Raw genomic sequence first — 132,689 nt, forward strand, 5'->3', positions numbered from 1 at the left:
ACAGGATGGTTAGTATTCTGAGTTTACTCAGATGTCCTTGTGATAGCTTTCCCTCATTGAACAAATTGTCTATGTTATCTTTGCTGCAAATTTGAAACTATCAGCTGTAAATATATTCACTTACAAGCTGGAAGAATGCAATGACCTCTTATCTTGATTAATACTTTGGGAAACTAACAACATAAAAGTGTGATCAATTTATAATACATAACTACTATGTTAAAAATCAGTATTTCGTTAAATATTGAGTGTCAAGCAATTCAGCTGTAAATAAAATATGGGGATACATTTCAACAAGAATTGTAATCATGAAAGATGAAACATTAAAAAAATGTTAATTTTTTTTTTTTTTTTTGGGGGGGGGGTTAAACAATTCAAACAAAACAATCAACAACCTTCTAAAACTATTTTCTATGTTTTTTGGCAATGAATGGGAACCTCTTAAATTACAACAAATGTAAAGAAATAAAAAAATAATGACCAGAACTTACGAGAATACAGTATAAAGATTCAGATTTTGATTATGATAGGAAGTATTTATTTCCAAACATTCACAGATATTCACAAGTACTAACTAGTATGGCTTCATACAGTTATTAGCTGGCAAGTGAGGCCAGGATGAGTGGGCTTCCTTGTCAAATGTGCACTGAAGTACTGGCAATACATAATTATGAAGTACATACAATATGAAAATGTAACTATGTGACAAAAAATGATATAGTATGTTGCCTATCAAAATCATCTGATTCAGTCTTTTTATTTTGCTGGTTATTCCAATAAAAAGATGTTTACAATAATTATTTTTAGTGTGTCTGAGTTGTGTTATTTTCACAAATCTACATATATGACTAGAATGTTGATTTAAGTAAAACAATGTTTATTACAATCCTGCCCAGAAGGTTAGTCTTTCAATACAAAAGTGTTTAAAATGATAAATGTTCACTTCTCTGCGATTTTCATCATGCTGGTCATAGGGATCATACATCCATGGCTTGTATCAGGGGTCCATCTTTTAATATGCCTAAAATGGCTGTTAACATTCGGTGATCTGAAGGAAAATACTCCTCAGGCAAGATGTCGCTCATAGTACTGAGTGTGTCTTGGAACATGTAAAGTCCTATGACTATTATGGTAACCATGAGAACACCACAACTGGTTACTTGATAAAAGGCTGGCATCCTACAGAATGGCCAAAGTCTAGCAATTATGCGCCATACCTTCCATTTTGAACGATGTGGGTTCCCTGAACTTGTGTATAAACCTGGGTAAAACAGACAACAGTTAATTCCCATTGACTCCATTAGTCGTTGATTTTTCTGATTCAGGATGAATAGAATCTGCAAACTAGCATACAAAAATTGCACCAAACAGAGGAAAAATACTATTGACATAGCAACAAAATAAAAGTATACATCAGCATTGCACTCAGAGCAGTCTGGAAGGAGGCAAGCCTCTTTGTTGCCTCCTGCAACACAAACTCCACATCGACAAGATCCATGTGGTCCGCAGTCGTGATAGCACGCTTTTCCACTTGCACCATAGTACGAGTTGTACGCTGCATCCCACACTGTGGTGAATCGGTTCCAACTGATATGACTGCTGAATGACCTTTTGTATATCACTCCATCACCCACTATCTTGGCAGACCGGACTTGCAACGACTTACTCGACACAAGAATCCTATCTGGTCGACTTTCAAGTCCTGGAGTTGGCTGTTGAAGAGAAGAGATCAGAGGTTAGAAGTAAGTTACTTCAGACACATATTTATTTGTCATGTTGTTGATGATTTAAAGTTGAAAAAAAGATTAAACTAACATGATTGTACATGTTATGATTATGGGGAACAGGATATTTCATTTGATTCCTGTTGACATTACATTGACTAAACCATCTTTTACAACAGCACAATAGTGCTAGTGGTACTTACGCACAACTGATTGGATACAAGAAAGTTCATGCGACTAAGGTCATCAAATACACAAACAAACAAACAAACAAACAAACAAATAAGAAATAAATCAACAAACAAAAATAGTAAGCTGTACCATCTTAAGTTCTGTCAAGATTGGTTAAAGCATTTTGACTATTTCTATATATTTACATCTATTTTGTGTATCAATGTTCAGATCTCAATATTCATCACGCATTGACCCCATTGTGCTGATGAGTTCTTGTGAATGTATCCACCAAAAGTTGAGAATGTGAGATTTATATTCTTTAAAGGGGAAGGGATATGTTGTGAATTCACTATGTTCAATAAAAACTTACACTTGAACAAGATAAAATGTGTTGGTTTCATTCGCTTATGGACACTTATGGATAAAGTTTAGATTTTCTACTCTTCAGTTTACTTAAGAAAACATACCCAGCAACAACAATATCAGGTATGCGGTACACATAACTAATCACATGTGATTGGAACTTTTGTAATACCATCATGGTAAGTCTACACTTGAACATTCCATCCACCAGCTTTAATGAATCATTAGGACTTGATGGAAAGTCTTACAAATGATAACAGTTGACAAATTACTCACATCAGCATAAGTCCAAGCACAAATAATAAAACAGAACTCAAATAAAATGAAAAGCAACAATAGTATCTGCCATTTAAGAATTCCATAAGATGGAAATCTGGCAGTTGACCTTTTTTCTAATCTTTAAAGTGCACCATTACTTTAGAATTCACATGGTCAATTTCATTTTGTATATAAACCTCTAACACTTTTTTTGTCCCCAAAGTACAAACTACATGTTATTGTGTTGGTTTGTAACAGTTAGCATGTCATGTTTTATATTATTGTACATGTATTGTGCAATTGACACTTCAATGTATATGCCAGCCTAAAATCTGTTAAACTTGCTTAAAGTTCCATATCTAAGTACTTGTTATGGTGATGGATCCTGGCCTGGTAAGAAATACCAGGGGGAACTCATGTACATGTACATTGTACATGTAGCTCTTATTTACAAAGTATTAGTCTAACATTGTTATCTGTAGTAAATGTTCACAGCGACCAAGAGTGACTGTCTGCCTGAAGACAGTGAGTTTGGATTAGAATTAGGTAATGATAGGAATAAGTTTAGATTTAAAACCCCATTTATATGATGTTATGTACATGCACCATGAATGACCACATTTCTAAACTTGCATATATTCTGTCCAGGGGACAATGGCCATGATGACACAACTCTGACAGATGTACATCTTCTGTGAACTGTGTCCTGTATATGAGCTTTGATTGGCAATGTAAAGTCAACACCCACACAGTTTAAATGTGATGGAAATCCTGCTGTTTCTATTAACCTTTATTTGATGACACTGTTTTGTTTAATTGATCCATGGACACCATTTGTCACACTTGCTGTGTGACTTTGTAGCATGATTTGAATATCAATCACACAGCCGGTTCTCATTCTGATAAACACATGTAAAAGTTCATTTGCAACTATCACTTAACCACCTACTAAAATAAGGCTTTGATCATTATGCTTTCTTTCATATAGTACTCTTCGTAACATAATAATTTCATTCAGATTGAAGTCATAGTGGTTATTATAGAGCAATTCTTGTCAAAATGTTGATGGAAAGTGACCATTCTTTCCTATCTTTCTTTCTATAAGAAGCTACATGTATGTTACTAACTTACAAGATATGTTACTTTCATTAGTGGGATTTTTCATAAAACAAAGTGATTGGTGGAAACTTCCAGTAAACATATCTGAATAGAAGAACTTTCTAGGAAATCAGTCATGTTTGTAGGACTTCAAGTAAAAATTGAGTGCCACTGGCACTTAGAATGACCTTTACATAGATGAATAGAAAGTGACAGAAGTAAGACATGGCAGACTTTGCAGCTGAGACAGTGAAGCTGACAATGTAAAGGTTGATGGACACATGTGGCTTTAGGAGTAAATTAACCAGCAGATATAGTTACAGTGTAGGATATAGTAGAAATTAAACTTCAATCTGATCACATGTGGTGATCTGAGGCAAACCTATTCACTATTCATCATCATTCACCTAGGAAATTCTGAATATCTTGAAGACTTGCCATTCGGACTACATTTGACTTGAAACCTTCTTAATGACACAAAAGTGACTGTAATCAAAGTGGACAAGTCTGAGACTGAAAACAAGGCACACACTCTCCGTGTTTGAATAAAGTAAGCTTTTGATGTTATTGAAAGTCTTAGGGCAAAGGAAACACGAGATAAGATTAGAAAAAACCTCCAGTCTGAGAGAGTCAATTTATGTAGCTACCTCTTTTGCAACTTAGTTGTTGGCATACTTGAAGTTATAATTGCATGTACACAGTATTATATATATACTTAGACCACTAATTGGATGACCACAAAGCAATTTAAAAATCAGCATTATGGTAAAGCACACCCCCACCCCCCATCCTGTAGTCTATCCTTTTGATGATGGCAATAAAAGTTGATGACAATTATTTGAGGAAGGGCTATAGCTTTCTCTGACATTTTCACCCCAAGTCAAGTATCATGTCTAGTATCAGCAGAATGATCAAATCTGATCATATAATTCATGGATAAATTATTGAACTCAGTCTTTCTATATTACTTTTCCTAAGCTATTTGTTAAAATGCAGTATTTTAATAAGAAATATGGCATATTTTAGAACCTTTTCTGATTCTTTTTTATTTTCTATTATTTAATAACGTTTTTATGCAGCTTATTAAAAAGGTACAATTCTTTTCATGGATGGAAATTTTTACATTTTGTATTTGGAAACTTTCTTTACAAAAAAGCATAATCTGAGCAGAAAATATCAGCACATCAATGTTTTCAGGTTGAGCAAACTATTCATTTTACTAAAACTTGTGGCAAATATACGTAGAAAAAGTACTATGTATTTAACTACAAATTTGTTGTAACTCACTATCTATGTACAACAACATTACATTTCTGTCTAACCTCATCAACTTCACCATTAACTCTACTATTTTACTATAATCTCCTTCTAAGGTTAATGGCCTTTGTAAATTACCAGAATTCTAATGATCATGAGTGTATTAAAGCTATACTGCAACGAAACCAGATTTAAACTGAATGCCTCCCGTAAGGGAATCATTAATTATGCAAATTGGTCATTCAAACTAAAAAACTATGGTAACAGGCTTTTTTTGGACAAGTGTGCGTTCTTAGGTTATTGTATATGCCAAATTATATGGAATTTGAAGAGTGCATGATACTGCTTCATTGCTGAATATCGTTCATTATTCAAAGGTGCGTATAATTATAGTTGATATATGTATCATATTATATGAAATTTAAAGCTTGCATTTTTAAGCTATAGCCTAGTTACCTAAAATCAGTAATTATGCAAGTTTTAATTAAATAGTAATCTACATCAACACACTTTATAGGACATATTCAATTTTTTATGGTTAACGTATGTACTGAATTATATTGAAATTGAAGTATGTATACTAAAGATATAGCCTTATTACCAAAAATAGTTAATTATGTAAATTATTCATTAACACTGTAAGGGACATCAACAAACTTTACAGGACATATGCGTGTTCTAATGGTTAACATATCTACTAAATTATATTGAAATTGAAGAATGCAGTCTTAAGATATTGCTTAATTAACTGATTTCATTGATATGCAAATTTACCTAATTAACATGAACAGATCTCGCTCAAAAACTACTCATCAGGTCTAGCCATTACCCCAAACATTATATGTACCAAATTTCAGAAAATGATGACACACACACACACACACACACAAACACACACACAGACAGACATACATACATACATACATACATACATACATACATACATACAGACATCCCCCTTTTAATACCCCCCCCCCCCCCCCCACCCTTACGGGAGGTAAAAATGGTATAACCATGAAAATATTGTCAACATGGAACCTTTGTACTGTGTTCAAATTGATGTACATATATGTACACTAATGTTAAAACTGATATACTATGTACAAATTTATGTATTATAGTGTGTATATTCAAACTGATGTACTGGGTTCAAACTGGCATACTGGGTTCACTGATGTACATGTACATGTACATGTATGGTGTTCAAACTAACATACTATATGTTCAAACTGATATACTGTGTTCAAAGTGATGTACTCAGTACAATGATATTGTGTACAAACTTATGTACATGTATGGTGTTCAAACTAACATAGCATACTATACATGTATGTTCATACTGATGTACTCAGTACAAACTGATGTACAGTGTTCAAACAGATGTCACTATATGAAACTGATGTAATGTAACCATAGTTTTCCTACTCCAGTAACTTCATTACAAATATGAAATGTATTGACTCTGTATACCGCAAGTACCTATATATTGATTGGAATGTCATATACATATTATCACATAAGATGATTTAGACAAATATAAACTATTATAGCTTCTAATATCCATGATCAGAAAATTAATGATTACACAGTCAAATATCTTCTGGAATACATTACTATTCATCATCTGGTTTTCTATATCACATTATGAATACTTTTCTAATAAGAAATAAGTTACATGTGACAATAAAATCTTAGAATTATCCCAGTGTTTTTGCTAAGGTTTGGGAACCCCGGTAACAGAAAGGGGGAAAGAGGTAAAACTGGTAGTGCTTCCCATGCAATGTATCATAGTTTAGGTGGGGAACCCCGGTAAAATGATGTGGGAACCCCGGTAGATTTTACCTACTTACCGCCCTTAAATAAAACACTGTATCCTAGTTAATTTCAGAGTGAAGTATGATGCAAGGCTATACATCTTAAGTTAATACATTGTTACTGTTACTTTGTTTATTTCAACAGGCCATTTTTACCTCCTGTATTAAAAGGGGGATGTCTGTCTGTGTGTCTGTCATATGTCTGTCTCTCTGTCTGTCTGTCTGTCTCTCTGTCTCTCTGTCTGTCTCTGTGTGTGTGTGTGTGTGTGTGTGATCATTTACTTAAAAACGGCTGGCTCTATTATAATGAAATTTGGTACACACAATGGTTGGGGTAATTACTAGACACTGATTAGTTTTTGAGCGAGATCTGTTCATGTTAATTAGAGAGATTTGCATATCAATGAAATCAACTAATTAAGCAATATTTCCAGAGTGCATACTTCAATTTCAATATAATTTACTACATATATAAAACATAACAAAGTCCATACGCCCTCTAAAGTTTGTTGATGTACCTTACAGTGTTAATGACTAATTTGCATAATTAATTATTTTCAGTAATTAGGATGTATCTTAAGAATATATACTTGAATTTCAATATCATTTAGTACATAATGTTAACCATAACAAAGTCCTAGAAAATTTGTTGATATAGCTTACAGTTTTAATGAAAAATTTGCATAATTAACGATTTTAGGTAACTAGGCTGTATCTTAAAAATTCAAGCTTCAAATTTCATATAATATTATAATATGATACATATATCAACCATAATAATATGCACCTGTCCTATGAACTTTATTGATACAACTTTTACCTTTAATGAGTAATTTGCATAATTAGTGATTCCCTTGGGAGGCATTCAGTTTAAATCTGGTTATCTATTTGAATTTCTATTATTTACCACAGTGACTGTTAACACTCTTTACCTGTTATATTGAAATGACTGCGGGTTCATTTTTCTTTCCTACAAGATCATTTTGTCACTGTTTCAATTCTCCATATTTGATTCTCTTTTTGTACAATTTTATTATCAGAATTTAACTTTATTTCTGTTTTCATTATTATCTTTGCTATAAGAGGTTCATACTACATGTACATGTATAGCCCACTAATTTCAATTCAGATTCCTAATGGTATCCTATGCCAGAGAGACAACATTAAATAATTAAAGTTATTTCAAACTTATCCCAATAAAACCAGTGACTTTTAAAACTACGTACACAGTATATATTTAAGCTTGAAAGCTGCTTGAAAGCTGCCTCAATTAAAAAACTTTCATCACAAACTTAAAAAGAATTAAGTTATCATTCTTATAAAAAAAAAGTAAACTGTCATTCCATAATTTATATGAATATATACACTCAACAAGCCTAGCCTGAAAACAAGTGATTATCGAGTATAAAAAAATGGGTGCTTATAATAAGTATAGATTGCCGACTTACACAATTGTAAGAACCAGGAATACTACTGTCATAATTATCTAATAACTACATGTGTATAGTTATCCTCCATCATTCACAAATGGACTTTTCCAGCGTGATAATTCCTAAATAGAATCGATACGATCCCAGATTAAAACAAAGCAATCACTTTGACAGCCTCACTTTACTACACAATATACTACTTAGCACTAAGGAAACAAATCAATATTCATTAAGGCTTATGAAAGCTCTGTTTTAGTCTTTCCTGATCAAGGCTACCTTGTGAGAATTATCTCCATTTAAAACTCTGAAAGCTATGTGTCACATAGGTTCTAGTCTTGTTTTCATTGATACATCACCCTCTGCTCCATTTACACAAATCACAGCAGTTGACTGTGAGAAAGTTTTCAATTCAAGAAATATCAACCAAGAACATGCAATTGCCATGGTGATGGTTTATACTAATTATATAACTTGAAGTTTACTAACACAGCAGAGTACAGCGTTGTACATACAAATGTATGTCTATGCTGTCAGTGTGATATCAGACATCACTAATACTTGATGAATTAAACAGTCAAGGAGGAGTTATGCAAACACACAAACACACAAATTCAAGCTGTTCTCTCTGATATGGCATTGCACCTAATGTTATATATGGTGCACAGGTTTGATCCAGGGATATGTAAGGAATACAAGGTGACAATTCAGTGAACAATTGTTTAAATAGTTTACATAATACATATTGATATTATTGAACTGTACAGTATTGCTGTGTAAACTACAGTCCCCTACAACCTGATATCCATGCTGTCGTAGCTATTCTACATGTACATTACCTAGAAATGTTCATATGTTGAGGGATAAATACACAGAGATGTTGCATTCTTGGGATGGAAAAGGAATGTACGATTTCAAAGCAACCAATAAGTCAGTCAATCAATGAATCATATTAATTTATAGAGACCGCCACTCCAAAACATTGTAAAGATGTTAGTAGTGAAAGGGTTTTTACTTTGCTGAATGTCTTCCAGTTCATATTTACAATAATATGTTGCCCCTTAAACTCATCCATGCAGCTACAGTCTATACATGTCTATCTAAACATTATAATGTATTGTTGTTTTAATAGCCTAGGGTATTACTGTCAACAATAAACCATCAGATATTCAACACTCCACTTGCAGCTCAGGCTAATTTTTCTATTATACTTTGAAATCATAAAAAATAAGGAGATGGACTAACAGCTTTCAATAGTACACATTCAAGTCCCCTGCAATATAGATGTCATGTCAATTACCACTCATGAACTTTTGTATGATATCAATCTCACTTTGAAGACCTTGGAGATGAAACACTTAGCTGTTTGGATAAGCATTATCATCTACATGTGTTGTTCTGTACACCAACACGTGGGGGGCTACAACAATCATCACCTACATGTATATTGCCAACTACAAGTACCAATAATATACAGGACTGTCAATAACCACTCATGAACTCATTTTTAATACCAAATTCATTATGGAGACCTTGGATATGATACACTGGTAGAATAAACATTATCAGCTTCTTGACTGTGTTATATACATGTACACGACTAGTGCAAGGATTACAGCAATCAGCACCAACAACTGTATATTGCCAACTATACACATGTCAATAACCACTCATGAACTCAATGTTAAATATCAAATTCATTTTGGAGAACCTGGAGATCACACACTTGGTAGAATAAACATTACTAGCTACATTATGTGTGGAGTAGCCTGACTTGTTGGGACGAGAACAATCATCACCTAATATTGCCAATGCCCAACAATATCATTTGTTAAGATCACCTATAGGCCATGCCAACACATCATTATTGTAGGGTTTCACCTCCCCAAGGACATGTCTACACTGACAACATTGTGTATAGTTTGACAGTTGTCTGACTAGACATATACAACACGTCTTGTTTGACAAGTCATACATTATCACACCAAATCTTTATGTCAGGTTCTTATTCTTGTGTGACTAATTTCAAGAAACAATGTGTTGTTTGTCATAAAATGACCTTCTAAATGATAGATCAGAAAGGCAGATGAAAGAAACAAACAATCTTAAGAATCTTGTTTTTGGGTCTGATTACTGCCATATTTTTGTAATCACTTTACAGATGCAACTCTTTTGAAGATATTTCTTGATTGGTTGAGAAATAATTTTTCTGTCGGGCAAAATTTAATTTGGCAACATAAAACAAAAGTTGCATGTTGCGCTTGCTGTGGTTGCCCCTGAAAGAGATTAGAATGCCATTACCTGATGCATCTATGTATGTATGTATGTATGTATGTATGTATGTATGTATGTATGTAATGTATATACAGTATATTGGAAAATTAATGTATAAATGTATGTGTACAAGAAAAGGACTTCACTGGTCAACAAAATTTTCACTGTACACATTATAACAAAGTTTTGCAGTCCATTTACAGTTTTTGTCTCCATGACATGCAAAACAGATTTAGAGCAAATTAAAAGAAAGGTCTAGTCTCAGAGTCTGACTTTTTTTTCTGCCATCAGTGCACTTGTATTGATTATATTCTTATCAACTTAATTGTGATTTTGGGAGACAAAATAACACCTTGGTAACTTGAACTCTGAAATTTTGTAAAGAAGCCCCACTGTACTTGACATTGTATTCAACCAGTTTGGGGATTTCCTGCAAAGGTTTACGGAAAACTTCTTGTGATGAATCTCTTTGTCTTGAGACTCTTTATAATTGTGTGGTATTAAAATGCACTGTCATCACCATTCCTGCAAAGGCTTATGGGAAAAGTAAGTTACCAGGGTGCTTTTCTATCCCTAAATTCAAATTTAAGTTGATGGTAGCAGTAATCAATATATGTGCAATGAAAGCAAAAATACACTATTATATTATTATAGTATTATATTTCAGTACATTAAATCAACCCGATATGCAGTACACATGGAATGCTTTAGCCATGGATGTATTAGGGGAGAAAGATTATGAATGCCTTTTTGATGTACATTGCATTATACTAACGACAGTTGCCAATGGTATAGTATTTCCGGTCTTCGTTAACAAGATTAATGTTCGTTAGCTGCAATAATTCAAAAACAAGTAAGAAATTGTAGCATTAGTTTTGATTTTGAGGTGGGTTTTTCTTCTTCTGTTTTTGAGATTTCTCATTCTGTGGTATAACTGCAAAACAAACATTACAATTCCTGCTAGGCAATCGCAAATAGACAGCTGTGAGGCAGATCTGCCTTACAAAGTTGGGCCAGTGATACTTCCGTAAGTTGATTTTTCTGGTAAATTAAGCATTACTTGCCAAAATATCGGGCAATCCTAACTCTGACATTAATTACGGAGTCTTCAAAACCCAAGAAATATTCAGAGGTGACCCAATCCTGTCAAAGTCAACAAAAGTAGCAATGCATTACAGCATTTTGAAATGGGTAGTATGCTGACATCTCGCTCACGTTTTGCAGCATGACCTCATTTATTTGAGTTTGCCCAGCAGGAACTATTTGTTTTGCAGTTAAATGATGGCATGACGAAAGCCCAAAAAGAGAAGAAAAAACCCACTCACAATAAAAAAATTGCTACAATTATTGCAGCTACAGACCATGGTGTGATTTATATACAATGACAAAAACACTAATATGGCGGCGCATACTTGGGTAAGACAAAAAAAATATTATGGCGGACCATACTTGAACACGATCTTTCAGTTTATGCAAGCACTTATGTTTACAAAGTAACCAGTGTACTAGTTTGGAATGTTAGCTACACTTAGATGTAAAAAATATTTGTCAAGCACTATTGCAATGGATTCAAAATGTTATTTTTACATGGCTACTGCATGCCACAAACTGTTACAACACACCATGGTTTACATGATAAGCGACAATGCAACGATGCCTGAACATTAGGAAATCAAACGACTCAATGAATGATGTGTGCACAGCCAGGTGGCATTAAAATGCATCATTGTAAAGTACACGTTTTAGGTGTTCTTTGGAACTAAAAAAACAGCATCAAGGACTGTCTAGTGAAGAACAAGAGTAAATTCCAAAAGCTGGAGAGTTTTGATGATGAAAAGACAAAATTTGTCATAACTTATCCAAAACTTGACAGATTTTCTCACTTGTGGTGTCATTTACATCAATTTCTCATGCCAAATTGAAAATGAGTGATTGTGCATGTCTGTTAACCTTTTAACCTCAATTGCACAACCACTGAATGAGTTCTCATGAGCCAATTAAGGAGTGGTGCAAAGCTACATAGGTAACAAACATCTTACTTCACAGGGTAGTAAAGACAAAGAGTTAATTGGTCTTAACAAAGGGTGGCAGTGGGATTAATAACTTGGATTCATAATCCTTCTCCCCTAATACATCTCAATGGTTTTAGTAAAGTCATACATAGATAATTATACAGTGTAGTTGAAGTTCTACTTCAGAAATGTTGACGTAAACTTGTTCTGTAATATCTGTCCTAGCTACCTTTAAGAAAGCGGTTAACACTTTGGTGAGACGCGAGTTCAACTTCTATATGCAATCATGTATTTGATGTAATTGTAAACGCAATGCTCTCTAAAATCTATAGTTGTAACACTTTGGTGAGAAGTGTGGTTGTACTTGAGAAATGTTCACATAAACTTGCTCTGTAACTTGCTAGATGTATGCTAATTGTGTAACACCTGGTAGTAGTTGTAACAGTAGGGTGAGAGAGGTGGCAAGTATAATGTTAAATGTGGTTGTTTTGTATCTCAATGAAAATAATGCATTATAATGAACATCCACACACAAATACAACACACACACAAAATATTGAGTATATTTGCTTGCTTGTGGTAAGGTGGTAAGCAGGAATGAGACAAGTTTCATGCTAAGACACCCCATGTAGTGTCGGTAACTTTATCAAACACCACATGAGTGCCCCCCCCCCCCCATCTCATAAGTTTGTTTACTGTTAGAATGCTATACATTATAACATCTGACTGTTAGTGTTACATTATAACTTCCACAGATATAAACAAACTGGTAAGAGCATGGTGTGATCTTACACAAGAGTCACCTGCTATTGTTTTCAATCAATTATTGTATTGTAACAGTTGTTTTACCTTGTAATTTTGACTTTGCCTGAAGTATTTCCTTGGCTCACTTCATTCCCACAAACACACTGTACATGTAACTTGTATATATGCCAAGCTATTGAATATACAAAAGGTGTATCTAGCATACAATAGACTATATTTCAGCATAGATTTAAATGCCTCAAACAGATCTACAGAGATAAGAAATTACTATACAAGTGCATTCCCATATTAGACTTTGGTTGAAACAGGGTATTAAATACGAGTTTAACACTCTATGATTTCAGAAAGTATGTAATTTAAATGGATGGACTTATCATGTGATAGTAAATGGATCGTGATGCCACAAAAACCTTTACTTCAGAATTGTGGTTGTTGCTACTAATACGGAATTAAGTCAGTTTATGAGTGTAATTGTGAGGATGGAAACCACAAAACAACCTGCTGTACATGTAGTAAGGGTCTAGTACTTGACACAAATCATTGCCATGGTAACATGTACATTCAGTGGCAGTTATATCTAATTCATTAAAGCTAACATTGATGAAAGAGGAAATTACATCGGCCATTGAATACTTTCAAGTGTAAGAAGATGCTATCCTTTTCACTTTGTAAGCCTGTCTATTTAACACATGTCCTCTTCATCATTTACATCGTGTATATATACAAATTTAATCCGAGTTTTTGCTTAAAGTTTGGAACTCTAGTGATAGAGAAGGAACATCTATGATCGTTGGTGGAGAAGCGCAATAAAATACTTGGGGAAACTCTGAAGTTTTAAACCTTCTTTAAAAACCTTTCAGCAGTGTATCATTATTTAGTTTCCCCTACCAAACACAAATTTGAGTTTAACCCTACAAAGCTGTACATCATTGTTTTGGGATGCGAAAAGGCTTCTAAAAACTAACAGCTTATCCTAAAAGCTTTAGTGTTAAAGACTACTCATATTTTTTTGGTAAATATTAAACCAAGAATAAATTGATAAAAGCTTCATTCTTCAAATGAAATCTCAAATACATGTATTTCAAAAAACATGGACATAATTTTGCATCAAAAGTGCTTAGTTCTAAAGTATTTCATCATGTATTTTCTACTATTATTACTACCAAACCAGAAAGACTATGGAGTTTCATTTAAGTGGCAAGCTTATGTTTTTTACATCTCACATGTGTTTTGTTACGAATTATACATAAAAAATAAGGGCACTGATAGTGTGTTACTTTTATTCTAAAAAATGAACAGTTTTGTGCTTGAATCTTCCTTGAAAATGATGTTAACTTGTGTTCACACATCAAGATAAAATGCATCATGTGATATCTTTGTCTGCATGTATTTTGTTTTATATGATTTGTAATTTGCTAAACTCTATAGTCACACTGGTTTGGTAGTATGTATCACTGAAAAGTTTGGGCATGGATACAAAAAAACCCAGTAATTCATTGACTTGAATATCAATACAAATATGCTGTATAGTAATATTTTAAGAGTGGTAGGTAAGTTAATGCTACCGGTGATTCACTGTATTACATATACATGTTTGTTTATGATGGTATGGATGAAATATAGAACAATATTATACTGTACCTTTTATCAGATATCTTCCTTTTTGTGTTACTTGAGGGATAAAACCTTAGGAAAACTGTTTCTAATTTTTCTCCTGACTATTCAATTTCTTTTCAATAGCAAATTACAGTGACATTTACAAAAATATATCAAATTGCCAAACTATGAGGAATATGAAGCTTTGACCTTTTTATATGTATTTCTGATTGAGTTGTCTGGTTTCTCAAAAGTTACTTAGTTGGTTTGGAAACTTAAAATAACACCATTTTAATTGTTTTTGTATCAAAAAATAAAACCTAGATGTAAGATTGACTGCCTTGTTTCGATGAGATGTAGTGACATTGCTGTGGCTTATTACTAGGTTGCTATGGCAACTCTCCATCAATGTAAACATGAGCAATTATCTGTCTGTCTCTGAAAAGGTTTTACAACTCCACAGCAAGCAGTAGAAGTGATGATGAAGCCATGCATGGTTTAATCACTGGAAACAGATACTATATAATATAGCAATAGAAATATATGAAATCAGTGAATGACTTGTATATTATTAATACATTGTACACGTACATACACTTACTTTATGTCACCTGTTATTGGTTTGACAAAATGTATAAAGTGGCCAGTATAATACTATTTTTGTTAAAGAAAACTTTACTTTTTTGAGAAGTTGGGATCTATATGAGGGGCAACATAGTTTGACTTTGTCATTGGAAGGGCTGCATGCTTAAATACATTGTGAACATCTTCTGAGTAAAATAATTAAGCAATAAACCACTCCAGGGATGGTATACCCCTTGGTTTTGACCAGTTGACAACATATACGCATGTATTTCAGTGACAGATTTACATACATGCTCACTGTGTCTGCATTTTAAAGGGCCCAAGAACACCACTGTAGGCTTTAATATGCTGAGCCACTCTAAGGTGATGGTTTTGAGTAAAAATCAGACAATTCTAGGGGCTTTGATGATTCTATTGAAAACATCATTTTTGGTCTGAAACAACGTATAGTTAATGAAAAGAACAAATCTGCCCATTGGCTGCACCTGATGTAGGTTGTGATAATCTTTCTAAAAGATTGAACTTTACAGAAAAGAATGAACTTTACAGGTCACTTGAACACTTTAAATATAAACGACTTGTACACAGGGATGCATATACACAGAGGCTGAGAGTGGAGTCATGCATAATTTATTGTATGTGTAAAATAAATCCTTTTATTTTATTTTACAGCAGTCACAAAGTACAAAATGCACTTCTCTTTTCTCAACATCAATGAGGACAGTAAGATTTGATCATTATCTTCATAACATGATTGCTGAGTGTAGGCAAGCCAGACAGCTATCTTAACACAGTGACTAATGTCTGTCTAGCCACACATGCATGGAACTGTTATCTGACTCCAACACTTTATCAACTATTGAACAAAATATTGATGAAAAAACCTGACGCAGATTCAATGAATGGAATCAGAATTTTATATTCATGTCGATCTTGGCAGGTGTCAAGGTATGTTGCATCTAGTAAGTGATGACAACTTTATAAAGACTCTGGGGGAAAGAATTACCACTTGAAATAAGGCATTTCCTCTATATCCTGTAATTCATGTGGCAATTTTATCAAAAGAGAGCCCTAGAGTGAACAGCTGTTCAAAACCTAGATCAAGTGCACTCAATGTTAGGAAACAGTTGAGTTGCCTACTTAGCTAGATAATGAATTGACCTTAATAAGCAATAGATGAAGCTTAAGTCATATCTCCAATATATACAGTTTTTCCTTGTTGAAGTCAAGACAATGCCATAGGTGACTTAAATTGGCACCCATTATGGATTGAGATGTTCCTTCTGTGGCCTCAGTTGAGTACATTAAGAAACATTGAATGTATGGTTGTCAGTGGTTGATGCAGATGTGGAAGATAATTTCTTGGAATAAAGAATGTGTGATGAACCCTAGTTGATGTACATATTCTTGGATTTAGATGTTGAAAAAGAAAATGTGTAGTAGACAGTTACTGGTGAAGTCTTGGAGGTAGGTTGGAAAAATGTGTAGTGGACAGTAGCAGTTACTGTAGCTATAGTCTTGGAGGTAGGTTGGAAAAATGTGTAGTGGACAGTAGTTGAATGAATATTTACAGCCAGTCCCCATCAAGTCACATGGGATCTTTGTTACATAGATGTCTGTTTACCCACACACGTAACTGAAATTAAACTATTTCAAAGATGAGTAGTGCCTTTTAGTGTTTACTATGATCAGACTACTCAAATGCACAATAATTTAGATTATTCCCTTTACCTTAATCTTTACCACATTTTAGCAGTGATACCTAATTGATACATGATGTGAAGACAAACTGATGAGTAAATAGTGACTACATCTGTAAGGGTTTTCTTCCCATGATATAACGACTACATTTTCACACTTGGCAGAATCAATATTGTTTTATAATTTTGAATTATAACTATTTTAAAGAAATTCTGATTGACATAACATATATAAGATAATATTGATTTCAAAATCAGGTCTGTATGCTCATAATATACATGCATGCAAAACTGTAAACTGTTGCATATCTCTAATGATGATAACTTATGTGTGAGGTGAAGTCCATATATAAGCTATAGTATAAGTGTCATGAGGTTATTCTAAATCACAGTGAATAAAACCAGTCAAAGGTACTCGAGTCTAACTTATAGTATACTGCCAATGAGAACTGAAGTCCAATGTCTGACATACAAATGCAGTGAGAGAAACACACTTCAAACATGAAAACACCCCTACAGGATAATGGAACATCCCATGTACCTCATCCAAGTGATTATGTAACATTACATAACTATACCTCATAGACTTCCATTGCAAAAGACACCTATTTTGACAGAAAATCACTCTTCGGATGTAACTTAAAAACCATTGATCGGATCACTTTCATTTGAACAATTTTTCATCTACACACCGTAGGCAATGTCCCTACCAAAGTTGAAAGCAATTGATCCCAGCAGTTTCTCAATTTAAGTTGTTCACACACACACACACACACACACACACACACACACACACACACACACACATAGACAAAACTTGATGCCTACAGCATGCTGAACCTCTCTTCAGTTGTGCTAAAAAGTGTCTGTGAGGATTTTCTAAACCTGCAATCCTCAGAACATTCGGCTTATGGACAGGAGGGGACCCTCCCCCTCCCAGACCCACCCTTCATTAGTCACTTCATGGCCAAGTCACCTGCACTACAGCTGGTTGGCCCCTTACTTTTTTATTTTGCCTGCTACTTCTAAATATATGGAAAATCCTGCAGTCTTTGAGGTAAAGTGGAAAATAGCTAATGAAGTCTTGGAGGTACCTAATAGATTGGGAAACTGTATAATGGACAAAAGTTAATGAAGTCTTGAAGATAGGTTGAGAAATGTGGAGAGGGTAGTAGCTAATGTATCATATATACTTGTGTTCTTGTGAAGTAATTTTCTAATGCTATACTTTACTGTTAAAAATCATTTACTATCTGCCCCTTTCTCTTGTCTTATAAGTTAAAATATACCTGTCCAACTGTATCATTTGTCATTTTGCAATAATTTTCACTGGCAGGTATGATAAATTGATATTAATACAATACATTGTAAACACAGAGTGTGTTGTTAAAAGTTCCACCATATGAGCAATACAAAATTAAGCCTTTGAGGGATAGATATACTGTTGTCAAGGTGATGGGCTCTGACAAGATTTATCATTTAGGCAATGCAGTGTCTAATCTAATGATTCAGAATGAAATATTTCTTGACGTAGATTCAGTAGTGATGGTCAAAACGATGACTTTGATAGTTGGTAAAAGTAATCAGTTAATTGAAATCCGACGTGATCGAGCAACTTATCATCACTTTTCCAGAAATTGACACTGTAATAGTGCCAACTCATCAATCTCATTTGATAAACTTGTCTTTGCAATACATCATTAATGGCTATGGCCTTACTACATATTGACTGTTACTAGCTGGTATAATTTAAAACATGTCATTGGTGATTTATTTTGAAGGACATCTATACCAAAAAGTAAAGTCTAATGATAAATTATGCTTATTTTAAAATTCATAGAAACCACATTTTTGTGATAATAAATCCTTCTATAATTATTATCTTTAATATCACCTAGTACTATATTATTTATTATAGTTTCATTATGTAACTGAAATCAATAAATTATTGATGTCTTTATTTAATTTTAATCTCTAAATTATTGTTTGTTTAGTACTTGTACTCTTTAAAAACCTTAATACTGTATTGACTTGTGACCAAAGTTGTAAAATGAAGGTTCCAGAGCTTTGACCTTTGACCTGACATTTGACAAGTAATATGTTCTGCACCAAGTAAAACATTGAAGAATAAACAACAACTGTAATTTCCACGATAAGTACAGAAATGAATTTCACCTGTTCAAAACAAGCCCTACCTTTAAAGGGATACAAGATAAGTGAATGTAATTTTATCTGCATATTAAAACTTAAACTAAGTACTCACAATATTCTATGTACTGATGTACAACCATCAGTAACTGAACAAAAACCTGGTATTGGGATTACAACTTACAAAAAATCCAAATATGTTTACTGTGGGTCAGCGTGAAAAACTGGGGGCGGGTAACCGGAACCAACAACTTGTTTTATTTGGCCTAACCAGAAAAATATTTATTTTGGTGTATTTAGTTTGAGTAATTTATATCTGTAAGTTGAAAATAGTGCCTTAAACCTGACAGAACAAACCGACAATGGATTTTAATCTTGTACACGACACATGTCTTAAAACCTAGAGACCTTTAGTTTTAATAAAACATATTAAGATAATACGGTATTAGCCTTTATAAGGTGACTATCAAGACATAATATGACTGACAGTGATAAAAAAAACCTGTAAACATAGCAATGCTCTTTTCCACAGTGTTAAGCATGCATGTAACTGGATATGTCTGGATATATGTATACCGATATATATGTACAAGTACGCGTCTTGTCATTTTTTTACCATCCACTGTATATTAAACATCCTTGGGGTTGGATTACATCATTTACAATATTTTACTCCAATTATATATATCATATACATGTACATATAAAAGATTTACTATGACTAATAACAAGTCCTCATACTTGTATATTAATATTTCATAAATGCTTATAATAATGTTGAAGCATCCTACTTTCTTCCAATTAATAATATTTTAAGTCAATTTGCATGAACATTTATATAAGAAAGGCCTAAGGGATGGATGTGTGGTAACACTTCCTACATAACTGATAAAGGAAGTGGGGTAACATTTTCACAAAGCCTGGATAACACTTTTTAAACCATCTTCTATCTATGGCAATATTATCAACACTTTTTTACACCAACGTATTTCATCTATTATTAAAATCTGCTGCTCATGATATAAGCCAATTATATTTCATAATTCAAACTTATTTTCTATCCTGCTTTCACTGTACGTGTATATCCACCTGTATGTAGCTCCCACCCGATCTCACACACCCACTCTCCATTAAAAAGTGACAGTTTAAGATTATCTCATATCAAATGATGCTGTGGGACAGAGTCTATATGACTATAGGCATTCACTGCATGTAGCCTGGAATTCATGCGGATGGGGGTTTTAAATTTTGGTTTTCCTATCGGGGGAAAGGGCAAGTAAAGGGCATGCAGGAACAAGACATTCACTGTACAGACAAGGTCTAAAATATTGACCATGAAAGGCATTCACTGTAGGAAAGGAAAACCTGGAACTCAAACTGGCAAAAAGGCATTCACTGTAGGAAAGGACACTGTCAGTCTAGAACCCAAATTGAGGGCATTCACAGTATAATTCATGGACATATTGACTACAAGTTCTACAAGGCATTTACATATGGCAGCTAGCTGAGGTACCAGGCACTACATGAACATGTAGTACAATGTAGGTGTTACAAGTCTAAGAAGCATAACTTATGAAGTTGATAATTTGTCACAGGAATGAGTCTAATACAAAACAACTACTGAGGAAATAGACCTGCTGTAAGTCTGAACCAATTGAGACATGTAAGATTAGTGTGGCTACCACATCCCATAAAACTGTCACATGCATCATTACATGCAGTAAGGATAGCCATGCCATACCTCCAACCATATATCTCACACTGTCCAATCAGTCAGGAAGATGGAGGAGACCGTCATACTTGACAACTAAATGTATTCCTGTCATGAGATTCAATACAGTACTGTTACTGTTATACTTACATAAAATACATAATTTAATAGTACAGATAACTAGCATACATTTTGGTAATATCTGACCTACATTGTACATACATGTATACCAGTACATCACTGTATGTTGTAACTTTTAAACAACTTTTCCTTTTTCCTTGTACATGTAGCGAAACAATATCAGGCTTTTACTGATCCTCAGAATTTTAAATTGCCGCTGCCAACATGTCAACAGCATGCATTGCATGGGTATCATATCATAGGACCATTGCCAGAAGTACCTGATTTCATTTTTTTTGTGATTTCATTTTTTTTGTTTGAACTATCACAAGGCAAACTTTCACCTGTTCAATAGTTAATTAGAAAGTTTTAGCCATCTTTGGCAATAAATACAAACATGGCCATATGATATATGTACTCTTTTTTTGTATGATGTATAGTACAAATAAGTAAAACTTGAGTGTCACAACTATCTTTGTTTGTACACTGTAGTACATAATTTTGACAGTGGCATGTACCTATATACATGTATACCTAATTTAGGTTCCTGGTTGTTGATATTTGAAAATTATATATTTACACTCGTTCAGACAGTGTGTTTATTGCTTGGTTTAAAATACAGGACAGAATTGATGAAAAGTGACATTAGAACTACTGTAACACTGCAATTGTGTCATGTATGAAATTAAATTATAAATAATAAATGTACACTTGAACGATACCTTACAACTCTGTAGTTTCTCACTACTCAATAAAACATACCATGTACTGGTACATTAAGTGTACATGTACATGCACTAAAAAGCTACAACACTGTAATTAGAGGACTGAGCTTTGACTTGCTGTGCTCAATTGATTCTTACTTTGATTGGCACCACTTTGCAAAAATACTACCTCTAAGTCGGTATCTCCTGAAATCTCCACATGATATAGACTTGTGGGTAAGTTGAACGTTAAGTCAAGTCAAAGTGTATTTAATATTATACAGTCTACTCAACCATGGAAATAAGTGGTATCAATGTGCCATGAATAAAACATTTTCAATGTCTAATATACAGTAATATGGTGCATGATGAATGTACATAACCCTGAACTTTCTCTGTATGTACAACATATTCTACACAGAGAAGTTTGAGTGACCCTGCTTGACCTTGACATTCAACTTATTGTGTATAGCAATGCAGTCATATCATGATGTACAACACACTGCGTTCTATAGGAACACTTACACAGATACTTCACAATGATTAATTTTCACTGAATTAGCAATATACACTTATTCGTGACTCCTACACACCAGTGTTCCAGGAACACATGCTGGGTGCACATCATGACACTTTACCCATGGCAGTGTTCTAGGAACACACTGTTCAAAGTCATTACATACACACAGGTTGAGATACTTTGCAATGATTCATTTTCACTGTATTTTAGAAATGTAATCATTTTGTGAAACTTCGTAAACCACAGGCCTCTTTACGGCACCATCCAAATCTTTTATATTTCATTGCTCCAGCTGAATTATGTGCTCCAGGCTTGCAAGAATGCATTTCATAATGCATACAACATAGTCTGTATTCTACTTCTTCTAGAAAAACATATGCAGATACTTGGCAAATCATTCATTAATTGTTACTGTATTTCAGCATAATGCAATCATTACATGATACACAATACAGTGCTCTAGAAGGAACACATGTACATGTATGCAAACACCTGGTATAAACTCTGTCACGGTATGCATTTGTTCAACTACATTGCATGTCATGGTACATGACACAATGTTACGCAGACTCATCCTACACAGGTAGCTGGTAGCAATCAAATGATGTGTACATTGGCAAGAGGGCTGTGTCACAGTCAGCAGTTTGGCTTTATAAGGTTTGGGAACTTCAATAACACAGGACAGGAGGAGGAAAGGGGGGGGGGGTGAGAAGTCAGGTTAACTTTGTATACCTTGCATCATAATCGAGTTTTTCAAAGTATTTTCACTTAAGTGAAATAAACTCAGCCTATGTCATGTAACAGAATACAGTATTCAAAGTATACTGCTTGTGAATCACTCATCATGATGAGTCTGAAAGATCGAGATAGGAAATTATGAATCACTGTCTGTGTAGCTTGATCTCAACAGATGGACTATAGAAACACCTTTTAAAATGCACTAGGAATTGAATAGCACCTGCTAGATAAATCAATCCATGTCTGATCTCCATTATCCTACTTACAATGAATCATTTCTCCTGACACCTGGGAGAAGTGTCTCATTTTTTCTTACCTGTAACTTTTTGCACATTTTTGTTTCTAGTATTTCCGTTCAGTGAGATGACACCATCACCTGGTAATGGAGTTCTATATATATCGCATCAAGCTGAGAACATTTACATGAACTTTGTACTTTGTGTTTGAAAAGTTCATACTCTTCGACGTCCTTCTTTTAAAGTCAAACTTGTTAACAGACATAGTCAACAATCCATCACCTAAAGCCAATGTAGGAAAATCAATCTACAGTGACATCACACAAGGTCGACAGTTAGATGTACGTAACTGACAAGTACTTTCACACCTGAATTTACATATATTGAAGCTAACCTTTTCACACCTCTGATTACTCAACACCTCCAGTAAATTTGGATCATTCTGTCAGATCTAGTTAGACTTTGAAGAAAGAAAGACAAGTGCTTTGTTTGAAACATGCCTGTTTCTCAATCAAAAGTGGAAGAAGAGAACTTGTGTATGGATGCATAGCAGAATCTGAAATTAAATTTTCATAGAATTTCAAATAATCCTTATTTGTTATAAGATTTCATTTGGGTGTGATATCTGTCTGTTGTATTTTTTTGTATTTTTTTTTGGGGGGGGGAGGGGAGAGGAGGCACAGTAATTCCTTACGATGGCACAGTAATTCCTTACACGTACACACAAAGAGACTGTGGATTTCGGTAACTACTTTAAAACTTAGACTGGTCTACAGTAACTACTTTTACACACTTTGTCTGTGGTTTACAGCAATTTCCTTTCACACTTAGAATGGTTTACAGTAAATCATTTTACACTTAGATTGGTTTACAATAATTTCTTATACACTTAAACTGTGGTTTACAGTAACTCCTTTTACTCTTAGACTGTGTTTTATAGAAACTCCTTTTACACTTAGACTGGTTACAGCAAACTCATTTTACACTTAAACTGTGGTTTACAGTAACTCTTTTACACTTAGACTCATTACAGTAACTTCTTTTACACTTAGACTATGGTTTACAGCAGTTTCCTTTTATACTTAGACTGGTTTACAGCAACTCCTGTAACACTTAGACTGTGGTTTACAATTATATATAACACTTTTACACTTTGACTGTGGTTTACAGTAAGGCTCATTTATACACTTAGACTGGTTTACTGTATAAACTCCTATTATATTACACACTGACTGTAGTTTACAGTAACTCCTATAACACACTTGATTGCAGTTTACTGTAACTCCTATAACACACTTGATTGTAGTTTACAGTAACTCCTATAACACACTTGACTGTAGTTTACTGTAACTCCTATTACACACTTGACTGTAGTTTACAGTAACTCCTATTACACACTTGACTGTAGTTTATAGTAACTCCTATTACACACTTGACTGTAGTTTACAGTAACTCCTGTTACACACTTGACTGTAGTTACAGCAACTCCTTTTACACAATTAGACTGTGGTTTACAGTAATTCTTTTCACATAGGCCTAATAAAAAAAACTGTGTGGTTCTGATTATGCTCAATTTTAGAATAGGTGGGGTAGGTAGATTTTTTTAAATATTAATATGATTGTGTTTTTCCTGTGTTAGTGTCTAGTTCAGGCTTTCCATTGATTTCCAAATGGTCTCTGTTTTGTTTATTTCTTCCTAGATCCTATCAGATGTACAGCCATTACAAACCGGAAAACAGTTTTATTTTGTCATTTTAAGTTGAAGTCAGTTTCCACATCCACTATTTCTCGTGAGACTTCACAATTTTTGCGATTTTATAATTTTTTTCTCGAATACATAAAAAAATTTTAGGGTCAGCAGTAAAAAGCAATTATTTTTTTAAGGCCTTAGACTGTTTTTTACAGTAACTCCTTTTACACTAACCAATTTTACACACCTGACAGGTTTACAGTAACTCCTGTTACACACTTGGCAGTGGTTTACAGTAACTCCTTTTACACTTAAGATTGGTTTACAGTAACTTTTACACGTAGACCAGTTTACAGCAACTCCTTTATACGTAGACTGTGGTTTACAGTAAACTCCTTTTACACTTAGACTGGTTTACAGTAACTTCTTTTACACTTAGACTGGTTTATAGTAACTCCTTTTACATTTACACTGGTTTACACTAACTCCTTTTACACTTAGACCAGTTTACATTAACTCCTTTTACACTTAGACTCATTTACAGAAATTTCTTTTACACTTAGACTGGTTTACACTAACTCCTTTTACACTTAGACCAGTTTACATTAACTTCTTTTACACTTAGACTCATTTACAGAAACTTCTTTTACACTTAGACTGGTTTACAGTAACTCATTTTACACTTAGAGTGGTTTACAGTAACTCCTTTTACACTTAGACTGGTTTACGGTAACTCCTTTTACAGTTAGACTCAGGTTTACTGTTACAGTAACTCCTTTTACACTTAGAGTGGTTTACAGTAACTCCTTTTACACTTAGAGTGGTTTACAGTAACTCCTTTTACACTTAGAGTGGTTTACAGTAACTCCTTTTACACTTAGAGTGGTTTACAGTAACTCCTTTTACACTTAGACTGGTTTAAAGTAACTCCTTTACACTAACTCTTATTACACTTAGACTGTGTTTTACATTAACGTCTTTTACACTTAGACTGGTTGACATTTATTTAACTCCTTTTACACTTAGACTGTGTTTTACAGTAACTTCTTTTACACTATGACTGTGGTTTACAGCAACTCCTTTTACACTTAGACAGTGGTTTACTACAATTCCTTTTCCACTGAGTGACTGTGGTTTACATATTAACACTCTAATCTATCCAACCTTTTCTATAGGAAACATAACATCTAAAGTCAGTACATAAGCTGTCATTTGACATTACATTTAAATTTGTACACTTCAGTTGACATAATAAAGTTTATATTAAATATAACCTTTCATACTGTTTGAAGAGTAAATTACGTAAAACTCACAATTTCTATAATGGAAGAGAAAGCTACTCAAATGAAGACATAGTCGGCATTTTACTCTCTGGTTTAATATTTAAGGCACGACTGCAAACCTTAATAATGGTTGTGGTAATTAAAAGTGTCACACTGAACTGGACAGTGTAAAGTTGTAGGTATAATTATACTCAACATGATTTTTTTCTATTACATAAAATTATGTACTGTACTAAAGTAGGTCTTCGGAGCCTGAGGCTAATTTGCACTGTTGATAAATTCAGTCAGTTCTGTCAAAGGACATTTTCAACTTTCATAATGAAATTTTGTGTTTTGTGCAAGTAATAATTATCTGCTAGTATGTACTATACATTTGTATTACTCTCAGGGGGAATTTACAGATGAAGAAAAGAGAAAATATATTTAGTTTAAAAAAGTACCGTCATGTATAACACCTTTTTTCTCTGGAGGAATAAGAGAAACACCTTTAAGTTCTTTGCTTGTCAGTTAGAAACCATTTTCATTTGTTACATACAGTCTAATAGTTGGAGAGAAATTAAATTTGGGACTTATCATAAACAATAATTGAGTCTTAACTTAGAAGATATAAAAATAGATGTAATAGACTACCTCTAAATATTAAAATCTTTTCTGGGCCCGATCCACAGAACTCACTCAGGAATGTCAAAATTACCACCTAACTGCAAGTCCATGACATGATATCATACTACAAGTGAGTCTTTTATTATCTTTTGTTTGTATTACAGGAGACTCTTTATATATTGATTCTTTAGGTGATTCTTGTTTATCATTAGTGACTTTATGATTACATGGGACTCTTTTATTGTCAGTGACATTTGTGAGTCTTTTAAGTGTGTTTTCCACAAGCAGTTTTATCGCTTTTGTTGTGTTTCAGCGCCTATGAACAGTTAGGATATATGGCACTTTACAAGACGGTGCTATAGTATTATTACTATTTTCTACACACCCATTCACAGCTTAGAACCTTGATCTTGACCATGTCAAAAGGATCCTGCCTCACAAAGATCAACCAGCAAAGGTTGTACACACCAACGTAGGAGTTAGACCTACATTGATCTTGACTATACATGTATGGTATGTCCTGTTCTGTGTTGCGAGGACGTATTTAGTCAACATCAAACAGCTTCTAAACAACTACTCATGTTGAGTTCAGAATTCTCTCCATTTAAATCCATAGTGGCTTTTTAGCTAAAAATAACATTTTCCAAACTTTTGTTTCGTCTTTATGATTCATTTATTGTTCTTGCTCATCAATTGTATTTAGTAATACATGTATGACACCAACACACATACAGACAGACAGACACTTTGCCATGGCTATAGCACTACTAAACCTCATATCAGTTCAGTTGTGCTAAAAAACTAAATGTAAATTCTTTAGTTTGAGCTCAGACCCTACACCATTCTTATTTAACTGGCCAAAATTGACAATTGTTTCAGTCGGCCCAATCAATTTCAAATCAGTATGTAGTAGTATGCACTTACTATATACAAGGCCAGTATGTTACAATGTATGTACATGTAGTGGCAAAAATGCTCTGTCATTGACTTGTCAGTCTCATAATTGTATGTACCTTGGGCTCACTCAGTTTCAATGCAAGGGTCCAAACATGATGATCTGATGGTTATTGGTAAATAATTGAATTTTTGAATTCTAGAGTCACTGTTTTTTTGACCTTTGCATTTGAATTTGTACGAACTAAAGAAGAATCAGTATGCAAACAAACTAATACACAAGTTTGTGTTGTTATTTTCAAGGATGCAATTGAAATTTAAGATGAAAAATTAAACTTCCTTGCGTGCATGCAGTATGTATGTAAGTACTCTACATGGATGTATGTCTGTATACTTATAAATGTCAAGCCAATGTAAGACTAGAGGGTACAATACGTGAGAACTGTCTATTGTTCTTGTGATATTCTAAAATTCAAGTTCATCATGATGTACCAGCTTATGCGTGCACAGCTGTCAAGTCAATAACCAATTTAGCAATGACAATTGTTTATGGATGAAATTATAGCTTCATTTTAGAAGCCAATGTTCATACAAATTAGAAAAAAATATCAAAATTATTTTATACTTAATATTTTTGAATTTCTTTTAGGGATGTAAACATATTGACAGTGATAATTTATTTTCTTAGAACACACTTCGTATAAATGATATAATAAGTTCTTTTCAGTTCAAAGATAAGTCAGCCAGAATTCAAGAAATGCATTGAGGTTAACACCATTTGCTATGTCCTTCAAAATGTATGAAATCTGACTGTTTCAATTCTCAGTAGCTTGTTGTAGCTGTGTAATACAACACCACTGTCTCACTCGCTTGGAGCACAGAACTAGGATATAACCTTTGTATGCAGACATATGATATTGGTGTCAATAATATAGGTTGTCAAACTGACAGCTTTACTATCTACCACAGGATAAGTATTATAGGCATGCATAATTCTTACTTTTTTAAGGTCAACCTTCACATGTTATTGGGGCACGTGTTGTCAATGTATGACAGGCAACTTTTAAGATGATGACATAACAAGAACATTTCTAAAATGCTATGAATTTATTTATCAAGAATGTTTGCTCTTTCTTCATATTAAAGGGGGACAGTGTCAGTCAGTGACTCTATGGTTCTTTGTTCTGTTTGATATTGATGATAATGTCCTTAAGTGGAAAGGTTCGGTTTCATGCATTCTCACCTATCAGTACAGAGCTGGCGTCAATCAGAACTTAGGTGTAAGTGACTCATAGTGACAAGACCCCTTAGGTCAGTAATATTTTCCATGGCTGAAGAGAAATATTGGGGAATAATATCTAATCACATCAAATACACACCAGTTTGGGTTTTTATAACCTCAGGCACAAACTATCTATGTCACTACTTATGCAGTACTCAAAATGTGAGTAAAAAATTCAAAATCATTACAATTTACATTTCCAAATATTTTATAAATTACGCTTTGAGGAGGTATAATTCATTATTCCACTATATTTTCTTCTTTCAGCCGGAAAATAGTCGTGACCTTAGGATTTTGGTCCCTTAAGTCAGTCTTTTTTCCTGGGATGAAGAAAAATATTGGGGAATAATATTTAATATACCACCTACAAGCCAATCTGAAGTTTTATATCATGGTCATGCATAGATCATTTTATGACACCAACAACCCATGTCACTGGTTTGTCTAGCAACTCGTAATGACAAGACCCCTAGGTCACTTATAAAATTGTATTCAAGAAAAGTATTGGTAAGAATATCAAATATCATAGACTAAAAAGGTGATTACACTACCGTAATCCTCATTTTGAGAACATTCACCTTACAGATATATTATACAAGACTTATATACTCTTTAAGTTCCTTTGAAGACACCGCATCTTGTGTAAGTAGAGAACCATTCATGACCTGTGACTTACGAATTATCCCTGTGATAAAGCCAAGAAGGTGACTTGCATGCGAAAACAGGAAAATATGATTTTGAATTAACTGCATGTTAGCCAATTAACCTATAGGAAATACCAGTGATAATATTTATTAGAGATGTATATAGCTGTGGATGGAATTCTCTTCATACAACCATAATAAATGTACTAAAGTCCTTGACATATGGATAAAGAACCTTGTTCCATCAAAAGTGATACTTCCTACGTTTGTAGACTATACTAATAATGTCATCCTTTCAAAGGATATTTAATGATGTTGTATAGACGTCTTGGCGATATCAAAACAATATCATTATTTTTTTGATCATGCCTGGAATACATGACAGGACATTGAACTGGGTGAAATGAAAAAATAGACCAATGTGTACCAACATGAACTACTCAGGTGGAAGTGTTTGTTAAAAATAGTACCAACTGTATTATTCTTCAATCATTCCTGGGATACATAACAGGATATTGAACTAGGCACAAATGAAAAACATACCAAAATGAACTTTATAGACAAACCAGGTGGAAATGTTCATTAAAAAAGAGTATCAAATTTTATTATTATTTGATCAATATTGACACAGTCATGTACATGTAGGATATCGAACTGAGCAAATTTGAAAAAAAAAATATATGTGCAAAAATGAACTAGCCTTGTGGAACTGAAATTGAAGACATTATTCAAGGCAAAACTTAAAACATTCATATTTTGTCAAAATTATTGTTGATCAGAAGTGGTTGTGTCTCAATTTGTACGAGGTTCTAATGTGTCCTGTATTCTTTCGAACTTGTTGTGATTTTATGATGTGATGCACTTAACAATTCTTTATGTATTTTTTTTTTGCTGAATTATATTTTTAACTCTTGTACTGTGTTATGTAAAGACTGTTCAGACATGTATTGTGTAATTAGATGGTATTCCCCAATATTTTTCTTAGTTCAGCCAAGGAAAATACGAGTAATCTCAACGAGCGACAGTGATATCAAAGAAAAATTGGGAAAAGTAATGGCAATTTTGAATGTTTTGATTCATATTTCAAACACAGCAGAACCAGTAATGATGTAGACACGCATTGCTCGTTACATAGACATGTGTTGTCGTGATGTAGACATGTGATGTCGTGATGTAGACATGCGTTGTCGTGATGTAGAGCGACCAGAGTATGTGTTCCATTTTTTTGTTCAACTTGGCTCATGCATAATATAATGGTCTTTAAACAATAAATCATTATTATTAATATTATTATTATTATTGAACTTAATGAATATGAAAACTATACCAAAATGAACTACTTAGTCGGAGTTAAGTGTTAGTTAAAATAATATTGATTTTATTCTTTCTTGATCACCCTATTTAGTACACTGAAGTAGTGTAAACTAAAACTCGCCAGGTGGGAGTGCTTGTTGAAAAGAGTATTGATTATATTACATGTATTTTGTTTATCACCCTTTACTTGTAGATCTTTGAACTAGGTGAAAATGAAAACCATACCAAAACTCTCACAGGCTGAAATGAAGCGTTTCGTATCAAATAAACAACATACTTTTAGTACTCCTCAGAGGTCGAGCCCTCCGATCAGACATGACAGGACATTGACCTGAATATTACAAAAAGGACATATACTATATATAGAAATTAGTCACGTTGGAAGTGTTTTGATCAAAATAGTGTCAATGTTATCACTCTCTCCATAAACAGTATTGAACATAGTAAAGTTAAGAACCCTACCAAATGAAATATTTGATAAAAATACAGGGATAGCACTAATTTTATTAATTCATTGATCACAACTTACATTTGAGGATATTGAACTGTAAGAGGAGGAAAGCTTTTTTATCATTCAACAAGCGGAACTGTTTGTTGCATGTTACATGTTATTCACATCAATGTACATTCATGAACAACTCCAATTACCCTAAACAGGCTGTGTTTTGTGAACACCCCAGCATGGTTTCTCAACTATTATGAATGTGTTATGAAAAGTTTTATACAAATTCTTTGCTGGTCACTCGGGAGGGTTCGTAGCATTTACGTTAGTAACATTTGAATAGCTACATAACTATAAAAGGTTTTATTATCAGAAATGACAGAAAGTCAATTTTTATAAAACTCCATGAATAGACCACAGATTGAGGTTTTCAAAAAATTGAATGTTTATCTCCAATGGTGCAAATTATCCAGATTTGCAAATACATATCAAACAGAGTATTTGTTTGTGTGTCAACAATTTTTAAATTTCATGTACAGACCTGTGCCAACACTCAGACTTTTTTTCTAAGCAAAATATTATTTCGTGGTAAAATTAATTTAAGTGGCACAAGCTTTAGTTTATAACCTATTTACTGATTCAGAAGTGAAAATACTTACAAAAAATTTGATTAAACTATTCTTATAATGTTAATGTTATTGCATGCCTTCTAAGTTCTATGACATTACAATATGTGTTCTAGCATTGTTAGAACTATTGATTGCATAGTAGGGAGCTCTTGCACATATTTTGGTACATACATATTAAATTACAGTGTTTTTGCTAAGGTTTGGGAACCCCGGTAACAGAAAGGGGGAAAGAGGTAAAACTGGTAGTGCTTCCCATGCAATGTATCATAGTTTAGGTGGGGAACCCCGGTAAAATGATGTGGGAACCCCGGTAGATTTTACCTACTTACCGCCCTTAAATAAAACACTGAATTACATCATTGGATCATTTATAAGTTATATCTTAATACCAAGTTTGAGTTCAGTTATTTACAAGTGGTGGTTAATATGTAAAAAATTACCTCCCAAAAACATAAAAAGTCAGCTTGTGCCCCTTTAGGCCTGTCGGCTGTACAGAACTGTTGCAATAAACAATATTACATGATAACATGTACTTCATGCTTTTATAGCAAGTAGGAAATACACGGCTACTGTATAACTACATAGTCACGTGTGTGTAACTGTAATACAAATTAATGAATATCAATGAGCTGTAAAAACTTGAAGCCATTATACCCCAAGGATCCTATTTTTCATTTGTTGTTTTCCTTTTTTGTGTATCTCATCAAGATTCTTCGCATAGAAACTTAATAATTAATATGCATTTTTTATTACCTACATACATTTTGTATGTCACTTCCATATGTTCATGTTTCTAGTTTTCTGATAAGGTGTGCCTCAGGTTTCCCACTATAAATTCCACTCAAGTTGCTATCCCACAGAAGGCAAATGAAAATGCACTAAATAATATTTTATAAATTGATAAATATTTGCAAGAAACAAATCAGAAGAATCCCTAATAACTTGTGTGTCTCTAAATGATGCATGTTGTATTGATGTTCAATCTGTGCTGTCCTATGTGTCAATTACATTGCAATTACAGTTCACAATAAGGGATAAACCATTTGATTTCAGAGGGGGGAGGGACTGGAGATTTGAACCCAACAATTTTTTTTTTTTGGAAAGCAATTAGACAGTTTTAAGACCAAGTAAGGGTACAGCAAATCTTTTTAAATGTATCTTTTAAATTTGACATTTTGCTCTAATGTGTCATGGCACATCACGCTGCGTAACTTTTTATTTTTGAAATTGAATTTTCTCATAACAGGAGACATACATGATGAATGTAGCTTATTTCAAACGCAAGAGATAACAATGAATGCAGCTGCAATATTCCAAAAGTAGCTAGCAAAATTGGCGACAACTTTTCTTCTTCAAAAATCCTCCAGCCCCCCCCCCCCCCCCCCCCCATGAAATTGTGTACCCCTAATTATAATTATGTCACAAACAAAAATATCACATGTAGTCTTTGGAGATTACATAGATTTAAAATGTGATGTCTTGTGGGAATGTGACGTCTGTTGTTATAATCAGAAGTATGATTATAGTCTATACAGGAATGAGATGCAATGACTCTCAGGACTTGGAACAACTTGTCCATGACAAAGATAAAGAAGAGAAAAGAACCAGAGGCAATATGACATGTTATTGCATTTTTTTCTTCCCTCTTGAGACCCACATGGTTCAACAGTAAAAGCTGGCAGCGATTAAGAAGCAAATCCCCCAACAGATAGAATTACAAGCATATCTACCGGTATAGTGTCTTGCCTGGGTAGTACATGCAGTATTATATTGCAATTTTTTCCGTGGCGGTTATTCTAAAGCAGATATTTTGATGTAATTTTTATTGTCCAAAATATTGCTAATAACTTTTAAGGCTGAACTAAAACCCTATTATACCATATTTAATTACTGATATTCATGAAAAGTAATTTGAAGATAGGATATTACTTTTAAATTAATAGCAAGTGATACATTTAATTGACAGAATGTACCTTGGTTGATAATACTACTGCCTGCTTGAACCAAGCTTTCAGATGTATAGAAATGGTATATTATGTAAGAGTGTGATAGGGCCTTTGCTATGACTGTGAGGTTATTAAATAGTATATTGTCATGACATGTTGATACTATAGATATTCAGACAGACAGACGTAATCTCACATTCTCTTTCTTGTATAAGCTATTATGTGCACATTTAATTGTAATCAGAATAAGGTGGCATTTCTGATGACTTCCAAGATCATCCTGCAGTGTACGTTTTTGTAGACTTCAAGCATTTATTAAAATTACCTTCATTTTACATTGATATAATTATACTATTTTAGTTTTGTGTCAATCTTACCTTTCTTTTGTTGGTATTATCATTATATATATTTTAGATGTTATTCCTCAATATTATTCTTTGTTCAGCCAAGGAAAAAACTAACCACTGTCTTAAGGGGCCCTTGTCAGTATGAGGAGCTAGGTGAGTAGTGACAACCCTTAAGTCATAGGTATTTTCTGGCTGAATAAAGAAAAATATTGGTGAATAACATAATTATACCAACGCCAGTAATATCAAAGAACACTCGGGGAAAGTAATTGAATTTTGAATGTTTTGACTCATATTTCAAACACAGCAGAGCGAGTGGCGTAGGTGTGCGTTGTCGTGATTTAGAACAACCAGAGTATATATTCCATATTTTTTGTTCAACTTGTCTCAAGTTCGTGCACGGTATATAATGGGTGGCAAACAAGAAACATTCTCTATGTTGTCATAGAAGTAGGCCAGACACCAATGAAAGTGATATGAGTATACTATACAATATTTCACAAGATATCTCACCACTAGCATTCAAATGAGAAGTAAACACATGTTATTGTAATTAGTTAACAGCCCAATACATGCAATATGGGTGTACTTTCACATGACAATCAGACGGTAATCTCCTCAAAACAAACATCCCCATCAGATGAGAGACAAACACTCATATTACCAGACGACACAAACAGCCAATATTAGGACTGTAACATTTCTGTTACATGCCAAATGAACATAATGGGAATTTCAAAATGTATTTAACATTCAATTTGTATAAATTATAATAAATTTTCATCCAGATAGTTTGTAACAATATAAATTAGAGTGATCTTGTATAATTACAATTTTTTTGTGAGGTCTAGTGATTTTGTTGTTGTCACCCATAGAGAAATGAGCATTATCTGTTTGGCAAGTACCCAAGATATAATTATGTCTGTGTAACAATGGAAAGAGTATGTGACATGGCTGTATGGAATACTAAGGAATGCAATACAAATGTCTTCATGTCTGGTCCCTGTTGCCATCCATTTATTTTTCTTGTTCCCTAGCTAGATTAACTGAAAGGATTTTAAAACATATCATTTCAAAGCAAATGAGTTGCTTCTAAAGAACACAAAATGTTATTACTGTAAAACAGGCAGTGTTCACGAGAAGACTGGCACATAACTGTGACATATTACATTTAATGATCAACATCGATCATTTGACAACTTGAGATTGTTGTTTTACTCACTAAATAGTAAGAGCACTGAGTCTTTTATTGCTGGACACAGCAGAAGTGTGATTGAAGAGAGAGTTTTGTTTAGGTTTATTCAGCTTTTGAATCTTGTCTCAATAACAAAAACCAAATGTGTACATATAGTGTACAATGTACTGTGTTAAGCAGTAAAAGTGTTATTTATCAGAACAACAATTCAAAGTAAACTTGTAAAATGATCCACTTTGATCATAAATATAGTATCTTACACAGTCTTTTGGTGAACACTGTCGGTTTAATAAGAATGATACCACCACCCCCACCACCCCCACCCCCACCCCCGTACATCCATACATGTACCTCCACCAGATGGCATGCAGTAGAGTGCATACATGTACAATGTACCGAACCTCCACCAATGCTGAGCAGTCACCTCACAAAAACCAAAGAACAGTGCCCTCAGGGGTTGTAACTCAATAGTTTTTGTTAGTAATGCCTGTCAACTTCACCAAAATCTTCATTAAATGCCAGGTTCTGAATTAGATTTTCATCAAAATCTATTCGATTGGTCTTTGTTTCATAGTAACCTTTCCTACAGAGTTTTACTTAGGTCCATTATTTTTTTACATATCATGCTAACAAACTGACAAACAAATGAACAAACAAACAAAGAGAGGTGAAACATAACCTCCTCCTAACCTCACTGGCAGCTGAGGTACTGTAGGTAGATCCTGAGACCAAATAGAGCATTGCAACATGATTCTGGCTGTTGTTCTTACATCCAGGACTACTACTAGTAGTACTACACAAATTGCACTCAAATAATTCTTCAACTACAGATTGAAGTATACAGCAATGGTATCCCCATGGACCTTACATGCACTTTGCACTTAAATACATAATAGATACCCAACACTTCACAGTCCCTATGGCACTGACATTAATCTGTAGAACTGTTGAGATCAAAGTGAAGGTGTATGGATAACACCTTGCTGGGCATTCTCCTTGCATCTCACTAGTCAGAGTCATTGTGAAAACTACGCCACAAATAACATTGATGAAAAAGAAATGGCTTAGCATTGATTTACAGCACCCTTGTAGCTACATGTACATGATAATTGATATTCCTGTTAGTGGTAAATTTAAAAATACTGCCAATGGCATTGTAGCACAACTGTACAGTTTTTAAAAATGTTTATCCATATGCTTGTCCATGCTAGCAATAGGTGTTCATTTGCTGAATGACTATCCAGTTGCCTATGCAACCATGTTGCTATCTTTGCGATATACCCGATCATTTGGCTATTGCTATGGGCGTGGTCATGTTATTAGATATATTTGCATACATTTGTGTATGTTTTTGTTCATTTGTGTATGAATTCCTGATATTATCTTGCAATATACATGATCATTTGGCTGTTGCTATGGGCCTGGTCTTGTTGCTAGGCACATTTGCATACATTTTTTGAATGTTTATTCATTAATTTTGTCTTTCAATTTGTGTTGTTATCTTTGCAATATATGTGATTATTTGGCTGTTGCTATGGGCGTGATCCTGTTGCTAGGCAAATTTACATACATTTTTTGAATGTTTATTCAATTGTCTATTAATCCCTGTTGTTATCTACGCAATATATGTGATCATTTGGCTGTTGCTATGGGCGTGGTCTTCTTGCTAGGCAAATTTACATACATTTTTTGAATGTTTATTCAATTGTCTATTAATCCCTGTTGTTATCTTTGTGAAATACACAACCGTTTGACTGTTGCTATGGGCGTGGTTATGGTTTCTAGGGCCAATTGTGTCAAAATATTTTGAAGAAAATCTGCATTATAACACTTCTAGAAACATCTCACCAAGTTTCAGTCTCACTGACCAAGTTCTTTGTGAGATATAAGTTTTTGACCAAAAATTCACATTTTTACACCTAATTTGCATATCACTCATGATATCATTGTAACCTTAATATTTCTTCATCTATACATCCCTAGATGCATTCCCATTAAATTTTAGCCAAATCTGCTCACTAGTTTTGGAATTAGTGATTTTTGACCAAAAAGACACATTTTTAGCCCTAATTTGCATATCACTGATGGGACCATCATATCATGAACAATTCTTAGTAAAAACACCCTGAAGAATGTTTCATCCAAATTTCAGCCCAATCTGCCCAGTAGTTTTGGAGTTTAAACTTTTTGACCAAAAATCACATTTTTTTACCCATATCACACACCAGTGATAAGATCATTTTGATTTGAACAATTTCCCAACTAGACACCCAAGGTAATGCACCCACAAAATATCATGGTTTTTGACTTTAAGTCGTTTACACACACACACACACACACACACACAAAGACAGACACCGGGCGATCCCTATAGCACTACTGAACCTCAGTTCAGTTGTGCTAACAAAATCTTCACAAACAACATTTTAATCAGCTAAACATTCTCAGACTGTTGTTTGTGTCTATAAGATGTCATTTTCATCCCATGACAACATAAACCTGACAAAAGACTAATTTCTGATATCAATAACTGACACAGTGTTCATGATAATGTAGACAATGGCTTGATATGCATATGGAATTGAATTTTACCACCTAGGCATGCAATAAAAACAACATCCATTTATTTAGATTTCTTGGTCGACACCATGACTTCCAGTTCATACACTAAACGTGCATTACTTTAGGCCTGTGAGAATAAGATGAACTTTATTGTTCGCTATTGGCCCTCTAGTGTGAGGTAAAATTCTATTACCGGTAGTATTTACATGTAATATTTGGTGAGAATTGGGTATGGATTGAATCTGATTCAACAATTTGTAAATTTGATGGATTCTGGTAGCGTTTGATCACTGAGTTATCATACATGCTTCAAAGAGCACAGCTACAAAATTGGAGAACAAAACAATGTTGAAAATTACACCTCCTTGGGCTTTTCAAAAACTTAAATTATGGCCATAGAGAACACCAGCAGAACTCATGCAAATAACCTGAGTGTGTACTCAAGCACGATGTGACTTGAAGTTCTGTCATATCACTTCCTAGAAAATGGCGCTGTGATTTTTTGTACGTAAAGCAATTTTTGAACTAATAAGAATCAATCTTTGGTGACCTTAAGACCTTGATTATTTTGAAACATACTTCAATATTGCAAATATTGGTTTACTTAATATCTTACAAGAAAAATTGCAAAGCCAAGCAAGAATGAAGAGACTCAATAACAACTGAAATAATATCTATAATAGTTGATGTCATTTCATTGCCTACACAACTGAACTCTTATGAAATGATGATTGCATGGTCGTAACATCAAATCTTGTCTATTATTGAGTGTACAACTTGATGGCCAGCAATTTGGAATTGAAATGATTTGAAAATGATTGATGTCCCTGAATTATTTTATGCAATTAGTTATCATTCTCTTGGTTATTTTAATCTTAAATTGAATGAAATTAGTCAAGTGGCCTTGGTTTATACACATCTTTGCCATGGACTCTCACTCGACAACATCTTTTGATGAGCACGTTTTGACAGGACAATTTACTATTTTACCTTGTGCAACTCAATTTATATAAAATGTGGAGAAAGTAGTGACTGATTTCAATTGCAGTATTGATTCAATCTATGTTATGGATAATATACAATGTAAAGATCATATCATTTTTAATGATTTAGTCTGAAAGCAATGTACACACATTTTTTTGTACATGATTTATAGCTCTTATAAATTAGCTGACTAAACACACATAAAAAAACCTACATCATACATGATCATGAAAACAGCTAATTGACTCTTCCTTTCATTTTTCATCTTCATCGTAATATCAGTTTGAATTCAATTACTTATAAATTGTGAAGCTGTGTATCCATTTTAGTATTAAAACTGCACTAGCTGTAACTGAAGTATTATTTTTTTGATTAGACAACCAACACAGTATTCATTGAAATTGTTAAAATACAAATAATTTAGACATTCTATATGTTAATTAAAGGTTGATTTATTTTTTGTCAGGGGTGCTGATTTTAGGGCGTAGATCCAAAAATATATCTGCAAATTGAATGGATTTAATGTACCATATCATGTGTAAAGCTAGACAAATATGTTTACCTATATCGGTATATGATTCAATACTTTTACAGAACCCCATGCACAAGTGCTTGCAATGTTCTCTGCACCCGTACTTTCACTAGCATAGCTGTTCTTATTACATGTGTTTATCTGAAATTGCAAATTTCATAAAAATCAGGCAAATCATACGATTCCGTGAATAGCGAATAGCTGCATCTTCATTTGCATATCATTTGCATGCAGGTAATTATGCAATATTGTTTTCGGTATTGTACTGCAGTACAAGTACCTCTATGTATGCGCACCAGTGCAAGTAATCTTTGGTACATATGTAATAATGTTCACGGTGTATAATATTACAAGAAAGTCATCATATCTAATAAAACAGTTTCCAATTCAAGTCATAATAATACTTTCAAAATACTCTATTTCCAAATTACGTTAGAAATTATACAACTGAAAATATAAAATGACTAAACTGCACATTACATTAGAGTAGATGTGGAAATGGGGACAAAAAACATTTGACAAAACAACTATTAAAGTCAGTTTGACCTCACTCAATGAAGAAAATTAGACAATGTAACACAAATTTACAGTAAAAAACTTACAAGTAATTATGCTAACAATGGCCATAATACAGAGGCAGCTAGGGCATGAAATCCAAAATCAAGACTACACACACTAACAAATATTATACAATGTATTATATCCAAAAGGTTGACATTATGCTGTAAAGAACTAGTAATGAACTGGTGATTGCATGACCGCAAACTAGCCGATGTCAATCATATAAGCTTTGCATAAGAAGAAAGTTACCGCACAGTTGCTTAAGATGCAATTTCTTTATCTGTGTGCAGGCATTTTATAAATTGTCAAACATTTCATGTCAAAAGAGCAACATTATTTTTGTGCGATAGGAATTTTATAACGTAATGCACATACATGTAATAATCTTCAAACAGAACTTCTACTACTGTTTCTTTCAGTGTTGTTCTAGTTTTAAGAATTTGTTGTTTTTTTCATTTCAAAACTGTTTTGTTTTTTGTTTTTTGTTACCAAACACACTTATAATTTTCAGGGCCATTGTTGATCAGAAATTTTGTTTTCATTAATAAATCCTTATTTCTAGGTATCTCCATAGTAATATCTGCAGCCTTTACGAAAAAGTACAAATAAACCCAAAGCAATAGAAATTTCTTATTTATTATTAGTTTTCCTAATATCGATTTTTGTCTTTATTAGAAATTCCTATACAAAGGCTAACAGACAGTTAGTCTTGACAGACAGACAGACAGACAGACAGACATGTACACACTACCAATAACAGATTGCTAAATCTACAGGCAGACAGACGGTACTTATTGCTATAGTACTCATTTTGAAAACAGACTGACACATAAACATACATGTACATGTACATGTACATGTACACACTAACATCACTTTGATTTACATCAATGGGAGCCAATCATTCAATCTTCAGCACAGATACATACACACTAACGCTTTCATTTCTATCAAAGCCAATCACCCAATCTTCAGTGCAAACAAGGGACACATCTTGAAAAAAATTTCAACTCATAATTGCCTAGAAGTTTCCCTGGACAACCTTTTTGATATGCAGTATATGAGTACACATAGAGCCAGGGTGAACACTTAACTAAATTTAACTTGGCAAGGTTTCCTAATAACTTACTGTAAATCAGGTTATCACTGTTCTATTGAAAGCCACAATTATACTTAATTGCTGGCCATGTGTCAACAAACTACTCTGCATTCAGGCACAAGAAAATCTCCAATCTATATCAGTTGAGAGCCAGCAGCCAGGCAATATACGGTAATTTCACACTTCATGCTTAGAATACAGATACTCAATGTCCTTGTTAAGATTGACATGAGAAAGTCTATCTTTGTAACTGTGTCCTTCACCACAAGTGTATACATGCTGTCGTTTTCCTAAATTGTCTGTTTGACGTTAATTGCACTCCATTTGGTTGTTAGATCCTTAGGGGGTTTGTCAAGTTGCATAATACATTTTAATCTGTTCCCAGAAATGTCATTCTAAGTTTAAACGCATTGTGCATAATATATATTTACTTTCCTTTAAATTCCAACATATTTCAATTTTCACTGCATTCCTCTAGATATCTTAAAAGTTTATACAGTTCTCTAGGTGTTTTTTTCATTTTTTGCGAGTAAGTTTCCTGCTACCAAATGTTTTTTCATATTGAGTTTTAATACTAACAACTGTCTTGACAGATATGTGAGTGAATTTTCAGTGGCTCAAAGAGATATACAAGAATATTTGAAACATGATAAGTGCATTCTGATGTAAATCGTTGACTTGTATCTTCTTCACTACATTGATCTGCTATCATTGCAGAATGATACAAAATGAATGCACCTACTTGAAACTTTCAATCTCTAGAAAAATACTTCATTTTGACTGTTTTTCACTAGGATTTTAATGTAACATTGTCTTATTGAAAGTGATAGACTCTTCATCGTACTGAACATCAATGTTTACTACAACAGCTTCTTATCTATAGGGTTGACTCATCTTTGTGCTAAGTTTGACCAGGAAGTCGCTAATTGACTTGATTGACATTTGTGCAAAGTTTGACCAGGAAGTCTCTAATACTTGAATGATCTTTGTGCAAAGTTTGACCAGAAATTCTCCTATAGGCTTACATCGTAACTCATTTTTAATTGTCTTTCTTTTAAAGTCAATTCTAATTATTACATACTTTCTCACTGATATTGAAAGTGCAAGAACTTTAGAGGCATTCTTCCCCACAGTTTGAAATTATTTAAGGACAGATCCAGACTGGATATACGTAAATATTTTTTCAGTCAACGTGTCGTAGACATTTGGAACAGTTTACCAGAAAGGGTTATTGCTAATTCATCAGTTAATCATTTTAAAGCGTGTATTGATAACACCTCAGAACAGTAAGGGGTCTTTAAAAGCCTTAATGGCTTCCTACCCCACGTAAATTCACGATAAATTCACAATTGAATAGATTGCAAGGATGGGGGCTAATTTTCACAACAGTATACAACATATAAAAATAACTTGATTTGCATAGTGATCAGCATGTAATATGCATGTCTTCAACATTGAAACATACTTTAACACATACACAGATGGACATTTGGATCAGTCATTACTCTACATGTGACAGTATAATATTGTCATTAAAAGATTGCTAAAGCTCAAGAACAGTAGAAAACCTCTGAAGCATGGCAGAAACCTGCCAAGTATGGTGGCCTGGACGACAATGATGGTGTTTGCACCATAATTTCTCTATGTGGAGAACACAGCTTTAGTTCTTATACAATAAATACCGGTAGATTATTCCCAAAACATCACATTTTAATGTGTCGTCTTGGACAATGGACATTCTATCTTTTATCATGTTTTTGACCATAAATAACATTATTACACTGTTATACATTTTTAATGGCAGAGTCTGCAGTCTCTTTCATCAAAAGAAAAAATTGCCATGGCCAACATACGGTACACTGTCGATGTCAAATGGAACAAAATGGGAAGGAAATGCTATTAACACCTTATCAAAGACACAGACAAGTGGTGATAAATCAGTCAGTGAAGACAACTTGTTTATTATAGCCAAAACACTGATGACTACAGGGCTAGACTTTGACACAGTAACAAGAACTAATAGGCAAACTAAAGCAATGTATGTCTTACCATATTACTGAATGTGAATCCATTTTCATTAGGATTGGTGGCAACCCATGCATCAGTGTATGTGACTGCATCTTCTTTCCTAGGGTTATTTAGATATAAACTTTTGTGACAGCCACCACTTGATGAAAATTGTCCATTAAGAAGTCTCTGCACAGGCTGTCCAAAGTCCTTGTATGCATTGAAGTCACCCATGATAACAGAATATGGGAATTTTCCATCTACAATGTACACATATAAGATAAGGAAGAGTGAAAATATTAATTAGTCAACAGTGTTTGGTTCTTGGGTCACTTTTATGTTAAACTTGGTATTGAACAAAAGGATAGGTGACTGCATTATTGCACATTCATGTGTTTGTTGGTAAAAAATGTATAATCATGAAAACTTGGCTACAAGAAACTGAAAAGGTTTCGCGACATACACAGTACACACACACACACACACACACACACAGTGCCACACAGGATGGGGAACAGGAAAAGTAGTGCAGTCTTTAAAGTGGCACAAACTGAGTTTATAAGCTTGTTTATTAAAGTGAATTTAAAGTACTTTGCATAAAACCTTGATTAAACTATTCTAATATAGTGTTAATTCTGATGTATGCATGCTATGACATTACAATTGTCTTCTGGCAACAGTTGATTGCAAAGTAGGATTTACTCAACATTATTTCATATGTATAATAAATTATGTGATGGGATTGTTAAATATAAGTTTTATCAGTGTTAATACCAAGTTTGAGTTCAGTCATTTGCAAATGATAATTAAGTATGCTTCATATCAGTAAGTAGAATATTTCAAGTAGCTTTTGAATATGCATACAAATTACACCCAAAAATTACAGTCCAAACATTGTGTACAATGTACGCATTTGTATACTTATAGTTTAAATGTTAAAAAAAAAAAAAACATTTTCACAAGCCAAAGCACATATTTCTGCTGGGGTAATGACGCGTGGAAAAAATAAACAGGTTTTGTATTTACAAACAGAAATAATATGATAATATTTTGATATCATTATAATGTCGCTGTGTATAATCGCACATGCTGAAAATAAAGAAAGATATGTTCATAACATAGTCAAAATAGGAGTTATCATGGTTTGTGGTATAGTCCCCCCCTCTCCCGTGAAAACTCAATTGATATGGACCACGATTAAAACAAATAAATTCCACAATATTTCATTCCTTTAGATTAAATTTCACAAATAAAACTTATAAGTATTTCAATGGATAGTTCCTAATTATGCATATTTTATTTCAATTAATTATGTGATAAATTCCATTTACATTGTGTAGGTATGTTGAATAAGAGCTTTGTACGAAACCTCTTTTACAGAGGCTGACTTCATTTCAATTCTCTTTCAGACACTGAAATTTTTGTTATGAAGATAGTACCGTACCGTAATGTCAAAATGTCAAATTTATAGAAAAACTTTTCTTAGAATGAAAGAGAGTTTGTATAGACAGCGTCAGAAATAAACTTTGAATTTGACATATTATTTTGTACCTATTTCTCTTTAACCCTTTATATTTCAATCAGTTTATGTTTAAAAGTGACATATGGCATGAATGGATGAATAAGATCTCAGTGCTTCCAACATATGGCTTAGTTTAAAATCACTTTTGTTATACAACAAACACTTTTGCATATATCAAGTGCTATCAACTTTTAAGGCCTGCATATTGTACTTAACTTAATAATCAGTCCTGTTCAATTGTACAATCTGATGAAAGTCAATGGACAAGTATGAGATAAGATAATAATAATGTTAGTTTTTTATATATGGCTTTCCCACACCATAGTTTTTATATAGCATTTTCCCACACCATAGTTTTTATATAGCATTTTCCCACACCATAGTTTTTATATAGCATTTTCCCACTTCGTGCTCAAAGCACTAAACAATTATTACCCCTGGTTCATCTTTATCGGCACAACGGCCCTTTATACTTCCTCAATTCCCTGGGGAGCATACAATCCATTGCAGCCTTTATAAATGCAGAGGATCAAAGTATTCACATCGCAGCTTCTATCCTACCAGGTCCCCAATTATACAGCTGGGTGGACTGAGGCATAGTTATGGTTCAAATCTTGCCAAAGGATTTTAGCCACTCAGAAACAAATGGCTGCAATGGAGCTCGAACCTGCAACCTGCAGATTCCAAGCCGGCCACTCAAACCATTTGCCCATCATGACTCTTCAAGATAGAGGGCAATACATCTTTGAGATAAGCACTGCCCTCTAGTGGTGGATAAATTGGTCTTTATCAGTTGAACATACCACCATAAAAACTTCAACTTATTAAAGAGCTCTTCATTGTGTCATATGAGATTTGAGTTTTTATTTTATTTTATTGATTGTCATTATTTATTGATTTTTTCCTGTGATTTTTATCTAATTTATAATGATGCACATAGCAGCAATATCTTGTGATGCACCAGAATTCGGTTTTTCAATTATCCCTTATTACGTGGTAATTCACAACTTGACCCATAACAAAAATTGTCTTTTACTCGACAACATACTTCTTTACACATTAGTCTCTACCTTGTCGAGTAGTATACAGTAGAAGTTTAAAAAAACGTGTAACTAAACGGTAGAAGAGTGCTCGTCAAGTTCAAACTACATACCTTCAATGTATTTGCCAATGTCAGCTACATTATCACACTGTTGTCTCTTATCATATGAGAGATGAACCACAGCAACATGAACTAGTCCAAACTCTGCTACTTTGACTTGTGCGTGTAGAACTTGACGTTTGTTTTTATCTGGAGATGCTGTCAGTGACAATTGTTGGCCTTCATAGTTTATGATAGGATGTCTACTCAGGATACCTAGCCCTGGAAACAAACAAAACAAAAAACAGAAAAAAAGAACTGTTAAAAATGATCTCATGGTCTGACAAACAAATAATTTACTAATTCTGAAATCACCAAAGATTTTATGGTCTGAATTTGGACACTAAAATGATTTTATAATCTAAATTTAGATGCTGCAAATCCATTCAATAGCTAACTCACAAACCAGACTGAGCATGCTCAGAATTGCAAAGGACTATGGGATTATCAGTAGTTATCGTAATATCTAATAAGGGGCAATCAATAGAATATCCCTCCTTCATTATCAGGATTACCGAGACCACATTATTTGCGGTTAGAAAGAATATGACAACATTGTTTACAACAGCACCTGAGTCATATTTATCATATTTCCCATAATGCACCATTCAGGATATTCAAGATGGTAGGTTTGCAAGTTAATGTTTATCTTCATAAACACCTTCTATCATATCCTGTAATTGACAAGTTTTAATACTGACTCACCCACTGAATATCAATGTTCATGAATATTAATGACTGACTAGCTCTCTGTTTAGGCTGGGGAGAAACCTACACATGAATAGAGACTTCAAACACAGATGCCATTTTCACTAACCTTCTATTTCCCAGCCTAGCCCTGGCATAGCTTGAGGCTCACGTTTTACATTTTGTACTTGTAGGTAAGCTTTCCATTTGTGATTGGGTAATAGTTGCTGTAAATCAGACAGCTGGTTCCGATGTAAATCAGATCGTATTTCTTGAAATCCAATCACATCAGGATTGGATTCCCTTATCTATGATAAAAAAGAACAAATGACTGTTTGGATAGAATTCTTTTAAATTTATATAAATTTTCATCAGTTATATGAATGAACTCTACACACAAAACAAATCAAGAATTCAAAATTCAAATTATTCCACTGTATACATCAGACATGCCAGCTACAAGCGAAATACAAATACACAATCTGTTGCAAATTTCACTGTACATATGTACATGTACGAAGCCCCAATCTGATTAAAATCTGATGTCGGCTAATCGTTCATTGCTATTTTACCTTACAATTATTTTTTGAATTGACCTTCGTGGTACATGTTTACGTTTTTATCCTGATCGCCTCCTCTACATCTGAAGTGGCGCCCATGCCCACGCCGTTCTGCTAAGTGAGCCACACAGCCAATCAGGTTGCATCTTACTGAAGACAGTTTATAGTTTACGCAACACAACGCAATGCAAAGCGACCGAAATTTTCACGATAAGGATGTATGTCAGGATAAAAACGTAAACATGTACCACGAAGGTCAATTCAGGCAAAATAACGAAGGGAAAATAGCAATGAACGATTAGCCGACATCTACATCAGATTTTAATCAGATTGACGAAGCCCATGCATAGTAGTATTAACAATACCCAGAAGTACAGTATAACATTTTACCATACTTCCGGCTAACATGTGTTAATTCTATGGGCTTGACATAATGTGCAAACCACGATTTGCAATGCCGGTGATGTGTTGGATAAATACTACAAAACTACACATACATGTACAGTCAATGGCTGTATGAGATTTTGCAGATATCGAGAAGGTTCATTAGAAATATATGTTTATTATAGATAGGTTAGCTAAATACCAAAAGTATAGATTACAAGCATATAATTAAATATTGATAATGTACTAGTCATGCTACAAAGAAGACCAGACTGAAAAACCGTGTTTGGAAAAATTCAGTCTCATGCTTTAAATTCTTTTATTTAAAATGTTGGTTATTATTAGGACAATGATCAAAAAGATTGGGCTGTTAGGATTGTTGGAATTTGGTACACTGATGTGTGACTGTGACTTGCAGTCCTTCGAAGAAATTAAATTTCGACGAGGGTTTTCAAACCATTCAAACATTGCATATTTTACATCACAAAGCAAAATGTCTTTGTAGAGGGTAGTCTATTACTGTAGGTAAAATCTACCCGAGTTCCTCTGGGTTGTTACCATGGTTCCCCATCAAAATTACATGAATGGTATATAGGGTACAGAAATCTACATTGACAAGTGAATTCTGTCACTGGGGTTCTCAAACCTAAACAAAAACACCAAGTTAACTTATAAGTTAAACTTAGACTATAAATTATATATTATATCTTTATTTCAGGTCATCAAACTGTCCCACAAAAAAATAGAAAAAAATTAAAGATATGCAAAAAACATCTATGCAATCAATGTTTCTAAATCTAGTGTCATGTGTTTAAACAAAAAATAAAATCACATAACTTGAGACTAGCAAAAACTTCAAATTTATTTCTAAATACACAGCAAGGTTGACTTATCGTACATTACTGTATAATTCAATACATGTACTTGTAACAATGCATGCTCTGACTTCTTGAAAAGTTAGATAAGTTCTGTGCAGGGAGTAGATTTGCCACAGTCCATTGGAAGGTTCAAAAGGTGCCGGTAACTGAAAACCATTACAGATAGCGTGTCCCTCGTGGGTACTTATACATTGAGTATTGCATTATTGGTGCCTGGAAAGCCAAGAAATGCCTGGTTCTACTTTTACGTAATCTTGTTACATATTGACAGTCTGGGAATTCAATCTTCTGAGAATTCAGATAATAGTCCTTAGGAACATGCACAGTACTCATATAGTGAATCTATGGAAAGCTCAAATTTACACCAAATTGAACTCTAAGGCTCTATAGATCCATTGTTTCCTTATACAAAAGCTGGATCTTCTAACATTTAGGCAATCCTCAGTTGGCTATTGCCAACACTACTGTTTAAATCCTATGTGTAGATTAATTTGTACAAGAGATACAGTGTTTATACAACACATTTAGCAATCTAGGGGCCAATCATTATACACATGACTTGCATCCATTAAATTTCATCCGCTTAGTGGAGAAAACACTACACTTGATGTACTTTCTAGTGCTTATTTCTACGTTCCATAAATCAATCAATGTTTAGTATTCAGGACACCACTCTGAGCTGAAATGACCATTGATATATATATGTGTGTGTGTGTGTGTGTGTGTGTGTGTGTGTGTGTGTGTGTGTGTGTGAGTGTGTGTGTGTGTGTGTGTGTGTGTGTGTGTGTGTGTGTATGTCTGTATTAGCAATCTGCTAGGTTAAAAGTCTGAATATTTAGATAATGACTTTGTTTTATAATATTTTTTAACTACTAATTAAAAATAATCAATTACTGTGAACTTTACATAATTCTTAAACAGTTTTAACAGTTTTATTTTTCAAATAGTGCATTTTTGTTGTCTTGTATGCCTGTTTTTGTTGTTCCAATCAGTTGTACAGTGTATTGAGATTATTTTTAATATAATGAGCTTTATAAGAATTAAACATTATTATGATTATGATTATTCTGGCACTACATGTAAACTAAATTCTAGAACACAAGTTATTTGTGAGCTAAAATAAATAGAATCACTTTTACTGATAAATTCAATGCAACTACATACAACTACATTTACTAATTATTAATATTTACATGTAGTGTTGGAATATTGGTAAATCACAGAACTGTGATATACCTTTTTTTAAGTCAAAAACTGTTTTAGCAGACAAAATAATGTGAAAAATTAACAAAAATAGAGAATCTAGCAATTTTAAAAGTAAATAAAGAGAGTTCAATATCAACCATAAATTTACATAATGAGTTAAATAAATTTACATTCTTGTTCTGTTAGAAGGGAAAAGTCAATATTTTTGTGTGTTATTTATCTGGAATCAAATATTTCAGAGTTCTTTTAGTTATTAAAGTCTTTAAATGTAAGTGAAATTTTGTGCTCCTGTAGCAAATTTGGTGTTCGCAAAACACAAACTATTTTTGCAATTGCCTGCCTAATATTGATAATTCTTATCGAGCAATTGTTATAAATTGATGAACAATGGAATCAGGATTATTATCAGTGATGATTCACCGCTGGTAATCTGTCTACCACAAGAGGGCGCTGGCAAACCTGATACTCAGTAGTCTAGTAATACCTGTATACTTATTTAGCTATGAAGACACAGCAAAGATTTAAAGATAAGAATTTGGGAAATTTTGGAGCTTTGGGAAATTGCACAGTAACTACAGTGAACTGAAATTCTGAAGAATTAAAAGAAGTATTCTATAAAATGCTAAATGTCTTTGGTTTTCAGTTTTCTTTGCTGGATCACTGGGGAACCCGGGCAAAGGGACCACAGTATGGGGAACTCACTGACAGGTAAATTTTACCAATTTAATGCTGTCCTTGTAAGGGACGATCGCACAATGTCACACAAGCTCAATAAGTGAACTTCATTCATTTGGGTGAGGGGGTCTGATGTCAATGCGATTGCTGAACTTCATTTTCGCACTTCTAGCCAAATTTCAACAAAAAATTTTCACTGATAACAGATTTTGTATTATTACTGAGATGTTGATATGTTGATAAAAATTTACTTCTAATGTGAAGTATGGTGCTGGGTTTCTGGTAGTATTGTTTACAATGATGTTTTTACATTACATCGATCATTTTGGTGTGACCGCTACCGTTTTCATCATGGTTTACATTATATATAAATATCGCACTTGTGAGTGTTCGTTAAGGGGGAGGGGGAGGAGGTTTTGAAATAAACGAACAGTGTTCATTTGTTGAGCTTGTGTGGCATTGTGTGATCGTCCCTAAGTTAAGCTTTATACATGTACAGGTGTCATGTTATTATATTCATGAGTCAATATGGGTTCACCTAAAAAATCAAGCAAAGCAGACCTACCATTTGTGCAATTCTGTATTTCCTTACATCCCAATTGAACATAACATTCCATAAATTGTAGGTGGATACAGTTACTGTGATATGGTCTCCTGAAGACTGAAACAGAGGTCTGCTGACACCAACTACTGACAACGACAACACCACCACAATATGAGACCACCACCACCAAACCATTACACTTCAACTGTATAGCTATCTATGTATCTGACATCGTCATCCTTTCTGCATCATTCTTATATCATCATGGGATTTTCTTTGAAATAAAACCTAGATGAAGATGGAAGGAAGACTCATAATCATCAAGAAATTAATAGCATTTGCTCATTTAATTTACATGCTTGTAATAATCATTCAAAGTTGTATCTTAATATCGTATTATTTATTATGTTTTTTTGTTCAACTTAATAAACCCAGAAAGATGTTAAAATAGATAATACATATAAAGTGATTCATTCAACTTAAAGGAAACACCACTCCAGGAAATAAAAGTATCTTCATAAACTTTGGGTTGTGAAGAGTCATGTCATGATTTTAAATCGCTAATACTAATAGTAACATTATACGTCATTTAAGACATGCATATGCAAAAAGTAGAAAATAAATATTGACCACTCCCTAGTAATATCATATTTATGTTCTACTATTGCATATATGCATGTTTGATAACACCCCCATGAAGCAATGTACATCAATGACAAGGACTTCAACTGAACAATGAATGAGGAACAAGTTTCAACTTGGTGAGAACACTGTTATTGCATTCTTAGAAAATAAATATGATTGAGTGACCATGGATAAGGTGAAACATGTAGTCCCTTGTAGATGTATTTCATAGACAAGCAAAATAATGCATATGGCAAAATAATTAGTTATTTTAAGAGGATTCTCCAAAATTAAATTTGTAGAGTCAAGAATCTACACTCACTAAACAAAGTTTATTAGAATGTTAGAAGCATTGTGTATTGAATCACTACATATATAATGACAATAATGGCTACAATAAAAATATATTTTGCAAATTTTGGGATAGTGAATTTCATTTGGAATTTCGTTTAGGTTCTTATAATCTTATACAGAACCAAGGTACTGTCGAGTATTGTATAAGTCTTATCCTGGGGTGTGAGTATACACATCACTTCAGCTGCATGAATGCATGAAATTGGATGGCTTTTCTACATTATATATATATATATCCGTTTATCATCCTCAGGTGGGAAGGTCTGTGTTATAGGTGTTTATTTTGTCTTGCAGGTACACCATGGACTGAAATGAAAACAGATAATGCAGCTGTGTGTACTGAAGGTATGTCTACAGCTGGAGGGTATGGAGGTGATTTATTTACAGACGACCAAGTCTGCCTTGATTTGTCTTCTTCTTTTTTTTTGAAGGAAATGCATGATGTATTCAAACACACACAATTTCTCTTGGGAAATCATGTCACATAGTGCCTCATACTCGTAACTAGGAGTAAACTAGGGACTACAGATTATGAAAGTTGTGCAAATGGTGTGTGATTATAACTGACTATGCATGTTAAAAGTCTAACGTATGTAGTCAGCTATGAATTATCATCATGTCTACTTCAACCCATCATGCAATGGTGTATGACTTAAAGTGGTCATACATGTATGGATGATGATTGGGTATTTAGTTTGGATTTTTTAATTTATTTAAACAATTTTATCATGGCTTCCTACTTGACATAGACTAAGTCTGTGTTTGTGACTCAATAAATTGCAAAAGATTAATAAATGTGTCAAATATTTGTTACTGTAAAACTATGTAGAATATGTATTACTATTAGATGAACATTCAATATTCATAATTCCTAAGTACTTAATAATTTACTTCAGATAAAGTCATTAAATAATGTATTTTATGCACTTATATCCATAAATGCTGATCTCAACTCGTGTCCCGCATCATCCTACATGTATACATTTGTTAGTTTGTTGCCTGAATTAATTTAACCATTATTTACATAGTGTCTATATTTGCATAATCTGATGTCATTTGATTTCATTTGATTTGATTTGATTTATCAGTGGCTCAACAAATTTCCAATAGTTTTCGTGGCAGTGACCATTTTCCCCAATTTTCTTTAAGCTTATTCATATTTTATGTAATTCTGTTTTTTTTTTTACCATTTAAATCTTTTTATCTCAAAATCTTTTATACCGTAATATTTCCATCCACTCCAAAACCCATGTCTGGATATTAAATGTCTTTTATTTCAGAATTAGATACATGTATTTAATATTCCCAACATTTTTCTTCGTTCAGCCAAGAAAAATACAAGTGAACTAAGGGTTTTTTGTTACTGCGAGTTGCTAGACAACTTGTGACAAAACCCTTAGATAAATTGATAACAAGTATTTTCCAGATGAATAAAGAAAAATATTGGAGAATAACATAATTATACCAGCGCCAGTAATATCAAAGAAAAATCCATGAAAGTAATGGCAATTTTTAACATTTTGACTCATATTTCAATCATATTTTGAACACAGCTGAACTACTGATGAAGACACGCCTTGTCATGACATAGACATGCATAGTCATGATGTAGAATGACCTGGGTATAAATTTTATAGTTTTTCAAAGTTTTTGCTCAACTTGGCGTGTGCATGGTATAATTTATTTTGCATTCACCCCACTCACACCTCTTTCTCATACATGACAAAATAAAAGTGCACAAAATTCTCTTTTCATTTTATGTTCAATGGAAAACAAAATTAATACACTGATTTTTATTTGAACAAAAGATAAAAAAAAATCGCATCATTTGAGTAAGAGTTTACTATAACTGTCAGAATTGACTACTGTAATACTCGGTCTGCAAGCATGACTATCACTTTGCAAACACTGACATGTCTACCAGTAATGGAAAATATGGAATATATACTCTGGTCATTCTACATCCTGACAATGTGCGTTTCTGTCACTACAACATACATTTACAGCACTGTTTCTGCTGTATATGCGTCAAAACATTCAAAATTACCATTACTTAGTTTCCCTAATTTTTCTTTGATGATACTGGCACTGGTATAATTTTGGTATTCTCTAGTCCTGCTTGCATACGGAGGAATTCGGGACTAGAGTCAAGTCAGTAATACAGACTCGTGCACCGTCATGGAAGCAGGACAAGGTATTCTCTAATTATTTTCTTCATTCTGCAAGAAAATACTTGTGACCTAAAGTGTTGTCACTATGGATGAGTCGATAGACAAATTTTAAAGACCCCCTAATGGGCCCTTATGTGACTCATATTTTCCTTGATTGAATAAAGAAAAATATTGGGGATTAACATAGTAATTATTAATTGGTACACGATACAGGCTGAAAATCATTCAATATAGAAAGTTACAAAAGTAAAATAAATAAATAAATAAATAAATAAACATAAGTAAGAAAATAAATAAATAAACATGAGTGAGTGAGTAAATAAATAAATAAATAAATAAATAAATAAATAAATAAATAAATAAATAAATAAATAAATAAATAAATAAAATATACAAGTAAAATGCGTCATCAATATCCATTACAAAATATGTGGCATGAAGAAAAAAAGGAGACAGACTATTGCTTTCGTGGTACATGTAGTCTAAAATGCGAATCATGTTCTTCAAACTCTACTCACGATCACAGAACATCTGTCGTCAAATGCACAGAATCGAGAACCGAATCATGTATATGTGCAAGATTCCAAGATCGCTCTCGGAGAGCTGCCAAGAAGTGGACAACTCATGAATCAATCCGCAATAAAAGTCAACGATGACAGTCCTGCTGTTTTGTGACAGCTGAATTCAAAAAGTTATAATAAAGCTACTATTTGAAATTAAAAAATATACCATTATTACAAAATCAAGGAGAAATCACATTATGGCAATATTTACCTGCTGTATAAGTCCCCAATAAATAGTTTAAGCTTTTTAGCAACTTATTCGTTCATCAAAACGCATTATATGTAAACATTGGAAAAAATCATCGTTAAAAATTGTTTTTATAATAACGAATAAATATCATTTAATGAAATTACAATTAATAAAGTGTGTATATTCCATTGTGCATATAAATATAATATTTCAATTTGACGAGAGCACAAACTGCGTATATCTCATTGCATATTGGAGAAAGGTGTCATCGAACAAACCACAACATCAAACTACTACACTATCGTCCCAGAACAGTATGGATTTTTTGAAAGCAGAAATCGCAAGAAAGAAAAAGCAACTGGCGGAAAATAAAGTAACGGTAAGCTCATTGCCTAACTATCGCCCTTACCTGTAGCACATATCAAGTTTCAGTACGTGTTCCTTCCCGAAAATATGACCTCGAAACTACATACACATGTACATTGTATTACGCACTGTCTACATCTATCTAGTGTGTACCCTTCTTGACACGACAGTGACGATAATACTATATTGCACATGATCGATAAAAAATAACAGCTGAAATAAATAATTAGTAATCCAACTGCAAAAACACCTGCAGCCCTGGCCACGTGCGATGAACTGCATAGACATTTTTAGAACACATACTGCATGCTGCTCGCGATCGAACACCGGAAATAGTGAGTTACGTGTATCATGGAAAATTAGACAATGTACATATATTTCTATGGAAAATGGCGGACGGATCGAGTTTCACAATCTTTCTATATTTATGTAGAGGAGTTGTGGAAATTTGACGGAATTTAGATTTCTTTGATTGCAACTGAAATAATCATTAAAAGAAATCTACAGTGCACATATTCTCACTTAATAAGAGGGGTATTGTTGTGGTATCATTGTTGTTGCTGTTGTTTAGAATCTTTTGGAAGTAGGGTACAATGTTTAGGTAGGTTTTAAGTTTGTCAGTATCTATGATATAAATCCTGTTTATATTATCTGAAACACCTTGATGTCAGGAACTCCCTGTTTGAAGGGCCATGATTCAATCCCAGGTTCTTGCATTAGTGTTATCTAATCATTGGATCCCTTAAAGGATGGTGTAAAACGGTGAAGCAAAAATACACACATGCACAGATCATGATGTAAACCATAGACCCTGTGGAGGGTTTACATGTATGTGTAAACGATTGCGATTCACGTCGTCCCATTTTAAACTCGTCCCATTTCAACTCGCCCCAATTTCAACTCGCCTCATTTTCAACTCGCCCCATTTTTAACTCGTCCCATTTTCAACTCGCCCCAACAACACTAGGAAACGTTTATAAATCTAAACGATACATGGACTCGAAGTACAGGGACCGAAACATTTACATGATTTTACCTACGTAGCCAGTCGAAGCGTAGCAAATGTAACATTTCGTAGCAGAAAGTGGTGTGGGTTTTGGCTAAGTGTTTGGTAGATCTAGAACTTATACTAGCACAACAACTTTAAATTTCCTCAGTCATGGAATATCACTTTTCACATTAGGACTTAATGTTTACAACCCAAATAAGAAATAATAATGATAATAACCAGGGAGAATATTAGTGACTGACACGCTTACGACTTCCGCGCGTACGGGTTTTGGAGACGTGTCTCCTCTCCCTAGTTAAGTTAACGCAACTAAGTATTGTAGTATGTGTTTACAGCGCAAGTGGTACTTCATTAGTGGAATACGAGATACCACAGACCCTCCAAACTGAGTACTACTAGCTTCGATTTCATATATGCACAGGTAAATTATATTGCAAAGAATTGGGGCGAGTTGAAATTGGGGCGAGTTGAGTGGGACGAGTTGAAATGGGACGAGTTGAAATTGGGACGAGTTGATCCGTCACCTGTGTAAACTGGCTATATGTACCACTACCAGACAACTGTTTCCCACCTACATGTACATATTAATCCTAGCCTGAACTGGACCTGGCAATTGAACAGAATACAAATGTACATGTGTACTACAACTTGTTTCTTTTTTTATGAGACAAGATTTCTGACTACATGTACATCCCACAGGTACATTTTGTGTAGCACACTCATGCCAGGGATGCATCCAATTTTAAAAGTAGCAGATAAAAGTGGAATACCAGGCGACAATATCTGTATCCATGAGGAGAACTATGAGTCTGACCAATAGTGGATATATACATGTATATATATACACAATGTAGTGGTTGAAACAAAGAATTTGTAAACACAAATTCCTGAAAAAATAGCTGAAATGTTGTGGAGTACATTTAGCCAGTTGTTTTTGCTGGCTACCAGCCCTTATGGTGTATGTTATATCTACATTATGTGATTTGCTGTTGCGCCATAATGTTGTACATGTAGAGAATCACAAGACAAGGGCAAAACTGGGGATGACTGGAGTAATGACTCAAACAGTTGGGATGATTACTTGCACCATGTGGGTGATACTTCCCTGGTTTCCCACAATGCCAGGCCTGGGTGATTTCGAGCATGGAAGTACATATATGGAAGTCGGTGATACCTCCAAGTTCCATGCTCTGAGATACAATGTAGCCTGTGAACTGACTTGGAAGCCCTGACAGTTCCACAGTGATGTGATATGGAGCGTGCAACATATGATTAAAAGAGGTTGTAATTTTTTTTGTAGGGAGATGGTAAGAAATTCTTCAAAAGAGGAGAGCTTATAGCAAAGCAGGAAGAAGAGTACTGGAAAAAGAATTCTACGGTAAACTTTTCAATTTTCTAATATCTTTGATGACAACCATTGTATCATAGAGTATCCTGTTTTTGGTGAAGGTTATGCCATGATGTGTAAGCCAAAATGTACAGTATGCATTCAAACAATAACAAATACCCTGGTCATGATTCAACATCACATGAACATCTGGTAATGTACATGTAATTAGTTCTGTGGTGCTCAAAATATGGGTCAAGATTTTCAAAATTGAACTTTTTTTCCAGATTTATCATAAATTACATCTGTGCTGGTATAATATTCCTACCCAGTATTTTTCTTCATTCAGTGTCAGTGACTCAGAAACAACTTGTTACCAGAGGGATTTGTCTTTGACTTATATAATGTATTTATAGTGACAAGGCTGAACAAAGAACAATATAGGAGATAATCTACATGTATGTCACAATATACATTTGTAGTTTGTACGTGTACAAATGTACCATGCATGCATGATATAGTAGCCTGTCTACATGTATGTCACAGGTCAGTAACTTTGCTTTGCAGTGCATAATCTATCTAATGAATGTGGCGTGACAGATCTGTGCCTAAGACATGTGCATATTACATTTAATGAAAGAATTACATGTGATTGTATTTGTGAGTGTTCTCTTTTCAAGTTCATATGAATTCATGATATACATTGTATAATGCCATACATTGTACTTGCAGTATGGTGAACATAGCATTGCACAGTACCATACATGTACATGTATGTATGTTACATTATTACTGTGGAACATAAACTACTTTATTAAGATAATTTTATTCATGTTATGATGTACAAAATTATATGAACTATATATGATAAACTGTACAGTTTCAAAATGGTTACACATGTAGGTGTGATATCAATCGTACTAGTATGCAATTACAGAGACAGTTTCACCATGCTTTATATAAATGAAAGTCTGAGTCTGCTGAGAGAGGCTCCTGTCACCAGCACGGCATGCTGGAGACAAGCTTGACCTTTCACTCTATGTCAATTACATGTTTCGGTGTCAAATACACTTTCTTATTACCCTTGACATTGATTTACCAAACATATCCAATCCTCAAAACTGTTAATTTATGTGTGATAGTTTTTTGAACAACTGACTTGTGTCACATACATGTACATGTTAAAATTATGGCCACATGTACATAGGCCATGATCCATGTGCAACGGGTAAAGGTAATTAATCTAAAAACTAAAAGTTTGTTGCATCAATAAAATTCATTATGTGATGGATAGTACTGCATATAGCTTTTGGGGTGTTGTGTGTTTTTGTTTGTTGTGAAATACACAAAATCTCAAGTACTAAGTACATGTAGGGTTGGGGTGGGAAACTTGGTCAAGGATCAGTACTAACGCACATGCTGATGTACAATATACAAAAACATGTATCGGCCAACAATATGTAACCTCCAGGATTTAGTGTTCCCTGCGTCATCTCATTCTCAGTTTCACACTTGCTCACGGTTTAAATATCTTTTGAAAGTTCTGTGGATTCAGTGTACTAAGGCAATCATTTTTAAAGGTAAACAGTGTATGTTTTTCATAGCAATACACATCAAATTGATGTCATAAAGATCTCGGATTTGTCACCAGCACGTATGCTGACGACCGGGGCCTGTCACCAGCACATCATACTGATGACTGGTGCCTGTGACAAGCACACCATGCTGGCGACTGGTGATTGCGACAAGCACACCATGCTGGCGACCGGTGCCTGTTACCAGCACACCATGCGGATGACCGGTGCCTGTTACCAGCACACCATGCTGAAGACCGGTGCCTGCCACCAGCACATCATGCTGAAGACTGGTGCCTGCCACCAGCACACCATGCTGATGACAGGCACCGATCACTAGACACTCCGTAAATATAATACATTGAAAATCACTTTTAAACTGAAAGGATACAAAATATGTGCAATTTTTTGTAAAGTGACATTGAAATATTCATATTCTAGGTCATAATTAAAGGTGGACACACATTAATTAATAAAATATATCATTATGTTATATTCTACTCTAGGACAAGAATGACTCCCCAGAAAAAGACAAAGAGAAGGCTGGGTCACAGCAAACTGATTTTGCAGCACAGACATCGGAAAATTCTGAGTTTACACTTTCAAGAGAAGAGGTGAGAATGTCCGTGTGCACTTAACTACTTGACTGGTGATCAGTCATTTTAAATGGTGTGAAGTGGTCCATGTGATATGACTCCCATTTGTCATTCACCCTTCATTGCATTATGTACAGGTACTTGGATAGTTGGATAGATTTACCTGCAGGTGTTAATTGCTGAACACATTCAGTGTAAGACCCCATTTGTTAGGAGAGTGACACCATGTTAGATCAGACCCTTCAATGCATAATATGTCGGCACAATTGTGCATGTATAGTTCCATAACCATTAGTCAGGAAAGTGATACCATGTTACATCAGACACTTACTCCCAACATAGGTTTGTAGAAGTGTAATGCTCATATAATCACATTCAGTGTAAAATGATACACATATAATCACATACAGTGTACAATAATACACATATAATCACATACAGTGTACAATAATACACATATAATCACATACAGTGTACAATAATACACATATAATCACATACAGTGTACAATATTACACATATAATCACATACAGTGTACAATGATACACATATAATCACATACAGTGTACAATGATACACATATAATCACATACAGTGTACAATATTACACATATAATCACATACAGTGTACAATAATACACATATAATCACATACAGTGTACAATGATACACATATAATCACATACAGTGTACAATGATACACATATAATCACATACAGTGTACAATGATACACATATAATCACATACAGTGTACAATATTACACATATAATCACATACAGTGTACAATAATACACATATAATCACATACAGTGTACAATAATACACATATAATCAAATACAGTGTACAATGATACACATATAATCACATACAGTTTACAATAACACACATATAATCACATACAGTGTACAATAATACACATATAATCACATACAGTGTACAATAATACACATAATCACATACAGTGTACAATAATACACATATAATCACATACAGTGTACAATAATTAATACACATATAATCACATACAGTGTACAATGATACACATATAATCACATACAGTGTACAATAACACACATATAATCACATACAGTGTACAATAACACACATATAATCACATACAGTGTACAATAATACACATATAATCACATACAGTGTACAATGATACACATATAATCACATACAGTGTACAATGATACACATATAATCACATACAGTGTACAATGATACACATATAATCACATACAGTGTACAATGATACACATATAATCACATACAGTGTACAATAATACACATATAATCTCATAGTGTACAATAATACACATATAATCACATACAGTGTACAATGATACACATATAATCACATACAGTGTACAATGATACACATATAATCACATACAGTGTACAATGATACACATATAATCACATACAGTGTACAATAATACACATAATCACATACAGTGTACAATAATACACATATAATCACATACAGTGTACAATAATACACATATAATCACATACAGTGTACAATAATACACATATAATCACATACAGTGTACAATGATACACATATAATCACATACAGTGTACAATAATACACATATAATCACATACAGTGTACAATGATAAAGTCAAAATGTAGAATGTGTGCAGTTCCAATCCTCAAATCGCCTTATGTTTTTCACCACTTTTTTATTGCATTTTGTGAAAATGTCATTCAAGAGAAAATGTAGTAATGCCTAATGGAAATATTTTGTAAAATTTAACAAAAAACTAGTGATAATAGTGTGGATCACCATGGTTTCTAAAGATAACCAAATAATGATAACATGACAAACTGCAAAGATTGTCATGGAACATAAAATTGTCATTATGAAATTGTCTTGCAAAGTAGGTCTACTTTGGCTTGTAACGAGTTTTATTCACAGATCCTACATGTACCGTTGTACTTTGTGTCCAAATGCATGAAGATAACTGTACATGTGTTCGTGTGATTAATATTCAGGGTGAAATTTAAAAAGATTGATAGATTTTTGAGATACAAAAATATACATACATATCATCATCATCATCATTAATTAAAGTCGATTTCTTCCCCCTTGCGAGGGGGTCACCGACTGTCCTTCTTTCCATGTGGTAATCACATTCCTCCATTTCTGCCTGTTCCCATAGTCATTGATGTTTAATCCAATCATACACATGTACATTCAAAACAATGTGATTGTGTGTACATGTATGTGATTGCATATTTTAATGATCAATGTACTCTGTTGATGATAGACTAAATGTATTAATCACAAGGCTGTGTTAGTTTTCACTATCTGCTATGAATACAAATATGTAACATGTATTTAGTATATATTGTTTGCTATGATTGAAACTCTGGAACATAATGTAATGCTACAACATGAACGTTTTTTTTTTTTTGAAACTGCTTTGTTAGATATACATGTAATGATTTAATCATAATATCATATACACTGTACAGTACTAAATCACCTGTGGGTAACCATAGATGTGCATAAGGAACGAGTGAAAGAGTACCGATCAATAAAAATTTAATGTAATCCCTCATATCTAATCAATATTCTAGTGTTATCATAGGATATCAAGGCACTACATATATAGTACATGTAGGTTATCACCTGACTGTATATCTAAATGTTATGTGGAATAGAATGAGGTAACCACAAGTTCTTTTAAACAATATACATGTACCATGTGACAGCAGCCTCTGTCAAGGAACACCATGTCATATCATATATTCATAACCACAGCCTCGTACATGGATTTCAAACTTAAATTTAAAAAGAACCCTTTAGAACACGAAAGATAGAATAAGCGTAGTTACAAATGTATATATTAGGGACTGGTGTAAATAATTTATTAATTCCATGGGGTTTCAGCATTCCGAGATGGAAAATGATTTCCTCCTCCTTCAACCTCAACCTGTGGGTAAACATATTTGTGTAACATAATGTGGTGCAATATATTAAATCAAATTATTGTTGTGTCCACACCTAAAAATCAGCACCCAATGAATCATTATTTCAATTTATTACTAGTATTATACTACTTATGGATAAAATAAACCTCTAACTGACATGTACAATGTACAATGTCTAATTACAGCTATTGCCAGTTAATATATTGGTGGTTTTTGGATTGGAAAATAATACTCTGTTGCAGCCAGTGCAGATACATGTACAATGTACATTGTTTTAATCAATTTGCTATATTTTGTTAAATTAGACTCTTAGAGTGCATTCTACCAAATATAGGCATACATGTACCTAAGATCAAGGTAGTCACAGTCACAGCACTACCAAATATAGGCATACCTAAGATTAAGGTATTCACAGCACTACCAAATATAGGCATACCTACATGTAAGATCAAGGTAGTCACAGCACTACTAAATATAGGCATGTACCTAAGATCATGGTAGTCACAGCACTACTAAATATAGGCATACCTAAGATCAAGGTAGTCCCAGCACTACCAAATATAGGCATACCTAAGATCAAGGTAGTCACAGCACTACCAAATATAGGCATACCTAAGATCATGGTAGTCACAGCACTACCAAATATAGGCATACCTAAGATCATGGTAGTCACAGCACTACCAAATATAGGCATACCTAAGATCAAGGTAGTCACAGCACTACCAAATATAGGCATACCTAAGATCAAGGTAGTCACAGCACTACCAAATATAGGCATACCTAAGATCAAGGTAGTCACAGCACTACCAAATATAGGCATACCTAAGATCAAGGTAGTCACAGCACTACCAAATATAGGCATACCTAAGTTCATGGTAGTCACAGCACTACCAAATATAGGCATACCTAAGATCAAGGTAGTCACAGCACTACCAAATATAGGCATACCTAAGATCAAGGTAGTCACAGCACTACCAAATATAAGCATACATAAGATCAAGGTAGTCACAGCACTACCAAATATAGGCATACCTAAGATCAAGGTAGTCACAGCATTACTAAATATAGGGATACCTAAGATCATGGTAGTCGCAGCACTACCAAATATAGGCATACATAAGATCAAGGTAGTCACAGTGTTACTTTTTGTGTTTCCTTACAGGTTGTCAGAAGACTGAGAGAAAGAGGACAACCAGTCAGATTCTTTGGAGAGACAGATTTAGAGGCGTTCCAGAGATTACGAATTTTAGAAATTCAAGAACCAGAAATTAACCAGGTCAGTGTTGAAGCTCTCCGTACATTGTACAATTTTAAATATACATGTCAGGGGATGTGCTTGTTGTTTTGTTTACAGTAAACAACAAATTAGTTTGCAAGGTACATGTATGCTGTGATGGGATGCCCCCACACATCGATCAACCTCTTTCACGTCTGTATGGAACTGGGCCCTTTGTAGTATATGTAACCAGATCTGGGTGGATCCAATCTCATAGGTACATGATAAAGGGCATTAACTAACCGCCATTTCAACCTATAAAGTTAATTTATGTTAATTAGAGCAGATATAGCAGACCAGTGAGGACAAAGCGACACAATGTATCTTACAGTCTAACAACAGATATGTAATAAAGAAATGTTTATTTTATAAGTGCATGTAATAGTTTGATACCCCCCCCCCCCCCCCCCGTACATGTAATGGTATGTTGTTATAAGTGCATGCAATAGTTTGATATACCCCAAAAGCAGCTATGTAACCTTTCTTGTATTTTATAGTCAAGTGAATTACCATGAATGCTTTGTAACCAGTAGGTGCATTACTTACAAAAGGTTGAACAATATATACAACCAGCAATATACAAGCATTTACAAATGGAACTTGTTATAAACAAAAGTACATAAATGAATTGGATTAATAACACTTGGCATAACATTTTGGATTTACATTGACTTACATTACATTTCATGGTTTAATATGAACAATTTTATGGCCTTTGTACATGATACATGTACAAATGTAGCTCACATTCACAAACAAATTTTAAGTTCTCCTGGCATTTCATGTACACATAAAGAGGCCATACAACTGTTTTATATCAAACTAAGAAATCTAATGCTAGTCTCTGTAGTTACAACATTCTGAGTCTGTGCTACATGTGATTATTCCAATTCATTTGTTTACTAATATTTTGCCTGTTTGTAACAAGTTCTGCTTGTAAATATATTTGCCTGTCATAGTTTATATGGAAATCGAAGTCATTGTTACATTCTCATGCAGCAGAAATACAGTCATGTCAAATATTGAATCCGAATTTTGACATTTTGATATTTATAGGGTATGAGAAATGATTTCAAAGCTGCCATGGACAAAGTAGACCAGGATTATCTGAGTGAGATTTTGAGAACTGGTGGTGAAGACGACAGTAAAAAAGATGACGTCAAGGTTGTTGATGATGGCAAATCATTAGACGATATCAAAGACATGGCTGGTAACTTTGGTGAAGGAGACGGTGAAGTTGACAGTGAAGTTATACTTGTATATCTCAAGGTATGTAGTCAAACACAGCTGTATATTTTAAAACCTGGTAGGACAGAAGTTGTGGGAATGTGTTCATGCTATGTACTCAAATAGGCTGTAATGGATTGTAGGAGTTGAGGAAATGTAAATGGCCTTTGTATATGTTATAGGTCTGCTCCATTGGGTAATAATTGTAAAGCGCTTAGAGCAAGGTGTTGGAAAATGGTATATAAAAGCTTGCATTATGATAGTGATTATTATTCTGGACAGAAATGATGTCATCCATTGTTAGTATTGATGATATACTTGATCTTAACTTAAAGCAGATATCTTTTTAGTTCTCTGAAAGGATGATTGGCTTTAAAATTGGCTCCATCCATCTGTCATTGTGGCCATAATACATCATTTCTCTGATATGCAATATCCAACTTCAATCAAACCTGGCACAAAGGTGACAAATCATACAAGACATATACATGTCACTTTGTTCTACAACATATGCAAATTCTGTGATTGATTGATAAAGAAATGATGTTAATGACTGTGTGGGTGGTGATGTCATTTGAATTTTAGTTTCATCTTGGGACCTCATTGACCTAGAAATGAGACAAGATTTGAGGCCAATTAAATGGACTACAATGTAATTCCTCTGAGGCAGGGGAGAACCATATATAACACTAACAGATATTGTGAGAGCTTTGACTTCACTTTGAATGTCTGGATACAGAATTGATAATATTAAACTCTGACTTGTAAACACAGTACTTACAATGTATTCACATCTAGAACAGCAATACTATAAATATGACATTGGAACACCAACTATCGGCTAGCTAAACATAGACAGAAACTAAACTATTATTGCAACATGTACATGTAAGCTATCAAGGGACATTGATGTAATAGCACTGTACACTCACAGTATTAAAGGCAGTGTTTCATGTTAGCAATTAGCAAGTATTCCTCATTGCAAGTAATGACACATTCAAGCTCATTCAGTATTTACACTATCTTGATTACAGGTTATTTCACTTCATAACAAAGACACTGCCATCACCTACTTAGGTAATCTGTACTGTACAACCCATAAACACACAACCCATAAAGTAAAGCTTTTTCTGTATGTACCACAATCGTTAAATCATCAAGTGTAAAAGTATATTTTTTCATTTGCTAATTTACCACATTAGAAAGGCCACTTGCTAGGCTTGTAAATAAACCAATTGAAACAGTATACTTTTACACTTGATAGAAATGCTATAAACAAGTGTAGCACATAGAGAAAGTGCTTTACTTCAGTTGTATTAGTTGTAATAGTTTGCATTTATCTTAGTTTGCCTTTAGCTTGATTTCCATAGTAATACTTTGACCTGCTAAGGCTTGTAACCTCTGTTTGTTATCTCTACCAGTTTCTTTTACAAGAGTGGGGTAAAGTATTAAATAGGAGACCAAGTGATGTTAAGAGAAGTACCAAGGGTAAATTTGAAGCAGCTACACACTCCCAAACTGTCAGTTATCTCAAACCACTCCTAAGGAAACTTAAGAGAAGGGTAAGTCAAATTGATATCAATATATAATTTACTTTTAAAAGAAAATCCAGTCTTTATGTGCTTCTGTCTGTCTGTCTGTTTCATGTTTCTAAATTCTATACTTGCTTCATCACGTTCCACCCCTGACAAGCCAAAGTACATTATCCAATCTCCCCATTGGTTGTTTTGTCAAGTTGCTCCACTGGCATGCAACAACAAACATCACACTGTAGGATTTAACGTCTCTTTACACCTCAAAAATAAATCTTAAACTTTTGCCATTACTTTGGTCAAGAAAACTCTAACCTATTCTTGTTCCTTTCAAATCAAAAAGCACTAGTATGCAATATTTTTAGATAGAGAACAAAATAATCTCATTTTCAGACTCTATGGGGAAAATTATAGATTAGTGGTTTTCTTGAAATGAAGATGGTAATCAACCATATTTCTGTAATGATTTCAAAAGGAATGGGAACAAAGTTTTATATGACAAAGTTTGTACGTAATATTGAACTGCTTTGATTTTCAGAAAAAAATGAAATTGACAACAACCTTGAGACCGATACCAACATGACATGCACCTCCGATAATGCTGTATATGAAAGTTCCAAAGAAATGACAAACTCTCGTACCATATATACTGTATCTTTTAACATGCTTAATTCATGTTCATTTTGAAAGATGACCTGAATAGTCTTACAACCTACTTGTCGTTATTATTCCTTCTACAGAGAGTTTCCCCAGAAATCTTGGAATATTTAGTCCACATTGTGAGTGCACTGTTGGACCGAAATTACGTCAAAGTAAGTACCAAAATAATGTAATAAGTAATTATACATGTATGCCATACTCAGTGTTCGTGGACCCTGGTAATACTTGTTTAAAACTTTGATGGCAACTTTGGTAACTCAGACGAAAAAAAATTGTGTGTTTCTGATAACCCTAGTTTAAGCTGCGATCTCTAAACATTTTTCAAACATTTAAAACAAAAAGATATGAAATTATTTGTCTTCTTGACCCTATGTTTTCTTTCCTCGGTAATGTCTACATATTTCATCAAACTATCACAGACAGGGTATTCTGACTGACATTTCGTATATTTTTGGGTCGAAGCAAAAGATGAGACAAGATAAAATAAAATCCCGACCTACCAACAAATATACCCTATTCTCTGAGGCCATGTTATCTGAAACACAAAATGATTTTTTTTTGTCTCATTTAGTAGAATTTTACTTGAATATGTTCAAAAATCACTGCATTTCTAAAGTTTAATCAATCAAGAATTATAAGTGAACTAGTACATGTAATCAAAGATCAAAACAATATTTTGCACTTAAGAAAAGGACCTCCAGCTGGTGTGAATAGAATGGAATGGAATTATAATCAAGAACTATTCTTACAATAACATGTTCAATTAATGAGTGTAATGTATGACAACTAGATAAACTGCATTGGTTCCCTTTCACTTGAGTTTATTTTAAAATAATTAGCTCCATTAACACTTTGTATTGAATACCAAAATATTCAGACAGATACCCCCACAATGAATATTTCAAATGTTGTTGATGATGATTGCACTACCATAGAGTATTAGCGATGTCAATCTAAGGTCTATAATTTAATCCTAGCTTCTCACATTACTTATCTAGTGGCGCCAAAATGATTACATAGGGTCATTTCTTTGTTTCTTTAAACTCTGCCAGACAACCGTCTTTTTTCAAATTCACACCTAAATTGTAATGCCAATCTGATATTGGTCTTTAAGTTGATTAATGGCACTCAATTATGGTAAACTTTGTAGAAACAATGTGATTGATTGAGTGATTGATTGATTGATTAATTAATTAAAGATTAGGATCGTTTTTTTACAAATTTCATTCCCAAAAATGTAAAATGCCTCATTTACGTACATCGTTTTCACCTGATAAGAAAGTGTACATACATACATACACACATACATACATACATACAAAATGTACATACATACATACATACATACATACATACATACATACATACATACATACATACATACACACATACATACACACACACATACATACATACACACATACACACACACACATACATACATACATACATACATACATACATACATACATACATACATACACACATACATACATACATACACACATACATACATACATACATACATACATACATACATACATACATACACACATACATACATACATACATACACACATACATACATACATACATACATACATACATACATACATACATACATACATACATACACACATACATACGTACGTACGTATAGTACATGTACATGTACGTACGTACATACAATGCAGATTATATAGACAGATATATCATTAATACATGTAATGTGTAAGTTTTAGATGACAAAATAGATTTTAAGTTGACACATTTCGTATTTCACAGAAATTATTCAACTTGGAGAGGACAGTAGACCAGAAGAAGGATAGATGTAGGGATTTATATTTAGCAAAGTTAGATAACAACAGTTACTACTCTGGGCCTTTCAACAATTATGGCTTTCATAATATAGGATAACCCAATCAAGATATGTGAAAAGTAGGGTGTCTGGCTTTTCACCATTTTAGAATTTGGGTTAAGAGAGCGTTGACTTTATAAATGAGATCTGGTAGTATAATCTGCTGAGATAGCAAGTGTGACCTACATGTACTTCCATGACTCACTAGTTGCTGTATCTGTCTGCCAGTGATGGCTTAGTTAACCATATGCATAGTCAGTTTTAGGGTGTGAATATCATTGTACAGTTGTCTGGATTTAACAGATGTAAGCCACTGTAGATACGTGTAATGTTACCGTAGATATCAGTGGATACATCACACTCAACGGTTTGGTACTATCCCATTACAAGTCATTTGATATGGTGAAATAAGTCAATTGCTTTATACTTAAGATAGGAGTGAGATTGTTGAAATTCACATCAATCTTAATGTGACGTGCAGAAATGTGTGGAACTTCTATTACTGAGAGAAACGTTCACAAAGCAACTGAATGCTATAGTAGTGAACACATTGTACAGTAACCAGCACAGACCCTAATAGTCCAGAAGTCAGACTTTGATTTTTAGGCAATTGATACCAAATTGAGGTACCAAATAAAACATAACTTTTCAAAAGACATTTTTTCTGCAGATTTCAAAAATGTTTGGTGGATATCTGTATTTGGTAGCTTTCTAGTACTAACTTTCATCCAGAGTTTGATAACAAAGTAATAAAAAATTGAATAATCTGGTGGTGGTTTGGGATGACAATCCATACTTGAAATGGTTTATTTAATGTAGCATTTGTGAAATATTAAAATAATTGTATAAAACTAAATTATCACTGACCCAGAGATAATATTGTTTGATATCTTTAAATCTCATATTTGCATATTGATTACCGATACGTCTCTTGTATCACTTTGATCCCTAGCATCTGATAGTTCACTCTATATTTTATTGCTTGATTTTAGAAATAGGATAGGGTGAGCAAAGTATTGTACTAGAAACCTTGTACATGTATACATCACTCATTTCATTAATCAATACACCAAGTAAAAAGGCGAAATAGAATTAGATGTTCTAGTACATGTATATGTATCCCCCTGTGCTGACTATAAAAAAAGTTGTAGATGTGTATGTGTATTGTATGTGTCCTATCATAGATCAGGTCCACTCTCAATCTATCATACTTTCTTTAGGCTAATGATTACTACCTACAAATGGCTATCGGCAATGCACCCTGGCCTATTGGTGTCACCATGGTGGGTATCCATGCACGTACAGGAAGAGAAAAGATCTTTTCACAACAAATAGCACATGTACTCAATGATGAAACACAGAGGAAGTATATCCAGGTGAGTGAGATGGTGGAATTCAATCAATTTTTGTCACAATTGAACCAAGTTCAGAATAGCTGTGTGCATGGAATGTTTGTCACATTTGGATGTGTGTGTGTGTGTGTCTGTGTGTCTGTGTGTCTGTGTGCATGTCTGTGTGCCTGTTTGTATACAAGGGTGTCAAACCTGCTATGTATATACCCTGGTATATTGGGTTGGCATTTGTTGGTGGTGTTACACAAGGAATCATGTTGGTTAAGTGTTGAAATAAAAATAAATACTAAAGGTGTGGAAATCAGATAAAAAAAAGTGATTTTGTTCAAAAACACTCAATCTATGACTAGATTTGTCTGACAGTTGGAGAAACTAAAAGCAATGGTTCCATCAGCCAAGAAGCCTACGTGCAAAATAGTGTGATGTGTGTTTCGTCAACTGTCTATGTTCATAATTAATTAATTATTACTTGCTCTCTCATTTCTTTCAGGGACTGAAAAGGTTGATGACTGTATGCCAGAAACACTTCCCAACAGATCCATCAAGAAGCGTGGAATACAACGCCCTCTAGAGTCGGTTATTTACATTCGTTTGTTTTCAGAACTGTAACTGCAAGCATTATGAGGGACTCAACATGCAATCCACCAACATTCATCCGTGTTTGCTGATACTAAAATACACTGACCCATCGTGTGGTACACTCTTGAACATGAAACCACAATTTTCAGAATCACATTTGTACAAGATTTATTTTAAAAGGTGGTTGATGGCACATTGAAAGAACCATACTGTCCTACTGTTCAACTCCACCAATTTTTCTATAGAACTACTGTGAAAACCTTGGGCATAAAAGTGAGCACTAATGCCTGACATGACCGATTACAAAGACATTGTACTTTTATCTTCACTTCATTTAATTGCCAATGACATTGAAAAGAAGGTACTCTTCATTCCATCCTCACTAAAGTACACAAAGTCATGTATGTATAGTGTACATAAACAGCTTTGAACTGTCTCAAATTGTCATACTCTGGAGATGGATTATCAAGACAGTGTAACATTAAAACTAAATCTTCTTTGAGGTGTACACTGTTACAGATACAATTTGAGAAGAGTCTAAGGCAAGAGTTAATAGAGAACAGTGGATCGATCATCACTACATACATAATTTACGTCATGCTAAGGAGTTGGTTAGGTTTGGAATGTTATGCACGTAATAGAAACCTGTATAATGCTCAAATCTACACTCAAGTCTGGTTGCTGAGTATGGTACATGATTGGAGATGTGTAGAGATGTAAACTAGGACTGTATGATATGTACTGGGGCTTCACTGGATGCCACGTTTATGACGTGAGAAGGGGTAGGCCAATGAATGAGGGCAACTTGACATGGCATATCTTAAAACTAGATGTTCACATGTACAAGTATATATGTATATAAATGGTTATTAAACACTTGATACAATGTTAATTAGTACCCACACTTCACACACACACAACACAACACAGCACAACACATATACAGTACACAATAAGTATACCAACTTCACATATATAATCCATACATACAAACACACACACACACACACACACACACACAGTAAGTACCAATACCAACTTTAAGAGTCTGTACACACTGTTTATTACAATGAAGTGATTAAATATTGTAGCTGTTTTTATTTCATCTCTTTATGAAAATGTTAGCAAGTGCATTACAATCAAATATATCTTAACTAGTATGTACACATATATTGTGCATACCGGTACCTATTGTGACACACACAGCTAGTATTTCATACTTGTGGTAAAGCTGCACTAGCTGCAACTGGAATATTTTTTTGGTTTCTTGAAAATGTTTTGTTAGGTACAATAACTGTAATATCGTAAACAGTATTGCATCAGCTGTGGGGTAAACAGTTTTTTAGTTGTATACATGATAAATGAAATCAAATTTTTTTTTGGGTCCGCGCCCAAAAATCAGCATCCACAATGGCCATCACAATTTCAACCTGTTTCTGTACTGCTTAATATCAATAATATTGACCACTGATTAACATGTACAATGTCTAATTATTGATATTTTAACAATTTTCTGTGAATATACTGTGGTTGTTACCCCAGTAACAACTAGTACAGTAACTGTTTTAACATGGTGACACATTCAAAACTAAGCTTTCACTCAAGATTTAAAGTTGTCACTAAACTATCTACAGATAATATTGACTACTAGTTAACAGATACAATGTCTCAAGTGGTCAATTTTTGGTAAATACATCTTTGGTTGTTTGTCATAAATGTGCCAGTTGCAGCTAGTGTAGGTTTAAACTTAAATTTGCCTTGTAAAACCATTTTGTTGTCTATTTACATATACCCTAACACTATACTTTTATCCAAATTATGTCAATTTCATAAAATTATGTAAATAAATAATTTCATGAAGTAACTTTTGATATTTTTCGTAATTCATAAAAGTGGCAGTGATGTTTTGCAATCTTGAATTTGACACATCACAAATTAACACAGGGTGATACATGTATCTATATTATTGAAGAAGTCACAATATAAGTGTAACATGAAGAATGTCAAAATCTCGGATAAGGAAGAACAACTTTACAGATGTAGGTTGAAGGCAGCCATATGTATTCATCAAAGGAAGCCTACCCATAAACCAGAATGCAGGCATAGAGAGCACAGCTGTTTCTCTCAAGCTTATTTCACGTTTCTTCCAAAACATGTGACAATAACCTATTGTAGTACACCCCTGATGATGCTGATGAGATGTCGGCGAAAATTTGCGATTCACTTCTAAGAATGTTTTTGACTTTGTGAGCAGAAATTTAATTACTAAATTTCTATATTATTGTCTGCTGAAGAACTGGTAAACATTGACTAAAATTGTATTGGGTATTTACTTATATTTCACTGACATTTCTAAAAGAGCAACAAGGTAACACTTGACAAAATATTGAGTTCTTGTGCCAAGTAAAAATATGGCTTATTTAGTTATTTCTTGTATCACATATATTGACTACAATCTCAAGCATTACCCAAACAAGTCAATCGAAAATTGTATCAGAACTCATATCAAAATAATAATTTCCATTTCATGGCTAACAACACATCTGGTTTTAATAAAAGTACTGGTATACATTATTTCAGGAGAAAACAGTTGTACATGTACATTTGAACATGTTTCTAGCTACATACGTATTTCAATTGTTTACTTTCAGTCTCTTGGTTAGACTGACATTTGTATCATGCAATTTTGCATGCAGTATATATACAAGTTGGTGAAAGAATGAAGTAAGAATGTTTCCATGACTGTATGACTTATTGACACCATAGCCCCTTGTTACTGCAGGGTCTATGTTGATATTTCTATAACTTACGTTAATCATATATTTCAGATATCTTTATTCAGGGCAGTGTTTAATACCTGGTTTGAATACTTGGCAAAAATGTAGAACGAACAATGGACCAACTGTACAATAGATACACATTTGTGTTCAAGCTAGGGAGTTATGGTAATGTAGAACAGTAGACAGACAGTACAATTAAAGAGTAGTATGCAAGCTAGGGAGTTAGGGTTTGAATAGGCATAGGATTAGACTCCCTAGCATAACCCTTAGTGGACACTTTTCTAGAAGCATCTCAAATAATAACAGCCTGTTCATAAACTATAAAAAAAATAAAGTAATTTACATTTATTACATATGTACTAGCGATTACTTGCACTGGTGCATGCATACTAGTGGTATTTTCACTGCAGTGCAATACTGAAAACATTATTGCATACCTGCATGCAAATGATATGCAATTGAGGATACGATCATCACTATACATGAAATTGCGTGTATGATTATAGAAATTGCCATTTCAGATAAAGATATGTAATAATAACACTAACAGTACCCCATATCAGTTTCAGTGTGGGTACTCAGGGGTCTTTGCACTTGTGCTTGCCTTGTTTTCTGCTGCACTTTCACTCGCCACAGAGAACAATGCAAGTACTCCTGCAAATCGCAAGGACACCACACTTGCACACACATGTCATGGGGTTCTGTCCTATTATAACATTGATCATTTCTTGGTAGCTCTTCTTCGTTTTCTCTTCGCTGTCTCAACTTCACCACTGGAACTAGCATTACTACTATTACCACTATTGGCAATATCATTCTTTCTCTTACGAAGGGTTCTTCTAGGTGTTGGAGTTACTGGGCTGCAAAAACATACAATATGAATGACTGTTACGTTTTCTTCTGTAATCCATACCTCATACATACGGTACTATCTGAATGTTGTGAGTATGGTACCATTGCCACTGTACTTACTACCACTTAAAAACTTTCAACTGCAGTATCCTTGAAATAAATAGTTCTTGTCACATGAAAAGTGGTTGTAAGTACTTACATGTATGAATAACATTTCACCTGTTCAGGTCAACAGGCTGTCAAGTTGGCTGTTTTGTTGGCATTATAGCGAGGTGTGCCATTCAGCATCATTCTATTCATCATACTGTTAAAACCATGTGAAACAAGATTTTACAACTGTGTGGACCAGTACTGTTGATTTTGTATGTCTTAAATATTATACAGGCACATCTCAATATGCCATACTATGGCTACCAAAGCCTACTGACATTTTATACATAAGGACCGGAAGAGGGCACCCCAGATTTGGCAACGTAAGGGCTAAAATTGTGTCATGGCCACTTATTGTACAGCAGTTCACAAAGCCATGAAAAAAAAGTGTGTGTAAAAGAACTCTATATGTTCCTAAAAGAGCAAAATTTACAGTGGTGGTTAGATGTGTTTTGATTATTGCCAAGTGATTATAAAACAGTATTGTGAGAACAACATGGAAAATAAGTGATAACGTCATGTCTGCCTGTCTTTACACTACAATACTCAACTATTCTAGCCCTCACTTCATGGCCCAAACAAGGTTGGGAACAACAGCACTCCTAGTGGCCAAACCATGAAATCTTTTCTCTCTGAGAGCTGAAATGTAGCATATTGTTCAAGTCTTGAAATGTTACACACAAGTTGGGAAAGTTGACAGCAAACCGTCTGTAGAATCACCTGAAACAGTCTTGTAGATAATGAAGTAATGGTGAACTGTTTACCTTTCTAGTGACTGCATTAGTTTATCAGCATTAACATCAAATAGGACATCAGAATGACTGCCTACATCACTTGCAGTCTGAAATATAAACACAACTTCTATGTCACCTTCTTTAGTAAAAACTTCCCCACTATATTTCTACAAATGTTCTCCCATTATAATCATGTTCAAGACTTTTTGTTCATAATACCATTACAGACCTTCACTTCACTACATAATGAAATGGTGTAAATGATCCCTGTACTTGAATTGGGGAATTATACTTTTATAAAACAATGGCAACCAGACAAAAAAAAGTCAAGACAAAACTTGAAAATAGGAGTATTGAAATCTGATGGCTCATAAACATACTGCTGATGGCCTGATATCAGAAAGTTATCATTGCTGCTGTAAAACAAGTGATAAATAATAAAAAATGTTGGTTTTTATATACTGTGCTTTCCCACTCTGTGCTCAAAGCATTTTACAATTATTACCATTGGCACAGATCATGGATCTATTGTGGCACAACAGCCCTTTATACTTCCTTAACTCCCTGGGGAGTACAGTCTATCGCAGCCTTTATAAGCGCATAAGATTAAAGTATTGACATCACAACCTCTATCCTACCAGATCCCAATTATACAGCTGGGTTGACTTAGGCACAGTCGTGATTCAAATCTTGCCCAAGGATTTTAGCCATTCAGAAACAATTGGCAGCGATGGGGCTTGAACCTGTAACCTGCAGATTCCAAGCCAACCATTCATGACTCCACAAGTAATTCTAGACACTTGCGGTTAGTATATACTAGTACATTAGGATAAGGATTAGGATAAGGTCTTCTGTTGGAAGGATTGTCTTTCAATAATCTCTACAAAGTAAGGTACAACAAATCCAAAGTGTACCTCATCAACAAAATACTAGAGTAAGCTGATAAACACCAGTCTATCAACATATCAATTATTGCTATAGTATAATTTTTATGATAATTATGTCAATATTCCTCAATCAGTCACAACCCTCCCTCTATAACTAATTACTGGTAATGGTATGGTCCAAACCATCTAAGAATTGGTAATCACCTAATACACTTACTTCCATTGGTCCAAACCCTAATGATGGTGTTGACTGTGGAGAATGTTCTTGTTCATTTCCAGGTTCATTTCCATTTCCAAATATAGGACTTGATGCTGCAGGTGAAGGTTGTGTAGCATTGTCTGAAAATCAAATCATTATATTACACTGATTTAGAGGCATGACAGTTTCTCTAAAAAAAACATAAGGTAAAACCCACTACTTGATATATAATGGGTTGGCTTATAGATAATAATTGTTACAGAGAGAGTTTTTGTCGTTTTAGGATCTCTTGTCATTCTTTGCGTATTGAATCAGATCGTTGTTTACGGAACGATCGACAAGACAGAATCTGTATTTTTTGTGAAACAAATAACATAGAAGATGAGTTTCACTTTTGTCTTATATGTCCCTTATACACCGATTTGAGGGAGAAATATATTCCAAGATACTTCTATGTCTTTCCGACTCATGAAAAATTTATACAACTCATGCAGACGACAAGTAGGATTATTTTGCGTAATACTGCCAAGTTTATTTTCGTTGCCATGAAAAAACGAGCTCAAGTTACTGTTAACCATTATTTGTAAAATGTAATTGTGAACCAGACATAATAGCGTCCTCCAGTGATATTTCTTTTTTTCTTGTAGTAATGTTGAAACATTAAGGCCGGTGGCCTATTGTTCCTGAATAAATTATTATTATTATTATATATATAATGGCCAGAATGTGGTGGTGGGGGTTGGCATTCAACTATTTATCCTGTCCTTAAATCCTGCCATGGCTACCATCTTTTCCACGGACTTGACTTTACAGAGTGTTTTAATGCATAACTGTGATAGGTGTAAATCAGCCAGAGACAGGTATGTGAGATTTGAGATTCTAGATTGTGATACTTATTAGCTTGCCATCAATTTAAAGTGAAGTGGACTTATTTTTCAAACAAAATGTGCTGACCCTGTACCCCCATCTAGTGTGTAAAATAGTCAAACCAAATTAAGAGAATAAAATAAAGTAACATTTTATGAATATCTTCATAATACATACCAAATATACTAGGTGATCCTGGACTATCATCTAGTAATTCATTTGGATCTTCCTTGATGGTATCTGTCAAAACACAAAGTTTTTACACTCTGTAAATACAGAAGCTAGTGTGAAACACTTACAAACATCCAAATGTGTTGACATTCAGAATCCTACTGTCAAATACCAAACACTTCCATTCATATATACCGGTAGTGTATCTCTTTACAGCAGAAATGTACATTTTTCATAATTTAGGTGTAAATTTTTATAATTTCAACAAAGCTTCTTGAATAGGAAATGAATCTTTTAATCACTTTTGTGTATACTACATCATGTATTGCAAACATCAAACATGATACAGTATTTAGGACAAAATCTTCTCTACAATTGCTCCTGTAACAAAAAAAGTCTCCTAAATGTTGATCCATTTCTATTTGTGGATCTTACCTTCACCTGTCTCCACCATCTTGTTTTCAAAGAAAATGTCCTGACATTCACCTGCCTCCACCATCTTGATTTCAAGACCCTGTTGTTCAATTTCAACATTACTGCATTCATTACCATGACTACTCTCATCTTTCTGTTGACCCCTTTTAGTCTTTTTTACTTTCTTTGTTGCTGTTTTTGCATTTCTTCTCGGCCTTGAACTTTTGTTCATCATCCCAGCACTGGTAGAGAAATCTGAGTCACTGTTAGCATCGCATGTTATTCCTGATGTAGAAGGCACCAAGTCAATAACCTGTTGTGAATCATTCACTGCAGTGTCTGAGAGTCTGATAACATCAATCTTGTCAGAATTTCTTGTAGATGACAACACTGTCTCAATTGTACATGTATCTTCATCTGAGCATGAACCTACAACATTGGCAGTTGTCATGGTAACATCATCCTGATCTGTGTCAATACTACAAGTTTGCTGGTGGGTTGCCATAGATTCACTTGTATCTGTTTCCATAGTAGTGGAAGACATTGCCTGTGAAGTGTCTACTTGTGAAGTTGATGCGGATGTTGTTTCATCTTCTTGAGTCACTGTCTCTGCTTTCTTTTTTATCTTCTGTTTCATTGCGTTTCGAGCGTTGGCGATGAGAGAGTCAAACTGTGATTTGTGAGCTTTTGCTTAAATTGAATGCAGGAAAATGAAAACCTGTTAAATTTGGTGCTAATTGTCATGTACAGATCTTGCTAAGGGTATGCAGATATTCTACATGGCACTGTGGTACACATACTTACATGTATATGTATATGATCTTAGCAGTAGGAACTCGACTACTGTGGTAGAGATAATTGCCTTACATGTACACATTATAAATATTCCACAAATTACTGTGGTAGAGCGACAACCAGATGCTATAATTTTGAGATAAAGTAGAGAGTAACTTACCATATTCTTGTTTCTTCTTTGCTATCTCTTCCTCTGAATCACCCTTCTCAAATACCAGTTTCTGTGAGGCAGAGAGAAAACTACCACTTTATAATCATAGTACCCTTTCATTTAGCTATAGTACATGTAAGTAGCACATCTTGAGGTTGTACACCATATACAAGATATGTTGTTTATAATTTATTTTCCAATAAAAACATGTAGATGTGTCATATCGTATTGTATCACATCTTATCGTATCATATCATATCATATATCTGAAACTGTATATCATATATCACATCAAATTGTATCATATCATATATCACATCAAACTGTTTCATATCTAATCATATCACATCAAATTGTATGATATCACATTACCTTGTATCACATCAACTCATGTACTTATAAGTTATAATTATGTAAACATTGTACATGTACTTACCTTTTGCCTGTTAGTACTAGTGGCTAGTTGAGACTTGGTTTTTTCAGCCTTTTCAAGCTCCTTAACAATGGCTGCAGCTGTTTGCAAAGATAGAAAGAGAACAATTCTGTGAATACATTAACCTGTTAGTCTATGCAGCTATTTGACAGACATGACCATATCTGTCTATCTACCATGGTCATACTATAAGAGAACTCCACGACATCAGAGTGCCAATGTGGCCTATCTTAGGTATTTTCACAAATGCATGCATGTAGTGTTCTCTGAAGCTGTAAGAGCAGCGCCTCAAAATTGCAAGGATGAGTGTTAATACCTGATAACCCAAACTGGTACTCAAGCATCAATGGATTCTGTTATTATTATTACATATATTTAGCTGAACAACTAAATTAAAATATAAGACATGACAGATTGACTATGTTCCTGTACATCATAGACAATCACATGCTAGCTCATTTGCATACAGATGTGTAATAATGTTTTCAGTATGTTACCCTGCGTTGCAAATACAGCTTGTATGTGGTATGTACACACATCGGATGCAAGTAGTCACTGGTATGTACACATATATGTTTATTACAGGAATATGCAAATAATGACTATAAATTTGCTGAAATAGCAAAATACTGCAAAATGATCACATGATGGCAGTAAAAGTACAACAAACCTGATTTGGGATTTTCTGAATCACATTGAGAGTTGTATAGCAAGGTGAACTCCTGAAGTCTTTTTATCAAAACCTGTAACAAACCACACATCAAGATTTACATCAAACCTGTAACAAACCACACATCAAGATTTACATCAATGCTTGAAGTTGACTTTCGGTACATGTATGCATTTTTTGTATGTCTTATGATTTGGACCAAAGTAAAAACCAAGAAGACAAATCTGTTAGCCAATACTCACAATCCTACTTGTTCCCAATACTGACCTGTCTGTTATCCTCTACTGATCTGAATGTCACCCTGTATTAACAATGTCTGTTTCACAGCACTGAGCTGTCTGTTACCCTGTACCAACATATCTGTGACCTTCTACTGACCTGTCTTTGACCTTGTACTGACCTTTCTTTGACCTTCTACTGACCTGTCTGTTACCCTGTACTGACATATCTGTGATCTTCTACTAACCTGTCTGTTACCCTGTACTGACATATCTGTTACCTTCTACTAACCTGTCTGTTACCCTGTACTGACATATCTGTGATCTTCTACTAACCTGTCTGTTACCCTGTACTGACATATCTGTGATCTTCTACTAACCTGTCTGTTACCCTGTACTGTTAAACCATGTTCTTTCATCTTCTTTCTCAGTTCCTTGTCTGACATCAAATTATAGACAAGTTTAGGAAGTGGTTTTCTTCTAGGAGCAGAACTGAAATGTAACCAAAGTACAAAGTTTTGTAAATCGATATACATGTAGTCTGTTTTTGCTTGTCATGTACTTATGAGTGACTGTACATAAACAACACCTCAGTTATGGCTCAGTGTTCCCTCTGTACTGTACAAAAGTGATGACACACTAAGATGTTTTATTTGCAAGATTATTTAGTGGTGGACAGTAACATGTGCTGATTTGAATGATATTGCGTGCAATAAATATGACTTGGATATACATGTAGTACATGTACATGTATAGTGACTATGTTAAATTTGAGCTTTGCATGTACATGTAGTTCAAAATCAACCACAGTGACCTGACTTTATATTCATTGCACAGATAATGTAAGTTCTATCAATCTGTATCTGTATCTACATAAATACATCGAATGACCACATAACTGGTTTATGATCAACGGAAAGAGATAAAGGAAGTTATATTGAAAATCTTACCGAAGCGCATATTTTCTTATAAAAAATATTTTTAATGCCCTCGAAGACATAATCTTCCTGTTAACATTAAGACTACAGTATATTGGAGGTTTTATGGAAGTATTTCCACTTGATTGAAAAATTCTTATAAACTCAAATTAAGGGAAAGAGTTAAACCATACAGCCAGTTTTCCAATAAACAATTATTAACACATCAATTATTGCAACACGTCTTGCTACATAAATGATGTATGAATCCTTAATAAGTTGCATGTATTTCAAGGATCCCATCACATTACTTACAACTCAGCCTTAACGAGGGTCTGCAGTACAAAGTCACCTTCAGTTCACATATTGCAATATTAGATAAAAAACAACATTTTGCACAACTACAAAACGTACAAAGACAGAAATTATGTTTCTTTCCAACCACTTACCTTCTCAATGATTCTTTTTTTGCACTCCTGGCCAGACATTTATCTAAATGTTCATTGATACGTCGTTCAGGGACACTAACCCCACAGACAGGACAGTCAGCTGAAAGATTAACAGTAAAGTTTATGATTTGTTCACTGAATCACGATATAGTCAACCGGCCAGACCTCCTTCAGTAAAACAAAGTTAAACCATCATACTATACATAGATATTCAATCACCAGTACCTCAACATTTAGCCTGTTTACAGAGCTGTTGAGGTACATCATTAGCTGGTCATACCTCCCCAGCCATTGCATCAACAGCTTGTCTTGACTACGTATTCAAACTGTTAATGTAGACACATCCCCCAAAAGTTGTCATCTAGCACCTTGTAGTGTTGAATTTACATAACCATATGTAAATAACATGTAAATTAACATACCAGTAAGTCTACTTCAAGTCTTGCCTCACATCGTGTAATGTGTATATTTTTACATACTGATTCATTTGAATAATGACAGTCAAACTAGTCGTCATGGTAGAAAGGGCTGCACACTGTCATCGATCAGGCTTTGGGCAAAATTTTTAATCCTTTATTATCAGCTTTGACATTGTTGATGCGAGGGCTAGGGAGGTACGACCAGCTAATAATGTACCTCAACAGTGCTGTAAAAAGGCAACTCGACGTTAGCCCTACTCTAGGATCCAGTCATGTGGGGATTTTGCTGTTGTTTTTCCAGACCAGACATTTCACTAATGATTTATTGTTTTTATGAAACTATGGCTGGAAAATTCTTCTCACTCTGAGCTGACATTCTTCTTGGGTTTTTCATTCTTCTTACTGTGAACTTAAGTCAGTAGCATCACCACATGATTTGAACAAACTTGGAGGGTTGAGTTTTATGATGGAAACATTTTTACCATATTCAACATCACTGCAGGAAATATAATTTTAGGTTTAAATATATGACCATTACAGGGAAATGCAAGGCTTGGTAGGGGAAAGGCAAAATCTGAACATGACTGGATTTCAGGCTACATTAGTCCTGGATATTAGTGATTTTAAGAGTGCTAATAAAGTACAAGATCTATCCAGGTTCATCAAATATTTTACCAGGGTTGCCCCTCAAAATTAAGCTACAGCATATAGCATGGAATAAAATCCTGTGAGAGTCATCAGGATTCCATGCCCACTATTACCAAGATTCCCAAATAACAAAACAACACTGACCCTCAATTCCAGTCAAATATCTACTTCAAAACCATGCCCTCTGGTGGCCAAAATACACAATCTTTCTGACAACGGGAATATATTTTGTATAATGTATTACACAAGCAGTTTTACATTTATGCAAACTTGTGTCCATATGTGACTCATGATCAGGGAAGACAAAGCTGGGGGTTCATTTACAGTTTTACAGATACATGAATTGTGAGACATACCCTTAACAATACTAGCCGCTGAGTTTGGAGACAATGGGTTCTCAATTATACTGATGTCTGCATCTTCAGTATGACTTGAAGTGTTGCCGTGACTGTCTGAACTTCTTTGGAGAAAGTTATTGATGGTGAACGGTGGACTTTTATCCAACTTGGGTTGTCTTGGACTCTTCAGTTTCTTGGTATCCCTAGCGAAGACTTCTGTGTCGTCATCAGAGTGCACAACCACTGAAGTTTCCTTAGATGTTGAACTTTGTGTGGGTTTGATTTTACTAGTTTGAATAGCAATACCTGTTGCAGCATTAGTGGTATTTGACGTTCCTGAATTTGAGACTGCTTTCAACACTCTATTCCTGCAAGAATTAAGGGGTTTAAACAAAAAAATTCCATCATTTATAATATATGAATATGTATTTAAATACACAATTTACAACACTAAAAGGCAATATACTAAAATATTCCCCAGTATTTTATGAGGACTTCCCCATCAAAATTATGCTACTAAGTAAATGAGGTATGACAAATAATCTAATAAAGTTATACCAGGATTCTCAACCCCTAGCAAATACACTGATAGTTCCACTGCTTAGTTAGTTGTTATAACTACATGTATGTGTACAAATGTAATTCTCAACACAGGGTCTACATTTGATCATACAAGTACATCGTATGCAATAAGTAGCATTTCAACACTTCAAATAAACTTTCAATATCTGCCGTGTGTAGAATCTACAAGATGTAAATATAAAAAGCAAAGTCACTACCCTCCTACACTTTTAAGATTATACCTGATTGTGAGGAAATTTTGGACTAGATTGTCCAGGATTCTGTTGTTCCTGATTTCTGGTTCTAGTACAGCTGTATTACATGTCGGACATTGGCTTTTGTAATTCATGAATCGCCTGATGCATAGACTGCAATCTGAAGATGAAAATATAAAGAATCTGAGATATACAATATTAGACACTGAAATGATCAAAGCTATAATAATAATAATAATAATGTGAATTTATAATGCACCTTTCGTTCCGAGAGCTCAAGGTGCTCACATTTATTACCCCTGGCATGGATCAATGGCAGCACAATGGCCCTTTATACTTCCTCAACTCCCTGGGGAGCATACAATCCATTGCAGCCTTTATAAGCACGTATTAAATAAAGCATTCACATTGCATCCTCTATCCTACCAATAGAAGTTATAGTAGAGACCATTCAAGTTTTATAAGTCAGTTCTGGGTATGGTTGTTAGTCATGTATACAGGGTACCAATTAAAGTACAAATATAAAAAGCCTGATGTTCGAAGCTAAAAATGTAGTAAAAAATTCCTTTTTGTACCCATTTTAATACTGAAGGTACAGATGGTTCCAACTTTTCAAGATTATTCAATAAATTTTATTGACATAATTAAAGTAGCAGACTTATATACTTACAATTATGTGAACAGGCTGGCAGTATCATGGCAGTGTTTAAATATTCAAAACATATGTTGCATCTCAATAAATTGTCAATTTCCTGTGCAAAAAATGAAAAAAGTCACATAGGTAGGTTAGGTAGGTAGGTAGGTAGGTACATGATTTACAACAGGTAGGACTGTAGGTGGCTCTGTAGGTATGCATGGGAATATCAGGACATGGTGATAGTTCCATGGTATATACATTTTGTACATTGTACATAGGGGATGATGTACAAGTTATACTTTGGGTAAGGTACATTTGTATTTAGAAGTTATGAGTATATCATTCATAGACAGTGGAGGGGTCTATGTGTATACATGTATGTATGTACTACTAGTTACAGTAGTAGTAGGTATACATTTACAGATTTTGTTTTATTTATGTGATATGCATGTAAAATCTGCCAATCATTTCATCATCATTCTCTGCTAAAATCCTGGGGAGGGGGGTACTCCTTCCTATTGGGTATACGTATATGTGCCGCCCTTTGGGGTGGCGTTTTCGTCCTTTGGTCTAATAGTAAAATGGGTACATGTACTGCATTTTAAAGATATAAATAAGGAGTCTAAAACGGGCTCCACTTTACACAATTTTGGATTTTGTTTGGTCTAAAATGGGGTCCTGGAAAGAACCATAATGAATTCTCAACTAGTTCGGAATTTCCCCCAGCTAATTCACTGGTTGACATCATCATATCGGTGACTATGTCTTTTCGTCTACAAATTACAATGGGGTCTTCTAAATATTTTGAATGATCTAAAAGTAAAATGGGGTATTGGTTTTTGGTAAAAATGGGCCTAAAATGGGGTGTGGGGTTGACAGCACTGGCTGCAGACCCCTACCAGACCTGGCCAATGGTAACCCCCCCCCCCCAAAAAAAAAAAAAAAAAAAAAAAACATGTCATGTTATGAACTGTAAACAACTTGGCCCCGACTGATTCCTCCCTGTCCCTAGGCTAGCCCTGGTTGTGTGGGTCCGTGACTAGATTCTGACTGTTGTCAGTCGACCCCCCCCCCCCCCACGTGTGAGTACAAGGTACACTAGAGCACAGTCCCTCTATCATGCATACAAACATATCTAATTCCTCCCATACCCAGTGCCATGCCAAGCCACTGCTGATTGAACTGTCAGTGTCACTCTGAGCTCACAGTCACACACACCACACAAGTTATGTGTGTAAATTCATGTTGTCCTCGTCGCATACTACCATATAATAACTTACCCGTAACTCTGGCATACTTTGTGGCCAGTCGGTGGGATCCGAATTTACCGACATCTTTCAAATTATCGTACTTCTAAATGATCATAACGAAGTATTAAAACACAAATTACATTTCAAGTTGGCGCGAAACAACCATATGCACGGTGAAAGGTTAAGTATGCGCGATGACCCTGCGTGGAAATCAAAAGTTTAAAAATCCAACATGGAGGAATATGTGAGAGAACCTTGGTGAGTCGATATTTTATTTGGTTTTGGTGTCTGATTTTGTCTGATCATGATAATTTTGCAAGTTAAAGCTTCTAAGAACTACATGAAGTTCAACGACTATGTTAACTCAATCGCGAAATATCATGGCTACGTTTTCGTACACGCTTGAACTCAAGTTAACCCCAACAACGTGGTTCGCAAATTTGTAATCGAATCGGAAGTTGCGTAAGGCAATTGTTAACAAAAATGATCATCGTACTTTGGGTTGTTGAAACTTCCTAAATAGTTATGGACTTCTTGACTAGAGACGTGAAAGCATTTGCTGTCTAATATCAATGGATATTTGTTCAAAAAAAGTGCGTACTTTTAATCTTACAACGACTTGTAAACTAATACGCAAGAACGTACAAAAATGTATATCATATCCATGGACTTGGTCCATAGATAGACAGTAGTCTCGTGCCTACATGTATGTATGCTTTAGGCTATACTGAGTGGTTTAGTTAGAGACCACGTTGGCATCCAGACTAAGAGACAGTGGAGGTTTCTCATGTTTCTCTTCACTGCCCCACGTTCGGTGCTACTGTCAGATAAAGTAATTTGGGACTCAGTTCTGACAATGTCCCTGTCCCTACAGTGGTAGAATCGAGTCCTGAACGACCAAGTCTGCAAGTAGGTACATGTACATGTATAGAACAGACTCAACAAGACATACAAATCAATCTTACCATGGAAGTAACCCCTAATTATAATACTCCCATGATGTGAATATATAATACGTGTGTGTGGCATTATTACCATGCATTTTAAAACATGTAATCCTGCCATGGCCACTGTCTTTTAATTTTACTTTATGTGAAATGGGGGTCCACGTTTTGTCATTGTTTGGCCAGGGAGACCTGACCATCTTCTGGACAGTATTTATGCATGTTGCAAGTGAAAAACAAAAGATGACGGCACATTCAAACAGAAGATCTTCACATTTTGTGTACATTCAGCACTCATCACTGAAAATATGATGCGCATGCATACAATGTAGTTAAATCACACCATTGAAGTACTGACAGGATGCTAGAATGCCTTAAAAAAGGCCTGTTGTTTATGCATATATTATTCTTAAATTTCTTATGCTAACAAAGTGATCTTTGACTTGTGACTTGATCCCCAAGTTTATCTTGCATTGCTCAATGTACAGCAAATCGATCGTACCATTATGCCGATGAGTATTTTTATTTCTAAATACGATTGCCAATTATGAATGACCAATTCCATGAACTTTTTTGCAGCAGAGGTGAATCAAAACTAATGAGCACTACATTTGTAAGTAATCCTACGCAAAAACTCAAGTTCGCCGATGAAGTGAGAATTCATGGCCGTAATCTTGGCTTTTGGCGAGTCACCTCACTCTTTCGCCTGCCATTGTCCCAGGTTGCCTGCGAAAAACTATGACAATTAGTAGTTCAGGAACAAAACATTTCGAAACATCCACAAGCATTTTGACTACCGAAAGTGCCCCTGATTGATTCAAGACCCTGGCGATTAAAAACTATCCTGATCATTCTACAGTACTTAAAATATGAGTCAAAATACTCAAACTTGCCATTACTCTTCACAATTTTTCAAAGATTTCACAAATTGTGATGATAATATTGTTCCCCAAATTTGTCCTTTATATTAAGCTGACAGGAAAATACTTATATTTATGCTAAGAGTTTTGGCACTGTGAGTCTTCAGCTCCTTCAGTGATTCATACATAATTTTCCTTTGGCTAAAAAAGATAAAATATTGTGACATATCATCTAATTATATGAGACTACATGTACATACATTTTTGTATATGTACATTAACAGGCATGGCATCCACTGATTGCATGTTTCAAAACATTGTTGGTGTAAAATGTTGCATACAAGGATTTCTCATTCTGTATCAATTTTTGATTTCAGTCCATGGAGAATAGTAGATGACTGTGGTGGTGCCTTCTCTATGGGTGCCATTGGTGGAGCTGTTGTCCATGCATTCCTTGGAGCCAGAAATGCACCTGTCGTAAGTATTTGCTGCTGGTATTCTTTATTTTAGTGACTCACTCAGTGAGTGACTAGTACATGTACACTGCTTGTTATCTTGCCTTATGACGAGACTTTTTTCATAACCCCTTTTAATTTTAAAACCCTTTTCCTGCCAAGCCTCCCCATCTGCTACATTGTACATGTAAATGGTCAAGGCGGTGGCCAGCATAGCCATTTTCTGGCCCTCCAGAGATGAGTTTACATGTTTTTTCAGGCGTAAGTTTGCTGTAGATTACATGATACAGTGTTGTAAAGGATTTCAACCATCACTTTCAATTGGTGGCACTCTATCCTGATAAACAGGAATAGCACATAAATAATTCAATGAGTCAGATGTAATTCATTATACATATGATGAAATGTCACTACTAAAGTACATATACTATCGAGCCTGCTGACAGTGCCAAAATATAATTTCAGCATCATCGAAGGTTTGCAGCAACATTACCATTATACTAGTACAGTTGTATAGTGTAAATTCATGGGTTTTTTTCACTTGAGTCAAATAGATTTTAACTTACATGTAGTTTGTGCCACTTCAATAGATATCTTCAATTTCTCCAACAGGGTCTCAGGCACAGAATGATTGGCAGCTTTTTAACAATCAAGCATAAAGCACCAATAGTAGGGGGTAAGTCTGTGTTATGGTATCTCATAAAAATTTATCAAAGTGATTATGGTTATTAAGTTAAGTTATTAAATACACAGTGTAAGAACATGTACCTGTAAGTGTTATGATAACATTTCAAATTTTAATATCATGGCAAAAAGGATATGCTAGCTGATATCCGAGTTCTCTTCATTGCTATGCAATGCATCGCCTTCTATCGTCAAAAGGCATTCAATATAACATTTGATATCACGGCAAAAAGGATATAATTGAACTTGCATCTGTATAAGTCTTTTTGATGAGGGCAGTAAGTACATTTGTAGGTAAAATCTACTGGGGTTCCCAAGCAAAAGTTTGGTAGATTGTACGGGAAACTATGTACATTGTGTAGCTTCCACCTCTTGCTGTTACAGGGATTCCCCAACCTTAGCAAATACACTCACTGCACATAAACATACATGTACTGCATGTTATATTATTGGAATGAGAATCCTTAGGCCTAAATAAAATAGTTGTTTGGCTCCAGTTACCAGACCCCCACCTAGCTTTTCACTTTTTTTATGTATTCAAGAAAAAATTAATAATATTGCAAAAATTGTGAAGCTCTTTGAGAAATAGTGAAGGTGGAAACTGACATCAACTTAAAAAGACAATATAAAACTGTTCTTCCAATCTGTAATGGCTGTACATCTGATAGGAAGAAATAAACAACACAGAGACCATTTGGAAAACAATGGAAAACCTGAACTAGACACTCACGTGAAAAAAAAATATAATAAAATAAAATAAAATAAAATAAAAAATCTACCTACCCCACCTATTTTAAAATTGAGCGTAATCGGAACCACACAATTTTTTTTATTAGGCATTTAATAGACTGGTTAAACTAGAAAATAACAAAATGAAGTTATTGAAAACAGCGCATGCTTATTGAATTTATGAGGGAGGATGCTGTCAGACATCTATATACAGTATGTTGTATTTGGATAAAGTCAATATCAGCCTTGATTGAATTGTCCTGTTTTATTTCCATGGGGTGCAAAAAAATACATCCTTCCTCTAGAGAACTTGTAACGTCTACATCCTGAGTGACCAATGCACTATGGGAAATGTAGATTCATTATAATGATAAACATGAAACATTCATGTTGTAAAATAATCTGTCACATTGCAGCCAAAAATCATTTAATCTGGGTTACCCTAAACTTCAGATCTGAGCATGCTCAGTGTGCATTGGAATTTGACTATTTCCGGTAAATGCATGTGTATAAACATATTAAATATATATATGGGGTGGAATCTGCCAGTTTTTGTGGCAGTCACAGTTGTTACGTTGATGACAAGAACCCTAAGTATGGGAAATATAGGGAAAGTTGTGATCACAATGAAAATCTGGGGAATTTGATCCCAGGTTCTTGCACTAATGTTAATCAGTGGAGCCATAACGATCCCATGAAGCAGACAGTTTGATCTGGTCAAACTTTTTTCAATATCTCTGCCTGACAACTGTTTTTCACACCAAAATTATCATCGTAATTGATGCTGCACCTCTTAAAAAGTTTTCATACATACCTATACATGTATTCATATGTTTGTTTTTCAGGTAATTTTGCAGTCTGGGGTGGTCTCTTTTCAACTTTTGATTGTTGTTTAGTCAAATTAAGAAATAAAGAAGATCCATGGAATTCAATAACAAGTGGGGCTGCAACAGGAGCTGTATTAGCAGCAAGAAGTAAGTTTCATGTGTGCATGTCATATTTATCAAAACGTTTTACCAAAAACTGGTTGGATCATGTCATATGATTTAATTTCATCTGTGTGGGGTTTTTTTCACTAAGAGCAAAGTTGAAATCAAGAAAGCAGGCATGTATACTTAAAATGTAGAGAGAAATGAGACAAGAAAACAGACAGTACACTAATGTCATCTGCAAGTAACATGTCACAAGTTTTATGTTGTCTATTTCTTTTCTAGCTTTTTACTCAGTTCTAACGAAATTATAACTAGGTGTTATCTTCAGAACTGAGTCATACCTAAGGCCCATATACATTTACATACAGGGTGGAGTAACATGAAAATAATATTTTCAAATAACCAAACCACTATTGTGTCTCTGTGAATGGCATTTAGGAGAACATAGAAAGTTGACTACACTTCTATAAGAAATACACACTGAGTAAAATAGTTGGGACACCCTGTCATCATGATGTGATGTAACAAATTTATTTCAGTGCTCAGAAATGTTATGAGAAAGATGAATGTTCATAATTTGGCCCCTCCACTTTATATGGCAGTTTACAATGTTTGAGTAGTGCAATGTACATTTAACAGTACCTCCACAGTCTTCATAATTTATCATCATCTTTCTCTGTTTTATCTCCAGATGGCGCTCTTGCTATGGTAGGATCAGCAGCAGTGGGTGAGTAGCCTTTCTAAGATATATGTAATGGATTGGCCTATTTCAAATTCCAAAGGACTAAGATGGGCAATTCTTGTGTTACATTTTATATGCCATAAAGTATATACCGATATCCAGGTAATATACCAATAAGTGCACATGTCATGTCATGGTGTCTACAGTACATATATGAATTGTATCTTCTCTATGAAACATATAACAGCTTCCGGGAAACTTTCGGAAATTCTATTCCACTTTGGAAAGGTCTCTTTTTTTGATTGATAAAGGGTTAATAGATATGCTGCTCACTGTAGACATATCAAATCATGACATAAACTTGCATTTGACACTTTCATTTTCAAAATTAACCCATGTAAAAAGTTGCCATTTGGCCAAAAAATTGCCCAATTTTTTGGTATTTGCCAAAATATTGGCCAATATTTTGAGACTTCCCAAAATATTGGCCAATATTTTGAGACTTCCAAAAATATTGGCCAATATTTTGTGAGTTTGCCAATATATTGGCCAATATATTTTCAGCTCTCAAATAAACTGCCCAATATATTTTTCCGAAATGAATGTATTTGGTCAATATATTGGTTTCCTTTAAACAATTTTACCATTTTGTCCCCACAGTTACACAATTTACTACTTGTAACATGTTTTAGTCGAGGTATGTAAAGGTACTTAAAATGTTAAACTGAGACCATGAACTGAGAGTCTCAGTTGCAAAAAAATAGCCATCTGAGACTAGTCTCAGTTTGCCAGTCTCAAATGGCAAAAAAACCTTCCATGGTTAGAGTGTTTAATATGTTCTTAGGATTTCGATACTTGTTTGTGTTTGTATTGTAATCAATGTTGCCTTCCATACATACCTTTTGTTATTCTGTGTATATGGTGTCAACTCTTTCTTTTGTGTAGTTATCATGTGATCTGTATGTGTAGTTTACTAAGCCTTTGTTTTGTTTCTAGCATGGATGTATTTATAGACCCTTATGATGTATTAGGGATGCATCTATGTTACTTGTAATGTTTGTTGTCATTACAATCTTTGGTAAATTTTCAGTCTCAATAGTATACATGTAGTGTGACATCATGAATTTTTGTGAACTGAAACTATTCTCAGATAGACTTTTTTTAATCTGGGACTGAAGTTCATGGCAAACCGAGACTGGTCTCGGATATGGATGGCTATTTTTGGCAAACTGAGACTCAGTTCATGATCTCAGCATGTCACACCCAGTCCCTCCAGGTGGGTGGAGGGACTGTGTCTCAGTTTAATGTTTTACATGTAGGTACTTTGTGTACCATTACATACCTCTTTATTCATTATATTTTAAACTCATTACTTAATTGCAGTTTTACTTTTCAAACACAACTAATAGCTCCCTTTCAAAGCCAGGCACTGCACTGTTGTGTGTTTTTAATCCCAGTAAAGCTCGAGACTTGACATTTTTTACAGCTCATTTTAAAAGATAGCCACTAGGCCAATGAGTCCATGTTCAAGATGGCCACATCAAGCTTATGCTCCATGTTCAACTACAACGGCTTGCCGTATGTGGACCATCTTGTGTGAATAGTTTAAATCTTAAAGGTATCTCAGACATGCAGACATGTTTACAAAACTAATTTATTTGAATGTTGACAGTTTCTTCTAATAATGTACAGAGTTTATACACATTGTGATTGTGAAGTCCTATATGTAATATCTCTGGATAAATTCTCAGGATTGGGGTTGGAGAACTACTAAACATTTTGCATCGGAACTTAGGGAAGGGTTTGCCTGTGATCAGTGATAGTGGTAACATTTACCTGTTACCAGTGAATACCACTTTGATGACAAAAAATTTTCATTTGTCCTTAAAACAGAGAGGAATTATTTTGATTCTGATGGCTAATTGAAAGATGAATATTTTGACCATGTATCTGGTACTATGAGGAAACATTTAGTCAACATCACAAAAATATTGGCAATTTGCTGAAATCTACTGACAATCTGAATAGCTGTTGGTGAATGGTAAACTAAATAACTATCGATTTGCTTGGAAAAATCATGGAAGTATAACCCACTACCTGGGATATCCCTAAACTCTTGTTCTTTGTTGAAATTTATCAACATGACAAAAGAGTGACAGTCACCCTTGTATTCAGATTGTAGCAATGTTTGTATGTACTTTACTTTTGCACTCACAATGATAACACAACAATGTAACGGTCACCTTGCAGCTTGGCTTCAATACAAGTATGTTCTGTCACAGACAAGGAACACATGTGCTGCATGTCTGTGGTTCGATCTGTGTGTCACAAACCGTACCCCTTTCTACCTCAAGTTGTCTTGGCCAGTAGATGTTGTCTCTCTTGCATGATCATATAAATGTATCTGTAAGTGAAGCAAGTCACGTCATTTCTGACATATTTAATATTTCATGGGTGCACCATTGAAATTTTTTCTTACTCAGATATGTGTATAGGGCTGAAAAGTATATTTTACGGCTATAGTTACCAGAATTCCCTAAATGTTGTTTTCAACATCAATTAAAAAAAATTTGCATTTTGTCACGGACAAGAAACACTCTGTGCTGAATGCTTTGTTAACAAATGGCATGAATGCTACATTTGGAAATAATTAGCACACTGTCATTGGGTATAAAACATGGCCAACGTAATACAAAATATGTAAATAGTATGCAAATGAGCATTTTCCAAATATGATTTAATGACCTGACAGTGTTATGCAATCATGGTAAAATATCCTGAGATTATCACAGTCTACATGTCATAATCTGCAAAAGCAGCATACTAGTGCTTGATCGAAAACCATCGCGTCATGTTCTAGTCTTCAAATGCTTAGATGGCAATGTTACCATCGTATGGCACGTCAATGGAAAGAAGGAAAACTTGCCCCAGTGGAAATGTCACTTTGATACAGAGTGGAAGTGAAAGTTCCGAGATTGTGGTAAGTGTAGCTCTATCATTTTGGAAAGTTAATTGATTTCTGTTGTTGTTGTGAATGTTATTGTCAATAGAAATTTTACATCCATCCTTGGAGTAATTAATTACTCAAAGATACATCTATGCTGACCAAAGATGATTTGCTACTCAATTTCCAGACTCCACATATAATGGTTGATTTTCAAGTGAAGATGGTAATTTTATGGTAACATGTCATTGTCCAAAACGTGTGAACAGTAAGCATTCTACTGTGAAGTGGCCTTGCATTTCATTTGTTTTCTCAAAATGTTGAACTAATCACAGACAACTAAGAAGTTAGTTGTGTAGCAGTCTTTGTTGTTTGCTTTAGAGGTGCTTCCTTATTGAACTTTCAATTACTCTGGGAAGGATGTGACCCCAACCCATTTTTACCGGTAAAAACTTAAACTTGTAGCATAGGCAGTGGATCACCTTTGTCCATAAAATATATGCTAGACCCCTCAGGCTATTTTTCTCACTATGATGGCTACCAAAGGTTGCCAGTAAGGGCTAGCCCAAAGTGTCTAGGAAAAGTTGAAATTTTCTATAGAGCTAATTTCTATTTTGTGGGTTGAGTAATGTATGGTAATCTATTCAATAACCCATGACCTCTAGGATATGTACATTAACATACATGATTATAATGTTTGTGTTCTTACTGAGGATTACATCTTAGTGTTTGTGTAGCAACCGTTTTGCAATTCTATGCATATCTTTTCTTATTCTGTGTATATGGTGTGAACTGTTTCTTTTGTCTGTGCTTTGTGAAGTATGATTCATATCACTACTAGTGATGTGATGTGACCCCTAGCTGTACCGTCTGTGGTTGCATTTTAGCCCACATAGTGTATTCCAAGTTCAAACTGGTGATACCTCTTATACTTAGTTTCAAATTGATTTCTCACAAAAAGGCAACTAAAGCTTGGAACATTTCCATTGAAGCATGTCAAGAGAAAGGTTCTTGTATCTGAATGCCTTTTTCAGCTATTCAGTCTATACGATGGGATGTCTATCTATAGGTTCTATGCTCAGTCATGATGGTATCTCACTACCGTATATACATGTATGGTAATTGTGAGTTTGATGAGTGTGTAGACATTGTCATTCACACATTTTGGTTGATCCATTGTGGTTATTTTTACCTCAGACCACTAAAGCCACTGACATGTTCTCTGTATTACTAGCTGTCAACTACCTTCTCTGATCAGCTGTTATTTATATCATCAAAGTGTGGAGATGACTTTAGCTAGACCTCAGGCTTTCGCCCTTGATTGTGTCCCACCTATCAGAAACACAGTGTTGAGAAGAAAACCTTACTGCAAAAAATTTTCAATTAACATAATGAGAATGAAGATTTTTTTCCAAAAAGCCTTCAATCATCATATGGATATAATTGGAGCCATTTATAAATTGTATGTTTGTACCAATCCAAAGCATCTCACAGGGTTGAATGAAAATGTATTCTTTGCCCCAGTAATCAGTAATAACATCTGTGTTATTTGTGATGAAATCTATAAACTTTTCATTGACATGCACAAACAATTTGTACATGATACATGACCTGTGTGTTTCTCGAAGCACAGAAAAAATGCTGAAAACAAGACCCAGAAGCTAGTGCTCTGTACAGCAGTTTGAATTTCCCACATTTGCATAGATTAGCCATAATCCTCTTTATATAGGGCAGTTGTGTCTATATTCAGTTACATAATGCAAGTTTTAATGCAAACTCTTTTCTTTGTTTTTCAGGTTAAAGCTGTAATGACTGCCTTATGGAGGGTGAATGGATTGTGACAGTATATGATGAACTATGTGTGGGAAAGATCATAAAAACTAACTGGAAAAATGCTTTAGTACATTTTTTGGAAAAAAACTGGTGTTTATGATTTGTGGGGTGAAAGGTAATTCTGTTTGGGAGGGAAATTTCAAAATAGAAACTTTGTCTTGGGAAGGGGCTGAGAAGATAAATTTATGAAGTAAAAGTTAGATGTTTCAATATTACATTTATGCATCATGGTCTTTTTTCAACAGGTGTATGCGTGTGCCATTTCTCATTGTTAACTCTTCACCATGGTTACAAAAAGAACTGTAGTTCTTGAGAATGTTTCAAGAATTTTTGTGCTTTGTATCAAACACTTTTTCTTTTTATATTCCAAATGGTATGTAAAATTGCTGAGTATTCGGCTTGTCAGTATACCTTGTATATATGTGATGGTCATTGTTATTGTTACAAGAAAGTTCAATAGGTCAGTCACAAACACTCATTCGATTGATCTGCTCAGAGCAATGAAGTTTTGCAACCCCCCCCCCCCCCACCAAAAAAAAATAAATAAATAAATAAATAAATAAATATTAATGTCAAAGCAAGAGTTCATGGTGGAAATTTTGTTGAGCAAGCTTCCAACACTGCAGCAACTAGGAAGTGGGGAACATAGAATTTTGGATAGTAAATAAACAAGAAAGGATTACTTTCAGCTGTATTTCCCATCTACGATAGCTCTCCCAATATTGTCACTGTTATTATACTAGTTTGAAAGTGGTCATTTCTTTTGTCCTGGTCCATAATGTGTAACCAAGCACAGCAACTAGGCTCATTTAAAATTAATGTTCAAATATTTTAAAGTAAATTGGCAATAACAAGGTTTAGATAGGGGAAATGATGGAAAGTGTATAAAAGTAAAATATTTCACAATGTTTACATTTGATGCAACATTTGGTATTAAACATTATGGGATGGAAAATTTGATTTAAAAAAATAAGGGAATAATTCCTAAAAATACTGCAAATGGCACTGTAGCACAACTGTACAGTTTTTATAAATGTTTATCCACATGCCCAGGTCCATGTTAACAATAGATGTTCATTTGCTGGATGACTATCCAGTTGCCTATCCAACCATGTTGCTATCTTTGCAATGTAAGCAATCATTTGGCTGTTGCTATGGGCGTGGTCATGTTGCTAGACATACTTGCATACATTATAAAATGTTTTTCTTCACTTTTCTATGAATTCTCGATATTATCTTTGCAATGTACGCAATCATTTGGCTGTTACTATGGGCATGGTCTTGTTGCTGAATGTTTACTCACTTGCCTACCTGAAGATGTTGTTATTTGACCAAAATATACTGCCATCTGGTTGTTGTTAAGGGCGTGGTAATGGTTGCTAGGGCCAATTGTGTCAAAATATTTTAAGAAAATCTGCAGAATAACACTTTTAGAAACATCCCACCAAGTTTCAGTCTCACTGACCATGTACTTTTTGAGATATAAATTTTTGACCAAAATTCACATTTACAACTACTTTGCATATAACTGACAATATAATTTGCATCATCATGTCTTTTGAATCATCATGTCATGAACAAATCTGAATTTACTAGCCTTCAAAACTGTTCCCACCAAATTTCAGGCCAATCTACCCAGTCTTTTTTGGAGTTTAAATATTTTTACCAAAAATCCCATTTTTGTGACCCAAAATCACATTTCTGATGCAATCATTTTCATTTGAACAGTTTCCCAACTAGACACCAGAAGTAACATGACCACCAAATATCAAAGCAATCGGTCCCAGCGGTTTTTGACTTTAAGTTGTTTACACACAGACAGACAGACTGACAGACAGTTTGCATGTGCTTATAGCACTATTGAACCTTATCAGTTCAGTTGTGCTAAAAAGGAACCAATATATTGGCCAATGATACATTTATAGGGGAAAAATATATTGAGAGCTGAAAATATATTGGACAATATATTGGCAGACTCCAAAAATATTGGCCAATATATTGGTAAACTCACAAAATATTGGCCAATATTTTGGGAAGTCTCAAAATATTGGCCAATATTTTGGGAAGTCTCAAAATATTTACCAAAATTTTGGCAAATACCAAGAAATTGGGCAATTTTTTGGCCAAATGGCAACTTTTTACATGGGTTAATTTTGAAAATGAAAGTGTCAAATGCAAGTTTATGTCATGATTTGATATGTCTACAGTGAGCAGCATATCTATTAACCCTTTATCAATCAAAAAAAGATACCTTTCCAAAGTGGAATAGAATTTCCGAAAGTTTTCCGGAAGCTGTTATATGTAAATCAATCCAGAGAAGTAATTTCATCAGTATTTTGTAACTTGTGTCTTTTTAGACCAAATTTCTAACATTCCTGACTTGAGCCATGAAAAACATAATTTGTCAAAACGTGGCTTTCAATGAAGTCCAGATGCAGCAATAGTTACAGGAGTTTGAAGTACAGAGTATAGCACAGGTTACCAACTATACTTTACTTTACATTAGGGTGGATGTATGACATGCCCCTCCCCCTCCACCCCATCCCCCAATTATCAACCATTATTATAAGTTACCACTTCCCCCCCCCCCCCCCCCCCAACTCCTTAATGTTATGTAAGTGTGTTTCTTTGACAAAATGGAATTAAGTAGGTGAAACTATGGTAGTCCAATGGATGCAATTTAATATGACATTTTGTGTTATTTTTCAGGGGGTATTTTACTGGCGATGATTGAAGGTGTTGGTATTTTATTCTCAAGATGGAGTGCAGGGCAGTACATGCAAGGTAAGTTTTGTACACAGACAAACTCTCAGGGCAGTACATGCAAGGTAAGTTTTGTACACAAACAACTCTCAGGGCAGTACATGCAAGGTAGGTTTTGTACACAGACAACTCCCAGGGCAGTACATAATACACATTAAGTTTTCTAAACAGACAGACTCTGGCTATGCTGATATGATGTTGAATGTGAGGATGAAGAGATGTTCAGGACAGAATATCATACATTTTTTGTACTTGCAGACAACTGTTTTGTTGTCAAATTGTCCAGACCAGGATTTGAATCCATGCAGGCGGCAGCATCATTTTTTTACAACATGTACTTGCCTGTAGTTATAACAGGCATTGCGTAAAGTTATAACAGGCTTAGAATGTGTTATTTTTCATTTTGTAGCTGTATAATTGGGACCTGGTAGGATAGATATTGTAATGTGAATGCTTTAACAGAGATTGCAATGGATTGTATGCCCCTCAGAGAGTTGAGGTAGTATAAAGGGCTGTTGTGCCGTTATAGATCCGTACCAGGGGTAATAATTGCATTGCACTTTGAACTGTGTGGGAAAGCAATATATTAAAATCATTGTTATTATTATCTATTCACAGCTAATGAACAAATAGCACAGCAGATGCAGGATCCACAACAGCTTGGACCTAGACCAGATATACCTCAACATACATATGGAGAATCACAGTATCAATAACACAAGTAGTTTTTGTAGTATGAATGAGTTAGGAATCACCATCACCCACCCTGTCCTCCACCAACTAAATGGTACAATCTTGATCAATTTGCTATTCAAGTGGACTAGCCCACTGAGTAGTATGGGGGATGCATGTCGTAAAAGAAGGGACAATTATCAGTCAGATTAACAATGATGAGCTGTACTCTGTGTATTATAGATATAACATACAGAGTTGGGTTTTTTTTAACTGTTTTGTTTTTATCAGATAAATGTATTTTTCATTTGCATTTTGTCTGTAAGTTATTTTGTCCATGATACATGTATTACAATTGAAATGATGTTAAATTTACATGTTTAGATAAAGAAACCTGGAGCTTTATTCCGTACCGTGCACTATGTGTGTTTGAAAGCAGTGCATGTACAAGCATGTCAACTATGACCCAAACAAATACACCATCAATGTAAACCCATTTGTTGTAGACATTATTTCTCTACTGTGCATAACACAAACTTGTAATTATTCACATACAAAATTTGCATAGCATTCAATACAGGTGTGAAAAGTGTAATGTAGTTTTGTAATGCTGGAATGATAAAGTTGATTTGCAAGTGAATACCTTAATTTCATCTCTTGTCTGAATTTTTTTATAGTTTCTTTTTTGTTATGTAAATGTATGGAAGGGGTGTTCCAATGCTATCAAATAAATATGGCAGAAAAGGAAGTTAGCAATTCTATAGTGTAGTACAATGTGCCAGCAGTTATTGACTTGTGTTTGGGAATGAAAAGTCCATGCCTAGTAAAGTTTGTCTGAAAGAAACTTAAAAATTCAGGCTATGCACTTTGTAATTGAATTGTCTCAACTCAAGTCTGGTAGCTACTGCACTGGCTCATTTACTCATATTGCTAATGATATTTTTCAATTGTTTATGAAGGGAACTGAAAAAAATTCAAAGACATGATTATTGTGTGAAATAATAACACTTGGTTCATTCTAGATTTTCCGCCTTACAGGGATAGTTTCAACAAGCAAATATGTTATTACTGTTTTTGCAGGGTCACAGTATTGTGCAGGCAGTGACTTGCTGACTTCATAGTTTTAAAACCACTAGCGCATATACATTAATTGCTTAGATTTGCATTCTTGTCAATTCCAAATGTGTTATATTCACCATTTGGCAGTTACAGAAAATGAAATTCTCTAAGAGATTTCATTAATAGATCTGTTTCTTGACATATTCACTGCCCACAAACAAAATAGTGACAATATATCATTTGTAATTTACTTTTTTGAACAAATCCTAAATGCACAAAAATAAAATTAGCTTGACCTTTCAACCAATAGCTCATAATCTTGTCATACCCACTATAAGTTGAAGTACTTCTGTTCAACCCACATATTAAAATTTCTACAGCTTAGAGTGGAATATGTTTTTGTTTGTTTATTAAAACTTTGATATTGTACAAAAACAGAGAATAGTCTGTGGTGTTTATATGGACCAGATTTGGATAAATTGTGTGAATGTCAGTGTTCTTATTAGTATTAAACTCCCAGTACATGTAGCTGTAATGATGCTATCTTCCAAGATATTATTCTTTTTTTATTAGCACTGGTATGGTTCAGTAGTGTTTATTTCATGGTGTAGTGTCTGTGTGTACTCGACTTAAACTCAAAACTGCTGGGTCGATTGTTTTGATATGTGGTAGGGATGTTCCCTTTGGTGTCTAGTTTAGAAATTGTGCATGGCAAAATTATTTTGGTCAAAAAAATGTCATTTTTTGTAAAATAAAACAAATTAAACTCGAAAACTACTGCGCAGATTGGTCTGAAAATGTGGGAACATTCTTGGGGGGTGTGTAAAATAAGATTTGTTCATGACATGGTGATTCCATCAGTAATATGCAAATTAGGTCTAAAAATGTGTCTTATTGGTCAAGAAACTTTAATTCTAAAACTACTGAGCAGATTGGACTGAAATTTAATGGGATGCATTTGGGGATGTGTACATGACGAACTATTAAACATGTAATGATGTCATCGGTGATATGCAAACTTGGTGTAAATGTGAATTTTAGTTAAAATATTGGTGTCTCAAAAAGTACTTTGGCGATGGGTCTGCAATTTGGTGAGATGTTTCTAGACATGCTATTCTCCAGATGTTTAAAATTGTTGACAAAATTGACCCCTAGCAACCATGACAACGCCCTTAGCAACAACCAAATACCAGTATATTTTGCCAAAATAACATCATCTGGTAGGCAAGTGAGTAAACAATGTAAAAATGTATGCAAATATCTCTAAAAACAAGACCACGCCCATAGCAATAGCCAAATGGTGGTGTATTGTACAAAAATATATTTACAAGACTTAAAATAGGTGTCGGACTGTAAATAGTACAGTATTATTGTGCTAGTATTAAAAGATTTATAAGACTAAATAGTATTATTGTGCTAATGTATCACTTAAGTGTATGTGGGTCAGGAGTCAAATTGATTCTATTTACGACTAAAACTGTAGGTTCCTTTATATCCTCCAAATTATTAAATTATAAAGAGTCTGTTTTTTTGTACAACATCTCTACATTCAAGTTAACCAACAAATATGGTAGTTTCTTCAGACTTCTGATACATTGTTACTTTTCTTCTTGTATGAAAGATCACAGATTCACTTTCTAGTCTCACACTGTCTTCAATACTCGATCAACACCAGTTGAAATCTTTTGTAGGGGGTCTACTAATCTCGAAACCGCGCATCATAGGCGCAAAGTGTTAAAATAACAATATCGTAAACTGTCATCACCATTGAAATATCCAAACACTGGTGTGTTTAATTTGCCGAATACAGAATCCTACTGCACGGACGCTCGCTGTCACCAACCACCGTTCTTCTCGAAACGCGATGCGAAGTAAGGTTGCGATAGTGCATGGTGCATGGTGTTGCCATGACGCTTTGTTTACCAGAATGCATGCCGGGTAGTTCTTTCTCCAGCGTACTAACGTAACGATTGTTGAAAAAGTTTTCTCTATCTAATACGATATTTCACGAGTAATTTACCAAGACATTTCAAAAAGTTCGATTTCAACATGGTGACAGAGATTCAGAGTAAAGGTAGGAGTGATTTAAAGGGTATCTATTTACAACTAAAATATTTTTTTATGTGTAATAAAAAATATTTGACTGCAGCCTGACTACATAGCATTTTCTTGATCAGGTTGATGCAATGCGGGATATTTCAACAAATACATATATTTGAAAAAGCGCTGTGCCTATATATTTGTAGCTAACGAATCTTATATTGTCATTTCTTTCTCTCAGATATTATCCGAGTAGCTGCAGAAATTGCAGATATTGTACCTCAAGAGGTCCTTTCTACAATTCAATATGAACAATTGGTAAGACTGATAAATACGTTAGGGTATTAGTATTTTTCAAGAAGTCAGACGAAAACATTTTAATAGTAGTAACACAATTAAAAACATTTTGATTGATTGATTGATTGATTTTTATTACCTGTACAAGAAATAATTACAGATCACTTGGGAAAAAAATATTTATACACAATTTATACAGGCAATAGGAGTCAGAAAATAGCTTTGCTAATCAAGTCTGACCCCTTACATTAATGGTTAATGGTTAAACATTCACGGGTGTTACTAAACGCACTTGCCCCTCCCCCCAACCCCCATCCCAATCCAAGTCATTTTAAAAGTGATGAGAAGAAAGTTCGGTAAAGAATGCCAACTATGCTATATATTCTTTTAGTAAATCTATTTTAAGTGACCGCTTGAAACTATGTCGTGTTGGTTCCTTCCTGATATTGTATTTGATGTCGTTCCATGTAGTTGCACCTGTATATGATATTGATTGTTGTCCAACTGATGTCTTCACTGGAGGAATACATAAATTGCCCTGAGCCTTCTGTCGTGTATTGTATTCATAAGTCAACAGTGTGCAATAATCGGTTATAGAGTGTGGTAAATTATTGTGTATTAAGTCGTAAACAAAAACCCCTACTAAATACTTGTGTAACTTAAAAACGTCGAGAATTTCTAACTGGTTGAAAAGAGGAGAAGAATGTTCCCGAAAATGGCTATGCGAAATAGCACGCATAGCCATTTTCTGGGATAATAAAATACAATCTAAATATGAATGAAAAGTATTTCCCCAGACTTCTAACCCATAGGATATATGAGGTTGGATGAAAGTGGTGTAGAGAAAAGTAAGTACATGTTTCGGTACGAATTCCCTCAGTTTGAAAATGGCGCCTATTTTTCTTCTTATAATATTATTTACATGACAAATGTGTTCCTTCCAAAGCAGATGTTCATCAATGACAATACCAACAAACGACGCATAATTAACTTGCTCAATAGCATTCCTATTTACATAAAGAGTTCCACTGACACTGGGTGAAAACCTACGACTTCTCATAAGAATGTACTTTGTTTTAGACTCATTTATTGTGAGCTTGTTTGCAGTACACCAAGCCGTCACATTATGAAACTCGTGGTTTACTATGGACAGGTCAATATTGTTGAACTTTGTGGGAAAAGTGTGAAAAAGGTTCGAATCGTCTGCAAACAATCTGAAATCAAAATATGACGATGAAAGTGGCAGGTCATTGATATATAATAAAAATAGTGTTGGTCCCAAGACAGAACCCTGTGGGACTCCGCATGTTATTGGAGAATAGGTAGAGTTAACACCATTAGAACAAACATATTGCTGTCGATTTCGGAGGTAATCCCGAAACCACAAAAGGGGTAAACCTCGAATTCCATAATGTGCAAGTTTAGATAATAAAATATTGTGATTGATGGTATCAAAGGCCTTTGAGAAGTCAATGAAAATGCCAAGGGTAACCCTCCCTTCGTCTATCTGTTTAACAAGATGATTCACTAAGTTTATAACAGACAATTTTGTACTATATTTTTGTACTATATTTACCGCTATGGAAACTAGAACTTCGTGAAGTTGTATGAGGTTTTCGAAATTCAATATTTGTTTTCCTTTCTACACAGTACTGAGCTGCATACAACTCTAGACTTGCATACTTCTTGTATGTATCGCAATTCGTACACAACATACCTACGATAATTGTTTTTGTTCGTGAATATTTCCTTTGAGTCATAGTTACATTTGTCGCTGACAGGTCCACTGTGTAGGCCTCCCTTACCTTGTCATTGGTACTGAGTAGTTGTCAATGTTGATATTTTGTTTCCTTGTTCCTCAGCAATGTCAATGTATACCGGAATTACCCATCGAACAACCAGAAAGTTTGATGAACAACTCAGAACACTATGTAAGTATTTGATACAACTAGTATATCATAAATACGTCAATTAAACTGATGTGTACATGTTACAAAATGTTAATTTAAATTATACTACGTCATAAAATCTTTCTTTTCAGTAGCTTAGTCATCTTGTTGTATAAACTGCATATTTCAATTTCCCCTCTATCTTTTCATCTCCAGACTCCATCTAATAATACCATTGGTCAGACTCCTAGTAGATATGACCCGTGTGCTTACTTTGCATCCCCCATGACAAGATGGGGTACAACGTATCCAGATTTCTCATTATCAGATGAAGCTGAGTATAGTGATGGGTGAGTACTAACAATGTCTTCAAAGAATACTAATTGTATTACTGTAGACTTTCCCCCCAGTCTAGATCTGTGACAAGAGAAATGCCAATGGTTGTATGAAACAAGTTGTATTGAGATATTCACAGTTACGAAAACTCTGTATATTACAAATTTAAAAAAAGTAAAACCTTTCATATACTTTCCTTCCAGATTACAATTTGAATACCACAACCCTTGGTCTACATCCTCTCCGTATTACTTGCAATCTACTCCGTCAACTCTTGTAGTCACACAATGTGACACAACGTCAACCAATCACAACAAAGCACTACTTACACCAGTTCTACCATACAGTCCACTGATATTGTCACAGTCAATGTGGTCCAATCCAAGAAAGCGAAGTCTCGATTAGTAAGTTTAAAATCTTACACATCGACTACACTTAAACTCAATAATTGATAAAAAAAAAAAATCAGTTTATCATTTCATCGTTTTTGATACGTAGAAAAATACACAATAAGACTTAAAATCATTCATCAGAAACCACGTCTCGCCTTATATAAGTGAAAATAGCATGGATGGGGATTTCAAATTTTGATGATGGGAAAACCAACATTTAAAATCCTCATCCGCATGGATTCCAGGATAGAATATATCACTTTCATTATGTCAATCACTACACTGCAACGTAATCTTAGCATGTGGGGGACATGTACAATGGACAACATTGGAGTAGTCATTGGGACCATAGTTCATAAAACATTTAAAAAGATATTCTTAAAACTGGATCGTTTAAACGAAATCAGGAAAGGGGAGTGTTCTGTGAATGGAATTTGCAAACCATTGACTGCAATTTTATTGACCTGAAAAGAGTCGATTTTTAAGGGGTACATGATAAAACGCAAAGTATTTTGGCATTGTTTTATCAAGTTAAAAATAGTTTTCCTTGCGTCAGGTAGTTGTTTTTCTAATCTTATCTGTCGGTATTGTTCATTTCAGTGATATTAATCTAATCTTATATATCGCTATTGTTCATTTCAGTGATATTAATCTAATCTTATATATCGCTATTGTTCATTTCAGTGATATTAATCTAATCTTATATATCGCTATTGTTCATTTCAGTGATATTATTCCAATCTTATATATCGCTATTGTTCATTTCAGTGATATTATTCTAATCTTATCTATCGCTATATTGTTCATTTCAGTGATATTATTCTAATCTTATCTATCACTATTGTTCATTTCAGTGATATTATTCTAATCTTATATACCGCTATTGTTCATTTCAGTGATATTATTCTAATCTTATCTATCGCTATTGTTCATTTCAGTGATATTATTCTAATCTTATCTATCGCTATTGTTCATTTCAGTGATATTATTCTAATCTTATTTATCGCTATTGTTCATTACAGTGATATTCATACATCAACACCTGTCACCAAAAGACTTAGATCTGATATTCACGGTGACTTGTTTGATGACAACGAGACTGTCTTTACACCAACAAATGGGTGTTTTAAAATCAGAAGACGACAAACCCGACAACACAAGTGAGTACAAATCACAAGAATAGTCACATTAAGTATAAGTGTACTTTGGATCAGGAAAAATGTCCTCCCAGCTATACTGATAACTTCCACCATAAACACAATTTTTGACGTACGAGTCGTTTATATGGAACACTTGATCGACCTTTGAACTCTTTCTTAAGACTTCGACAACCAATGACAATACGTTAGCGGAATCCAAAGCATATATACATCTAGTATTTTCAACACAAAATTACATAGACTATTCGTCTTTCATTAATATTTGAGAAACTGGTATATATTGATGAAATCTCAGGAATGTAGACCAAAATACGATGTTTACCTTGGTTACCCGAAATGTTTCTTTAGCGATAGGAAACAAACTACAGTGCAGTTTTGACATAAAATTGACTATTCTTGGAACTATATTTTAACACATTAAAGCATTGGAAACAAGTTGTAACAGCTACTTCTTTAACTGCAAGTTCTCACAAATCATTTGTTTTCATTACCTTTCATAACTGTGTGTACTTTTTTCTCTTTTCTTTGTAGGGGTTTGTTCAGGAGAGTTATCAATAGAGCCAGGAGTACAGTCGCCTCTGTCAAGGCTCACTTTAAACATTAATAAAACGTATACGTACGAACTGTAATAATACTTGATAATACTTTGGATTTTCACGATATTTCTTTTAAATTATTGTATTCATTTTATTACGTTATTTTTAATGAAAGGTTGAGATGAAATTTTATTGATATGAAAGATAATATATAACGTGTTTTCTATAAATGACTTGTTGTCTTGTCTGATTACTTTGTATGATATACTTAAATACTCTCATCATGTCTTGAAGACGTTTCCGAGTTCACATTGCCCAATTACATGATTATGGTTAACAAAACTACTAGTATTGTCTGTCATATTTACTATGTCAATGTTAGACGTCATACTACCGCGTAATTCAGATTAGTGTTTGAGGGCGCTATTCGGCCTCAACGAGACTTCCTGTAGTCAACTGTGCTGTCTGTGGATAAATTCTCTTAGAAGTCTGTCAGCTTGTTTATTCTTTATTTGAAATAATTTTGTTTAAACACAGCTCTGTTCTTTTACATGAAATTATAAATTGTGAGTAACTACTAAACAGTCAGGTGAACTCCTCAGCTGGTAACAAGGACCTGCCATTTTTTTGGACATTTACCTTAAAAAAGTTTACAAAACTAAAGATGAATAACAAATTCATAAATATTTGGCTTAAGGTGTATTAATTATTAAGAATCTATAAAATAAATATCCATTTCCTATCCGCATGGCCACTTAAATATATGTGGTCAAGAGTCTAATCAATTCTAGTTACATACATTCGCTTTATATCCTTCGAATCAGCTGGCGTAATAATAAATGAATGTACAACATTACTTTATAAAAGTTGAGGGTTTCTTCAGACTTCTCATGCATTTTACATTTCTCATGTATGGAAGATCTTAGATTCACTGTACTGGCTAGCCAGGAAACAACAAAAGCTGATTTCCACCTGGGCCCTGTTACCACTCACCAAAATATTTCATATCACACAAAAAGAAAGTACAAACAATGCAGAAGCAAAGTTAAACAAGACACGATAAAAAAGAAAACAATAACAATAGACGAAATCCACACCTCTATCCAGTTACACCATACTGGAAGTCATCCTCTCATTGTTTTGCACTGCTTAACATATGTTGGTAAACTGTTCCATAAAACAGCTCCAGAGTATTTAAAGGTTCTCTAGATCTTGCCAGAATTACTGCTAATTCTCGGCACATTCGTGTTGAGATTGGATCTTTGTCTAGTGGAATAGTTATGTACTTCATCCAACCTCTTGACATATCTAGTAAGATACAGATGTGTTTATTTATGAAGAACTTTAAAATAAATGCACACCTTCTGAAACGCAAAACGCTCATTACATGACAACCAATTTAAACTCTCTAACATAGTAAAATAGTGGGTCCTAGGCCCACACTGAAGGATTATCCTAGATCCTGGCTGCTCTATTTTGGAGCCTCTGAAGTCTGGTCAGCATAGTCGTACCACTGTTTGACCACACTACTGCGTGTAGTCAAACCGAGTGGTAGTACCATCGCATTATAATTTAAAAGCATCTTTGTAGTAAATGTAAGATATGTCTTACCCGCCTCCTAAGCATACCCAGCCTTTGTGATATTTTACTACAGATCTTAGTTATGTGCGTTTCCCAATTTAAGTTGGAGTCAATCCAGACACCAAGGTATTTGAAAGTTTGGACATGCTCCACCATTTGGCCTGCTATCTGTATGTTAAGGACTTTAGATGCACTTTGATTCAGACGTGTGGACGTACCTAGTAGCATACTTTTAGTTTTGTTTACATTTAAGGTAAGTTTATTATCAGACAGCCTTGTGTCAGGGTCAAGTCAGAGTTTAATGTCCACCGAATTTCACTGACATCCTAATACTTGCATAAAAAAAGCGCTGTATCATCAGCATATAAAACTACTTTACACTCAGAAACAACATTCGGCAAACTGTCTATAAAAACAATGCAATGTAAAGGGCCAAGCATGGCCCCTTGAGGTACACCATATTCAACTGGGAGTGGCTTACTTAGTGTCCCATTACAGAATCCTACTGACCACACGCCCACCATCGTTCTTCTCGAGACGCTATGCGAAGACACGTTGCGATGGTGCCTGGTAACACGTTGCCATGACGCTTTGTTTACAGAATGCATGCCGGGTAGTTCTTTCATCAGCATACTAACGTTAACGATTGCTGATAAAGTTTTCTGTATCTATTACGATATTTCACGAGTAATTTACCATGACACTTGAAAAAGTTACATTGCAACATGATGACAGAGATTCAGAGTAAGGATAGGAGTGATTTAAAGGGTATCTACTTAAAACTAATAATATTTTGGGAGTGATAAAATATTGACTGTAACGTGACTACAAAAAACGAATCTTGACTCGCAGGGAGAAGCAATGCAGATATTTCGACCAATACATTTGAAAAAGCGCTGTCCCGATGTGTAGCTACCGCATCTTACTGAGGTCCACCCTTGTTATTTCTTTCACTTAGATATTATCCGAGTAGCTGCAGAAATTGCAGATATTGTACCTCGAGAAGTCCTTTCTGCAACTCATCAATATGAACAATTGGTAAGACTGGTTAAACACGATGTGGCATTAGGGTATAGAAGGGTATTAGTAATTTTTCAAGAAGATATATAGCAACGTACACAATTATTTGCAATGATTACTAAATAGTCAGGGAGATTTACCGACGTAGAAAACAGAATTTCGTGAAGCTGTATGAGGTTTTCATATTCCAATATTTATTTTCATTTCTACACAATACAGACATACTACTATTACATACTTTGAGTATGTATCAAAATTCTTACACAGCATACTACGAATGTTTGTGTTCGTGAATATTTCCTAAGAGTCATAGTTACTTTTGTCACAAACATGTCCACTGTGTGGGCCTACCTTACTACTCTGTCATTGTACTGGGTAATTTGCCATGTTATGTATTTGTTTTCTTGTTCCTCAGCAATGTCAATATATGTCAGAATTATATTTATCCATCGAACAACCAGAAAGTTTGATGAACTCAGAACAGTAAGTAAGTATTTTATACAACTAGTATATCATAAATACGTCAATTATATTGTTATAAAAGTGATATGTACTTGTTAGAGTATACTAATTTAAATTATACAAAGTGATGAAATCTTTCTATTCAGTAGCTTTGTCATAATTCCTCTTCTATCTTTTCATCTCCAGACTCTATCTAATAAAAGCATTGATCAGACTCCTAGTAGATATGACCCGTGTATTTACTTTGCATCCCCCATGGCAAGATGGGGTACAACGTATCCAGATTTCTCATTATCATGCAGATGAAGCTGAGTATAGTGATGGGTGAGTACGATCTCTTTACATATTTAGTAAGATATAGAGGTGATAATTTATGAATAACTTTAAAATAAACACACGCCTTCTGGAAGGCAAACCCCTCATTACATGAAAACCAATTTAAACTCTCTAACATACTAAAAGAGTAATAAATGTACATTCCATTGTTTAAGTTTTTAAGAAGTGAATGAGAACAGACAGATTCCATGCATTTCCATACAGGGAGGGAGGACACTCGCCATTCCATCAGTTGTTAAATTTTGCAAAGATGCTAATTAGTATTTTCATTCATTACCCATCATGCATTGCTTTCAAATAATGTACATCATTCCGTTGGTGTACAAACAGAATGACAACGGGGAGCTCGAGATTCCATTCGATCTAGAGCTAGCGGCCAATCGTTATTCGATGAATTATATTTTGCAAAGACGGAATTCTAGAATGTATTACATTCTATACCCATCATGTATAGTTTCAAATAATGTGCAATAATTGCTTACAAATCTGACTGACAACAGGTAGATTCCTTTTGGATATAAGGACAATCGCCATTCCATGGATCACGTTAATAACATTCCATACACGTGACTGCATATCCATCGCTCGAAAAAGGGAAGACAACTGCCATTTTATTAATTATATTTGACAAAGCTGCCAACGAAGATTTCATGATCATTAGACATAACATCAATCCATATCCACTATACACCATTTTCAAATAAATTCTATTCTTTTGGACCTATCATCCATGGGCAAAAGTCAGATATTCGCACGAAATACATTTTTTTTACGTTTTAAACTTGTTTTCAATTGATCTGACATAAGCTAGAAATTTTGTACGTAATGTACTATTTAATTTAATGCGTTGTTTAGTTATTGTATTATCCCTTTAAATGTTAGCATACTTGTTTGATCACAGACAAGGAAGTGTATGTGGTTTAATCGAAGAAAAGATGGTTATTACTAAACTGTACTTTACGTGACAAAGCAAACCCATTATCGTTATAGGAGAGAAAGGAGAGAAATGAACGTGTGTGTGTGTGTGTGTGTGTGTGTGTGTGTGTGTGTGTGTGTGTGTCTGTCTGTCTGTCTGTCTGTCTGTCTGTTTCTTTGTTTGTTTGTCCAGGTACTATATTTCTTCAATACGAACTGCCACTGGGTTGACACAACCGTCTTCAATCTCAACATTGCCCTCACTTCCTGAACTCGTTTTCACTTTGCATCTTTGTAAAGGTGGTTCTAATAAGAGCATTGTGAGGCCAGTAACCACCGAACATGAACCATAGAAATAGAAGGAATTGTTGTAATCATTGGTGCTGTCATATATCCAACCTGTGGGGAAAATGATCAATGAGTGGGGTTAAAATAGATCATGTTGAACGTCAACGGGTTTCAAATATTTCACTATCATTCTCTCTCTTTAAAATTAAACCTTATAAAAACCCTCCCTCCACATGATTAAGTTGACTGTCATCGACGAATGAATACCCAATGGACGTCTTAAAGCTTGCTATAATATTTGACATTTGTGAGACTGCCAACGTCCGTACATACCCTCTATTCCGTGGCACTCTTGCATTGCCTAAACAGCGTTGGCTCGCATTTGAGGCCGTGTCAATGTCTTAAAGCGTCTGAGCGTTTCTCAACTCCTTCGTTACGTTCAGTGCCAAAGTTAGACTTGCTGCTAGACCTTCGTGCTTTCTTCTGATACGATAAGCGACCGATAAAGACCATCTTCGATAAAGTGGCCTTCGGTCGCTTGTCGTATCGTTTCGTATCGTATCGTATCGAAATAAAGCCCGAAGGTCCAGCGGATAGATTATGTCAGATTCAGTCATGTTGGGAAATTGGTCAACAAGGATTGTGTATTAAAAAAGAACTCTGTGTTTGGTTTATTTGTTTCTGGATAATGACAGCTTTTAACGTTTTGGAAGCGTGAAGACACTACAGATTTAATATGCTTCGATTTAAGAGACGAACAACAGTGGCATATATAATCCACTTGATTTATGAACTTTTGTTCATCGACAGTACTTCTGGGGGTGACGTGGTGAACTGTGGTTTATTCACAGGGAAAAGGACAAATACTCAATTTTGTTCTCGCGATTTTCCGGATTTCTAATATTATTTTCTGTATATTTCAAATGAAGTTTTAATACTGTTTCCTCTCACTGTTTTTTTTTTCTATTTCCTACCCGATATCACCGTCTTATCTAAGTTTATCAGCTTTGCATTAATTAGTAGCTTGTTAATTCAAGAACAAACTCACTATTTGCCCAAATTAACGCATTATGCCGTGAGTGTAAACATCCACTGATCCGACTAATGTAACTAATCTAACACGTGTTACCTCCATTAGTCGGATCAGTGGATGTTTACACTTACTGGTACTGCACAATGTTAATTGAGTTTGTTCTAGGATTAGCAATCTGCTAATTAATGCAAAGTTAGGAAACTCAGTCGAAAATAGTGGTGGTGGTGGTGGTGGTGGTTGTGGTGGTGGGGGGGGGGGTGAGAGGAAACAATATTTAAAACTTTATTTGAATGTGTGCGAGTACAAAATTGATTATTTGTCCTTTATCCTATGGTTTGTTCAATGGCGAAGTACGACATGTAGATGCATCATGTCATTATTATAACATTGCAGTGGTAATCACTATGTTCCTATTTATAATATTCACAGATGTTGGTCACGTGCACGATCTTGATTAATTACAGTAAACAATTCAGTTCGATACCCTACGAGAAATTTTCATTCAGTTAATTTTTTGGCAACAAAGTTCACAAAAAAGAAAAGAAATAAGAACTAACAAAACATACCATGTAGATAAATAAGTTGTGATCTGTTTTTTCTTTGATATTAACATGTTAAGACATTATTTTACTTGCGGTTTATACATGTATAGTAATGCATTATTACGTACCAGATATTGGTGGGCCGATCAATGCTCCAACACTGCCTAAAGGAGAAGAAATAGCCATGCCTGCTGTCAAATTACTAGAACCAACAATATCTCTGATTGAGCTTGAAAACAAGGTGAAGAATATGCCCGAGAATAGTCCAATCAAGGCGGCGTAGGTACAGTATGTGACGTACGAGTCAGCTAAAGGGCTCAATAGATGTGTTATTCCTGTGAAGGCAAATGCCATGCCACAAAGTCTTAAACTTGTTAGTGAAGGACCAAACAAATGTAAAACAACAGGTGTAACTAACCTCCCCGTCAGCCCCACAGCGCTCATAATGGATACAATTAAGGCAATTTCACCTGCAGAAGCAAGACTCTGTGATTTTGCACGAGCAATCATGTGTGCTGGCACGCCCACAAAAGCCACTCCAAACCCAAGCAGAAAGGCAAATGGCATTAGTGCAAAAGTTGGGTATCGGCTGAACAGACCACAATCACAGACTTCTATAACCTTTCGCAAAGCAGACGTTTCATCAACAGAGTTGTTTTGTGTCTCAGTTACATCAGGCAAGATTTCGTCGACACTTTGATGTCCTGTCATTTCAACGCTTCTCTTATCCGTTTGGATATCTAGTGGTCTGAAGAATGCTCCGCATACACACAAGTTTGCGTTAATGGCAGCAAATACGATAAAGGCTCCTCTCCATCCATACATATCAATCAGTAGTTGCCATAGTGGACTGAATATGAAACTTCCTGTACCACCACCACACACGGTCAAGGCATTAGCTGTGGCATATCGCTTCTTCATGTAGACAGCAATTATTCCAAGTTGTGGGGACAAAATAAGACCATAACCACATCCTGTATATTAAAACAATACAATTTCATAATAAACCAATTGAAACAAATGTCAGGTGCAGCCAACGAAGCTGTTCGTGCAAAAAGCTGTTCGTACACGATTTTTCAGTGGGCGGACAGTTTCCAAGTTTGGCCAGAGGGAGGGCAAAATGGCCTGGTATTTCAGCAGGCAACATATATTTCAGCTGTAAGATATGGGGAAAGGGGATGGCAAGGCAGTGGGCAATATTTTTTCAGGAAGTTTAGTGAACATATTTTACTCTCTTTTTTTTTTACAATATTCACAAGATGTAAATTAATTTTGTAATAAAATAATTAATTTTTGACCACGTCATGTGTCATCGAAACTGGCGAGGCAGTGCATTGAGATTGCAGCACAATCTAATATGTCAACCGACAACTGTCAATACCTATATAGAAGGAGAAACTGTTTTGTTGTGAGTATATCAAATAGCACCTCGGGGAGCTGGCAGTAGGCACGCAAATCTGGCGGGAGGACAGGTCGTGTAATGTCGCAGTGAGAGGGCAGATACGAATAGCTTTCACTTTCCTCTCCAATCTTGAATCAAACGTAAAATTATGTAAAAAGCGTTTATTAGCTATGTTTTAACTTTCTGTTATAATTTCACTCGTTGGCTGCACCTGCAATGTATATGACAACTGTGTGGGGACAGGGGTTAAAGACAACACAATTTGTACATTAAGTGGAGGAATAATTTTAAGTTTTTTGACAAATTCTATTTAAACCAATCTCGAATAACTTAAATGAATATGATTACATAAACTCAACACTCACCTACCAATCCTCCAAAACTGAAGTAGATAAACTCAAGACTTGGTGCAAAAGCAGTCAGTAGAAATCCAATAGAAGACACTAGACCTCCAAGTATTACTGTGCCTCTATATCCTATTTTCTTCACTAATATATTAGCAATAGGACCTGGACGTTAATATAAATGAGAGCTTATATAATCTTGTATTAAGTAGATATGTTTAAGGTCAATTAAATCTATTTAAATCATCATAACAGGAGATTTCGTCTCAGATTGCAAATGCTATTAATTCAATTCTCAATTCAATAAATTATTTCAAAACATTAAGGCCACAGGCCCAAAGAGCAAATATGTTACAAACGTTTCAGTTCATAGACGGAGATTAAACTCTAGTTTTCATTGCAAAATAAATAAATGAAGCTAATTTATGAAATAGATTACGTTATCAAAATTCAAAAATAAGATGAACTTATGTTAGGAAGGGTTTAAACAGAACCACCTAGCTTGGCGACAATTCATTTCAAAGGTCCTTACATGAATATTGGGGACAGATTTTGTAGAGCATGTTGAGAGGAACGAAATCTTGACAATGCTGTTCTGAATTTAAATTTTTTAGCACAGCTGAAATATCTCTCTCGTTCAAATGTTAGATATAACGAAATACAGAACAGACACTGTGTAATGGATGTTTGTGTGTTATATTTATTGTCTATTTCAACATGAAATTGAAGCTTGTGATCAGTCTCACTGATATTGATACATTGTTTATTTAGCATTTGTAAACTAACACAAAATGTCCTGTAATTTACATTATTAGCAATTTTCTTAAGTCATATCCTCTCAAGTCAGAGCTTATTTTTTTCCAGTTGACGCAACATACAGATGCCGTAAAGAGGCCTGTGGTTTTACGACATTCTTACTTCAGGGTTCACTGTGATCTTCCATCCTTAACTATTTCTTACTAATATGGTATATAGTAACAAATCATTTCCCCAAGATACTTTAGGGGATAGCTATTTTCTGAGATCACAGAGAGACGAATCGTAGTCGATTTCCTCATATTCACAATGGGGGGAAATGTGGTATGTAATGTTTGTGTATGTGGTATATACAATGGCCAGTCATACTGTACGGTAAAATAAAGATCATTTATTTGTGCAAGAAATGAGTTCCCTTTGTCATGTAATATCATGCGATTAATATATTACATAAATGATGAAAATTAATTTTTCATGCAAGCGAAACTAATTTCTTGCAAAAAGAAATTATGTGTGTCAGAATTTGTACTCTGTCTATACTTTTACATTCATGCTATTTTAGGTAAAATTCAGTTTGTACAGGATCGAAATGTCTTATGTGGAGTCGCAAGTAAGGAACAAGTCAAGCACTCGAGCAAATATCCAATATATTTTTGGCAATCACTTATCATGGGATCTGTCACATTATTGCCAGTCAGAAAAGCTACATTCCTTCATTTTAGAAAAAGTGCGGAGGGCTATCGCAATTTGTAACATATCATGTTAACCCAACCTCCAGTGATTGGTTTAGATCGTGTCACGTGGAGTGGACTTGTGTCTCGTAGTCACCTCAATTTGCATTCAGAGAACACTATTTGTTTTCTACTTTTCCTAGGGCACTGTTAATGTAGCACGGGAGTCCTATCGGTGATTTGACAATGGAAAGAATAGAAATGCCTGAGAATGCATTGTGACGTGTTATGACACACACAGACACACAGACAGACAGACAGACAGACAGACAGACAGACACACACACACACACACACACACACACACACACACACACTAGCTGACTCCACATTTTCCTTCGTGCTGATGTGTAGCCATTATCAGCCTCGGAAAATAGCTGCAGCATAACATACCTGAGAGTAATAGACAACAACTAGTGCCTTCATAGCCAGACAATAAGTGTAATTTATTCATAGGAATGGTTCTTAAACGACAAAGTGGAGATTGATTTGTGCTCTGATGATTAATTGTGGTATAACGGGGACAATCCCATACCATGACTAGTATGACCTAATTAATGTCAAGTTTTGTTAGTCATCCTCTTTGTGTGAATTCGAAGGCTAGGGAGTTGCCAACAATGAAATACCACAACCGTCTTTGGTTGAAAGCTAGAGATAAACATATATTTGTAATATTCATAGATTATGACCCATTTTGCATGTCACGAACCATATCAAAATATATGCCAAGTTGTTTCATACTGGTTGGTATAAGAAGTTATCCAATGTAAGGGCCTATGTAACTTCTTTCACTGAACAGTGAGTAATAGTGACACATAAATTATATATACATTACCAAAGCCCATTTCTATGCACAGTAATATGGATAGAATCCATGATGTGTGAGCTGACCCTGTGTTGAAGTAAGTTTGCAGTTTTACGATGACTGGTCCAAGGGACTGATATATGCCGAAGGTGAACATACAACACACATGGCATCCTAAGACCACCAACCAGCAGTAAATGCTACCATCTTGTACCTTTGTTTTACGCTCATTGCTCTCCATGTCCTCTAGAGATGTAGGCATGTAGCTACTATTAAAACGTGTCAAAAAAGTCTAATTCCACTGTTTTGGACAAACAACGAAGCGAACACATTCAACTTGCAGTGACCCGTTACAATCCTGGTGGCGTATTATAGCATTTAACAATGCAGACTCAAGACATGGAATCACACAATGAAGTAAGACCTTTGAACTTATGCAACTGATGAAAGGTCAGTAACTTAAGAATTTATTTGTCAAACTTTATTCAAAGAGGGTAGCCCAGTTGGCCGTGGCCAGTCTTCCCTGGGAACCTCTAAATATAAATAGTACAAAAACAAAAGAAACAAAATACAAACTATACAATAAGGACATAATCTAAACAGCAAAAGTGTCTAAAAGTTTGTCATAAAATATTGGTGGCAGTCACGTGTGAAGGAAGACAACAATGTTCTGTTTCTTACTTCATGTGGTAATGTATTCCAAGTATTTGCACCAGAAAACAAAACTTTGCTTACAAAATTCAAATCTAGGTCGAGGTACTAACAAGGCATTGTTTTTGCTCGACTGGTTCTATAATTATGACAGTTGTGAACATATTTTAAAATATGAGTTAAAATACTCAGGACAGAGGCTGTTTTAGACACTTAAAGGTAAAAACAGACTTATTAAAAGCTACTCTCTGGGAGATTGGTAATGTATTTATAGCTGTGGGCGAGTCTCTGTCAGTGTCCAAAATACATCATACGGGTCTTTTCTGTAGTCTGTGTAATTTTCCACGAAGGCTTTCATTACGCCCGCCTCAGATAGTGTTACAAAGTCTATAGATGGGGACTATATAACTTTTGTAAAACAACATATCAAGTCTTAGAACCCTAACATATATACTAAAAATTAATCTGATTCCAAATGCCTGATACCACAACCTTAGAAATTGTTCTTTATATGTCTCTTAACCAGTAAATGCAAAGATGACGTTGTAAAATTGCATTATAAGAGTTAAACTTGGCGATCAGCGGCGACCCGAGCTGCCATGAATTTGCAGTTATACTGCCTATTGTTCTCCCTTTAGGGGATTATGACGTCATAGAGAGTGCACCGGTTCATGTCAGTTCATAGAAAGCAATGCAATGGCAGACAATAGTAATTCTGACTTTGATACTCGTCAGAATTAATCTCAGAGTGATAAATCTTCTTTCAATGACGATTTTACCATGTTTGATAGATTGATCTTGCTTTTTATGTAGGTGTCATATCCAATGATATTAGCAACAATAGTGAAAATGCTAGTGGTGTTGGAGAGTATACCAGTGAGGTTCAAGTTGATTGCCAATTTGACCCTCGATAACACTAGGAGCTCAACTACTGTTACAAGTTGATATAACATGCCTCTAATGATAGCTACAATGTATTGACTCAGCAAATAATAATTCGACGATTGTTGATTTTTTCCAGTCCCAAAAGTTGATTGCTCGTAAAGTTCAGTGGTTTTGCGATGCAGGTCTTTGACTTCCTTGGCGAGACAAAAAATGAAGCCGACCTAATCTTGTTGCCTATAGAACGTTGTATATGAAATGAGAGTGACCTGTAAATGTTTCAGTTTTCGTTCTAGTCTTGTATATCACATGTTTGGCCACAGGGAGCTCAGGCTCAGTTAGTTTTGTTTACAAATGCAAACAAACAAGTAAACAAACAAACAAAACACAGACAAATAAGTAAATAAACAAGTAAACAAACAAACAAACAGGCAGACAAACAAACAAAAACAAACAAACAATAAACCGATAAATGAGGATGTCATGAACACAAGTTCTCCTCACTTTGAACTAATTCGACCTATAATTATGGCGCCCTCAAACACACTTTGATCCTATTTAGATTCTTTCGTTTTACTGTTACGTAACAGAGTTATTTAGTTTACTTGGGAGAGACAAAGGCCTTTTAACTTGAACACGGACCATTTCACGCTCGATCGAAGCAGGACTTAGAGCCCCAACCACAGGGAACCCAGGAACCGAGACAAACAAATAAACAAACAAACAAACAAACAAACAAACAAATGAATGAATGAACAAGTATAGGAACAAATAAAATAATTAAATAAACCAGCAAATAAACAGATACTCATGGAGGTATACTAGATATGGTTTTTTCCTATACCATCACTACAAAAAACATGGTTTTTGTAGTGATGGTATAGGAAAAAACTATATCTAGTATATATCCATATCTAGTACACGGTTTTTGTAGTGATGGTATAGGAAAAAACCATATATAGTATACCTCTATGAGTATCTGTTTATTTGCTGGTTTATTTAATTATTTTATTTGTTCCTATACTTGTTCATTCATTCATTCATTCATTCATTCATTCATTCATTCATTCATTCATTTATTTATTTATTTATTTATTTATTTGTTTGTTTGTTTGTTTGTTTGTTTGTTTGTTTGTTTGTTTGTTTGTTTGTTTGTTTGTGAATGTGACATTATACAAGAAGAAGATTTATCCAGTATTTATCACCTTGTATGAGATTTAAGTCAAGTTCTTACACGAAGTTCACCTTCAAGGCATTTTATTGACTCTGTATTTCCTATGTATTTCTTATACAGTTTCACCGCTTCTTGAATTAAACCAGTCTAATCTAACGCACTTGGGGTTGGTTGTTTCTTGGAGTGGTTGACACTTAGCGGGTACATAAGGCAATTTGGACCCCGCGATAGTGAAAATCGTGGCTAACCAGTGAAAAGCATTGGAAAACTAGTGAACATCGAAGTGGAAAGCACTGGTAACAAAGGACTTCACAGTGGGAGCTCACAGCACAGTGGAGATAGAAGGTACATACCACACATACCGTACCACTCCTTGTATTTGCACAGGGCAAATACACAAGACTGAAGGCACAGGAAACTGGAGATTACTCACCATAGCAACCCAACCAGAGTCAACTAAAGCAGAACCAGCTGATCAACAGACTTCTGAAGATCCAAAACAAGGTACACCAAATCTCACTTCCTCTACTGACTCTACTGAGATGCATACTGAGACAGATTTGACAGTTCCAAGTGAGGAGCGCCCTCATTGGCAAGGAACACTAACACCTCAAGATCTTGCAAAAGCAACACTGATAGAAACTCAGAAGTTTTCATCACTATGGGACAGAGCAAGAGGCACCCTTTTAAGGCTACATACGTCACCAACTATAACTGACGATGACATCAGACAAGTAAAGCACTTTTCTGAAGAATATATGATTGCTTGGGATAATCTCAAAACGTTATATAATCTGGATGAATCAAAAGCAGGACAACAGGATGCAGAATTAATGGAATCTAGATTCCATAAGAATAGGACAATGATACATGGTGAACTCATGAAGATAACAGCTAGACAAATTGCTAGCGTTCCCCTTTTTACTCACAAAGGAGAGAAAGATGATGATGATGATGATGATGATGATGATGATGATGATGATGATGATGATGATGATGATGATGATGATGATGATGATGATGATGAAGAGGAAGAGGAAGAGGAGGAGAAGAAAGAGGAAGCACCATTAACCAAGGCACCACCATCTATAACATCATCAAGGCATAGCACACTCAAAGCTCGCATTATGGCTGAAGCAGCATCAGCAAGACAGGATGCTGAAATTGAGAAAACGATCGCAACTAAGGAAGCAGAGTATCAAAAACAACGTGCAATTCAGGAAGCTGAACACAATGCTACACTGAGGATACTGCAGGCAGAAAGGAAGGCAGCCAGCGCTGAAGCATCAGCACAGATTTACCAACAAGTACTGGATGAAGAGATTAGTGGAATTAACTTCACATCACCAGAACAAACTTCGAATGACCATGCTGTACGTTTCTGCAACAAAACAGAACGGAAACAACTTAACGCACAAGCATCACCATTTCTCCATAACCCATCACCTCCAACTCAGGCAAGTACGCCCTCTCCAGTCGAATGAGTAACTACGTATCCGGCTACAACATACACTGCCAGTCCACGACATCAATTCAACACACCAGTGAGTTATATGGCACCAACAGCACTACCCACTGAGTATATTCAACTACTGGCCCGTCAACGGCTCCCAGTACAAGAACCCGAAGTCTATTCAGGTGATCCCATCATGTTTCTACCCCTGGAAAAGATCCTTCGAGTCTATGGTACAGGCAGCGTGTGTTCCAACAGCAGAGAAATTATCATTCCTGAGTAAATATACAAAGTGAGAACCAAAGACCCTGATTGACAGATATCGTTTAAGATATGTGAAGGATGTTGAAACAGCATACCAAGAAGCCTGGAAAGAATTAGAAGAGAGATTCGGCAACCCTGCAGTCATCACCTCAGTAATCATACAGAGGCTTACTTCTTTCGCCAAGTTCAGAGCCGATGACAACCTGAAGCTCCTCGAACTAGCAGACTTGTGTATTGACACTGTAGCACACATGGAAGAACTACCACACCTCATCACACTTGACACACCTCATGGCATGAACCCAATCGTGGAGAAGTTGCCAGCCTTTATTTTAAACAAATGGAGAGAGAAAGTATCAGTCTATAAACAGAGCCGCAAACAATTCCCACCATTCAGCTACTTCACCAGATTCCTGAAAGACATAGCAAGAACCCAGAACGACCCTGACATCCCAAAACTAAGCAGCTCAAATACTTCATCAGACAGGTCAAGAACCAGCCAACAACAACAAACCACGACACGCATACGTGCTACAAAAACATTAGATGATGGCAAGAAATGTCAGTTCCATGATGCTCCAGGCCATGACTTGACTGAGTGCAAGGCATTCGCAAAACTACCAATATCAGAAAGAATCAATTTGTGTAAGAAGAAGGGACTGTGCTTCAAATGTACACAGAAACATTTCGCAAAGGACTGCACCACTAAACTTGAATGCACTGTGTGTAAAAGCAACAAACACTTGACATGCCTCCACTCCACACCAGAAGAAAGAGCTAAACAGCAAGAACACAACGTAAAGGTTGACAAGAGCAAAACAAAAGTTGAAGACAAACAGGAAGCCACTACAAAGTGCACAAAGCTCGCCAAGTGTCCAGTAGGACGATCATGTAGAAAGATAGTGCTCGCAAAAGTCTACAAACAAGGCAAGCCGACAGACTACATAGAAACCTATGTTGTAATAGATGACCAATCAAATGCCTGGATGGGGGATACCCAACTCTTCGATGCACTGAAGATAAACGGCCCCAAGCTAGAATATGAACTCTCAACATGCAGCAGCAAAGAACTTAAAAGGGGAAGACGTGGCAACAATCTTATCCTCGAAGCAATGAACGGTAAGAAGAGGTTCCCACTCCCCATTGTACTTGAGAATGACAACATTCCAAGCGACAAGAATGAAATACCAACACCAGAAGTATGCAAGGCTTTCAACCACCAGAAACCCATCGCAGACAAAGTTCCAGAACTGAGAGAAGATATAGGAATCCATCTCCTCATTGGCCGAAACTGTCCAGAACCTCTAAAAGTCAGAGAAACAAGAAATGGACCAATCAACTCGCCTGGGCTCAACGCACCGACCTAGGGTGGACTGTTTCTGGAGAAATGTGCCTAGAATCAGCAAGAGGAACAGTTAGGGCTTCTGTGCACCGCACAACAGCAAGAATTAGTGACTCAACCCTTCAGGGAACACAAACATTAATGAAAGACAAGGGCTGTGACCACCACATCCACATCAGGGAAATTGTGAACTCAACACCCACTCCAATGGAAGCAAATGTCTTTATGGAAACACCAGATGATGAGGAAATGGCATTGTCTATAGAAGACCAACAGTTTCTACACATAATGAAGGAAGGAGCCCATACTAACTCAGAAAGTAACTTAGAACTTCCCTTACCATTCAGAAACGATCCACGACAGCTACCAAACAATCACCCACTAGCTTTCAATCGATTCAACAAACTGCTGAGTCAACTTCGCCGCAAACCAGAGATGATGACACAGTACCTTGAATTCATGGGAAAAATAATAGAACACAAACACGCAAGCCCAGTTCCAGAGAGCGAACGAGATACTAACAACGCATGGTACCTACCACACTTTGGTGTGTAATATCCCAAAAAACAACAGATCAGAGTAGTATTCGACTCCAGTGCAAAGTATGATGGAGTCTCCCTCAATGACACACTTCTACAGGGACCAGACCAAATGAACAGCCTGCTTGGCATCCTCCTAAGGTTTAGGCATGAACCAGTTGCAGTAATGGGTGACATAGAACAAATGTTCCACAGTTTCCATGTCAACAAAGAACACAGACAGTATCTTCGCTTCCTCTGGTTTCAAGACAATGATCCTGAGAAGCCAATAATACAATATCACATGAATGTTCATCTCTTTGGCAACGCTTCATCCCCTGCTGTAGCCACCTGTGGTTTAAGAATGATTGCTGAAGAAGAACAAACATCTTATGGGAAAGACACCAGAGACTTCATACACATGAACTTCTACGTCGACGATGGACTGACCTCACAGCCAGATGCAGCAACAGCCATCAGTCTCATAGAAAGAACAAGACAGGCACTAGCCACCAAGAATATCAACTTCCACAAGATTGTTTCCAACAACAAGGAAGTTATGACTGCCCTCCCACCAGGCATACAGGGCAAAGACCTACAAAGTTTGGACTTCACCAAAGATACTCTACCTACACAGAGGTCATTGGGTGTACAGTGGTGTCTACAAACCGACTCCTTTACATTCGAAGTCAACATGAAAGAGAAGCCATTCTCACGGTGGGGAGTTTTGGCAATAGTAAACTCCATCTATGATCCGATGGGCATATTAGCACCAGTCTCCATTGAAGGAAAACTTATCCTTAGAGGCCTCATGAAAGAAACCATGAAAGAAAGGGACACAACTAGTGTGGGATGGGATGACCCCTTACCTCATGAATACCTACCTTGCTGGACCAAATGGCGTGACAGCCTCAGCCATCTTGAAGGCATACATCTACGACGCTGCTACTTCCCTCCAGGGTTTGGACCTGTCAGGAGACGTGAGTGTCACATCTTTTCAGATGCCAGTGATGCAGCCATAGGGGCAGTTGCCTATTTGCGCCAAATCAACAACAATGGTAAGGTCAACGTAGCGTTTCTACTTGGTAAAGCGAAGGTTAACCCAACTCATGCAGTATCCATCCCTTGCCTAGAACTCTGTGCAGCTGTGCTAGCTACTGAGTTCCAGCTCAACGACTTACGTCAACAACGTGGCTCAAGGGACCAGATTTCCTCTGGCAACCAGATGATCATCCCCCTTCAGCAACGCCCTTGGACAGTCACCAGTACAACTATCAAATCAACGAAGAAGACCCAGAGGTACATAAACAACCTCGGGTCCTGACAACAGCTATTACAAAACCTAAACACAGACAACCAGACAACCTAGGTTCAGAAAGATTTCAACGATTCTCATCGTGGTTCCCCCTCAAGAGAGCAGTGGCAAACATCATCGACAGAATACTGCTACACAAGACTAACAGCAAAGAAGAAAAGGAAAAACGAGCAGCGGACAAGCAACCTACGCTCAACACATTATTACAGGCAGAGATTGTAATCCTCCACACAGTACAGAAAGAGGCATTCCCTGAGGAGCTCAAGGTACTATCAATCCCAGAGTCACCAGATAACAACGGTGTAAAGAAACAGAGCCCCTTGTATCACTTGGATGCATTTATAGACCAAGATGGACTAATTCGTGTAGGAGGAAGACTACGTCAGGCTGACCTCGATCTCTGTGGCCGTCATCCAATAGTTCTACCAAAGAACAATCACGTCTCAAGACTCATAATAGCACACGTTCACCAAGAAGTACAACACCAAGGAGGCCAAATTACACTTGCCGCTACAAGAGCCAAAGGTTACTGGGTCATTGGCCTACATGACCTGGTAAGGACAGTACTACACCAATGCACCACTTGCAGGAAACTAAGGGCTAGACCCCTCACTCAACTTATGGCAGACCTTCCCACAGACAGGCTAGAAAACACTCCACCATTTACTAATGTTGGAATAGATGTCTCCGGACCCTGGAGTGTTGTGACATTGAAAACCAGAGGCGGTTCATCAAATGCAAAGCGATGGGCTGTAATCTTTGTATGTCTGTACACTACTGCAGTACATACTGAAGTCATCGATTCTATGGATACATCAGCATTCATCAACGCCCTGCGCCGCTTTATAGCCATTCGCGGTACAGTTAAAAAGCTTAGATGTGACCAAGGCACTAACTTCATCGGTGCAAGAAACGAACTCAATTCAGCCATCAATGAATTGGACCAAGACCATATTGGCAAATTTCTCGGTAAGAACAACATCGAATGGAACTTCAACCCTCCCCACGCATCACACTTTGGCGGTATCTGGGAAAGGCAAATAGGCACAATACGACGAGTCCTGGACTCCATGTATGTTCAACTGGGTAAACCACAATTTACCCATGATCTTCTAACAACACTAATGGCCGAAGTATGCGCCATTGTCAACGACAGACCAATCACCACAGTATCATCAGATGCAAACGACCCTCGAGCATTAAGTCCCAACATGCTCCTTACAATGAAAACACATCCACTGTCTCCACCACCTGGAAAATTCATTCAACAAGATATGTACAGCAGACAACGGTGGCGACGCGTACAATATCTCGCTGATCAATTCTGACTACGATGGAGAAAAGAATATCTTCAGAGTCGTCAGACACGACAAAAATGGAACAAGTCTACAATCAATCTCAATGAAGGAGACATCGTTCTACTACGAGAAAAGGAATGTTCACGCAATGATTGGCCCCTAGCACGTATTGTGAAAGTGTACCACAGCAAGGATAACAAAGTCCGTCAAGCAGATGTCATGGTATGCAGCTGAGACAACACACGACGTATCTATTAGAGACCAATTAGTGAATTAGTACTCTTAGTAAGACATACTGAGTGACACATTAATTGAATGTTTAAGAATATAAACCTTTAGAATTACTGTAGAACCTGAATATTTATCATTAGAATTGATTACTTCTAATACTTCTAAATTAGAACTCTTGGACTTGAACATCTTTATTTGAATACTTCAAACATAGAATTATTACCATATGCATAGAGGGTTAGTAAAAACACAGCTACTACTGTATTTTTAGACGGGGAGTGTCATGAACACAAGTTCTCCTCACTTTGAACTAATTCGACCTATAATTATGGCGCCCTCAAACACACTTTGATCCTATTTAGATTCTTTCGTTTTACTGTTACATAACATAGTTATTTTGTTTACTTAGTAGAGACAAAGGCCTTTTAACTTGAACACGGACCATTTCACGCTCGATCGAAGCAGGACTTAGAGCCCCAACGATATAAAGTTACTTTCTCTTTATCATACAATCCTTATTACTGATGAATGTGACATTATACAAGAAGAAGATTTATCCAGTATTTATCACCTTGTATGAGATTTAAGTCAAGTTCTTACACGAAGTTCACCTTCAAGGCATTTTATTGACTCTGTATTTCCTATGTATTTCTTATACAGTTTCACCGCTTCTTGAATTAAACCAGTCTAATCTAACGCACTTGGGCTCTGCACTTGGGGTTGGTTGTTTCTTGGAGTGGTTGACACTTAGCGGGTACATAAGGCAATTTGGACCCCGCGATAGAGGAGATAAATACTTGAATAAACAAAAATACTTGAATAAACAACAACAAACAAGCACACACACACACACACACACACACACACACACACACACACACGCGCACACACACACACACACACACACACAAAACACTACCCCGAAATAGTCACCAATCATGCCAATGGCGATACCCATAGCTAGGTAATATCATAACTAGGCAGAGACCATAAGCTCTCTCAGGGTAGATCATTTGTGACCGGCTGCCTCACGATGATATTGTAGATACAGGGTTAGCTCTAGATATGGATGGGGGTTAGTTACTCTGACTAATAACACAACAATAATGGTTTAACCATTATTGTTGTGGCTAATAGCCAAACATGAAAGTCACTAGTCCATGGTGTGTGTGTGTGTGTGTGGGGGGGGGGGGGGGTGTCAGAAGTTGAAGTTGACGATTTTTACCTACCGTAACGGTACGGGAGGTATTAAAAGGGGAATGTCTGTCTGTCTGTCTGTCTGTCTGTCTGTCTGTCTGTGTCATCATTTTCTAAAAATCGGCTTGTTCAATTGTAATGAAATTTGGGATATATAATCTTTAGGGTAATAGCTAGACCTGATTAGGTTTTGAGCCAGATTTGTTAATGTTTAATTAGAGAAATTTGCATATTAATGAAATCAACTAATTACGCAATATCTTAAGACTGCATACTTCAATTTCAATATAATTTAGTATATTCGTTAAACATAACAACATACATTTGTCCTATAAAATTCGTTGATGTATCTTACAGCGTTAATGAATAATTTGCATAATTAATTATTTTTGGTAATTAGGCTATATCTTAAGAATACATACTACAAATTCAACATAATTTAGTACAAACATTAACCATAAGAAAAAACATATGTCCTATCAAGTTTGTTGATGCACCGTACAGTGTTAATGAATAATTTGCATAATTAATGATTTTCGGTAATTAGGCTATATCTTAAAAATACATACTTCAAATCAACATAATTTAGTACATACGTTAACCATAAGAAAACACATATGTCCTATCAAGTTTGTTGATGCACCGTACAGTGTTAATGAATAATTTGCATAATTAATGATTTTCGGTAATTAGGCTATATCTTAAGAATACATACTTCAATTCCAATATAATTCAGTACACACGTTAACCATAACAATCGCATATGTCCTGTAAAGCTTGTTGGTGTACCTTTCAGTGTTAATGAATAATTTGCATAATTAATGATTCTTGGTAATTAGGCTATATCTTACGACTGCATACTTCAGTTTCAATATAATTCAGTCCATACATTAACCATAACAAATTGTGTATGTCCTATAAAGTTAGTTGATGTACCTTACAGTGTTAATGAATAATTTGCATAATTAATGATTTTCGGTAATTAGGCTATATCTTAAGACTTCATTAAGCAGTATCATACACTCTTACATACATTAACCTAAGAAATCACGCTTGTCCAAAAAACAAAGCCTGTTACCATAGTTTTTTTAGTTTAATGAGTTATTTGCATAATTAGTGATTCCCTTACGGGAGGCATTCATTTTAAATCTGGTTTAGAATTGAAATGGTATCATTTGTAGGTCATCATTATGCTAAAATCATGAAATATTTATGTTGATCATATGTGTGGACTTTCTGTTAGCAAAAGTACAATATCGTTGCTTTTATATTTGTATAAATAGAATGAGACTGTTGTTCACAATTCTATACTGCAACCCTTGTCTAAATCCTCTCTAATCTCAAACTTTGCACACTGATGATTTTTTTCCAATCACAGTTTTTGATTAGTTTTCCCAGAAAAGCTAAAATATCAAAAGACAAGTACAGTTTCAAAACCCTAAAAAGTTGTAATTTTGACACATTCGCTAGTTTGTCGTTCGCTGAGGAACGGTGTGATTCAACATTTGGAGTCACCAGTTTGGCTAAAATAGCGCAAATCTGAGTTCATAGAACGCGCATGCGTAGTCATTGCGCCACAAATGGAAATGACCACGATATTCTCTTTCATACTTCCAAACCAGAATGTGTGGCTATTTTCCCGAGGTCTAGCTTTTGGAAACACTTTAGGTCGATTCTTTACTAGGTGCTCTTTGTACTTTTTAGACTTTAATTTATAGAGGGGTTTTCACTTCAGTGATACATTTTAGTGTTTTCTTTCTTTTTTTTAATTTGTATGGGCCGCTGGCCTGAAATAAATAATAATAATAATAGTAGTCTAAATGCTAACGAATTCTCTGTATGACGTCACAAACTGGTGTGGTCTAGATGGGACCGGAAATTACCGGAAGTAATTAATCCATTGGACTGAAAAATGTCATTTTAAGGTGTTTGCAGATGTTTTCTTTAAAGTTTTAAAACCAGAATACGTTTCTTGAACAAGTATACCGAATTACCTTTAACCCCATCATGCACTGTAAAGTTATATTATTGGATAAATACCAAGCGATGAGATAATGATTTGACCCAAGTGACGAGGGAGTGATTTCAGGACAGTCGGTACAAAACACAAGACAAAAGACTTAATATTTGTTTTGGAATCACATTCACATTCGGATCCAAAGATCCATAATCTGTTTTACAGAATATACCATTTTTACGTACGTTACTTCCTCTAATTTGCAACAAAGTTTATTAAATTTCAATTTTTTGTTAATTTTGTGACTCAGTTTTGGACATAGGCTTCATGGCACGGACTACGATTCAATTTTGACAACAGATGTAGATTTATAGTTTTAGTTTGGTTGTATGTGTTTGTATGTTTATGTAACAAGATCACATAAACAAAAGTAATCACAGTTTTACCAGTGGTGGCGCTATGACCTGGTTACATTTAGGTTAGAAAATATTACTATGTTGGAAAACATGCTATTGGCAAACTAAAATAGACACAAACTATTATTATTATTAATAGCGAAATGTCTAACAATAGTTTCTAGTTAGTGTCAGTGTTTGCTTGATCTGCCATTGCTGGACGAGTTCTATTTGCATCAGGTGAGGATCACCAGATGATAATGTGGTATGTGTGTCTGTCTGTGTGTGTGTGTGTGTGGGGGGGGGGGGGTTGCACTGGAGCTCTTTCCACACAAATTACCTCCCCAAAATTTCCTACATTTTGGTCTACGGCTAGTGGTAAAAACACACACATACTAGTCAAAACACAGAGTAAAATTAAGTTACAATTTTATTGTATAAAAAGTACTTTTGTTGTAAGTAGTAAACACTCTTGTACCTGTACATTACAATTACCCATCAAATATGGTTTTAATTCCCAGGAAAATTCTAAAATGATGAAAATCACACTTGGAATCTAATTTTTTTCACATACATGATATGACAACAAATATGCATGCAAGTTCACTATGTAGGGTTTTTGGTACATGATTCTTTTATATGTAACTCACAAACACTACATAATTATGTCTCTGGTTCATAGGATAGTTATGAAGAAACTCACGACTGTCTCTGAAAAATTGTAACTTGAGATATCTAGAATAGTTGTGCAATAGTTCATAGTCTAGATGTTCTCCATGGTTTCAAATCTCAAGATTTCTCTTCACCTCTGTCTAGCTAAATGAGAAGTCATGAACCAAAAGTTGTTCATGCAAGTGAGTAAACACCCCCCCCCCCCAACAGTTAGAATGATGTGAAGTGTATAAGTAGCATCCTGATATGACAAATATACCATATTTGGACATAACTTAACTGTCTCCAATACACTCTAACGTATCATTGGGTAGAATTATGTGATTGATTACCAAAGACATGATAAGAACGGATATGTGGGTGGCATCATTTGAATTTGAAATTTCATTTCAGGGCATCATTGAGCTAGACGTGAGAAGAGATTTGAAGTCACAGATAGCCTCTAGACTCACTAATTCATTGCTTTCATATATGTAGAGACTGAATGAGTTATACCATAGATATCTTAAAAGAGTATACACTATCTGACATTACATTAAAGAAGACTGTATCATACATACAGTACATGGAAGAACTACTACATACACCTTTACTTTGTATCTTAGTTTGTGAGATGAAATTGGAAAGTGTCATTATATTCATAACATCTATGCCCTTGTACCATGTCCATTCAAATACATGTACTTAAATATTGGTTTCAAGAAATATATTAGTTGTCATTTTCACCATAACACAGCAAACTTCATGAACATTTTACACAAGCTAAAAATTGTTTTCCTTGTAATTTATAGGCCCCTTCACTGAGATAAAAAGCCTGTACTTGTTACTAATTATAATAATGCTGTAGTCAGTTTGGAATTTAGTTTGTAAGATATGCCCTGTGAGGGCGTCCTAACTCATCGGACTACCCCTTTCAGAGATCGAGAAGGCAAGCATGGCTGAAACAATGCCACACACCGTGCTGTCTACTTTGAAATGGACGACTTTGGAGGACTTTTTCCCCCATCAAAAAATAATGGATTCAACAATCTGATTATGATTTGTATAATTTGATGAAAAAAAAAACAGTCATAATTTGCTTATTTATCAAATTTCATACTCGCTGCATTTTGTCTATTACACTCTGTATATATAACTAACTGATTTACTACTTTTTGTCCGCTGCATTCTCTCTCCTAGGAAAACAAAGAATCTCTTGATGTACACAACAAATGGGTGAAGCATGATAATGACATGGAGTATATTTCTTTTTAAAAACATAATTTGTTCTATTTACCTTTAACACTAACACTTTAATAGACTATTTTCTGAAAGTAATCAGTACGTTGTTGAATTAATATAAGTGAAAATAAGAAAAAGTAAAAAATGTGTTTCAACACAAATAAATAAAAAGAAGCTTTGTACAGGTTTATTTACATCCTATGTAAAGATTTGAAGTGACTCGACGGTATTTAAAATCCACTCAATAGTCTCAGTTGAAACATGTAAAATGAAGTATTCTCGTTTAAAAACAACAACATGATTCGGGATTTTCAGTCACTTTACTGCCATTGATTTGAACTATTTGCACTATTTCCTCAAAGCATAGACTTTCGAGTCTATGCTCATATTTAATTCATGCCATTTACTGGGATAAAACAAATATAACATCTTAGGTTGCCCCCCCCCCCCCCCCCCACTTTCATTTTATGTTCCATATCACTTGACTCATTCAACACTGAAATATATCATCTTGAAAAACGAAATTTTGTTAATGGCGCCCTCTACGGCCAAAATAACAAAAAATTACAACTTCACTCATGGTAAGATGACGCTACAACTAGTACAAGCGTGAACTCTTCTAGAAGTACTGGTTATAAAATATCTACTGAAATGTTGAATGCAAAACAAACAATCTTCATTTCAATCATGCAAACATGGTCACATTGACTTGATTATATATTCCTGCATGAAAACAATTTGTTTTACTTCTGAATAATGTTTGTACTCGTATATCTGTACATTGTATTTTAAGATCTCATGCAGTGAAGTTAGCAATAAATCCTTCCTTTAATCCTACTGATGAATTCTTCATACTTGTTTCACCAGCTGAAAACATTGCCCCTAGAGGGCGCTGTACTAG

General features: G+C 35.0%; 6 protein-coding genes across 6 annotated transcripts; 4 read left to right on the forward strand and 2 right to left on the reverse strand.

Annotated features, from left to right (window-relative positions):
* Positions 1–438: 438 nt before the first annotated feature.
* LOC144440131 (uncharacterized) lies at positions 439–54,769 on the reverse strand. Its single transcript, XM_078129400.1, has 6 exons — positions 54,759–54,769; positions 50,857–51,123; positions 46,719–46,896; positions 45,914–46,123; positions 43,281–43,498; positions 439–1,712 (listed from the first exon to the last, which is right to left on the reverse strand). Exons 2-6 carry the CDS (start codon positions 51,028–51,030, stop codon positions 978–980), a joined length of 1,515 nt encoding a protein of 504 aa, XP_077985526.1. The 5' UTR covers positions 51,031–51,123; positions 54,759–54,769; the 3' UTR covers positions 439–977.
* Positions 54,770–55,005: 236 nt separating this feature from the next.
* On the forward strand, positions 55,006–71,974 carry LOC144436324 (pre-mRNA-splicing factor 18-like). Its single transcript, XM_078125085.1, has 9 exons — positions 55,006–55,116; positions 57,413–57,490; positions 59,520–59,627; positions 63,720–63,833; positions 64,890–65,102; positions 66,482–66,622; positions 67,333–67,404; positions 70,331–70,486; positions 70,953–71,974. The coding sequence occupies exons 1-9, from the start codon at positions 55,054–55,056 to the stop codon at positions 71,031–71,033; spliced, it is 1,026 nt and encodes a 341-aa protein (XP_077981211.1). The 5' UTR covers positions 55,006–55,053; the 3' UTR covers positions 71,034–71,974.
* Positions 71,975–86,007: 14,033 nt separating this feature from the next.
* Positions 86,008–100,832, forward strand: LOC144437198 (mitochondrial import inner membrane translocase subunit Tim17-B-like). The gene is made up of 7 exons (XM_078126091.1): positions 86,008–86,054; positions 87,978–88,077; positions 88,668–88,731; positions 90,314–90,442; positions 91,092–91,127; positions 98,569–98,643; positions 99,241–100,832. Exons 1-7 carry the CDS (start codon positions 86,029–86,031, stop codon positions 99,336–99,338), a joined length of 528 nt encoding a protein of 175 aa, XP_077982217.1. The 5' UTR covers positions 86,008–86,028; the 3' UTR covers positions 99,339–100,832.
* Positions 100,833–111,513: 10,681 nt separating this feature from the next.
* LOC144435646 (monocarboxylate transporter 12-like) lies at positions 111,514–114,515 on the reverse strand. Its single transcript, XM_078124245.1, has 3 exons — positions 114,500–114,515; positions 113,309–114,154; positions 111,514–111,716 (listed from the first exon to the last, which is right to left on the reverse strand). Exons 1-3 carry the CDS (start codon positions 114,513–114,515, stop codon positions 111,514–111,516), a joined length of 1,065 nt encoding a protein of 354 aa, XP_077980371.1.
* A 6,963-nt stretch (positions 114,516–121,478) lies between these two features.
* Positions 121,479–123,009, forward strand: LOC144435656 (uncharacterized). The gene is made up of 2 exons (XM_078124258.1): positions 121,479–121,657; positions 121,698–123,009. Exons 1-2 carry the CDS (start codon positions 121,479–121,481, stop codon positions 123,007–123,009), a joined length of 1,491 nt encoding a protein of 496 aa, XP_077980384.1.
* Positions 123,010–123,689: 680 nt separating this feature from the next.
* Positions 123,690–126,145, forward strand: LOC144435664 (uncharacterized). The gene is made up of 2 exons (XM_078124269.1): positions 123,690–124,560; positions 124,746–126,145. Exons 1-2 carry the CDS (start codon positions 123,690–123,692, stop codon positions 126,143–126,145), a joined length of 2,271 nt encoding a protein of 756 aa, XP_077980395.1.
* Positions 126,146–132,689: the final 6,544 nt, after the last annotated feature.

This window comes from Glandiceps talaboti, chromosome 1, assembly GCF_964340395.1.
Source record: "Glandiceps talaboti chromosome 1, keGlaTala1.1, whole genome shotgun sequence".
NCBI lineage: Eukaryota > Metazoa > Hemichordata > Enteropneusta > Spengelidae > Glandiceps > Glandiceps talaboti.

Coding starts and splice junctions, on each gene's coding strand:
- LOC144440131 (XM_078129400.1), bottom strand. CDS start 51,030: ATGGTTTGGTGGTGGTGGTCTCATATTGTGGTGGTGTTGTCGTTGTCA. Junction 46,124..46,718: donor GCTAGGCTGGGAAATAGAAG/GTTAGTGAAAAT, acceptor GTTTGTTTCCAG/GGCTAGGTATCCTGAGTAGA. Junction 1,713..43,280: donor GATTCACATTCAGTAATATG/GTAAGACATACA, acceptor TCTCTTCAACAG/CCAACTCCAGGACTTGAAAG.
- LOC144436324 (XM_078125085.1), top strand. CDS start 55,054: ATGGATTTTTTGAAAGCAGAAATCGCAAGAAAGAAAAAGCAACTGGCG. Junction 55,117..57,412: donor TGGCGGAAAATAAAGTAACG/GTAAGCTCATTG, acceptor TTTTTTTTGTAG/GGAGATGGTAAGAAATTCTT. Junction 63,834..64,889: donor AAGAACCAGAAATTAACCAG/GTCAGTGTTGAA, acceptor TGATATTTATAG/GGTATGAGAAATGATTTCAA.
- LOC144437198 (XM_078126091.1), top strand. CDS start 86,029: ATGGAGGAATATGTGAGAGAACCTTG. Junction 88,732..90,313: donor TAAAGCACCAATAGTAGGGG/GTAAGTCTGTGT, acceptor TTTGTTTTTCAG/GTAATTTTGCAGTCTGGGGT. Junction 90,443..91,091: donor AGCTGTATTAGCAGCAAGAA/GTAAGTTTCATG, acceptor TTTTATCTCCAG/ATGGCGCTCTTGCTATGGTA.
- LOC144435646 (XM_078124245.1), bottom strand. Junction 111,717..113,308: donor GATCGGCCCACCAATATCTG/GTACGTAATAAT, acceptor TTTTCCCCACAG/GTTGGATATATGACAGCACC.
- LOC144435656 (XM_078124258.1), top strand. CDS start 121,479: ATGGCACCAACAGCACTACCCACTGAGTATATTCAACTACTGGCCCGT. Junction 121,658..121,697: donor AGAGAAATTATCATTCCTGA/GTAAATATACAA, acceptor CCTGATTGACAG/ATATCGTTTAAGATATGTGA.
- LOC144435664 (XM_078124269.1), top strand. CDS start 123,690: ATGGGTGACATAGAACAAATGTTCCACAGTTTCCATGTCAACAAAGAA. Junction 124,561..124,745: donor GCGCCAAATCAACAACAATG/GTAAGGTCAACG, acceptor ATCCCCCTTCAG/CAACGCCCTTGGACAGTCAC.